This window comes from Loxodonta africana, chromosome 14, assembly GCF_030014295.1.
Source record: "Loxodonta africana isolate mLoxAfr1 chromosome 14, mLoxAfr1.hap2, whole genome shotgun sequence".
NCBI lineage: Eukaryota > Metazoa > Chordata > Mammalia > Proboscidea > Elephantidae > Loxodonta > Loxodonta africana.
The window spans coordinates 2,774,870-2,919,048 of record NC_087355.1 but is presented as its reverse complement, the minus strand read 5'-3'; the positions used below and the strand labels follow the sequence as shown (position 1 = coordinate 2,919,048).

At 39.3% G+C, this 144,179-nt stretch overlaps 1 long non-coding RNA gene across 1 annotated transcript; it reads left to right on the top strand.

Annotated features, from left to right (window-relative positions):
* Positions 1-27,240: 27,240 nt before the first annotated feature.
* Positions 27,241-118,259, top strand: LOC135227604 (uncharacterized). Its single transcript, XR_010317756.1, has 4 exons — positions 27,241-28,291; positions 33,751-33,813; positions 90,100-90,183; positions 117,380-118,259. It is a non-coding gene; the product is annotated as an uncharacterized LOC135227604 (long non-coding RNA).
* Positions 118,260-144,179: the final 25,920 nt, after the last annotated feature.

Below are 144,179 nucleotides of genomic sequence, written 5' to 3'. Positions count from 1 at the left end.
TTGGTATGTATATTTTTTCCCATCCTTTGAGTTTTAGTTTGTTTGTGTCTTTAAGTCCAAAGTGTGTCTTTTAGGCAGCATATAGACAGATCATTTTTTTTTAATCCATTCTGCCACTCTCTATTGGTACATTTAGACCATTTCCATTCAGCTTAATTATTGATAGGTATGAGTTTAGTGCTGTCATTTTGATATCTTTTTTTCTGTGTGTGTGGTGTTGAAGGTTTCTTTGTTCCACTTAATTTTCTGTGCTGAATCATTTTTCTTTATATATAGTCTTTTCCTCTATTTCATTGTTCTTGATTTTGTATTTGCTGAGTATTTATGTTTTTCTTGTTTTTTATTTTGATGTATCCTTATTAGAATTATTAGTATCCTTTGTGGTTACCTTAATGTTTACCCCTATTTTCTAAGTTGAAACCAATCTTTTGTTTCTTAATATAGCCTTGTCTTCCTCTCCACGTGGAAGATCTATGACTACATTTTTTAGTCCCTCTTTTTTGATTTAATGTTTTTATCTTTTTCCATAATGACATCTCGGTATCCCTGTTTTGAGTGTTTTAGCTTTGATTTATTTTTGTGATTTCCCTATGTGGGTTGATATCTTGTTTCTCTGTCCTGTTTTCTAGTCTTTAGTAGTTATGTGATGTTATCGATTTTCTAGCTGGAGGACTACCTTTAGTATTTCTTGTAATTTTGGTATGGTCTTTGCAAATTCCCTAAACTTCTGTTTATCTGGAAATGTCCTCATTTCACCATGATATTTGAGAGATAGTTTGTTGGATATATAATTCTTGGCCGGCAATTTTTTTTTTCTTTCTAGTCTTTATATATGTCATCCCATTGCCTTCTTGCCTGCATGGTTTCTGCTGAGTAGTCCGAGCTTATTCTTATTTTTTTAAATAATTTTTATTGTGCTTTAAGTGAAAGTTTACAGATCAAGTCAGTCTGTCACATATAAGCTTATATACACCTTACTCCATACTCCCACTTACTCTCCCCCTAATGAGTCAGCCCACTCCCTCCTTCCAGGCTCTCCTTTCGTGACTGTTTTGCCAGTTTCTAACCCTCTCTACCCTCCCATCTCCCCTTCAGACAGGAGATGCCATCACAGTCTCAAGTATCCACCTGATATAAGTAGTTCACTCTTCATCACCATCTCTCTCCAACCCATTGTCCAGTCCCTTCCATGTCTGATGAGTTGTCTTTGGGAATGGTTCCTGTCCTGGGCCAACAGAAGGTTTGGGGACCATGACCGCCGGGATTCTTCTAGTCTCAGTCAGACCATTAATTCTGGTCTTTTTATGAGAATTTGGGGTCTGCATCCCACTGTTCTCCTGCTCCCTCAGGTGTTCTCTGTTGTGCTCCCTGTCAGGGCAGTCATCAGTTGTGGCTGGGCACCATCTAGTTCTTCTGGTCTCAGGATGGTGTAAGTCCCTGGTTCATTGGCCCTTTCTGTCTCTTGGCCTCATAGCTATCGTGTGACCTTGGTATTCTTCATTCTTTTTTGATCCAGGTGGGTTGAGACCAATTGATGCATCTTAGATGGCCGCTTGTTAGCATTAAAAACCCAGATGCCACACTTCAAAGTGGGATGAAGAATGTTTTCATAATAGAATTATTTTGCCATTTTTGACTTAGAAGTCCCCTTGAGCCATAGTCCCCAAACCCCCGCCCTTGCTCTGCTGATCTTTGAAGCATTCAGTTTATCTCGGAAACTGCTTTTGGTCCAGTCCAGTTGAGCCGACCTTCTGTGTATTGAGTATTGTCCTTCTCTTCACCAAAAGTAGTTCTTATCTACTAACTAATCAGTAAATAACCCTCTCCTACCCTCCCACCCCCCCCCTTCGTAACCACAAAGGTATGTGTTCTTTTCAGTTTATATTATTTCTCAAGATCTTATAATAGTGGTCTTATACAATATTCGTCCTTTTGCCTCTGACTAATTTCACTCAGCATAATGCCTTCCAGGTTCCTCCATGTTATGAAATGTTTCACAGATTCCTCACTGTTCTTTATCGATGCGTAGTATTCCATTGTGTGAATATACCATAGTTTATTTAACCATCCGTTGATGGACACCTTGGTTGCTTCCAGCTTTTTGCTATTGTAAACAGAGCTGCAATAAACATGGGTGTACATATATCTGTTGGTGTAAAGGCTCTTATTTCTCTAAGGTATATTCCGAGGAGTGGGATTTCTGGGTTGTATGGTAGTTCTATTTCTAACTTTTTAAGAAGATGCCAGATAGATTTCCAAAGTGGTTGTACCATTTGACATTCCCACCAGCAGTGTATAAGAGTTCCAATCTCTCCGCAGCCTGTCCAACATTTATTATTTTGTGTTTTTTGGATTAATGCCAGCCTCGTTGGAGAGAGATGGAATCTCATCGTAGTTTTAATTTGCATTTCTCTAATGGCTAATGATCGAGAGCATTTTCTCACGTATGTGTTAGCTGCCTGAATATCTTCTTTAGTGAAGTGCGTGTTCATATCCTTTGCCCACTTCTTGATTGGGTTGTTTGTCTTTTTGTGGTTGAGTTTTAACAGAATCATATGGATTTTAGAGATCAGGCACTGGTCGGAGATGTCATAGCTGAAAATTGTTTCCCAATCTGTAGGTGGTCCTTTTACTCTTTTGGTGAAGTCTTTAGATGAGCATAGGTGTTTGATTTTTAGGAGCTCCCAGTTATCTGGTTTCTCTTCATCATTTTTGGTAATGTTTTGTATTCTGTTTATGCCTTGTATTAGGGCTCCTAACGTTGTCCCTATTTTTTCTTCCATGATCTTTATCGTTTTAGACTTTATGTTTAGGTCTTGGATCCACTTAGAGTTAGTTTTTGTGCATGGTGTGAGGTATGGGTCCTGTTTCATTTTTTTGCTAACGGATATCAAGTTATGCCAGCACCATTTGTTAAAAAGACTATCTTTTCCCCAATTAACTGACACTGGGCCTTTGTCAAATATCAGCTGCTCATATGTGGATGGATTTATATCTGGGTTCTCAATTCTGTTCCATTGGTCTATGTGTCTGTTGTTGTACCAGTACCAGGCTGTTTTGACTACTGTGGCTGTATAATAGGTTCTAAAATCAGGTAGAGTGAGGCCTCCCGCTTTCTTCTTCTTTTTCAGTAATGCTTTACTTATCTGGGGCTTCTTTCCCTTCCATGTGAAGTTGGTGATTTGTTTCTCCATCACTTTAAAAAATCTCATTGGAATTTGAATCGGAAGTGCATTGTATGTATAGATGGCTTTTGGTAGAATAGACATTTTTACTATCTTCAATCTTCCTATCCATGAGCAAGGTATGTTTTTCCACTTATGTATGTCCTTTTTCGTTTCTTGCACTAGTACTTTGTAGTTTTCTTTGTATAGGTCTTTTATATCTTTGGTAAGATTTATTCCTAAGTATTTTATCTTCTTGGGGGCTACTGTGAATGGTATTGATTTGGTGATTTCCTCTTCAATGTTCTTTTTGTTGATGTAGAGGAATCCAAGTGATTTTTGTATGTTTATCTTATAACCTGAGACTCTGCCAAACTCTTCTATTAGTTTCAGTAGTTTTCTGGAGGATTCCTTAGGGTTTTCTGTGTATAAGATCATGTCATCTGCAAATAGAGATAACTTTACTTCCTCCTTGCCAATCCGGATGCGCCTTATTTCTTTGTCTAGCCTAATTGCTCTGGCTAGGACCTCTAGCACAATGTTGAATAAGAGCAGTGATAAAGGGCATCCTTGTCTGGTTCCCGTTCTCAAGGGAAATGCTTTCAGGCTCTCTCCATTTAGAGTGATGTTGGCTGTTGGCTTTGTAAAGATGCCCTTTATTATGTTGAGGAATTTTCCTTCAATTCCTATTAGGCTGAGAGTTTTTATCATGAATGGGTGTTGGACTTTGGCAAATGCCTTTTCTGCATCAATTGATAAGATCATGTGGTTTTTGTCTTTTGTTTTATTTATATGGTGGATTACATCAACAGCCGAGCTTATTCTTATTGGCTCGCCTTTGTAGGTGACTTTTCGTTTATCCCTAGCTGCTCTTAAAATTCTCTCTTTATCTTTGATTTTGGGAAGTTTGGTTATAATATGTCTTGGTAACTTTCTTTTAACATCTACCTTATGTGGAGTTCAATGAGCGTCTTGGGTAGATATCTTCTCATCTTTCCTGATATCAGGGAAGTTTTGTGCCATCAAATCTCCCTGTATTTTCTTATCCCTCCCTGCTCTGATACTCCAATCACTTGTATGTTATTTTTCTTGAGGGAGTCCCCCGTGATTTTTATGGTTTCTTCATTTTTTTTAATTCTTTTATCTTATTTTTCTTCAAATATATTGGTGCCAAATGCTGTATCTTCAAGTTCAGAAATTCTGCCTTTTACTTGCTCTAATCTGCTTCTCTGACTTTCTATTGCATTGCCTACTTCTATAATTTATTGTTAATCTTCTGAATTTCTCATTGTTGTCTGTCTATGGGTTTTTCCAGCTTATTAAATTTTTTGTTATGTTCCTGAATAATCTTTTTAATTTCTTCAATTGCTTTATCTGTGTGTTCCTTGGTTTGTTCTGCATATTGCCTCATTCTCGCTGTATTTTCTGTTATCCGTACCCTGTTCTGGTACTCCAGTCAATCATAAGTTATTCCTCTTAATAGTAGAGTCCCACATAATTCTTAGTGTTTCTTCATTTTTTAAAATTCTGTTATCTGATTTTTCCTCAAATATGTTGGTGCCAAGTGCTTTATCTTCAATCTCACTAATTCTGACTTCCATTGCCTCAATTCTGCTCCAAGGACTTTCTGTCGAGTTGTCTAATTCTGAAATTTTATTGTTAATCTTCTAGATTTCTGTTTGTTGTCTCTCTGTGGATTCTTGCAGCCTATTAAGTTTGTCATTATGTTCTTCTCTAACCTTCTTAAGTTTCCCTATTGCTTTGTCTGTGTGCTCCTTGGCTTGTTCTGCACTTTGCCTGATCTCTTAAAGAATTCTGTATATCAGTCCTTCATATTCTACCTCCAGTAATTCCAGGAAGTTCTATTCATCTGGATGATTTCTTGATTCTTTGTTTTGAGAGCTTGTTGAAGCCATCACGGTCTGCCTGTTTATGTGATTTGATATTGACTGTTGTCTGCGACCCATTAATAAGCTATCATATTTGTTTATTTTATTTTGGCTTACTGTGTCCTAGCTTCTTTTTTTTGGTATATCCAAATTGGCGACTTGAGTGAGTTAGTTTGATTATTGGTGGCTTTGAATCTCTCACGTCCTGTCACCAGGTGGTTAGAGCTGTTACAAACTATGTGAGCCCAGGATTCTATTTACTTTTGTTGTATGGATTCAGCTCAGGTGTCCAGGTAGTCAGTCACCAAGTGTGTGGTGCAGGATCTCACCTACAGTCCTAGAAGCAAGGGGTTATTGGCGTAGGCACAGCTCATGTGCTGAGCAAGGCAGGGGGCTGACAACCATCCCTGAGTATCTGTGAGGAAAGTATGTCCCTGTTTCCTAGAGTGTGCAGGTGGGTGGGTTTTACAGAGGGACTATGAGTACCCAATGCTGTTGGCTGTAAGAACTGGGAGGCACCACTTATTCTTGGACCCCTGCTACTGGTGGCTTGGTGGCATGGGGGAGCACCAGCCTTCAGGCCCCTGATGTGGGTAGATGGGGACCCTGCTTAATCGGCAGAGCAGTATCAGATTTCACCAATGTGCCTCTCCAGCATATAGCTGAAACAGTTGAAGTTAGACTTCAGATATACACTCTGTTGTTCTGTGCTAATGGGGGTCTACTCTGTTGAAATGGGCCTACAAATGTCTATGCAGGGGTGAAAGGCATTTCTAGTTTGTGAATACTTTATGCCTGTGCCTAGGCAAGGCAGCTGTTTCTGCCTTGAGCTCCCAGTTTAGGGGAGCCAGCATATTATTTTTTTCCCTGTTTGTTAATTTTTCCCTTTTCAAGGCCGGAAAAATGGCTCAGGGTACATGACAGATCCTACTTCTGTCCCAAAGGATGTGGCACTCTCTGAAGCTGGCTTGGACCCAGTGCAGAGCAGGAAAGAGACAGATAAGAGGGAGAGAGGTTTTTCCCAAAGCGGTGTTTTTTGATCCACGAGGTAGGTTAGATGCATGTACTTATTTTTTGATGACTGAACACCGCTTTCACTGATCCTGGAGGCGTCAGTAGCCTCTCCGCTGCTCAGCCTCTCTCAATGTGGAAAACGCGTTCTGAACACCACTGCTTGCCTCACCGCAGATGCCAGCTGATCCCGACCTGCAGGGTGCTGGTTCCTGCTTGGTCAGGTAGGGCAACACCTCCCTGCTTCTGAACTGCCTCTCCCTCCCCCTGCTACTCAGTCTGATTCTTCAACTTTGCCTTGGATGTTCAGGGTTCCTAGATTGTCATATATAATTGATTAACTTATTTTTTGGGGTCTTTGCCATAAAAGGGACCAAAGGAAATATCTGTCATCTTGGCCCCGCCTCTCTACAGGAAGTGTCTGACTACTCTGCCATCTTGGCCCCACCTCTTCAAACTGTCTTTTAATATAGCTGTGCCATGTTGTATTCTCATCAACGATGAGAGTTTCTCTTGCTCCACTTCCTTGCTAGCTTTGGTATTGTCAGTTTTCTGGGTTTTAGCTATTCCAGTACATGTGCAGTGGTGTCTCATTGTTATTTTAATATGCAATCCTCTGGTGACAAAATCTTGAGAATCTTTACCTGTACTTATTTTCCATCTGTATATCTTCCTTGGTGAGGTTTTTCCAGTGTTTTACCCATTTTTAAAACAGGTTGTTTGATTTCTTGTTGAGTTTTAAGAATTCTTTGTGTATATTGGATACAGTTCCTTTACCAGATATGTGTTTCACAATTTTTTTCCACAGTCTGTGACTTGTCTTTTCATTCTCTTTACAGAGCAGAAGTTTTAATTTCAAAAAAGCCCAGCTTCTAAATTTTTTTCTTTCATGGATTGTGCTTTTGGTGTTGTACCTAGAATTCATCATAAATTCCCCTATGATGTCTTCTACAAGTTTTAAAATTTTGCATTTTACATTTAAGTCCATGGTCCATTTTGAGTTAATTTTTGTGAAAGGTGTAAGGTCTAGATTCAATTTTTTTTTTTTTTTTTTTTTGCTTGTGATCATTCAATTGTTCCAGCATTATTTGTTGAAAAGATGATCTTTTCTCAATTAAATCGCCTTTGCTAATTTGTCAACTATTATTTGATAGGCATATTTCTGGACTTTCTATTCTGTTCCATTGATCTATTTTGTGTATTTTCTACCACACACCTGTGTGATTGCTGTTGCTTTATAGTAAGTCTTGAAGTCAAGTGGTGTGTTTCCTCCAACTTTGTTCTTATTTTTCAATATCATATTGGGTATTTTGGATCTTTTGCCTTTTCAGGTAAACTTTAGTATAAGTTTGTCAATGTCTACAAAATATTTAGCTGTGATTTTGATTGGGGTTGAGTCAAATCTATTTATAAAATTGGGAAAAAGGAAATCTTAATGCTATTGAGTCTCCCAATCCATAAACATGAAATATCTCTCCATTTATTTAGATTTTATATTTCTTTCATCAGAGTTCTGTCATTTTCTGCATATTATTGTTAGTTGTCTATGAGTCCATTCCAGCTCATAGAAACCCTGGGTCTGGATCACCTTTTTCTGTGGGCAGGGGGAGGTTTAAGGCATCTTGCCACTGTGCTTTTCTTCTAGTCTTATCTTTCCAAACAATTTCGCCTTTCTCTTACTACCTCCCATTGTTCTCCTTCCGTTATTTTCAAGGTTTATAATTGTACTTAGTAGGAAGAGCTGAGAGAACGGGGTCTATACGGTCTTATACATCAAAAAGTTTATTTCTGTAGGTTGTGAGCGTGTAGGTATAATGCAGATGCTAAAGATATTTGCTTTGCTTGATTTCTGGTATATCCTTTGCATGTGTCAATGTATGTTCAAATGCTCTATTAGAAAAATGTACATGATAACTTTCTTCATTATTCCAGATGTGTATTGGGCTCAACAGTATATTATCCATCTATGAGATAAAAATATAAAAATGACAGGAATGATAAAAGAAATGTCCTGGGTTGAATGAGGTGAATTGGGTATTTCTCTTGTCCAAAACTGATCTGATACAGAACTGCTTTGTTAGACTGAAAGACTGCTTTTTGTATGAGGGGCATGTGATGTTTGGGAGTGGTATGGAGAAGGGAAGTAGGACAATGCTAGGAGGTTCGGGGGTTTTCCCAGCCACTGCATGTACAGAACCTCACAGGAATATGCCCTGCACCTGACACTGGGTTATACACTCTTTTGAAATCAGACCAGAATTGAGAGCGTGGGGAATGAAGTAACAAGAGAAGCCCTGGAACTCTGATGATAAAAGGTCCTGCAGGGCAAGACAAGGATACTTACTATTTTTTGGAGAGGACAAATGTAATAGTCTTTACACTTTAAAATAACAGTTAAGTCTAATAAAGCTTAATGAGAATTTTCTAATTCTCATTGTTTCCATATTAACACATTTTATGTATTTAAATTAGCTTTAAATAATTTTTTAAAATTATTTTATTGTGATACACAAGACACATAAAGAAAAAATGCATAAAACATTAATATATGGCATAGTACTAGCCCTGGTGGTGCAGTGGTTAAGAGCTTGGCTGTTAACCAAAATGTCAGCAGTTCAAATCTACTAGCCTCTCTTTGGAAACCCTATGAGGCAGTTCTACTGTGTTCTAAAGGGTCCCTATGAGTCAGAATTGACATGATGGCAACAGGTTGGGTTTTATTTATTTATTTATTTTGGTATATGGCATAATGGCGTGTAGTATTCACTATGTAGTCCAGCAGCACCCAGGAGCCCTCTGCCCCTTTCCAGTCACGACTCACATTCGTGAGTAATGAGGGCCTCTCATCTTGCTTTTCTGTGTAATTTTATTTCATAAGGATGTATACAGAAAGTTTGCACTTTCATTTAGCTTGTTTTTGAACTTTATATAAATGAAGTTATACAACACGTGTTATTTATATCTGACATTTTTTTACTCAATACTATGCTATTTTAATTGCTCTTCTAAATTTAGCCCAGAGAGAAAGATGAGATTAGAGCACGGATAGAAGTATAAGAGTGGCAGGGCACAGAATGCACATTTTAAAGATGTTAGAACACTACGTGAATGACGAATCGGAAACAATGTCAAAGATTTTAAATGAATGGTTTGTGAATTACTGCATTCTGGGTGCTCACCATGTGCAGGCACGTTGCTAAGGCCTCACAAACTGTATTTCTTTCATTCTGTAGTGACCTCACGAAAATAGCGTCCTTACCCCTTCTACGGAGGAGAGAGTGGAGGCCTCAAAAAGCCAGGGCACTTGCCCAGGGTCAGATGTTACCAGCCTAGGTTCAGACTTCAAAGCAATGTTCTTAACCACTTATACTATTATTATAAAGCTGTTCTCGAATGAAAGAGAACTAATAATATAGATCTCTGCCAGAAGTCAGTAGGGAAATGCTGAGGAATGATAAAGAGAAACCAAACTCCTTAATTCCTATCTTCCTCAACAAACCAAATCATTTTGGACAGAAAGGGTAAAATAAATACTGTTTTAAGTTCAAGTAGACCATTAGAGAAAATGCTGCTTGTTTCTGCATTCAGTAGGAGTCTGAGCCTCTTGGCTAAAACAGATCCTATACCTGAGTGGGTAAATTCTCATGTATTTGATGAACGAATGGATGACTAGGATCACTGGTCCACTGTGAGTAATTGCAGAAGAAAGCTGTCAAGTGGGAAAGGATTAGAAAACTGATGCCATGTGTGTGAATGTGGGAAGTGAATTTCTGGTTTCCTTGCAGAGAAAGAAATCTACTGACTTGAAAGTCTGTTGCAGAGCTTAGACAAGAGTTTAGCAAAAGCAGTTTTGAAGAAGAATAATAAAGTGGGAGGAATCAGTCGACCTGGTTTCAAGAGTTACTATACAGCTGCAGTAATCAAGACCATGCAATACTTGTGGAGGGATGGACGTATAGATCAGTGGAACAGAATAGAGAATCCAGAAGTAGACTTGCACAAGTATGCACAATTGATTTTTTATAATGTGCAAAAATAATTCAAAGGAGGGAAGACAGCCTTTTAAATAAGTTGTGGTTGGGCACTAGGTTACCCATAGGCAAAAAAAAAAAAAAGATCCTAGACCTAAATCACACCTAACATAACAATTAAATCAAAACAGATCATGGATTTAAACATAAAGTACAAAACTATAAAAATAATAGGAAACATTTCTGATCCCAGGCTAGGCAAATCATTCTTAGACTTAATACCAAAAGCACAATTCATAAAAGGAAAATTGATAAACTGGTCCTCATCAAAATTAAAATTTTTAGTCTGTTAAACAACCTGCTAAGAGGAAGACAAGACAAGCTACAAACTGAGAAAATATTTGCAAATCACATATTCAATAAAGGCCTAGGGTCTAGAGTATATAAAGAACTCTCAAACAAACAAGCCAGTCAGAAAATGAGTAAAACACGAGAAGATATTTAGGAAAGAAAATACAGAGATGGCAAATATGTGAGAAGATGTTCAATACCGTTGGTTATTAGGAGTACACATTAAAACAAAATAACACTGCACATCTATCAGAATGGCTAAAATAAAAAAAAAAATAGTGACTGTGGAACAAAAAACTAAGTTTGACCTTTTGTCTCTGATTGCTAAAAATAGCCTGAGCAATTAAGATGCTATTTGTTTTCTAAGATAACCAGGCAACATTTAAACACGTGAAAAAGACTTGGGAATTCCCAATTCATCTCTTTGGCAACAAGCCACAGGAAGGGAGGGGGCATGATGAGGCCTCTACCACCCCCATCCTCTAAGGCCTGATGTTTTCCCATGTAGCTTGCCAGGTGGGCTTTGGGATATAAAAATAGCCTGCTGAGGGACGTCGGGGTCCCTCAGCTATGGTTCTAGAGGGAAGTAAGTGTGGATAAGTGTCCACCCTCCTAATTAGGCCTACCTGGTCAAGGGGTCCGGCAGCACATAGCCTCTCCTTTTTTACGTCTCTCACCCATGGCACAGGTTAAAGTGAACCTGATCCAAGCCATGATATTTTCAGTTGCCTCATATGTGTGCAAAAGCTGGACAATGAATAAGGAAGATCAAAAAAGAATTGATGCCTTTGCGTTATGGTGTTGGTGATGAATATTGAGTATACTGTAGACTGACAGAAGAACAAACAGAAGTCTTTGCAGAAGTACAACCTGAAAGCTCCTTCGAAGTGAGGTTGGTGAGAGTTCATCTCATGTACTTTGGACATGTTATCAGGAGGGATGAGTACCTGGAGAAGGACATCATGCTTGGTAAAGCAGAGGGTCAGCAGAAAAGAGGAAGACCCTCAAGAAGATGGATTGACACAGTGACTGCAACAATGGGCTCCAACATAGTAACGATTGTGAGCATGACACAGGACCAGGCAATGTTTTGATCTGTTGTACACAAGATCACTATGAGTCAGAACCTAACAACAACAAACACAATTGAAGCAAGAGACATTTGCTGATTGCAACAAACTGAAACTAAACTGTTGGACAGAATCAATTTGGCTGTTTTCTTGGTCAGTGACTGAATTTGTCTTTGCTTTAAACGTTTTAACAAGTTTTCTTATTTTCATTTGTTATAAAGTCTATTAAATCTTGGTTCCTTGAGGCAAATGTCTGGAGTTTAATTGAACTTCCTTATTTCAACTCTTTTATTGTCTCTGATAGTATCAGATAAGGTGCTTTCTCATTTCTACTTTGGAGAGGCAGGAAATACAACTGATGGGGCTTTTTAATTTCACAGAATGATTTATTTCTGTTTTTAGGTTGTGTGGTAAAAAAAAGAAAAACCATTGAATTATGAGCCTTGGTGGTACAGTGGTTAAGAACTCGGCTGCTAACCAAAAGGTCAGCAGTTCAAATCCACCAGCCACTCCTTGGAAGCCCTTAGGGGCAGTTCTGTACTGTCCTATAAGGTCGTTATGAGTCAGAATCGACTCAATGGCAGGGGGTTAAGAGATAGGTCTTAAGACAAGGCATGTCACTTTGTAAGTGTCCTGCCTACATCCCAAGTTTTTGTGGTCTTCAAATGTTATCAGATGACACGTACACACACACCACACACACCACACAGACACATGCACACACACAAACACTTTGTAAATTGTCCATCAATTTACATTGTTCGGGTCATTCTGAAATGAAATGCGTTTTGACGTTAGTCTTCAATTTCACAAAAGAATTGCTAATAATCTTCCAGTATATTTCTTTTCTTGTTGAAGAGAACTGAAATCGTTTTTCTTCTGTATATATATCTAAAGACAAATCCGTTGTTTTTACAAAGGAATTAGACATGAACATTGGATTCTGTTATCTTTATATATTTAGTGTGTCTTTAGATATAATTTCCAGCTCTGGTCTTATATCTTTTAAAAATGGTATTGGTTTTTTAGACTAGCATTTGTTTCACTATATATATATATATATGGTACTTCTAAGACTTCAGTCATATTGAAGTTGTGTGAATGTATGTGCATGCATGATACCTGTGCACGTACACACACACACTTTTTTCCTCCTAACAAAGTTTTATGTAACATAAGGGTTCTTATCAAATAACTCATTCTTCCAGACATCATGACTGTCCATTTGCACAAGTTACAATGGATTGGTTTCTTGCAGCACATTGCCTGTGCAAAGTCAAATTGGATCAGGATGGTTTGATGACACATTTAAACTTGACCCTACTTTATTGTGTATTTTAATTAATAAAGGGACAAGGCATCAAAGAGAATGTCGATGCATGGTATCATTGCAATTTTTTTGTAACATTTCTCCTAAAATGCCCTTTATAACTTCATTACTATAGGGTCACTACATGTCAGAATCAACTTGATGGCAATGAAAGTATGGTGTGTTGTAAGAGGATAATGGCATTCTTATCCTCACTAAAAACAATCAGACTTCTTTATTACAGAGTTTCCATCATAATTTTACCATTTTTTGTTATTATTATTGAAATTTGAAGAAAAACAACACTGGAAGGATTTCTTCTTTTCAATTTTGAACAAAAGAAGTAATGTTAGCACTAATGTTGAATTTGAAAGAACTATGGTCAAAGATCTGCTTTATCCATTTACTAACTGTGTACTTTGTGCAACTTACTTGGCTCGAAGTTTCCAAAAATGGCATGATAGGATTTCTATGAGATTAAAAGAGATACATAGTAGCCATTATTATCATTACTATTATTATTACTGTGAAGTATATAAGTACTAATTTGCCTTTCATTTGTTTGTACCAAAGTAACTAATGGCAGCATAAATGCTTACTTCATGTTTTTCCTTCGTTGATATTTCAACATTTTCATCTAAGCTAGGGGTGATTTGACCTCATCTTATTCTAGCTTTTAGTTGATTTATAGTTTTAATCTTAAGTACAGCTTACATATTCTTGACCCACTCAGGTTAAACCATGCATTTAATTGCTATCTATTTGGAAACAGAAAAATCAGCTAGGGAGCAGTAAGATTTGTTGGTCAATTTGGAGGCTGCCTCACCATTGCATTATTCTAGTATAACTTTAAATTTTCTCAAGACACGTAATACTATTTTATAGACTATTTAAGAGAAAAAAAAAAGTGCTTCCCTCTTAGCCAGTTCCGTTTATTCTCTTGGATGACTAATGGTTTATGGCCATGTAGAGCAGTCCATCATTTCTCTGGGAATGTTCACAGGTGGAAATGAAGATTTATCTGCATTGGGAGAAAACTCATCAGATCCATCAAGGCATTAGGATCCAGTGGGGAGGGTGAGGATCTGCTATCCCCTATTTTTTAAGGGAATATAATTTCTCATGATGCATAACAATACATTCCCATCCTGAATCAAATTTAAATTTTGTTGTCCATGGAAAAGAGGAAAATAAATTGTGAAAAGTCCATAATGTTACCCTGTCCATCAGACTGACAAAAATGCGATTGTCAGCTCTCGCAGGACTGTGGTTTATTTTCCCTTTAGCTGTATTCTAAGGGAATAATAAAGAATGGTAGCATGTTCTTCATTCACACTCTATCATTCAAGATTGTAAAAGCACTTTCCTTGTTTCTCTAATGCTAATTCCATAAGGATGGTACTAGGAGAAATTCTAACCAGCCAGCTGCCAGTTTAAAAGAGTTAAGTAAGTTTGAATTGATTATGGAGGGAGATATGCCTCCCCCAAATTGTTCCTAAAGGAATGTATCAACAGTAAACATCCTATACCTAGAACCATGCGTGGCCCGTCATAGACAGTCAGTATATATTTGTTCCATGAATGACTATACATGTATTTAATGCTAAACACAAAATATTGTGCTAAATACTGGAGGGTACAAAGATGAAGAAGTGCTCTCTTCTTGTATATTCTCAAAGAATATAAAACTAATCAGAGTGGAAGCACTATGGAATTCAGGGTTCAATGACTTACTAATAATCTTTAAGAAGCTTATATATTTATTAGAAATTTGGTAGTAATATGATTTGTTTGAGAGTTTAATTGGTGAAAAATCTTCAAATTTTAAGACCCCAAATCTTTAGCACGGCCTACGATGTTGGCTTCCTTAAGCAGAGGAAACTGGGAAGACTTGGCTGGCATAATCCTTAACCCTCTTCCCATTTCCCTTAGCCCTTTTAATTGCCCAGAATGTTGAAATGGTGCCTGGAGATGAAGACGCCATCTTGATACTGTAGGAAGAAAGTCAATGTGCAAAAGATAGCAGATCAGAGAAAACAGAGAGAGATTGATTTACTGATGACATTGTTGAACAACTGCACCAGCTTGGACACACTAGCCCCAGACGGTTATGTGAAGAATAAGCTCATGTTTGCTTAAGCCACTTTTCCTTGGTTTTCTCTTTCTTGAAGGTAAACGCATTCCTAACTGGACACACAAGACCTGCATAATCTGGCCATCTCCTTTCTATTCATTCCATTCTTACTATACTCCATTCTGTGCCATGTAGCTCTGCAGGCGCACCCTTCCCAGTGTAGCAGTGTAGACAATGTGAGTTGTACAGGGAACCTACTCAACTGGCGACACTATCAGCTGTGTTGCTGGCCTTTGTTCCATTCTTGCCTCTGTGCCAGTCTCTTGGTCTGTGCAAAGACTCCTTTCCCACCTGGAATGTTTTTTTACCCTCCACCTCATCCTAACCCCAGGTGTCACTTCCTAGCCTGGCTGACTTCTCAACTTCTTAATCCCTGTTGAAATGTTGTCCCACTCACAAACTCATCCTGTGCCAAGTGAGACCCCTCTGGTTTATACCCTCATAACACCCTTTATTTTCTTTAAAACACTCATCACAGTTGTAAGCAAATAATTATTTGGGTCATTTTACAACATGATTTTTTCTCTTGATTGCAAAAGACCAGGGTCCGTGTTTTTTGTCCATTGTGTTAGTGCCAGCACCTGGCAAAGTGCAAGGCGCATGACAGGAACTCGATACATATTTGTTGAGTGAATAAATAGAAGAAGGGATGAATTAATTCATTTTAATGAACTCAGGCATGTATTTTGTAAATTAGGTTGGTCCACAAGCAGGGAGAACACAGTGATTTATTGAGGCTACAGCATTCTTAATTTGTCTCCCAACAAGGAGTAGCTGGCCTCCCCCAGGTCAGCCTGGGCAGGCTCATGCAGGCAGGCGTGTCCAGACAGTGGACTCTGGCCAGCAGGTGGAGTGAGCATAGGAAGTGAATTGGCTAGTCAGTGAAATCCATGGGGTGGAGAAGCCACAACACAGAACTGCCACTCCTGAGACCGCCTGTCTTAGTTCTTAGGTGCTGCCATCGCCTCCAGCTTCCTTTCTGGAGACGTCTGACTGCCGCTTCACATGCTGGGATGACTGTCTACTCACACAGCCTAGAAAGTAGAGTTCCATGGCTTCTCAGGCTGATGGCAAGATTTACCACCACAGCCCCATTTGTTTTAATCTTTGGGGGAAAATGGGATATGATGAGACTTAAAGAAACATTATTTCCCTAAGGTGAATTCTGTTTCCTTAACCATTTATAAGTCTCAAAAAGAATAAAATATGACTATTTTGAGATTGGTATTACATTTCAATGACTTTCCCAGCTGCTGCTTGGTTGTCTACATTCTGGAGCTTTCCTTCATCTAGCAGAAGCCTCCTGCGTAAGCACAGAGTAGTGGTGCATTCAGCACTAGCTTGTTTTGTCTGTGGCCCAGATGCGATGACTGACTCAGTGCTCAGGTGACTGGCCTTGCTGGCAGGTGTTCGGGCACCTGTGGACTATGTCGCTCATGTAACGTAGTAAGGGGCATCTTTATTATTTCTCCACAGCTATGTCTTGTCAAGTACAATGCCTGTCATTCTGTTTCTTCTGATCTGTGTCACACGATAGGTGGGGAAACAAATGGGTACATCAGAAGTGGAGGTGGAGGAAACTGTGTAGAACCTCTTTTTCTGGCAAACCATGTGTAGGAAATGTGGCAGGCACAGGATGAAGACAAAATTGTGTGTTTAATCTTTATTAAAAGATATCGAAGGGTGTACCTAGTGATTGCATGCTTTTTCACTACAATGTAGAAATATCATTTAGCATTATGTCAGCTAATTCAAAGTTTTCCTACATTTTCTGCTATAAATGTCACAAGAAAGAGGGCAATCTCCTGAGATTTATGTATTTTACCTTAAAATAATCATAGCCCCTATATTTCACCCTTTTTGTTCACTTACATCTTTTTCCACTCCCCATTCCTCTTTGACCCCTCCCAAAACACGGTAGATTCTGACTCATGGCGACCCCATGTGGGTCAGAGTAGAGCTGTGCTCCATAGGGTTTTGAATGGCTGTAGTCTGTGTAGGCTGTGGTGCAATGGTAAATTTCTTGGCTGCTAACTGAAAGGATGGTGGCTTGAACCCACCTAGCAACTCTGTGGTGAAAGATCTGGTGATCTGTTTCCATAAAGATTCCAGCCTAGAAAACCCTATGGGGCAGTTCTACTCTGTCACATGGGGTTGCTATGAGTCAAAATCTACTTGATGGCACCTAACAACAACAACAAATATTACAGAAGTAAATCACCAGGCCTTTGCATTTCCTCTTTTGTGCCAAACTGCCAACTTTTTTGTTAGTAACTGAGCTGCAAACCTCTGCACCACGCAGGCAACTTTTTCACATACTCCATAACTTATTTCTTCTTTTACCTCTTCTCTTTCCTGTCTCTGAAGAACATCAAGCCAAAATTCCTTCCTTTCCAGCCTTACGAACTGGGGTTTTTTGGGAGCCTTCTTAATGGACATGGGAATGCCCAGATCCTACTCTGGAAACTCTGAGGACTGTGGCTGGTACTGGCAGGCTTATATCCTAAAACTCTAAATGTTCCATATCCTGTCTTACTACCATAGACCCTCAATACCAAGCAGTTTGAATGTGGGTCTGAGGCACAGCCCTGATGTTAGAGATTACGCACTTTGACAAGGGAAGAAAATTCCATTGAAAACTGACTCGGCATTTCTAAGCAGATGGCACAAACAGCTGACTGGAAGCCAAGACCGGAGCAGGTGGCAGGACTCTCTCAGCAGTCCCCAGCTCCATGGCAGGCAGCAGAGGAAGCACCCATGAGCCAAAGGTTGGAGGGATGTGCCTGCAAGTCTACAGAGGAGTGGATGCAACATGCTTCCTAGTAGAGCTTGGCCAGTGGCGGGTAGCTGCCAGAGAGTGGCAGATGAGTCAACCTGTAATGCTCCCTGGCCATGACCTCAAGGGAGAAGAGAGAACAGAAGAGGCAGTCACTGAGTGACAGAGTGACAGGTGTGCAGACCAGCATTGGGGTGGGGGGGGGGAAGCACAGACTCATAGCAGGTGCTGGAGCAGATGGAGGGTATACTGAACGTGCAACAGGTGGGCTGGGCCCGACCTCGGCACAGAGGGCCCAGGCCAGCTGCAAGCCCGCTGATCCTGTTTGGACTGCTTGTATGAAAACCAGGAAGGGCCATAGTGCAACTTGTCCTTTCAGGTTATTGATCTGTTTTTAAAGGAAATGCTGGGGTGACAGGGGGATACTCACTTTTAGATGAATATTTTAGGACTTCTTTCTCTTTGCATGATTTTCACTCTGCCTCAGGAAACCAAAGAGGACCAAGTGACTCTAAAGAATTATAACAGAACATTATTTTACAGGATAAAATAAAACTTGGCTTCAAGACTGAAGAGCTTTGAATGGGACAAAATTCTTCGCCTAGCACTTAGTGAAAAGACAGTGGCAGAGATCAATACTCTAAACTGAGGTGGAGAGAACAGAAGACCACAGGCCATTCCACCCCCACTGCACATGCTGCTTGAGGCAGATTCATCCAGCCCTGGTACCCACGGATGTGAAACAAACCTAGTGAGTGTAGGTAGGGGTGCATGGTCTCCCTACCTCATCACTCACAGCTGTTTGCCACAGCCAAGTTCACATCTTACTGTCGGGGGTAGAGTCAGTCTAAAAAAACAGCTGTCCACATATAAATAGTGCTATTCACTTACAAGAAGGCCCCCGTTTGGTGCTGGAGGTATGTGCTCCACTCCTAACCTAAAGGTTGGCAGTTGGAACACAGTCAGTCTTACTGCAGAGAAAAGGCCTGGTGATCTGCTTCCAAAAGGTAGCAGCCATTGAAAACTCTGTGGAGCAGTTCTAGTCTGCACACATGGGGTCCCCAGGAGTCAGAACCCACTAGATAGATAGGTTTATTAACTTACAGTGTGCTTTTTTGTTTTTGCTCTTATTCATTCTTTATATAACGACATAAAGATACTTTATGGATGACAGGTGCCTGCACAGGACATCCTGGGGGATGCACCTCCATCTGAATCTTGTGTCTGAGCTGGTGTTTCCTCCTCTGCATGACAGCCGCTATCCATGGCATCTAGCACAGCTGTCATGGTTGTTTTTGCAGCCTCCTCCTGCCTTGTTGTAATGCTACCACCCAACAGTTCATTGGGAGGGGTGAAGCACTGGGATGAGGAAGACAAGAGCTGGTACTGACCCAGAAGAAGAAAGTGCCCAGGGGTACAGTGGTCACACTAGGGTTGGTATCACCCAGTACAGTAACTCATGATGTCACCCCTCATGCTAACTACCACAATATTGTAGCTAAAACACCAGAAAACTTGACAAAATCAGTGACTAAAAACACTGCAGCAACAAAAACAACAGCAAGTGCTTATAGCTCATGCAGACAAAACCATGTGAAGGATCATTATAGATGGGTAATCATGACAGCTCTGACTGGAGCACATTAGAAGGTTCAAAGAGTAAATTAGCATAGAGTTTTAGCTTTGTAGCTATATTGATACATGTTTTGTTATAACTAACTACAGGGATTTTTTAGTAAAAAAATAATAAATTTCTGCTGAAACACTGCACAAAAAATTTAAAGAGTCATTTTGGTGTAACCCCCTTTGACAGTGTCACCTGGTGTGGTCTGCACCCCCCCCACCCCCACTGATGCCACTGCGACAGGAACTGAGAACATTGAGATCTTTTTAATATTTTCCTTATATTGAATCTGTTTTGTATTTATTTGAACTTATTATGGAGATATCAGTGAAACAAGGTGGAGTATAAACCCTTTTTCTTTTCCTTGTGTAAGACAGGAGGTTATATTTGGGGAGTAATACTTGAACTCGTGGACTATTGCATGACTTTCTCCAAATTATTTTTGTGGAATATTGAAGAAGTGAGAGGGAACAGAAAGCACGTCAGAAAATCCATGTACCGAAAACCCATGTGAAATCCTCATCTTTCACAATATCAGGGAATTTTTCTGCCAACAAATTTTCAACAATTGTCTCTAGATTTTATGTTATCCCCCTGTTCTGGTACTCCAGTCACTCGTAGGTTATTCCTCTTGATAGGGTCCCACATAATTCTTAGTGCTTCTTCATTTCTTAAATTCTTTTTCTGATTTTTCCTCAAATATGTTGTTTTCAAGTGCTTTATCTTCAATCTCACTAATTCTGACTTCCATTTCCTCAGTTCTGCTGCTATGACATTCTACTGAATTGTCTAATTGTGAAATTTTATTTTTAATTTTCTGGATTTCTGTTTGCTCTCTCTCTATGGCTTCTTGCAGCCTATTAAATTTGTCATTATACCCTTCTCTAATCTTCTTAAGTTCCTCTATTGCTTTGCCTGTGTGTTCATTGGATTGTTCTGCATTTTGCCTGATCTCCTTCCTGATCCCTTGAAGAGTTCTGTATGTTAATCTTTTGTATTCTACCTCCTGTGAGTCCAGAAAGTTCTCTTCATCCAGAAGATTTCTTTATTCTTTGTTTTGGAAGCTTGATGAAGGCATCACAGTCTGTCTATGTGATTTGATATTGACTGTTGTCTCCTAGCCATCAATAAGTCATTGTATTTATTTATTTTATGCTTGCTTACTGTGTCCTAGCTTCTTGGTTTTTTGTTTGTTTGTTTGTTTTGATATGCCCAAATAGGCTGCTCAAGTGAGCTAGTTTGATTGTTGGCTCCTTTGACTTTCTAACATCCTGTCACCAGGTGTCTATGTTAGAGTTGTTACTAGGTATGTGAACCTAGGAGTCCATTTACTTTTCTTGTATGGATTCAGCTCAGGTGTCCAGGTAGTTGGTCACCAACTTCGTGGTGCAGGCTCTCACCTACAGTCCTAGACAAGCAGGGGTGATTTGTATAGGTATCTGGCTGCAGTAAGGGATCACATGCTGAGGAAGGCAGGGGGCTGACAATTGTCCTTGAGTGTCCTGAGGGAAGCATGTCCCTGTCCCCTGGAGTGCATAGATGGGTGGGTTTTGCAGCAGGACTATGGGCATCCAATGCTGTTGGCTGTAAAGAGTGGGAGACACCACTTATTCTTAGTCCCTTGTCGTGACTGGCTAGGTGGCATGGGTGGAACACCAGCCCTCAGGCCCCTGATGTGGGTAGGTGAGAAATCTAGGCAGAGTGGTGTCAAATGTCATGAACCTGGCTTTCCACAATATAGCTGAAACAGTTGAAGTTAGTCTTCATGTATATACCCTGTTATACTGTGATAATGAGGGCCTACACAGTTGAAATGACCCACACAGGTCTATGCAGGGGTTAAAGGCATTCAAAGTCTTTGGACCCCTTATGCCTGTGCCTAGGCAAAGGAGATGTTTCTGCCCTGAGTTCCCAGCTTAGGGGAGCCAGCAGACTAGTTTTTCCCTGTTTGTTAATTTGCTCCCTCTCCAAAGCTGGGAGAATGGCTCAGGGCACGAGATGGTTCCTACTTCTGGACCAGGGAATGTGGCTATCACTGAAGCCAGCTCAGGACCCCATGCAGAGCAGGGAGGAGTCAGGTAAATGGGAGAGAGGTTTTTCCCAAAGGGGTGTTTTTGATCTGTGTGGTAGGCTAGATGCTTGTACTTATCTTTTGCCGATTGAGTGCCGCTTTTTGCTGATTCTGGAGGCATGAGTAGACTCTCAGCTGCTTGGTGTCTCCCAATGTGGAAAACGAATCCCAAATGCCACTGTTTGCCTCACTGCTTGGCTCCAACCAATTCTGGCCTGCAGGGTGCTGGTTCCTGCCGTGTCAGGTCTGGCAACTCCTCATCTTTTCTGAATTGCCTCTCCTTCCCCCTGCCACTCAGTCTGATTCCTCAACTTTGCCTTTGATGTTCAGGGTTCCTAGATTGTTGTATGTAATCAATTCACTTGTTTTTTGGGGTCTTTGTTGTAAAAGGGACCATAGGAAGCACCTGACTACTCCATCATCTCGGCTCCACCTCCCCCACATCTGAAATCCTGAGATGCATTTTTTTCTTTCTGATTTATACCTGAAGGCCTCATTTCGTCATTGAACTCCAGTGAAAGTGTTAAGGAAAATAGCTTATTTTCCCTTTATTTCTCCTGGACAGCCACCTTGTTTCTTATTCTACTGTTATCATTATTTTTTGGAGAACTATCATTCCACGTATAACTCTTTGTCAATAAATCGTGTGTGAATCTGTGGAAGAGGGTGATGGAGTTAATCTTAATTTGTTTTTGAAGGTTTTCATCTTTTACTGTCACTTTTCCTGTTCTAGGCAGAGCACCTTTTTCCCCCACGGTTTCCCTTTTCCTAAAGTCAGTCTCTCTCTCACTCAAACCCCTGTGCTTTTCATTGATTCTTCTTTATTTTCTAGATCTTGAAAAAGCGTGATGACATTTTGTCATCTCAAATGAGTGTTCAAAGGGACAGGAGATAGAAGAGGCCATATTGGAAGGGACACTTTAAAAATCACTGTGAGAGTAAGTTATGGCAAATGCAGGACAGTAGCAGAGGAAAGGTCTTGCACTTCTCCATGATGCAAATGGTAATTATCTGGTCTATGGGACTTGCCTTGCTTCTTTTAGATTATCAATTCCCCTTTACAAGGAGCCCTGGTGGTGCAGTGGTTAAGAGCTTGGCTGCAAACCAAAAAGTCTGCAGTTTAAATCTACCAGCGGCTCCTTGGAAACCATATGGGGCAGTTCTACTCTGTCCAATAGGGTTGCTATGAATCAGAATCTATTTGACAGCAATGAGTTTGGGTTTTTTTTTTTTTTTTGGTCTTATTCACCCTTGCACAAGTCCTTGGATGATGCTGCCGTTTGTTTCTACCCTCACCTTCATATTCCATCTCTAATTATAAGAAAGAAAAGCAAAAAAAAAAAAAAAAGTAGAGGAAGTGTATTAAGAAATTATCCTTTTGTGTAAAAATCCTACTTGTATTGTTTTTGCATTTTGCAGACACTTAATTGTAAGGAGTGTTAGTTATATCAAGATAGTTAAACTATCTTAGAGAAAAAAAAACTTTACAGCATATTTTTTTAAACCAAATGAGTTTGTTCTCCAAAGGCCCAGATGGAAGAGGCACCCAATGTCCCCCCATAGCACCAAACTTGATGCCCCCCCCCCCAATGACTTCAACTACCAATATGGTTTTACTGCAAAGCAGCCATTAATACTCATCTGGAAGTGACCAAGATAGAGAATTATTGGCAGACCAAGTTAAAAAAAAAAAATCTTATCCAATTTATTTATCAATAAATTTAAACCCAGTAGGCCTGGGTTTCCTGATCACCTGCATTAAGGGTTAAAAAAGTGTTTTAAATACCAGCAGGGGACGAATGTGATTTGTGGCATGTTGGAAGAGAGATTCCAGGATACTTTCCAAGGGTGACAGCTATCTGCATTATTCCCCATGTGGGTTAACTCGAAGAGCAGATCAGAGAACTTGGTAGAACTCCTTTTTCAAAAACTAAAAAGTGAAGTGAGACCTACCAGTAAGCATGGCATGATGATCGTTGCTCCAGAGCAGCCCTTGGAGGAAAGTCCAAGCATATTTGCATACCGACCCTAGAGCTGGACATAAAGTTGGATCTAGGAGCCAGGCATCTCAGCCCATTCCTAAAAAGTAGACAAGCTTTGTTCACACCATACCTGACAATTGCTAATGATGCACAGCAAAAGTAAAGCCTCTTCATGCAGTTGAGAGAGGGGCTGTGCCCAGGTAAAAGACATGTGTCCTGAGAGAAGCCACTGGTTACTGTTGATCACAAAGGGCCTGTGTTGGACAGCTGGCTTTCTAACTGGCTCCCCAGCCATCGTGACAAAATACTTTCCAAGGTCAATCTTGATTTCAGAAACGTTAAATGGGCTTGCAGGAGCCAGAATTTGAAAATAAAATTTTGAAGCAAATGAAGAGCAGTGAGAACAGACCTTGATGATGCTTCCTAGAGTTTCATTTGCTATCCACATTGAGTCATTCAAGCTAAATAAGCTTGTATTACCAATGTTTTCAAATAATTTTATGTTAAATTGTATAAATACATTTTGTATAGCAATTTATGTTAAAAATACTGTGGCTAAAGACAATACACCTGTTGTTGATTTTTCAGAAAAGGAAAAACAATGTCATTCAGACACCTCTGATCATGAGAAGTGAAGGTGTCATCCCACCAAAGGTTCTTCTGCACAGGAGTGAGGCCCCTGTATTTACCCTGAGATGGATGAGCAGTGGGCAGTCACAGCTGGAACTCACATCATCCTCCCATCTAGGGAACCATGCTGGGAAATCACCCTCCACCTGCTGAAAACCACAGACTCTTCAGAGAATTCCAGAGAAAAGATCTGCTTCTGCTTAACCATGGCTTTGCTGACCCAAGGCACTTGCTTGGAGAATGATGTCACCAGCTTAGGAGGGATTCACATGGGAGATCTGGCAGAATGACATCTTCTGGGATTCAAGACATGCTAGCTGAGTACTGGGCTTCTTGATTAGATGGGGAGTACAGCAAAGTCCTGGTACCTTGCTCTGAAGGATGCTTCACAGTTGAAAGGTATCTTCAGTACAGGGACTCTCTTGTGTACCCTAAGTCCCCAGGGAAACAATACTGTTTGCTGTAGTGTGGATCAGGCAGGAACCTGTGCTTATTGCATGTCATCGGGGAAATACTTAAGGAGAATTAGAAACTATGGAGCAGAAGGGAGATGCCACAGAGTGGGAGGGTTTAGGCCTTATATCCTCTGTGGAGACAAAAGGGTGGCATGGGCAGGCTGGAAGAACAGCCCTAGGTAAAACTGATTATGGGAAAATATTATTGCCTCCCCCCTTCGTTTTTAAATCATAGATGTAGCATTTGTGGCTCAGAGTGGAACTGTAGCAAGCACACAAAACGTGTGACCAGACAAGCATCTTCTGGCTGCAAAGGGGAGTGCATCTTCACTGGTCCCTGTCCAAGGCTGGGTTTTAGAAAGCACTTCATGTCATATGATCTAATCACTGACTTCTTTTAAAGATACAAAGCATTGTAGGATGCATTCAGCCACTTGATAGGTAACCTGCAATTGAAACATGCAAGTGCATTTGTGATTCTATTAATAGCTGCCAAAAGGCTTGGGAAGTGAATTTAGGGTGTTCTAAACAGGAGACTGAGCCACTAGACTAAACCCAAGGAAACTGGATTTTCTGGATATCCAGAAACATTTGGACTTGGATTAATTATCTGAGCTCTTTGAAAAGTTATTATTTTGATTCTCTATCTGAAAATAGGAACAGGGTATGATGCAAATAAATGGAATGAAGAGGGAAAAACTCTTGGGATTTCTTGGGAAAAGACAGCACTAAGGGGAGACTCAGGCCCCATGAGCCCAGATTTCATAGGTCCCCTTGGCTTCCATGAACCTGCCTTCCCACAACACAAATTTGACTTGATATGCTCTAGTGACACTCAGATTTGTAAACTGAAAACAGGGGCAGATTATCCAATAAACAAGGGAAGCACAGGCTCACTGTGCTTACTTACTAATTAGTGCTTCCTTGCTTACTGGGTCATTGGCCCATGTCAGGGATTGTAAATTTGAAAAGAGGCTTTGATTCTATAGAAAGGTGCTCTGGGGTTGGGAGAGAGACAGATGCCAGCCACACCCAGAAGCAGAGTCTTCGATGTCTGGTAAGCGAAGTAAGCACCATGCTTACCTTGCTTATTGTGTAATCCACCCCTGACTAAAGATTTTTTTCCCCTTAAGGCACTACGACGCAGCTTTATCTTGTCTCTTAACTTTCTTTATGTTTAAAAGAGGAAGATCACTGTGAACCTCTTTAGGGTAAAGCTGTGAAGTGTATCAGAACCATAGTCATACGGTCAAGTAGGAATCTTATTTTGTGCAAATCTTATCTCAAGCTCCACTACCCAGCCCATTGCTTTTTATCTCTAGTTTGATGACTTGTTAATCTAAAACTTGTTAAAATGTGTTCCCCACCCTGCTGCTCCCCAGGATTTAAATCTGTTTCTTCCATCTCTTCTTCTTCTTCTTCTTTTTTTTTTTTTTTTTTTGGTTTGTATTTGTTTTTTTGCTTCTGCTAATATCTGGGAATAGCAAAGCATAGCTAGAATCTGAAATGCTGCTTGGTTTAAATGTATGCAGGAAAGAAGGAATTGAAAATAAAAAATTCAAGATAGGGAGGATAAAAAACAACAAAGAAAGGGAAAGAGAAATAATAGAAACATCATTCTTTGCATCACTTTACAATTTACAAGACTTGCTCAACCAGTTTGTGAGATACTATATACTTAAAGTGAATTTCCATGGTTTGCTAAAGAGCACACAGCAACCATATGATTGAACAGAGTCTGGTTACAAAACTTAGAAATTCAAGCCCTGTGCTCTTCAGTGGTGGGAAAGGGGTGGGGGGTAGGAAGCCATGTCTGGGGGATGTAAGAGGGGAGGCAGCAGATGGAAAGAGGGCTGGAGGACAGAACAGGGACAACAGAGAGAAGCAGAGAAGAGCTGGAAGCAGTCTTCCTTGTCTTAAACACAGGTGTTCACTTAATTGCACTTGGTTTGTGGGGCCTAGGAGAATTAAGGCTCTGACTGCAATTTCTAGACATTTGCGGTGGTTTTATCATTTTCTTCATTTCAAGAAATCAGTCCAGATTTCTATCTGTACCCCAGAGTCTATATAGGAATAATTTATTCACAAGCACTTGCTAAGTGCCCAAGAAATCATTTCCCTTTGCACCTTAGGACTGGCAATCCTATTTTAGAAATAAGTACATTGAAATTAAAACCAAAAACCAAACCTGTTGCTGTCAAATCGATTCCATCTCATAGCTACCCTGTAGGAGGACAGAGCAGAACTGCCCCATAAGGTTTCAAGGAGAAGCTGGTAAATTCGAACTACCGAACTTTTGGTTAGCAGCCAAGTGCTTAACCACTGTGCCACCAGGACTCCACGCTGAGATTAAAAATGTAAAAAAACAAAAGGGAGGAAAGATTGAGCTTCATAAGGGCTTGGAATATATCTTTGAAAGGACTCCCTGGAGAGATTTTTGCATGAATTCCTCCAGGTGATTAATTATCTGAACTATAATCAGCTCATATTTCTCTTTGTCAAGATATCTAGATATATGTTGTATATAGGACTATTACTCTTTATCACAGAGGTGTGCTAACAAGTTCAGCTAACAGGATACCACATGCACATATTCCTTTATCCAGCAAATATTTATCGAATAGTCTAAGTGCCAGCACCATTATAGCGTCTATGGAAAACAGTGAACGAAACAAACAATACTGTCCTCTGAGTGTTTCCATCCTAATGGTGAGACAGACAATAATCAGAGTAAATAGGAAAATACCTAGTATACCAGATAGTGATGTGTGTTAAGAAACATAAAGCCCAGAAGGAAGAAGGGAAGTGCGGGGAGGAGGGCAACCACTTTGGGTAGGCTAGCCAGGCAACGACTCATGGTAAAGGTGACATTTAAGTGAAAACCTAAAGAAGATGAGAGAGGGAGCTATGTGAGTGTTTGGGAAAGGAGCTTTCCAGAAAGTGAGACATCAGATGCAAAGGTCCTGAGTCAGGATCATGTCTGGTGTGCTGAGGTACAGGAGGAAGCCAGTGTATCCAGAGCAATGCAAACGAGTGGCAGTTATGAGGAGAGGTGGTCAAAAGGGACACAAGGACGGGTCTCAAAAAGCTCTGGAAGTGATGGCAAGTGCTTGGGCATTTACTCTAAGCAAAATGAGGATTCTGAGCAGAGCAGTGTCGTTAAATGTATTTTTTTAAACTTCATTTTGTATTAATTTTAGATTTACAGAAAAGTTGCAAAGAAAAGTATAGAGCATTCTCATAATCCTTTCACCCAGCTTCTCCTAACGTTGACATTTTATGTAACCATGTTAAAACTAAGAAGCTAACACTGGCATGATATAATTAGCTAAATTATAGACTTTATTTTGACTCCACCAGTTATTCCACTGTCACTTTTTATGTTCCAGAATCTTAATCCAGGATAGCATGGTACATTTGGTGACATATGCTTTTAACAGGATCACCCAAGCTGCTGTGTTGAGAATAGGTTGAAGGGAGGCAAGTATAGATAGGGGGGCTATCTGTGAATGATCTCTTCCTGTAAAGATTACAGCCTAGGAAACCCTATGGGGCAGTTCTACTGTGTTCTACAGGGTCACCTATGTGTTGGAATTGACTCAGCAACCCACAAGAACAACAAGAATCATGCTTATGTTAGTCTACTAACAGAAAGGTTGGTGGTTTAAATCTACCCAGATGCTCCTCGGAAGAAGGTCCTGGTGATCTACTTCCAAAAATCAGCTATTGAAAATCCTTCAGGACACAACTCTACTCTGACACACATGGGGTCATCAAGAGCTGGAATTGAGTCCAAGAAATCATATCAACCATACATGATGTTGGCTTGGACCAAAGTGGAAGCAGTGAAAGTGGTAAGAAGTGGAAGGGTTCTGGATAATTTTGAAGATGAAGACAGTGCTATTAAGGATCTAAGAGACAGAAAGGAGTCAAGGGTGACACCATGGTTTTTGGCATGAGCAACACAGAGAATGGAGTTTACTGAGATAGGGAAAGACTCTGAGGGCAACAGATTTACAAGGCGTCTTAGGCAGTCTGCCTAGAACGTTAGGCATCTGGTCTCGTATAGTTTGCCTAGAATACTTTGGGTGAATTCAGTCTTTAAATATGCATTCAGTTTATACAGATCAATTAATTTAATGCCCCTTCCTTGGATTTGCATACTGTATCACTGAAGATGAGTTCATCAGCAAGCAACAGGATATCCTTACTCAAACTGGCTTAGACATGAGAAATGTTATGATCTCATGTAACTGGGACTTCAGGGACTAAACAAAACCAACACGAATCCAGGCATTTTTACTGAGTCCATTCTGCTGCCCTCAGCATCTGCACCCAAAAGCTGGAGTTGGCTGCTTTTGTTTGGAGTAGACAAATGGCTGCCAGTGGCCATGTGGGTTGCAACTTCCTTCTTTGCTTTAGAGTGGGGATAAGGAAAAGGACATCAGTCCCCACAGCCTGGGCTCCAAGGCCAGCCTCAGTGTCAATCCATGGGCAGTGGCTTCAGGGGATGGACAAGTGGTTCCTAACTGGTGATGCTGTCCCAGGGAACTTATAGCAACATTTCAAATGTTTTTTGTTATCACAACTTGGGGGAGGGGGGAGTTAAGGCCAGGGATGTGGCCAACCATCCTGAAATGCACAGGAGTATCCCCCACAACAGAGAATTGTGTGGCCCCAAATATCAGTAGTGCTGAGGTGGAGAAACTGTCTCAGACCAGTCAAGACTTAACTGAGATGGAGTCCCCATCTTCTGAGTCTCTTGGAGAAAAGGTGGCCCCTGAACAAACTGAATTATACTGAAGAGAAGGAAGCAGCAACCCTTGAGTCCTGATACCACTGAGCATGGTGGTGTCTTTTGCATACTATACGGGTGATTTCACCAGGCTGGTCCCCATTTCTATCTTTTGACTGGCTCTTGTACAAGTCATGTACCCCTTTCTAAGGCAGTGGGAAAATGCTCAGATTTATTTGGAGAATTTGCATATCTTTTTCAAGTTCATTTTTATTTCTACTCTGAAAAATGAAAGAGAAAGAGTATGTTCTTCAGACTTGAGAGTTTCTGTGGATGTTTCCAAGTTGATTCTTCCTTAGTGATCCATCCAGTGGACCCAATGATAGTTCTTGAGGGAGTTACTCTTGATCCAGCCCTCACTGAGTGTAAGTTCTCTGAAAATAGAGATGAGCATTGCTTATCGATGTCTCAAGTGCCTATAAAAGTGTTTGACATAGAGTGGGCCATCAGGTTGTTGAATTGTTTTTTCATTTCCTCAGTCTCATTAAGAACATTTACATAGCAAGACTTTTCTTTGTATTTTGCCCGTGGTGTTTCAATTTTGGTCTCCAAGATTCCATCTCCAAGATTTTAGACCAAAGGCTAACACATTGATTGATGCATAGCAGGGGCTTAGTAAGTGGCTGATAACTGGAGGCCAAATGCCACCTTTGATGAGATCACATATTCAGCCTGAGTTACCAGAACAGCTACCCCAGTGTGCTTCTTGTGCAAAGATTAATTCACATACAGGAATATATGCATTTGGGGCCTTTTTTTTTGCCCTTGGTTTTACTTTCTCATTATTAATTTTATTTTTTACTTCACATAAAACATATCAGTCCTACGTCCATCCAAAGGGAAGCAAACTATTTAGTAAATTTTTTTTTTTTTTTTACCCTGGTAAGTCCAAAAATTAATTGGATCCCTACTTTCTAATCTTGTATTTTGCTGAAATCATTTCCATTGGTATAATTTTCTTGTTAATGTGAAAACAGAAATTCAATATTCCATGTTCTTCTGGGCTCTAGACACCTCACCCACTCACTCTTCCATGTCCACAAACTTTGGATGATTCCTATTCAAGAAAAAGAAAGTGACAGAAATTTAACTTGACTTTGGAGAATATGAGTTTATATGAATAATGCAATGATGTAAAATGGGACTACTACTAGTAGTAGTGTCAAAACCTAACTAGCTTCAGAGGGGACAATGAGAATCAAGATCAGCCTAAGGCTGATCCCTATGAGGTACAGGTCAGACACATCTACATTCTCCAGCATTTTTACCAATCCTAACACCAGCTGCCTTCCCATGGCACTCTCTACCTCTTTGCTGGGTTCGATAATCCATTACGATGGCCAACACAGACCATACTTAAGTGGTTTATTAAGGAAGTAACAGAGTACCACTTGGGATCAGCAACAACAGGCTAAAACTTGGGGTCAGGATCAGGACGCATATAGGCAAAGTCTCCCTTCTTCAGTGCAGGAGAGCTCTCTCAGCTCCTCTTGCTTCTGCAGGCCTCCTCTCAGCCCCTTCAGGAAAGGTCTCCTCTTGGCCTCTTGAAGACAGATTCCTCTTGGCCCCTGAAGACAGGCCCCTCTTGGTTCTGCCACTTGTCACCACAGAAATTACTGATGGGCCCCTTCTGGGCCTCTCAATGTCTTCAGTGTTACAGCTCTTGGCCTGTGTTACAGCTCTTTTAGAAGGATACTTACCTCCTCTCTCTCTGCTTCTTTTCTATTCTCCTTTCTACTTTTTCTCTGCCTGATTCCGTCTCCAAAATCTCTGTGGGGCTGGCTCCATATACATACATACATACACACACACACACACAAATCCTTGTCAATTTCAAGGCATGGCCCCTCCCAGAGGGGGCCACAAACTGACCAATCCCCTCTCAGTAGGCCAGAGGCACTTCATTTGTGTAATAGGCTATAGTCACCTCATTTGCACAGTCCATACTCAATTTCATTTACAGGGGTATATTGGTCAGTTCCTGCCAGGTGTATACAATCACGGGGTAGGCTGCAGCCCAGGTTCAGAAAAAAAGTGGTTTACAGCTTACCCAGGAAATGTCAATCAACCTGGACAAAAGTAACAAACCCTCTGGGGTAGAAAACTAACTAGGGCAAAGATAACTCCTCAGGGCTTAGGGAAAAAAAATCTTTCAAGCAATTTTTCCAAAGAACCAAGGAAAAAGGCCACATAAAGAAACTCACTTCACCACAAATGACAAACACCAGTTTGGAAGTGTTAGAGATCTGAATATTGATTTCTTTTTTTCAGGATTTGATCATTCTTTCCTTTTTCACATCTCAATAATTCTCACCATACTGCTCACTATCATGTAACAATAATGACCTTTCTCTTAGAAACTAAACTGTTTTAAGTTCAGTTAAGTCTCTCAAATCAGTTGCAAATGTAGATACAGTGCGAATTGTGATTGACGCACGAAGATAGATGACACAGGTTATGTCTCAAAGACAGAGGACAAAAATGCAAAAGGGCTTTTTGGAGGCTTCAGAAAGAGCCCCGATTTTCTTACCCAATCCCCCTACCTGCTCATCTCTATCTCTTTTTCTACATCGTCGTCTTTCCCCTATTCCTTTTCTTCCTCCTCCTTTTCCTCCCCTCGCTCTCTCTGCTCTCCTTGTTGCCACCACCACCTTCTCCTCCTTTTTTCCCCTTCTTCTTCTCCTTCCCCTTCTTCAGATTTGAAAAAGACTAGTAATGACATTTGTTTGAATCATTTTATTCCTCAGCTTTAATTTGAAAAAGAAGTGCTGACTAAACCAACACTGGATGGCATATTGTAACAGGTGGAAGTGGTGGAAAAGAAAGAGGGAGTGTGCAAAAGCAACTTGAGAGCAGACAGCAGCATGGAGCCCCTCAGGGAAAGGAGCAAGGAGGAATTGTTTAAATGCCAAGAAAATAAATAAACGTGAATATCTCAGGGTATTCAGGACAAGTATTTTCATTAGCTTATTTATACAAAAATATTCACCTCTCACTCGACTCTCTTTTCCTCACTTTATTTTTGTTCAATCTTGAAAATATCCAGTGTTTTTGAGTGTAGAGAAATGAAGCAGAGCTTATAACCCTGTACACTGAAATATTGAGGTTTTGTTTTTCTATTTCCTTTAGCTGTTAAGAAGAACTCTGACACATTACTAGAATTTAATAGGTATCCATAATGATGTTGGGACATCAGAGCCAGTGGGAAGGGGTCCCTGACAAATATTCAGATCCACAACCTCAATGAATCGTAGAAATCCTTGAAAAGAGACTTTAATTTAGTAACTATATTGTAATTTAACATGCATTAACCTGAAATGTTTTTCTAAGAAACTCAGTTAAATGTGTGCTAAATTTAATTGCATAAAGTTAAGATTTTGAGTGTAGATTTTTATGCAAAATTCCAGTGCTGAAGGAATTTTGGGGTGCTTTTTTAGTAATGGCAGATACAAAGAAAATTTTATATAATTATATTAAAGGCTGTTGGGTTCTAGCTAAAGAAGGCAGGCATCCATGGAGGTAGTAGTGATTTATACACAGGGCTGGAGAAGAAAGTATGGAGCATGGTAGGATAAGGAATGTGGGCAGTCTTAGTGTGCAGATGGGATCAGTGGCGTCCTATAGACAGGAGGCTTTCTTTCTAGTTCAGTCATATGAAAAATTGTCCAAGGCCAGGATACAGGGTGCATCATGCATAAAGACCACTTATAAACTCAGCTCCTAAGGTGGGGTGGCCCTCTAGTTAATGAACACAAGCAGTACTCACGGGCCCTTATAAGTTCCCTTCCAACCTGTTGTCCTCTTTGGCCCAGGATAATAAAGCAAACAAAATCGCTGTAAATTTAGATATACCACTGAGTTTAGTGAGAAATCTATTTGTTGCCATTTTCCTAAATAACTAAGATACCCACCCAAACCCGGTGCCGTCACTCATAGCGACCCTACAGGACAGGGTAGAACTGCCCCACAGAGTTTCCAAGGAGCGCCTGGCAGATTCAAACTGCCAACCCTTTGGTTAGCAGCCATAGCACTTAACCACTACGCCACCAGGGTTTACAATAACTAAGATTAAAAAAAAAAAAAAACTAAGATAGTAAGAGTTTTTTCATTGTATACATGTGTAGAAATTAATGGGCTGAGATTGGTACAATAAACAATCAATTGATGAGGAATGATTGAGCAGGAAATTTAATAGCCAGGCCCCAAAGGAAATATTTCCAGCCAACAGACTGTGGTTCCATCCCGTGCGAACATTGTAGATTTTGCCTATATTAGTTGATAAAATATGCTGAATGGGACACCTTCAAATCTGTGTAAACCAACCACATTATAAAAAACAAAGTTTCTTTGTGAACTACGAATAATAATAGGAAAGGAAGATGGTATTGAAAGGAAATACCCTCATTTACCTGGTTAATTGTTTTTTGGCTTGGAATATTTGCTTAAGGCTGTTTATAAAATGCTGAAAAACACCATGTCTGATTTAATTTAATTCAGGCGTCTTCATGTCTTTTTCAGTTTTCTTGGTCATACGTGTTTGTAGAGAGAGGAACTCTAAAAAGGGCAAGGATGTAAATGCAGGTGAGTTTGCCATCTTCATCATTTCCGAACCTATTTTTACTAACTATAAGATTAAAGATGAGAGAGTGAACAAACATGAGTCAAGACTATTTGTTTGTAAGCAAGACAGTGAAAGAATCCCAAAGGAGATTGCATTTCAGGCTCTTCCTAAAATGAGGCCTTTGCTGCCTCTCTCCTACCCAGTGTCCTCTTGCCAGTTCTCCAAAAACCTGAGAACCCTTGACTTTGTGTTCTTCTGGAAAGTAACACTCAGCACGCTTCCAGATAGAGGCCCTTAATGACCTGCAACAAAAATTAGCTCAAATAGGGAGCACTCTACCTCTTGACTAGCAAGATACACTGTCAGGGATTCAGCCAGTTCTGACATTAAAAAGTGAGATAATTCCTCCCATCCAAGCATTCAATCCCTGAAGTCCAGGTCCATCCACAAGAAGTCTATATAACTCTTCATTCCTTCAATTGCTTCTTCTAGAATATTGCATACTCCCCTAACCATGGTTCCTCGTTCTGGAAAAACCCCTTAAGAGGTTTTCCACAATTTTACCTATAAATCTCATTTTGCCAGTTCCAGAAACTGAGCTGTTTTTTATCTTAATGGAAATTTTTATAGGTTCACATGCAATTGTAAGAAACATGACAAAAAGATCCTTTCTATACTTTGCTAAATTTCCCCCAATTTGGAAAACTACAGTGTTTTGTCATAAATAGGATGTGGATATTAATGCAACCCAAGAATCTTAATCATATTTCCCTGGTTTTATTTTTATTCGTTTGTGTGTGTGTGTGTTTAGTTCTGTACAACCATATATCACCCATGGAGTTTCCTGTATCCACCACCACAGTCAAGAACTGAACAGTTCCAACACTTCTGTCGCCCTTGTAGAATCACACCTACCTCCCTCTTCCACCCCCTATTCCCATAACCAGCCTAACCCTTGGAAACCACTAATCTGTCTTCCAACTCTAAAATTTTGTCATTTTAAAAATTTTATAAAAATGGTCTATATAAATACATTTGTTTATTAAACATTCATCAGTTTATGTATTTTGCCATTTCCTAATTGGATTCTTTTTTCGTTGTTGTTACTGTTGAGTTTTGAGAGTTCTTTATATATTCTACAGACTAATTGTTTGTTGGATATGTGGTTTGTAAATATTTTCTCCCAGTCTATAGCTTGTCTTTTCATATGGACTCTCAGAAAACAAATCTTTTAATTTTGATGTGGTCCAATTTATCAATTTTTCCTATGTTGGAATATGCTTTTGTGTCAAGTCCAAGAGCACATTGACTAGCCTACATCCCAAAGCTTTTCTAGTAAAAGTTTCTTTATTCCTTCAGATTTTTTTTTTTCCTTTCAGTGTGTAAGTTCGTTATCCATTTTGAGTTAATTTTTTATAAAGTTTGAGGTTCAGGTCAAGGGTCTCCTATCCCCCCATTAAATGTCCAATTACTCTAGCAACTCTTTGTTGTAAAAGCTATCTTTCTGCTACTGAACTGCTTTTGTAACTTTGTCAAAAGTCAGTTCAGAGGCGGGACCAAGATGGCTGACTAGGTAGAAGCTACCTCGGATCCCTCTTGCAACAAAGACTCAGAAAAACAAGTGAATCGATCACATACATGACAATCTACGAACCCTGACCATCAAACACAGATCTAAAGAGTTGACCTGAGTGACAGAGACTCAGCCCCCGCAAGCAGGCTGAACACTGACGTGGCTAATGAGAGAGCGAGCAACCATGGGGAAGCAGCAACTGTTTTTGGATCCTGGAGCCAGTGTCCCAGTCAGAAAACCTTGGCACCGGGCTTTGGACTGGGCACAGGGGAGCTGAGCATGGCATCCTGAGATGGCGCAAACATGGGACGCAGCCCTAACCCCCAGAAGTGACTTCAGGGGAAGCCCAGCCACTGCACGCAGGCAGTGCAGCAATGCAGCAACGCGGCTGACAGGAGGAGAAGTCACTGGGAGGCAGCGACTGGTTTTGGAGCCTGGAGTGTGGCATCTCAGCTGGGGAACCTTGGCGCTGGGCTTTGGACTGGGAGCGGAGGAACTGACCGTGGCTTCTGAGACAGCACAAGCACAGGATGTGAGCCTGGCCCTCGGGGGCAATCTCGACCCAGCCAATGCACACAATGCACTGTTTTATCTCAAATAAAACAGTCATCACCAAGCAAAGTAACTTTGTCTATATTCCTGGGTGCTACTCTCTCCTATCTATCTGATTCCTCCCCTTCCCTTCACAGGTGGCTTCGTTAACATTGGAATTTCCTGGGCCAGAGAGTGCAGTGCTCTGCGGGTTTTTTTTTTGTTTTTGTTTTTTTGTTTGTCTTTTCCTGACCCATTCTCCTGGCCTGAGAGAAGCAGCTACAAAAAACCCAGCGGCCAAAAATCCTTCCCTGACTTCCTGAAATTGGACTAAAAATACAGAACCAGCTCTAGCCAAGCATATGAGATCCACAGTCTTGGGCTTTCATCCCTACAGAGAACAAGGTGGCTATTATAATGCAAAGGCAATTCTGATAGGGATCTGACTGTAATTGTTTTAGCTGATTACTGGAAAGAAAAGTTTCCCAGGTCTGATATCTCTACCTATTAAACAGAGCCCTCACTGACCCACAACAGGGAACTGAGGGCTGAAGCTCCCCCCAGACCACCTAGCCTCCTGCCATAGGGCTCTGAGGATGGTGACACCTACCAAACTGTAGAGGTACGTGTATTGGATAACTAAGGTACAGCTGCAGAGCTCACCCACCAAAATGCTTTAGGAATAGAGACACACCCATCTCACTGGCACTTGGGGGAAGCCTGTCAGCATCCTGCCACCCCTGGAGTGTGACCCCCTGCTGCTACTAGAATCTGGGGCACACAACTATCACCACTACTCCTCTAAGTGAATAGGTGACAGTCTACACCACACACTTGGTAACCCAAAATCAGATTTTACTCAAGAATAGTGAATGGACTCTTAGGCTTATATATCTGGTAACAGCCCAAACCAGCTGGTAATAGGACATTAGCGATTCAAGGGCTACAACAATCAAGACAGTGCAATCTAGTAGCCCATCTACGTACAATGAAAGAAAACAAAACAAGATGATAAGACTCAGTGAGCAAATATAAAATAAATCATTACAATATATTATAGATGGCTCAGAGACAGCAGTTGATATCAAACCACATAAAGAAGCAGACCATGATTGTGTCTATCACTCCCCAAATTAAAGAATTAAAATCTTTCCCAAATAAAGATACAATCCTGGAATTGCCAGATGCAGAATATAAAAAAACTAATTTACAGAATGCTTCAAGACATCAGGGATGACATCATAAACAAAATAAGGCAATCTACAGAAAAAGCCAAGGAACACACTGATAAAGCAGTTGAAGAAATCAAAAAGTTTATTCAAGAACACAGTGGAAAAATTAATAAGCTGCAAGAATCCATAGAGAGACAGCATTCAGAAATCCAAAAGATTAACAGTAAAATTACAGAATTAGACAACTCAATAGGAAGAGGAGCAGAATCGAGCAATTGGAATGTAGAGTGGGGGACCTGAAGGATAAGGGAATTGACACCAATATAGTTGAAGAAAATCAGATAAAAGAATTTTAAAAAGTGAAGAAACCCTAAGAATCATGTGGGACTCTATCAAGAAGGATAACTTGCATGTGATTGGAGTACCAGAACACGGAGGGATAACAGAAAATACAGAGAGAATAGTTGAAGATCTGTTGGCAGAAAACTTCCCTGACATCATGAAAGATGAAAGGATATCTATCCAAGATGCTCATCGAACCCCATTTCAGATTGATCCAAAAAGAAAATCACCAAGACATATTCTCATCAAACTTGCCAAAACCAAAGATAAAGAGAAAATTGGAAAAGCAGCCATGGATAAAAGAAAGGTCTCCTACAAAGGAGAATCAATAAGAATAAGTTCAGACTACTCAGCAGGAACCATGCAGTCAAGAAGGCAATGGGATGACATATATAGAGCACTGAAGGAGAAAAACTGCCAGCCAAGGATCATATATCCAGCAAAACTCTCTCTCAAATATGAAGGTGAAATTAAAACATTTACAGATGAAAACAAGCTTAGAGAATATTTTTTTTTTTTAGAGAATTTGCAAAAACCAAACCAAAGCTACAAGAAATACTAAAGGAAATTGATCAGAAAATCAATAGTATCATATACCAAAAAAAAAAAAAAATTCTTTTTTTTTTACCAACACAACACAACACAAGGTCACAGAACAGAACATCCTGATATCAACTCAAACAGGGAAATCACAAAAACAAATTAAGATTAATTTTAAACAGAAAAAAATGCTCAAAACAGGGAATCATTGAGGTCATTATGTAAAAGATCACAATAATCAAAAAGAGGGAGTAAATACAGGAGGCTTAGAACTGCCATATGGAGAGGAAAACAAGGCGATATAGGATGATATAAGTTAGGTTTTTACTTAGAAAAATGGGGGTAAATATTAAGGTAACCACAAAGAGGCCTAAGAATTCCATAACTCAAAATAAAAACCAAGAAAAACATAACAACTCAGCAAACATAAAGTCAAATACTATGAAAATGAGGAACACACAATTTACAAAGAAAAACGTCTCAGCACAAAAAAGTAAGTGCAAAATGAAATTGTCAACAACACACACAAAAAGGCATCAAAATGACAACACTAAACACATACTTATCTATAATTATGCTGAATGTAAATGGAATAAATGCACCAATAAAGAGACAGAGAGTCTCAGACTGGATAAAGAAACAGGATCCGTCTATATGCTGCCTATAAGATACACACCTTAGACTTAGAGACACAAACAAACTAAAACTCAAAGAATGGAAAAAATATATTAAGCAAACAAAAAGCAAAAAAGAGCAGGAGTAGCAAGATTAATTTCTGACAAAATAGACTTTAAAGTTAAATCTACCACAAAGGATAAAGAAGGACACTACATAATGATTAAAGGGACAATTGACCAGGAAGACATAACCATATTGAATATTTATGCACCATATGACAGGGCTGCAAGATACATAAAACAAACTTTAACAGAACTGAAAAGTGAGATAGACACCTCCACAATTATAGTAGGAGACTTCAACACACCACTTTCGGAGAAGGACAGGACTTCCAGTAAGAAGCTCAGTAGAGACACGGAAGACCTAATTGCTACAATCAACCAACTTGACCTCATAGACTTATACAGAACACTCCACCCAACTGCTGCAAAGTATACTTTTTTTTCTAGCGCACATGGAACATTCTCTAGAATAGACCACATATTAGGTCATAAAACAAACCTTTGCAGAATCCAAAACATCAAAATATTACAAAGCATCTTTTCAGACCATAAGGCCATAAAAGTGGAAATCAATAACAGAAAAATGAGAGAAAAGAAATCAAATACTTGGAAAATGAACAATACCCTGCTCAAAAAAGACTGGGTTAGAGAAGACATTAAGGAGGGAATAAAGAAATTCATAGAATGCAACGAGAATGAAAACACTTCCTATCAAAACCTCTGGGACACAGCAAAAGAAGTGCTCAGAGGTCAATTTATATCGATACATGCACACATACACAAAGAAGAAAGAGCCAAAATCAGAGAACTGTCCCTACAACCGGAACAAATAGAAAGTGAGCAACAAAAGAATCCATCAGGCACCAGAAGAAAACAAATAATAAAAATTAGAGCTGAACTAAATGAATTAGAAAACAGAAAAACAATCGAAAGAATTAACAAAGCCAAAAGCTGATTCTTTGAAAAAATTAACAAAATTGATAAACCATTGGCCAGACTGACTAAAGAAATACAGGAAAGGAAACCAATACCCCGAATAAGAAACGAGATGGGCCATATCACAACAGACCCAACTGAAATTAAAAGAATCATATCAGATTATCACGAAAAATTGTACTCTAACAAATTTGCAAACATAGAAGAAATGGATGAATTCCTAGAAAAACACTACCTACCTAAACTAACAAAATCAGAAGTAGAACAACTAAATAGACCCATAACAAATAAAGAGATTGAAAAGGTAATCAAACAGATCCCAACAAAAAAAAGCCCTGGCCCAGGTGGCTTCACTGCAGAGTTCTACCAAACTTTCAGAGAAGAGTTAACACCACTACTACTAAAGGTATTTCAAAGCATAGAAAATGGTGGAACACTATACCTAACTCATTCTATGAAGCCACCATATCCCTGATACCAAAACCAGGTAAAGACATCACAAAAAAAGAAAATTGCAGACCTATATCCCTCATGAACATGGATGCAAAAATACTCAACAAAATTCTAGCCAATAAAATTCAACAAAATATCAAAAAAAATAATCTACCACAACCAAGTGGGATTTATACCAGGTATGCAAGGTTGGTTTAATATTAGAAAAACCATTAATGTAATATACCACATAAATACAACAAAAGAGAAAAACCACATGATCTTATCAATTGATGCAGAAAAGGCATTTGACAAAGTCCAACACCCATTCATGATAAAAACTCTCAGCAAAATAGGAATTGAAGGAAAATTCCTCAGCATAATGAAGAGCATCTATACAAAGCCATCAGCCAACATCACTCTAAATGGAGAGAGTCTGAAAGCATTTCCCTTGAGAACGGGAACCAGACAAGGATGCCCTTTATCACCGCTCTTATTCAACATTGTGCTACAGGTCCTAGCCAGAGCAATTAGGCTAGACAAAGAAATAAAGGGCATCCAGATTGGCAAGGAGGAAGTAAAATTATCTCTATTTGCAGATGACATGAACTTATACACAGAAAACCCTAAGGAATCCTCCAGAAAACTACTGAAACTAATAGAAGAGTTTGGCAGAGCCTCAGGTTATAAGATTTGGCGGAGTCTCAGGTTATAAGATACACATACAAAAATCACTTGGATTCCTCTACATCCGCAAAAAGAACATCAGAGAGGAAATCACCAAATCAACACCATTCATAGTAGCCCCCAAGAAGATAAAATACTTAGGAATAAATCTTACCAAAGATGTAAAAGACCTATATAAAGAAAACTACAAAGTACTAGTGCAAGAAACTAAAAGGGACCTACATAAGTGGAAAAACATACCTTGCTCATGGATAGGAAGATTTAACATAGTAAAAATATCTGTTCTACCAAAAGCCATCTATACATACAATGCACTTCTGATCCAAATTCCAATGACATTTTTTAATGTGATGGAGAAACAAATCACCAACTTCATATGGAAGGGAAAGAAGCCCGGGATAAGTAAAGCATTACTGAAAAAGAAGAAGAAAGTGGGAGGCCTCACTCTACCTGATTTTAGAACCTATTATACAGCCACAGTAGTCAAAACAGCCTGGTACTGGTACAACAACAGGCACATAGACCAATGGAACAGAATTGAGAACCCAGATATAAATCCATCCACATACGAGCAGCTGATATTTGACAAAGGCCCAGTGTCAGTTAATTGTGGAAAAGACAGTCTTTTTAACAAATGGTGCTGGCATAACTGGATATCCGTTTCCAAAAAAATGAAACAGGACCCATACCTCACACCATGCACAAAAACTAACTCCAAGTGGATCAAAGTCCTAAACATAAAGACTAAAACGATAAAGATCAAGGAAGAAAAAATAGGGACAATGTTAGGAGCCCTTATACAAGGCATAAACAGAATACAAAACATTACCAAAAATGATGAAGAGAAACCAGATAACTGGAAGCTCCTAAAAATCAAACACCTATGCTCATCTAAAGACTTCACCAAAAGAGTAAAAAGACCACCTACAGATCGGGAAAGAATTTTCAGCTATGACATCTCCGACCAGCGGCTGATCTCTAAAATCTATATGATTCTGTCAAAACTCAACCACAAAAAGACAAACAACCCAATCAAGAAGTGGGCAAAGGATATGAACACGCACTTCACTGAAGAAGATATTCAGGCAGCTAACACATACATGAGAAAATGCTCTCGATCTAGTCCATTAGAGAAACGCAAATTAAAACTATGATGAGATTCCTTCTCACTCCAACAAGGCTGGCATTAATCCAAAAAACATAAAATAATAAATGTTGGAGAGGCTGCGGAGGGATTGGAACTCTTATACACTGCTGGTGGGAATGTCAAATGGTACAACCACTTTGGAAATCTATCTAGTGTTTTCTTAAAAAGTTAGAAATAGAACTATCACACAACCCAGAAATCCCACTCCTCGGAATATACCCTAGAGAAACAAGAGCCTTCACACAAACAGATATATGCATACCCATGTTTATTGCAGCACTGTTTACAATAGCAAAAAACTGGAAGCAACCAAGGTGTCCATCAACGGATGAATGGTTAAATAAATTATGGTATATTCACACAATGGCATACTACGCATCCATAAAGAACAGTGAGGAATCTGTGAAACATTTCATAACATGGAGGAACCTGGAAGGCATTATGCTGAGTGAAATTAGTCAGATGCAAAAGGACAAATATTGTATAAGACCACTATTATAAGATCTTGAGAAATAGTATAAACTGAGAAGAATACATTCTTTCATGGTTACAAGAGGAGGGGAGGAAGGGAGGGTGCGAGAGGGTTATTTACTGATTAGTTAGTAGATAAGAACCATTTTAAGTGAAGAGAAGGACAATAGTCAATACAGGGAAGGTGAATTCAACTGGACTGGACCAAAAGCAAAGAAGTTTCCTGGATAAACTGAATTCTTCGAAGGTTAGCGGAGCAAGGGCAGGGGTTTGGGTACTATGGGTTAAGGGCACTTCTAAGTCAATTGGCAAAATAAATTCTATTAAGAAAACATTCTGCATCCCACTTTGAAGCGTGGCGTCTGGGGTCTTAAATGCTAACAAGCGGCCATCTAAGATGCATTAATTGGTCTTAACCCACCTGGATCAAAGGAGAATGAAGAACACCAAGGTCACACGATAACTATGAGCCCAAGAGACAGAAAGGGTCACGTGAACTAGAGACTTACATTATCATGAGACCAGAAGAACTAGATGGTGCCCGGCCACAATCGATGACTGCCCTGACAGGGAACACAACAGAGAACCCCTGAGGGAGCAGGAGAACAGTGGGATGCAGACCCCAAATTCTCATAAAAAGACCAGACTTAATGGTCTGACTGAGACTAGAAGAATCCCAGTGGTCATGGTCCCCAAACCTTCTGTTGGCCCAGGACAGGAACCATTCCCGAAGACAATTCATCAGACATGGAAGGGACTGGACAATGGGTTGGAGAGAGATGCTGATGAAGAGAGAGCTACTTGTATCAGGTGGACACTTGAGACTGTGTTGGCATCTCCTGTCTGGAGGGGAGATGGGAGGGTAGAGAGGGTTAGAAACTGGCAAAACCGTCACGAAAGGAGAGACTGGAAGGAGGAAACCGTCTGACTTTTCAGGGGGAGAGTAATTGGGAGTATGTAGTAAGGTGTATATAAGCTTATATGTGACAGACTGACTTGATTTGTAAACTTTCACTTAAAGTACCATAAAAATTATTTAAAAAAAAGTCAGTTAAGCATATTTCTGTGGGTGTACTTCTGTGTTCGCTGTTCAGTTCTATTGATCTGTGTCTTTATCTCTCTGCCAATACCATGCAGTCTTGATTACTTTATCTAAATTAAGCCTTGATATTGGGTGAAGTGGTTCTCTCACTTTATTCTTCATTTTCAAGATTGTTTTTACCTACTTTAGGGCCTTACCTTTCCATATAAATTTTCGAATAGACTTGTCTAGGTCTGCAAAAAAACCTTTTTAGGTTTTAATTAGAATTACATTTAAATCAGTAGATCAATTTGGGGATAATTGATCTATTTACTATATTGAGTCTTCTAGTCCATGAATGCTGTATGCTTCTCCATTTATTTAGATCTCCTTTTTTTTTAATCAGAATTTTGTAATTTTCAGCATACAGATATTATACATGTTTTATTTCATATACCTAAGTTTTCATTTTCTTTGTAGGGATTGAAATGGTATTGTTTTTCGTTTTAGTTTCCACACGTTCATTGGTGTTATTTAAAAATGCAATTGATGTTTAGGTGTTGATCTTGTATTCTGTGGCCTTATTAGTTCTAGAAGTTTTTTGTAAAAGTTTTGAGTTTTTCTACAACATGTCATCTGCAAATAGGTACACTGTTATTTCTTCCTTTCCTATCCATATAATTTTATTTCTTTTTTTTTTTTTTGCCTTATTGCAATGGCTAGAATTTTCAGTAATCTGTTGATTGAAAGTGATGAAAGTGGAATTCTTGCCTTATTCATCATCTTAGGTGGAAAGTACTCAATTTGTCACTATTAAGTTTGATATTAATTACAGGTTTTATCCTAGATGCTCTCTATTTACCTTCTAGTCTGGAAACTGTGGTGGAGTAGTGGTTAAGTGCTACAGCTGCTAACCAAGAGGTCGGCAGTTCAAATCCACCAGGTGCTCCCTGGAAACTCTATGGGGCAGCTCTACTCTGTCCTATAAGGTCACTATGAGTTGGAATTGACTCGATGTCAGTGGCAGTGGCACCTTCCAGTCCAACTGTTTTTGAATCATCATTTCAAAAACGGTTGCAATAGAAGGTAGTTACCTCAAATTGGCAGTGAAAATAAAAAGAGCTCTTTAAAGTGTTATAAAGCAAAGGTGTCACTTTGAGGGCTAAGGTGCTTCTGACCCAAGATATGATATTTTCAATAGTCTCAAAAAAAAACCCAAAAAACAAATCTGTTGTTGTTGAGTCCATTCTGACTCATAGGGACCCTATAGGACAGAGTGGAACTGCCGCATAGGGCTTCCAAGGAGCACCTGGTGGATTCGAACTGCTGACCTTTTGGTTAGCAGCCATAGCTTTTAACCACTAAGCCACAAGAGTTTCCTCAACAGTTTCATATGCATGCAAAAGCTGGACAATGAATAGGGAAGGATAAGGAAGACAAAGACGAATTGACGCATTCGATGTTGACAAACAATATTGAATACACCATGGGCTGCCAGATGAATGAACAAACCTGTCTTAGAAGAAGTACAGCCAGAATTATTCTTAGGAGCAAAAATGGTGAGACTTTGTCTCACATGCTTTGGACATGTTATCAGGAAGAACCAGTCCCTGGAGAAGGACATCATGTTTGGCAAAGTACAGCGTCAGCAAAAAAAGGAAGACCCTCTGTGAGATGGATTGATATAGTGGCTACAATAATGGGCTCAAACATAGCAGTGATTGTGAGGATGGCACAGGACCGAGCAGCTTTTCATTCTGCTGTACAGAGGATTGCTGTAAGTCAGATCCAACTTGATAGCTCCTAACAACAACACCACCACCTTCTATTCCTAACTCATTAAGAGTTTTTAACAAAATGAGATTCAAATTTTTATAAGGTGTTTTCATTAATTGGTATGATCATGTGACTTTTCTTCTCTAGGTTGTTGATAGGGTGAGTTACATAAATTGATTATATTATTGTTATTGTTGTTAGGTGCCATCGAGTCGGTTCTGACTCATAGCGACCCTATGAACAACAGAATGAAACACTGTGCAATTCCCCACCATCCTCACAATCATTGTTGTGCTTCAACCCATTGTTGCAATCACTGTGTTAATCCATCTCATTGAGTGTCTTCCTCTTTTTCACTGACCCTCTACCTTACCAAGCATGATGTCCTTCTCCAGGAACTGGTCCCCCAATAACATGTCCAAAGTATGTGAGACGTAGTCTTGCCATCTTGCTTCTAAGAAGCATTCTGGTTGTACTTCTTCCAAGACAGATTTGTTCCTTCTTTTGACAGTCCATGGTATATTCAATATTCTTCGACAACACCACAATTCAAAGGCGTCAATTCTACTTTGGTCTGCCTTATTCATTGTCCAGCTTTCATATGCATATGAGGTGATTGAAAATATCATGGCTTGTGCCAGGCACACCTTAGGCTTGAAGGGTCAGGGTGTACAATTCTTTTTATACATTTCTGAATTTAGCTTGCTAATATTTTGTTGAGAATTTTCACATCTAAATTTAAGAGAAGTACTGATCTGTTGTTGTTGCTAGGTGCTGTCAAGTCCATTTCGACTCTCAGTAATCCCACGTGACAGAGTAGAGCAGCCCCATATGGTTTTCTAAGTTGTACTGTATTTTTATGCAAATAATGTGTGCCTTCTATGTTTGTTTGCCAACTGTTCTCTTCCCCATGAGGTATTTTCATCAGCTCTCTATGCTAAAATTTTTTTTTTACAGCAACACATGTAAAAAAAAATTGGCATAGAGGAGCTTGAGAAAATACCTCATGGTTGAGGGGTAGGGCTTCTACAAACAGAAGGTGTGTGTTATTTGCAGAAAAATATGGTAGTCGTTACAGGATTGGATTGCCAGGTTTTTCTCCCACACATCCATTGAGTGGGTTTGAGCTGCCAACCTTTCAGTTAGCAGTTGAGTGCTTCAACATTGTGCCACCATGACTCCTTTCTTTTTTTAAATCTATTTTTTTGTCCGAAATCCGGATAATACTTGTCTTATAAAATGAGTTAGTGTTTCTTCCTTGTCTATTTTCTGGAAGGGATTGTATAAAATTGGTATTAATTCTTCTTTAAATGTTTGATAGAATTCTCCAGGGAAACCATCTGGGCCTGAAGATTTCCTTTGGGGGAGTTTTTTAAAATGAATTCAATTTCTTTAATGACAATTCAGATTGTCCATTTAATATCAGTTGAGTCTTAGTATTTTGTGGTTTTTCAGACATTGGTTCATTTCTTCTAAGTTGTAGAATTTATTAGCATAAATTTTTTGAAGTATTTCCTTCTTTTCTTTTTAGTGGAGGCAAAATCTTTATGATACTTTCTATCTTACATTTGTGAATTATGTCTTCGCTCTTTATTTTTGTCAGCCTTGGTGGAGGTTTACCGATTTTATTGGTCTTTTCATTGGAACAGCTTTTGTTTCACTGGTTTTTCTTATTTTCAATATTGCTCTCTACTCTTATCATCATTAATTTATTCCTTATAATTTCTGTGGGCTTATTTTCCTATTCTTTTTCTTGTTCTTGAGGTAGGAATTTAGGCTATAAAGACCTTTCCTCATCTCTAATTGTGCTATAAATTTCCCTCTCTGAGAACTACTTTTAGTTGTATCCACATATTTTGATGTTTTATTTTGTTTTCAGTGAGTCATATGTAAATTTTTATTTCTTTTGAGAATTTTTCTTTAACCCATGAGTATTTTAGAAATGTGCTGTTTAGTTTCCAAATGTTTAGAGATTTTCCTGTTATCTTCCAGTTACTGATTCTAAATTGATTCTGACATGGTCAGAGAAATACTCTGTATCATTTCAAATATTTTCATTTGCTGACGTGTTTTATGGCCCAGGTATGGCCTATTTTGGTCATGTTCCACGGGCAATTGAAAATTAAAAAAAGTGTATGCTTTTGCTGTTGGGTCAATTGAATCCTGGTGTTTGATTGTGTTCTTTGAATATTCTGTATCCTTGGCAAATTTCTAACTCATAGTTTTTTCAGTTGTTTTGGTAAAATATTTAAGAATCCATTGACAAATCCAAGGTAATGAAGATTTACTCCTATGTTTTCTTCTAAGAGTTTCACAGTTCTCGCTCTCAAATTTAGTTTGCCCATCCATTTTTTGAGTTAATATCCCTATATAGAGTGAGGTAGGGATTCAACTTTATTCTTTTACAGGTGGCTATTCAGTTGTCCCAGTATCATGTTTCAGATACACTGAAGACTACTATAATTCTTCCAGAAATTGTGTAACATTATTGTATCTACATCTCTTGCAGTTATTGCCTGAGTAAACGTAGTCTGTAGATAGTATGCCTCGAAGGTGGCAACTGCACCTAGATCCACATGCTGAATCGCAGCTGTCACATTGAGAGGTAGATACACCACTTTTACACCTTGATTTAGATCATCTGCATGAGGAGGATGTCCTGGGGCATCAAGTAGCAGCACAATCTTGAATGCTCTTTTCAAGGCAGTAAGTGTGCACTTCTCAGATGAAACAATTTAAAAACCAGTCTTCAAATAACGTAATTGTCATCCAGACCTTCAATTTACCCCTATAGTAGGCCAGCAGCTTATTTTTGGCAATGTTTTTGAATGCTCAGGGGGTTTCAGAACTGTAAACAAGAAAAGATTTTAATTTAAATCCAGCAGCGTTTCCTCCAAGCAGCAGTGTGATTCTGTCTTTAAATGTCTTGAAACCAGGCATCACCTCTTTGTGAATATAGATCTGTTCTGGGATCCTTTTCCAAAAGAAGCCATGTTGAAAACCTACTCTGGTTTTCTTGTACCTACTCTTCATCTTGTATTATTTAGTCCAGCTCTCCCTTGAATTTTTAGGCAACTTCAACATTGGCGCTTCCTGCTCCTCCAGTTATATGCACTTATGTAAGCCAAATCTTCGTTTGATCAAAACTTCCCTTGCTGGAATTAAAGTACTTGTGGTAGTCTTCTCCTTGCTGTTTCTTCAGGTTTTCAAAAAGGCTGCACACTTTCGTTTGATTTGTCAATTAACTGACAAGAATCCTCTTCCGGATTTGATCTTCTATCCAAATCATCAAGAGCTTCTCCATCTCATGGATTGGCCCTTTCCTCTTCTTTGTTAGAATTATTGATTTTATGCCAATCACTCCTTTAACTGCCTTCAAAATCCTATTTCATCCTTAATGATTATCAAAATGGTTAGATGAGACTGTCCTTTCTCACATGCTATTTTGTCAACTTGCTTTCCATTATCAGAGGCCTTAATGATCTTCATCTTTATATCCATGTCTAGAGCCTTCCTGACTTTCTTTTTTGAGTCAGAACTTTTAATGGCGTGACTTATTTTCTAGACATATTATTGGGACTAGAAACAGTGCAGGTGTCACAGAGAAACTTTTAACAAGTCAACTTCGAATTAACAACTGATGCTTCTTCGGGTACAAAACATTGAATAAGATCATGCTATAGGAACCCTATAGGGTCACAATGAGTCAGAATCCACTCAACAGCAACGGGTTTTGGTTATAGAAGCCCTGGTGTCACAGTGGTTAAGAGCTTGGCTTCTAGCCAAAAGGTCAGCAGTTCAGCAGCTCCTTGGAAACCCTGTGATACAATTCTAATCTGTCCTATAGGGTTGCTATGACTTGGAATCAACTTGGCAGCAACAAGTTTGGTCTAAAATGAAGTCAAGGTCAGTGTATTAACAATGAAGTCAGAGTCATAATGGCTTTCGAGTGCTTGCACAGTTCAGATGTGATTAGAGTTAAGCATTGCCCAACTTTCTATCCATTTTGACTCTCAACACTGACACTGACTTCATTGTAGACCAGGACATAGCCTGCTATACAGTAGTGTTTTAAACAGTAAATCATAAAATTGAACATCTATGAGTGAACTTCTCAGAATGATAACATCAGCGAATTACATGCTGCAACATTTTATGTAGTGTGTATTACTAATGATAAGATGTAAAAAAAATTTGATGATTTTAAGTGTGGTTCATTGTAACTCAAATACATTGGAAGTTGGAGACTACTGTATTGATTGTTTTTTCTTATGTTGAGCTACCCACGTATTCCTGGGATAAATTGCATTTAGTCATGGTGTATAATCCTTTTAATATGGTGTTAGATTTGGTTTACTATGAAGGTCTTCGTATCTGTCTTCATAAGGAATATTTTTCTGGTGATTTTTTGGTGGTGTCTTTTTCTGGCTTTGGTATCAGAGTAATGCTGGCCTTTTAGTATGAGTTAGGAAACATTCCCCATCTTCTATTTTAGAAAGCATTTGACAAGGGTTAATATTAATTCTTTTTCTATGTTTGATAAAATTCACCAGAAAAGCTGTGTGATCCTAGACTTTTCTTTGCTGGGAGGGTTTTAATTACTGACTCAATCTCTTTATTTGCTATAGGTCTATTCAGATGTTCTCTTTCTTCTTGGGTCAGTTTTGGTAATTTGTATGTTTCTGGAAGTTTTTCCATTTCATCTAGAATATCTGATTTGTTTGTTGCCGTTGTTTCATAGGATTCTCATAAAATCCTTTTTTCTTCCTGTAAGGTCAGTATTAATGTCCTCAGTTTCATTTTTTATTTTCTTGAGTCTCTTTTTTCTTAGTTTAGCTAAAGATTTGTCAATTTCACTGATCTTATCAAAGAACCAACTTTTGGCTTCATTAAATCTCTGTCTCTCTTTTCAATTCTCTATTTCCTTTATCTCCACTTTAGTGTTTACTATTTTCTTCTTTCTGTCTGGGGTTCTGGGTACTAGCTTTGGATTTTTTTTTTTTTTTTTTTTTCCCTCATTTTTCTAGTTCTGCAAGGTATAAAGTCAGATTATTGATTTGAGATCTTCTGTTTTAATGCAATAACTTATAGCTACAAATTTCTCTCTGGGTAATGTTTTTCTTACATCCCATAGGTTTTTGTATGTTGTGTTTTTGTTTTTATTAGTCTAGAAGTATTTTTCAGTTTCCCCTGTGATTTCTTTTCTGACCCATTGGTTGTTCAATGTTGTGTTACTCAATTTCCATGTATTTTTGGGTTTTCCAGTTTTTCTTCTATTATTGATTTCTAGCTTCATTTATTGTGGTTGAAGAAGATGCACTGCATGATTTAAATCTAATTAAATTTATTGACAGCTGTTCTGCAACCTAACATATGGTATATCCTGGAGAATGTCTTATGGGTGCTTGGGAAGAAGATGTGTTTTGCTGTTGATGGGTAGAATGCTATATTTTATGTCTGTTAGGTATAGTTGGTTTATGATTTTGTTCAAGTCCTCTATTTCCTTATTGATACCTATATAGATGTTCTATGTATTATTGAAAGTGATGTTTTGAAGTGTCCAACTATTACTGCTGAACTGTCTATTTCTCCCTTCAATTTTACTGATTTTTCTTCATATTTTGGTGGCTCTCTTGTTGGGTGCATTTATATTTATAATTGCTATATCTTCTTGATGAGTTGATTCTTTTATCAATATATAGAATGACTTTCTTTGAATCCTGTAATAATTATTGATTTAAGGTCCATTTTGTCAGATATTTAGTGTAGCCACATATGCTCTCTTTAGGGTCCATTTGCTCGGAATATCTTTGTCCATCCTTTTACTCTCAGCTTATTTTGTTTTGGGATCTAATGTGAGTCTCTCATAGACAGCATATAGTGAGAACATTTTTTTAAAAATATATTCTGCCAGTTTCTGTCTTTTTATTGGTGAGTTAAACCTATTTACATTACAGTGATTACTAATATGGAGGAAATAATTTTGCAAAGACAAAATTATTTTTATATTTGCAAAATTATTGTATATAGGTATTCTTGTTGCAAAATTTAGTATACAAATATTCCTATTGTATGTAATCAATGAAAATCTCTGTCCCAGTATCTAAGTGGTCACCCAGTAACCTGATGGAGATTTTTTAAAAAGCCTGCAATAAAAAAACAAAACAAAAACAAACAAAAAACTCTCCTGGTATTTCCAGATTTGCTGTGAGTTGAGGCACTAAACTCGATCTCTTGCTTGCATGAAACCTATAGATCAGCCAGGAGCGTAAACGTAGGATCTGCCTAGGTCTTTTCTGAGCATGTGTCTGGCCCTGGGATGCACACTGTACTCTAGAATCCCCAATGCCCTTATTTTCTGAAATTATTCCCCCTCAGCTGCCTCCTTCTCAGGCAATCGGGTCTATTTGCTTCTTTGCACCAGGTGGCTACAAGTAGTATATGTCCTTAAATGCTTTCATTGGATGCTGCCTGGACAGCCTCCTCAGCCCAAATTTGGTAGAACGAAGGTAAGTCTCTGCGTCAGCTCCTCCAGGAAATGACCAGACATGTCAAAATGCACAGACAGATTTTGGAGAGCAAAGTCCATATTGTGCCCTTGGAACCAGCAAGTTGCACCAGGAGCCACTGTTTCCGTGGCTGCTGCCACTGCTGAGTGGGAGAAAAGGGGATTTTACAGTGTAATCAAAACAACAACAATGCTTTATTACTGAAATTTAGCAGCCTCTTTCTTCATTAAACACTCCCGTAGTTACTGTAAAATTTTGATTAGAGTACAGAGTTTTGAGGATATTGATTCTGTCATTTTTTTTTTTTTTTACCAGCTTAGTGGTTGCTTCAGTGGAAGAACTGATTCTTTGAACTCCCTTCTCTGCCATTTTCTATGTCTCTTTTACTGTAACTACTTGTCTCGAGTATCAGATGGTGCTATAATTTTTGTTCCAGTCATCAAATATGGATTCTAAACCTCATGAGAAAAATGATTTTCTATTATATGTATCCATATTTCCAATCCTCTGTTGTTCCTTCCTTTCTTATTCTCCAATATTTCCAGATTGTCCATCCTTGTTTCTTTTATCATTTCCTCTACGTTTGAAGAACTTCCTTTAGCAAATCTTTAAGGACATCTCCAGTAGTGACAAATTCTTTTAGTTTTACTTCATCTGAGAATGTTTTAGTTTCTGCTCAATTAATGAAGGCTACTTTTGCTGGATACAGAATTTTTGGTTTACAATTCTTTTCTTCCAGCACTTTATAAATATTGTAGCATGTCCTTCTGACCTCCTTAATTCTAGATGAGAAATCCACTGTTATTAAAATTGATGTTTCTTTATAGGTAATGGGCCATTTCTTTCTAGTTGCTTTCGAGGTTTGTTCTGTGTTTTTAGTTTTCAAAAGTTTAATTATGATATGTTTCAGCATGGATTTCCTTGAGTTTATCATGCTTAGGATTTCTTCAGCTCACTGGATCAGTGTTTGTGTTTTTCACCAATTTGGGCCATTTTCTGCTATTATTTTTTCAAATACTCTTTCAGCCCCACTCTCTTTTTCCTTGCCTTCTAGGACTCTGATGATACAAATGTCAGATTTTATTATTGTTCCCCAGGTCTCTGAGGGCCCTTTTTTCCCCTCAGTCTATTTTCTCTCTGCTCAGATTGAGTGAATTCTACTGTTACGCCCCAAAGTTCACTGATTACGTACACCATGTCTACTCTGTTATCGAGTCTATCTAGCTGTTTTTTTTTTAATTTCTGTTATTGTGTCTTTCACTTCATGGCCCCTGGGTGACATAATGGTTTGAGCTCAGCTAGTAGCTAGTATCTCACAGATTGATGGTTCAAATCCACCCAGCAGTACTGCACTTCACTGTGGAAGAGAGGCCCGGCAATCTAATTCTGTATGATTACACCCATTGAAAACCTTATGGATTGCTGTTCTACTCTGTCACACATATGGGGTCGCCATGAGTCAGAATTGATTCAAGAGCAATAGGTTCTGTTTTGGTTTTTGATCTTTCTCTTCATAATTTTAATTTCACTTTCTATAACTTTTATTTCTTTGCTGAGATTCTTCTATATTTGCATTTTTTCAAGAGGACTTGTAGCTGACTATTGAAGCCATTGTATGATTGCTGCTTTAAAATCCTTGTCAATTTTAACATCTGACTCATCTCAGTGTAACTGTCAGTTTATTATTATTATTTTTCATCATCCAAGTGTGATTTTCCTGATACTTTGCATAACTGATGACTTTCAGTTGTATCCTGGACATTTTGTCTATTATGTTAGGAGTCTCTGTGTCCTATTTAAACCTTTTATTTTAGTGAGCGTTCTTCTTCTTTAGATTTAGTATATGGTTCTTGACCTACTTCATGGGCTGGTTTGAATGACAGTTTAATTTTTGGAGCCTTTGCAGTTTTATTCTTATCTTCTTGGTTTATCTAGTGCTGCTAGTCCTCCCACTGGTCCTTGCTGGTACTGCCTGAGAGGGCAGACGGGTTTCCCCGGTTGGATCATAGGGTGTCACTTGGTGGCACAGGGGTATATTAGGGGTGGGGTATGGTGAGATCTCTCTACTGGTGCCCCATGGCTGCTTTGGGGGTCTCTGGGCAGGGAAAGGGAAACATGGCCTACTGGAACAAAGCCCTCCTGGGCAGAACTTTGCTGTGGTGTGTTCTTGCTGGTTCTATCTGAGAGACCAGTTTTCTCTTGGAGGAAAAGGGGATTCTTGGGCCCTGCTGGAAAGAGAGGCCACCCCACCCTCTTATTGTTACTGAGCTCTTGATAGGTCTCCACCGATGGTCCCAGGCTTGCCTGCCATTGTCAGAGGGAAACTGTCTGGGGAGGGTGTGCCCATAATCACCCTTTTGGTGGGGGTCAGTCGCCATGGCATGTTGTTCCAATCCCAGACCTCAAACTACCCACCTCCTCTCTTGGCCTCCCAGAGTCCCATGTGGGTTGCTCTGTAACCCCCAGTTCAAATGTCTTTGTATTTGGGTCAGAGAGGTGGCAAGGAGAACCAGGGAAGTCCACCAAACTGTTTGAATTTTTACATCCAACATATCACCAAGTCCTGAAAATTGTACTTCCTTCCATAGCGCTCCAGTTTGCCTCTTCATTGCCATTTCTAGTTCCCTGCCCAGCCCAGCTTTTATCAGCTCTTCCAGGGACTCTAGTGATAGCTGTGAAACCAAGTACCTTCATTCCGCTTTTACCCCCTCCATTCGTCATCCATCTGTCTTCTTCCTTGCTTCTGGATTGACCTACCTCAAGGAGAATGGAGTTTCTGCTTAGAGGATCAGAAGATGCCCCATATCTACATCCATAGTATGTCCTCTCCCCTCTTCCTAACTTGTCCCTGAAGCTATGATAACACCACGCTGCTAGGATTTCCCCATATGCTACACTGTCTATCACTTTAATGCCTTGTTTATCCTGTCTTCCTCTCCCAGTTTAGCCCCTTTTTTACCTGCTCTTCCATAAAAACTGAGTTAGGTGTGACCTCTCCACAGAAACCTTCCCTCATCCCTCCAGACTAGATGAGATGACATTCTTCAGGGCTTTTCTTATGCTGTGTGCATTTTTCTCTTTCTGCACTTTGCTTATGTGGCTGTATCCCATGGGGCTGACCACACTCCTGCAAGTTCTCAGGGCTCATCAGTTGAACCTTGTCTTTGAGACTGCTACACTCTCTTAGAATTGCCTGTTTCTTTGCTTATTTCCTCAGGTAGATTAGAAACTTCCTGAGGACAGAAATTGTATCCACAGAACCTTTTAGATTTTGGACAGTTAATGTTCATTGAATAACTTACTGAATCAATATAACTTCTTATTCTTTTTTCTTGCTCTTCAGATCTCTTTTTTTTTTCTGATTTTTAAATTTGAAAGTGACTACTCTTATTTCCTTGTTAGCAAATATGGAATTTATACAAGGATGGGGATTTAATTCCACTTTATAAAACCATTTTTCCTTCAGAAACTTAATTCAGAGAATATATTTCCTAAATTTATGATTTTATTTACACACATGGAACAGTGTTTACATAGTTCAAATAGGAAAGCTAGATTTGACAGGGGAAGTTCCCTGAAACAATACATTTCAAGTGGAATTAGAACCGTGGAAAGGCACGTGTGAGCACACAGTCAATTCCTGGCCTATTTATGGCTGTTTATTGAACAGTATTTACTGCACACCTTGGCACAATGAAGTTTGAAAAGAAAAGGCATACCCTTTGTCTAATGACTCTTTAGTAATTGTGCTAACTTTAAACAAGTTTTACAATCATATAGTTTAAACATACATAAAGCCTGGTTTATTTTTCACCACTTCGTGTAAATTACACTCAATGATCTGATAGGCTGGTTCTAATTAGAGAAATAGCTAAGAAAAACAGCAAAGAAAATAAGTTCCTCTTACTCAATAGTAGATTTAAATGATTAAATTAAGATAGACCATCTTTTTTCTCAGACAAGCCAAGGAGCAGTAATTTGGATTCCTGTATTGTTTTACTAAACATCCATGTATCTATGAAAACATCCTGGAAAATCATTAGAGCCAACCATTCAAGGCACTCCTGAGTGATTTGTGTAAGATACAATAAAAAAAAAAAACTTGATTGGTAGAAATTGGAGTAAGTCACTGGGGAAACATTTGAGGTCAAACCCATCTCCTTTTGGAAGTTAAAGAAAAATTATTTTGGAAGTTAGTCATCATTAATTTGTTTCTTTGTTTAATAGTATTTTATTTTCGAGGGACACATACACAGAAAAACACCTTCCATTCAACAATTTCTACACATATTGTTCAGTGATATTGGTTACAGTCTCCACATTGTATCAACATTATTACCTCATTATTTCAACATTGTATCTCATTATTTCTGCTAGTTGTTCTGTCCCCATTAACCTAGTCTCATAGTCCCCCCTACCCCATTCTCATCTATGCTTGTTGAGAATTTGTTGACTATTTGGTCTCCTGTTTTGATAGGTGGTTATTTAAAGGAGGGAGATACTCAAGGGTGATATTCATCACTTTATGGGCTAACTTGCTATTTAGCTAATAGGTGACTTGAGGAGATCATTTCAGTTAAATGCTTAAAGAATATCTCAGGGTAATAGTCTCAGGGATTCCTCCTGTCACAGTGGGTTCAGTAAGTCTGAATTTTTTTAAAATTTGAAATTCCACATTTTCCTCCCTTTCTATCAGGATCCCTCTGTTGTCGTCATGATCAGATTATTTGATACCAGTAGCCAGGCACCGTCTGATTCTTCTGGTCTCAAGGTAGAGGAGGCCATGGTTCAGGTAGACAATTAGTCCTGTAGACTGGTTCCTTCTCTGAGTCCTGGTTTTCCTTTTTTCTCTTTTGCTCCAGATGAGTAGAGACCAATAGTTGTATCTTAGATGGCCACTTGCAGGCTTTAAAGACTCCAGATGCTACTCATCAGACTAGGAAGTAGAATAAGAACTTTATGAACTATATTATGCCAATTGACCGTGTTGTCTCACGACACTATTACCCTAAGTCTTCAAACCAAGAAAACTAATCCCACGAAGTGATTGGTTATGTCTAAGATGTTTTTGTGACTTTTTATTATTATATATATACACACACATATATATGTATACAAATATATACACACACGTATGTATACAAATATAGATATACACACACACACACATATGTGTACTGTTGTTGTTAGGTGCAGCCAAGTTGGTTCTGATTCATAGCGACCCTAGATACAACAGAAGGGAACAATGCCCAGTCTTGCACCATCCTTACAATAATCATTATGCTTGAGCCCATTGTTGCAGCCACTGTGTCAATCCGTCTCATTGAGGTTCTTCCTCTTTTTTTGCTGACCGTCTACGTTACCAAGCATGATGCCCTTCTCCAGAGTCTGGTTCCTCCTGATAACATGTCCAAAGTATGTGAGATGAAATCTTGTCATCCTGGCTTCTAAGGAGCATCCTGGCTGTACTTATTCCAAAACAGATTTGTTCGTACTTCTGGCAGCCCATGGTATATTCAGCATTTTTTGCCAACGTCATAGTTCAAAGACATGATTTCTTCTGTGGTCTTCCTTATTCATTGACCAGCTTTTGAATACATATGAGGTGATTAAAGGACTTCTTCCTTTAGTACCATCAGTACTTGATCATATGCTGCCTTGTGAAATTGCTGAACATCAACCAGTCCTCTTTGGTCCAGTGACTCTGTGCATTTCTTCCATCTTCTCTTTTCTAAAAATAATTTTTATTGAGCTTTAAGTGAAGGTTTACAAATCCAATCAGTCTGTCACATATAAGCTTATATACACTTTACTCCTTACTCCCAGTTACTCTCCTCCTCATGAGTCAGCCCGCTCCCTCCTTCCAGTCTCTCCTTTTGTGACAGTTTTGCCAGTTTCTAACCCTCTCTACCCTCCCATCTCCCCTCCAGACAGGAGATGCCAACACAGTCTCAAGTGTCCACCTGATACAAGGAGTTCACTCTTCATCAGCATCTCTCTCCAACCCATTGTCCAGTCCCTTCCATGTCTGATGAGTTGTCTTTGGGAATGGTTCCTGTCCTGGGCCAACAGGAGGTTTGGGGACCATGACCACTGGGATTCTTCTAGTCTCAGTCAGACCATTAATTCTGGTCTTTTTATGAGAATTGGGGCTCTGCATCCCACTGATCTCCTGCTCCCTCAGGGGTTCTTTGTTGTGCTCCCTGCCAGGGCAGTCATCGGTTCTGGCCAGGCACCATCTAGTTCTTCTGGTCGCAGGATGATGTAAGTCTCTGGTTCCTGTGGCCCTTTCTGTCTCTTGGGCTCATAGCTACCATGTGACCTTGGTGATCTTCATTCTCCTTTGATCCAGGTGGGTCGAGACCAATTGATGCATCTTAGATGGCCATTTGTTAGCATTTATGACCCCAGACACTTCAAAGTGGGGTGCAAATTTGTTAGAGTACAATTTTTCATGATAATCTGATATGATTCTTTTAATTTCAGTTGGGTCTGTTGTGATATGGCCCATCTCGTTTCTTATTTGGGTTACTTGTTTCCTTTCCTATATTTCTTTAGTTAGTCTGGCCAATGGTTTATCAATTTTGTTAATTTTTTCAAAGAACCAGCTTTTGGCTTTGTTAATTCTTTCAATTGTTTTTCTATTCTCTAATTCATTTAGTTCAGCTCTAATTTTTATTATTTGTTTTCTTCTGGTGCCTGATGGATTCTTTTGTTGCTCACTTGCTATTTGTTCAGGTTGTAGGGACAGTTCTCTGATTTTGGCTCTTTCTTCTTTGTGTATGTGTGCATGTATCGATATAAATTGACCTCTGAGCACTTCTTTTGCTGTGTCCCAGAGGTTTTGATGGGAAGTGTTTTCATTCTCGTTGCATTCTATGAATTTCTTTATTCCCTCCTTAATGTCTTCTCTAACCCAGTCTTTTTTGAGCAGGGTATTGTTCAATTTCCAAGTATTTGATTTCTTTTCCCCAATTTTTCTGTTATTGATTTCCACTTTTATGGCCTTGTGGTCTGAGAAGATGCTTTGTAATATTTCGATGTTTTGGATTCTGCAAAGGTTTGTTTTATGACCTAATATGTGGTCTATTCTAGAGAATGTTCCATGTGCGCTAGAAAAAAAAGTATACTTTGCAGCAGTTGGGTGGAGTGTTCTGTATAAGTCTATGAGGTCAAGTTGGTTGATTGTAGCAATTAGGTCTTCCGTGTCTCTACTGAGCTTCTTACTGGAAGTCCTGTCCTTCTCCGAAAGTGGTGTGTTGAAGTCTCCTACTATAATTGTGGAGGTGTCTATCTCACTTTTCAGTTCTGTTAAAGTTTGTTTTATGTATCTTGCAGCCCTGTCATATGGTGCATAAATATTCAATATGGTTATGTCTTCCTGGTCAATTGTCCCTTTAATCATTATGTAGTGTCCTTCTTTATCCTTTGTGGTGGATTTAACTTTAAAGTCTATTTTGTCAGAAATTAATCTTGCTACTCCTGCTCTTTTTTGCTTATTGTTTGCTTGATATATTTTTTTCCATCCTTTGAGTTTTAGTTTGTGTCTCTAAGTCTAAGGTGTGTATCTTGTAAGCAGCATATAGATGGATCGTGTTTCTTTATCCAGTCTGAGACTCCCTGTCTCTTTATTGGTGCATTTATTCCATTTACATTCAGCATTATTATAGATAAGTATGTGTTTAGTGCTGTCATTTTGATGCCTTTTTGTGTGTGTTGTTGACAATATCATTTTTCCACTTACTTTTTTGTGCTGAGACGTTTTTCTTTGTAAATTGTGTGTTCCTCATTTTCATAGTATTTGACTTTATGTTTGCTGAGTTGTTATGTTTTTCTTGGTTTTTATTTTGAGTTATGGAATTGTTAGACCTCTTTGTGGTTACTTTATATTTACCCCTATTTTTCTAAGTAAAAACCTAACTTGTGTTGTTCTATATCGCCTTGTTTTCCTCTCCATATGGCAGTTCTATGCCTCCTGTATTTACTCCTTCTTTTTGATTATTGTGATCTTTTACATAATGGCTTCAATGATTCCCTGTTTTGAGCATTTTTTTCTTTTTAAAATTAATCTTAAATTGTTTTTGTGATTTCCCCATTTGAGTTGATATCAGGGTGTTCTGTTTTGTGACCTTGTGTTGTGCTGGTATCTGATATTATTGATTTTCTGATGAAACAATTTCCTTTAGTACTTCTTGTAGCTTTGGTTTGATTTTTGGAAATTCTCTAAGCTTGTGTTTATCTGTAAATGTTTTAATTTCACCTTCATATATGAGAGAGAGTTTTGCTGGATATATGATCCTTGGCTGGCAGTTTTTCTCCTTCAGTGCTCTGTATATGTCATCCCATTGCCTTCTTGACTGCATGGTTTCTGCTGAGTAGTCTGAACTTATTGATTCTCCTTTGTAGGAGACCTTTCTTTTATCCCTGGCTACTTTTAAAATTTTCTCTTTATCTTTGGTTCTGACAAGTTTGATGAGAATATGTCTTGGTGATTTTCTTTTTGGATCAATCTGAAATGGGGTTCGATGAGCATCTTGGATAGATATCCTTTCGTCTTTCATGATGTCAGGGAAGTTTTCTGCCAACAGATCTTCAACTATTCTCTCTGTATTTTCTGTTATCCCTCCCTGTTCTGGAACTCCATTCACACACAACTTATCCTTCTTGATAGAGTCCCACATGATTCTTAGCGTTTCTTCATTTTTTAAAATTCTTTTATCTGATTTTTTTCAGCTATATTGGTGTCAATTCCCTCATCCTCCAGGTCCCTCACTCTATGTTCCAATTGCTCGAGTCTGCTCCTCTGACTTCCTATTGAGTTGTCTAATTCTGTAATTTTACTGTTAATCTTCTGGATTTCTGAATGCTGTCGCTCTATGGATTCTTGCAGCTTATTAATTTTTTCACTATGTTCTTGAATAATCTTTTTGATATCTTCAACTGCTTTCTTCAGTGTGTTCCTTGGCTTTTTCTGTAGATTGTCTTATTTCATTTACGAGGTCATCCCTGATGTCTTGAAGCATTCTGTAAATTAGTTTTTTTATATTCTGCATTTGGCAATTCCAGGATTGTATCTTTATTTGGGAAAGATTTTAATTCTTTAATTTGGGGAGTGGTAGACACAATCATGGTCTGCTTCTTTATGTGGTTTGATATCAACTGCTGTCTCTGAGCCATCTATAACATATTGTAGTGATTTAGTTTATATTTGCTCACTGAGTCTTATCTTGTTTTGTTTTCTTTCAATGTACATAGATGGGCTACTAGATTGTGCTGTCTTGATTGTTATAGCCCTTGAATCACTTATGTCCTATTACGAGCTGGTTTGGGTTGTTACCAGATATATAAGCCTAAGAGTCCATTCACTATTCTTGAGTAGAATCTGATTTTAGGTCACCAAGTGTGTGGTGCAGACTGTCACCTATCCTCCTAGAGGAGTAATGGTGATAGTTTTGTGCACCAGATTCTAGTAGCAGCAAGGGGTCACACTCCAGGGGTGACAGGATGCTGACAGGCTTCCCCCAAGTGCCAGTGAGATAGGTGTGTCTCTATTCCTAAAGCACTTTGGTGGGTGGGCTCTGCAGCTGTACCTTAGGTATCCAATGCATGTACCTCTACAGATTAGTAGGTGTCGCCATCCTCAGACCCCTAAGGCAGGAGGCTAGGTGGTCTGGGGGGAGCTTCAGCCCTTGGTTCCCCGTTGTGGGTCAGTGAGGGCTCTGTTCAATAGGTAGAGATATCAGACCTGAGAAACTTGTCTTTCCAGTAATCAGCTAAAACTGTTACAGTCAGATCCCTATCAGAATTGCCTTTGCATTGTAATAGCCACCTTGTTCCCTGTAGGGATGAAAGCCCAAGACTGTGGATCTCATGTGCTTGCTGGAGCTGGTTCTGTATTTTCAGTCCAATTTTGGGAAGTCAGGGAAGCATTTTTGGTTCCTGGGTTTTTTTGTAGCTATTTCTCTCAGGCCAGGAGAATGGGTTAGGAAAAGACCACAAAAAAAAAAAAAAAAAAAAAAAAAACCCACAGAGCACTTCACTCTGGCCCAGGAAATTCCAATGTTAATGAAGCTGCCTGGGAAGGGGAGGGGAGGGATCAGATAGATAGGAGAGAGTAACACCCCAGAATATAGACAAAGTTACTTATCTTGCTTGGTGATGACTGTTTTTTCTGAGATTCCTGAGGGGTGTGTAGCCTGTGTGTGTTGGCTGGGTCGAGATTGCCCTCGAAGGTCAGGCCCACATCCCGTGCTTGTGCTGTCTCAGAAGCTCTGGTCAGTTCCTCCGCTCCTAGTCCAAAGCCCAGCGCCAAGGTTCCCCAGCTGTGACACCGCACACCAGGCTCCAAAACAAGTTGCTGCCTCCCGGTGACTTCTCCTGTGAGCCGCGTTGTTGCATTGCTGCGCTGCCTGCGTGCACTGGCTGGGTTTCCCCCGAGGTCACTTCTGGGGGTTAGGGCTGAGTCCCGTGTTTGCACCGTCTCAGAATTCCATGCTCAACTCCCCTGCGCCCAGTCCAAAGCCCGGTGCCAAGGTTTTCTGACTGAGACACTGGTTCCAGTCTCCGAAAACAGTCGTTGCTTCCCCGTGGTTGCTTGTTCTCAGTCTCTGTCACTCAGGTCAACTCTTTAGACCTGTGTTTGATGGTCAGGGTTTGTAGATTGTCATGTATGTGATCGATTCACTTATTTTTCTGAGTCTTTGTTGCAAGAGGGATCCAAGGTGGCATCTACTTAGTCAGCCATCTTGGCCCTGCCTCTTCCATCTTCTTTTGATGCTTCCTGTGTCCTTTAATATTTTCCTGTAGAATCTTTCAATGTTGCAACTGGAGGCTTGAATTTTTTCCTAAGTTCTTTCAGCTTGAGAAAAGTTGACTGTGTTCTTTCCCTTTGGTTTTCTAACTCCAGGTCTTTGTGCATTTCATTATAATATTACTTCACTTTGTCTTCTTGAGCCACCCTTTGGAATCCTCTGTTCAGCTCATTTAATTCCTCATTTCTTCTGTTCGCTTAAATTACTTGACTTTCGAGAGCAAGTTTCAGAGTCTCTTGCAATATCCATTTTGGTATTTTCTTTCTTTCCTGCCTTTTTAATGACTTTTGCTTTCTTCATGTATGATGTCCTTGATGTTGTTTCACAACTTGTCTGATCTTCAGTTATGAGTGTTCAGTGCATCAAATCTGTTCTTGAAATGGTCTCTAAATTCAAGTGAGATATACTCAAGGTCATATTTTGGCTCTCGTGGACTTGTTCTAATTTTCTTCAGCTTCAACTTGAACTTGCGTATGAGCAATTGATGGTCTGTTCTGCAGTTTGCTCCTGGCCGTACTCTGACTGATGATATTGAGCTTTTCCTTCGTCTCTTTCTATAGATGTAGACTATTTGATTCTTGTGTATTCCATCTGGTGAAGTCCACGTGTACAATCACCACATATGTTTTTGAAAAAAGGTATTTGCAATAAGGAAGTTGTTGGTCTTACAAAATTCTATCATGCCATCTCCGGCATTGTTTCTATCACCAAAAAAAAAGGCCATATCACCAAGGCCATATTTTCCAAGTACCGATCCTTCTTTGTTTCCAACTTTCACTTTCCAATCACCAGTAATTATCAATGCACCTTGATTGCATGTTTGATCAATTTCAGACTGCAGAAGTTGGTAAAAATCTTCAATTTCTTATTTGTTGCCTTAGTTGGTGTGTAAATTTGAATAATAGTTGTTATTAACTGGTCTTCCTTCTAAGTGTATGGATATTATCCTGTCACTGACAGCTTATACTTCAGGATAGATCTTGCAGTGTTCTTTTTTTTTTTTTTAATAATTTTTATTGTGCTTTAAGGGAAAGCTTACAAATCAAGTCAGTCTGTCACATATAAGCTTATATACACCTTAATCCATACTCCCTCTTACTCTCCCCCTGGGTCAGCCACTCCCTCCTTCCAGTCTCTCCTTTCATGACCATTTTGCCAGTTTCTAACCCTCTCTACCCTCCCATCTCCCCTCCAGACAGGAGACGCCATCACAGTCTCAAGTGTCCACCTGATACAAGGAGCTCACTCTTCATCAGCATCTCTGTCCAACCCATTGTCCAGTCCCTTCCATGCCTGATGAGTTGTCTTCGGGAATGATTCCTGTCCTGGGCCAACAGAAGGTTTGGGGACCATGACCACCGGGATTCTTCTAGTCTCAGTCAGACCATTAATTCTGGTCTTTTTATGAGAATTTGGGCTCTGTATCCCACTGTTCACCTGCTCCCTCAGGGGTTCTCTGTTGTGTTCCCTGTCAGGGCAGTCATTGATTGTGGCCAGGCACCATCTAGTTCTTCTGGTCTCAGGATGATGTAAGCCTCTGGTTCCTGTGGCCCTTTCTGTCTCTTGGGCTCATAGTTATCCTGTGACCTTGGTATTCTTCATTCTCCTTTGATCCAGGTGGGTTGAGACCAATTAATGCATCTTAGATGGCCACTTGTTAGCATTTAAGACCGCAGACGCCACACTTCAAAGTGGGATGCAGAATGTTTTCATAATAGAATTATTTTGCCAATTGACTTAGAAGTCGCCTTAAGCCATAGTCCTCAAACCCCTGCCCCTGCTCCTCTGAGATTTGAAGCATTCAGTTTCTCCCGGAAACTTCTTTGCTTTTGGTCCAGTCCAGTTGAGCTGACCTTCCATGTATTGAGTATTGTTCTTCCCTTCACCTAAAGTAGTTCTTATCTACTAACTAATCAGTAAATAACCCTCTACCACCCTCCCTCCCTCCCTGCCTCGTAACCACGAAAGTATGTGTTCTTCTCAGTTTATACTATTTCTCAAGATCTTATAATGGTCTTATACACTATTTGTCTTTTTGCCTCTGACTAATTTCACTCAGCATAATGCCTTCCAGGTTCCTCCATGTTATGAAATGTTTCACAGATTCGTCACTGTTCTTTATTGATGCATAGTATTCCATTGTGTGAATATACCATAATTTATTTAACCATTCATCCATTGATGGATACCTTGGTTGCTTCCAGCTTTTTGCTATTGTAAACAGTGCTGCAATAAACATGGGTGTGCATATATCTGTTTGTGTAAAGGCTCTTATTTCTCTAGGGTATATTCCGAGGAGTGGGATTTCTGGGTTGTATGGTAGTTCTATTTCTAACTTTTTAAGAAGATGCCAGATAGATTTCCAAAGTGGTTGTACCATTTGACATTCCCACCAGCAGTGTATAAGAGTTCCAGTCTCTCCTCAGCCTCTCCAACATTTATTATTTTGTGCTTTTTGGATTAATGCCAGCCTTGTTGGAGTGAGATGGAATCTCATTGTAGTTTTAATTTGCATTTCTCTAATGGGCTAATGATCGAGAGCATTTTCTCATGTATGTGTTAGCTGCCTGAATATCTTCTTTAGTGAAGTGCGTGTTCATATCCTTTGCCCACTTCTTGATTGGGTTGTTTGTCTTTTTTGTGGTTGAGTTTTAACAGAATCATATAGATTTTAGAGATCAGGCCCTGGTCGGAGATGTCATAGCTGAAAATTCTTTCCCAATCTATAGGTGGTCTTTTTACTTTTTTGGTGAAGTCTTTAGATGAGAATAGGTGTTTGATTTTTAGGAGCTCCCAGTTATCTGGTTTCTCTTTGTCATTTTTGGTAATGTTTTGTATTCTGTTTATGCCTTGTATTAGGGCTCCTAATGTTGTCCCTATTTTTTCTTCCATGATCTTTATCATTTTAGTCTTTATGTTTAGATCTTTGATCCACTTGGAGTTAGTTTTTGTGCATGGTGTGAGGTATGGGTCCTGTTTCATTTTTTTTGCAAATGGATATCCAGTTATGCCAGCACCAATTGTTAAAAAGACTATCTTTTCCCTGATTAACTGACACTGGGCCTTTGTCAAATATCAGTGCAGCATTCTTTTTGATGATGAATGCAACAACATTCCTCTTCAATTTATCATTACTGGCATAGTAGACCATTTGATTGTCTGATTCAAAATGGCCAAACCCAGTCCATTTCACCTCACTAATGCCTAGGTATCGACGTTTATGCATTCCATTTCATTTTTGATGCCTTCCAATTTTCCTAGATTCATACTTTGTGCTTTCCACATTCTGATTAGTAATGGATGTTTACAGCTGTCTCTTCTCATTTTGAGTCATACCACATCAGCAAATGAGGGTCCCAAAAGCTTGGCTTCATCCACGCCATTAAGGTCTAGTCTGCTTTTCTATTTTGAGTGCCTTTCAACCTGAGGAGCTCATCTTCTGGCACTATATTAGAAATGTTCTGCTGCTATTCATAAGGTTTTCATTAGCTAATTTTTTTCAATAGACTGCCAGGTCCTTCTTCCTAATCTTAGCCTGGGAGCTCCATTGAAGCCTGTCCACCATGGTTGACCCTGCTGGTATCTGAAATACTAGTGGCATAGCTTTCAGCATCACAGCAACACGCAAGTCCCCACAGTATGACAAACTGACAGATGTGTGGAGATAAATGTATCCAAGTACATATATGTGTATGTGTACATATGTACATGTATATGTAGCCCTGGTGACATAGTGGTTAAGAGCTCAGCTGCTAACCAAAAAGTAGGCAGTTGGAATCTACCAACCACTCCTTGGAAACCCTATGAGGCAGTTCTATTCTGTCCTATATGGTTGTTATGAGTCAGAATTGACTCGAAGGCAATGGGTTTAGTGGTTTTATACACACATATATGCAAATAAACACACACAAATTTTGGTTGTTGAAAAATTGTATACAATATGGCATTTCCCCAGACATCCTTTGTGTGTGTGTGTACAGCCTAGTAGCATCAGTTATCTTGGTTAATCTGTGCATGCTTCTCGAGTATTTGGTGCTACATTTTCCATCACCACAATTAAAAAGTGATCACTCTCTATAGAATGAATCCCCCTCCTCCCCTCCTGGTAACCACCAATGAATGTTGATCTCTGTGTATATAGCTGTTCTTGTCATTTTATAACAGTGAGATTACATAATATTAGTTCTTTTGTGATTGACTTACTTTGTTTAGCATAATGTCCTCTAGGTTCATCTATATCCAAGATGTTTTGGGAGCTCATCACTCTTTATGGCTGCTGAGTACCGCATTTTCTTTATCCATTCACCCATTGATGGACACTTGGGTTGTTTCCATCTTTTAGATACTGTTAATGGCCTTGCAATGAACATAAGTGTGTATACATTTGTTTGTATCTCTTCTTTTAGATCTCTACGATATATTCCAAGCAGTGGAACTGCTGGATCATAAGGTAGCTCTATTGTTCAGACAGAACAAAGAGATACTGAATGGTTTAAAGTCAGGTAAGGTGTGTGTCAGGGTTGTATTCTTTCACCATAAATATTCAATCTGTATGCTGAGCAAATAATATGAGAAGCTGGACTATATGAAGAAGAACGGGGCATCAGGATTGGAGGAAGATGCATTAACAACCCACCTTATGCAGATGATACAACCTTGCTTGCTGAACAGTGAGGACTTGAAGCACTTACTGATGAAGATCAAGGACCACAGCCTTCCGTATGGATTGCACCTCAACATAAAGAAAACAAAAATCCTCACAACTGGACCAATAAACAACATCATGATAAACAGAGGAAAGAATAATGTTGTCAAGGATTTCATTTTACTTGGATCCACAATCAACACCCATGGATGCAACAGTAAAGAAATCAAAAGACGCATTGCATTGGGCAAATCTGCTGCAAAGGACCTCTTTAAAGTGTCGAAAAGCAAAGATGTCACCTTGAAGCCGTGGTATTTCCAATCGCATAATATGCATGGGAAAGCTGCACATTGAATAAGGAAGACTGAAGAAGAGTTAACACCTTTGAATTCTGGTGTTGGCGAAGAATATTGAGTGTACCATGGACTGCAAAAGAACAAACAAATCTGTCCTGGAAGAAGTACAACCAGAATGCTCCTTAGAAGCAAAGGATGGCGAGACTGCATCTTACATACTTTGGAGATGTTGTCAGGAGGGATCAGTCCCTGGAGAAGGGCATCATGCTTGGTAAAGTACAGAGTGAACAGAAACGAGGAAGACCGTCAACAAGATGGATTGACGCAGTGGCTATAACAATGGCCTCAAGCATAACAACAATTGTGAGGATGGAGCAGGACTGGCTATTGTTTCATTCTGTGGTACACAAGGTTGCTATGAGTCAGAACTGACTGGACGGCACCTAAGAACAATAACAAAAATGTAGCTATATTTCTAAAATTTTGAGCAGTTTTTATACTGTTTTCCAAAGCAGTTGTACCTTACATTCCCATCAGCAGTGGATGAGGGTTCCCATCACTCCACATTCTTGCCAACATTTGTTGTTTTCCTTTTTGTTTGTTTGTTTTTTTTTTCAATCATTGCTGTTTTAGCAGAGTGGAGATGGTATCTCATTGTAGTCTTGATTTGCATCTCTCTAACAGCTGATGAGGAGCTCTGGTGGTGTAGTGGTTAAGAGCTCCACTGCTAACCAAAAGTTGGCAGTATGAATCCACCAGCCGTTCCTTGGAAACCCTATGGGGCACTTCTACTCTGTTCTATAGGGTTGTTATGAGTCAGAATAGACTTGAAGGCAATGGGTTTGGCTTTTTCAGTTTTAATGGCTAATCACAGACTATTTCCTCATGTGTTTGTTGGCTGCTTGAATGTCCTCTTTGTTGAAGTGTCTGTTCATGCCCTTTGCCTATTTTGTAATTGACTTTTTTGTCCTTTTGTTGTTGAGTTGTTGAAATTTTATATACATTTTGGAAATTAGACCCTGGCCGTATATGTTGTTGCTAAAGATGTTTTCCCAGTCTGTAGGTTGCCTTTTTACTCTTTTGATAAAGTCTTTTGATGAGCATAAGTATTTAATTTTTATGAGGTCCCAGTTATGTAATTTGTCTTCTGCTGTTCATCTGTTTGTAGTTGTGTTTGATAAACTATGTTTACAAAAAACTTAGGTCCCATATTTTTGTCCCTATGTTTTCTTTCAAGCACTTTATACTTTTACCTCTGTGTCTTTGAGCCATTTTTAGTTAGTTTTTGTGTACGGCATGAGGTATGGGTCCTGTTTCATTTTTTGGTAAGTGGATATCCAATTTTTTCCGGCACCATTTATTGAAGAGGCTGTTTCTTCCTCGTTGATGGACTTTGACCACTTGTTAAAAATCAGTTGTCCATAGATTGATGGATGATTTCCAGGTTCTCAATTCTATTCCACTAGTCTATGTGTTTATCATTGAACTAGTACCAGGCTATTTTGATTACTTTTAACTGTATAGTGTGTTTTGAGATCGGGCAGTGTAGGCCTCCTATTTTGTTTTTCTTCAAGATTGCTTTTGCTATTCGTAGTCTCTTTTACTTTCCATATAAAGTTGGTGATTACTTTTTGCATTTCATTAGAGAATGCTGTTGGAGTTTTGATCAGGATTGCATTTTATCTATAGATTGCTTTGGGTAGTGTTGACATATTCACAATATTAATTGTTCCTATCCATGAGTGCAGAAAGCCCTTCCATTTATGTAGGTCTCTTTTAGTCTATTTTAGTAGTTGTTTTTTTTTTTTTTAAATCATTTTCACTGAATAAGTCTTTCCTATCCCTGGTTATTCTCATTCCTAGGCATTTTATATTTTTTGGTGCTTTTGTACACTGCATTGTCTTCTTGTTTTCCTTTTCAGGTTTTTCCTTGTTAGTGTAAAGCAACGCAGGTTATTTTGGTGTTAATCCTACACCCTGTAACTTTGTTGAATTCTATTAGACTCAACAGCTTTCTTGTGGTGTCTTTGAGATTTTCTATGTATAGGATCATGGGATCTGTGAATAGAGACAGTTTTACTTCTTCCTTTTCAATTTGGATATGATTATTTCCCTTTCTTGCCTTATTGCTCTGGCTAGGACTTCCAGTACAATATTGAATAAGAGTGGTGACAGTGGGCATTCTTGTCTCATTCCCATTCTCAAGAGGAAGGCTCTCAGTCATTCTCCATTGAGTATAATGTTGGCTGTTTGTTTTACATGTATGCCCTTAATTATGTTTAGGAAATTTCCTTCTATTCCTATTTTGCTGGGGTTTTTATCAAAAGAAGATGTTACATTTTACCGAATGTCTTTTCTGCATCACTTGAGATGATTATGTGGTTGTCTTCCTTTATGTGATGAATTACACTGGTTGATTTTCTAATGTTGAACCACCCTTGCATTCCTGGTATGAATCCCACTTGGTCATGGTATATAATTTGATTAATATGTTGTTGAATTCTATTTGCTAGAATTGTGTTGAGAATTTTTGCATCTATATTCCTGAGGCATATTGGTATCTAATTTATTTTTCTTGTGATATCTTTACCTGGCTTTGGTATTAGGGTGATGATGGCTTCATAGAATGAGTTAGGGACTATTCTTTCCTTTCCTATGTTTTTAAAGAGTTTGAGTAGGATTGGTATCAACTCTTCTCTGAATGTTTGATAAAACTCTCCAATGAAGTCATCTGGCCAGGGATTTTTGTTGTTGTTGGGAGTTTTTTTTTTCTTTAATCTCTTGTTATGGGTCTGTTTAGATTTTCTACTGCTATTCATGTTAGTTTAGGTAGTTAGTAAGTTTCTAGGGATTTATTTATTTCATCTAGTTTTTCAAATTTGTTGGAGTACAATTTTTCACTGTATTCTGTTATGGTCCTCTTTATCTCAGTTGGATCTGTTGTAACATCTTCAATTTCATTTCTTATTTTGGTTGTTTGCATCTTCTTATTTTTTTCCTTTGTCAGTCTAGCCAGTAGTTTGTCTATTTTATTGATTCTTTTAAAGAACAAACTTCTGATCTTGTTGATGCTCTCCATTGTTTTTCTGTTTTCTATTTCATCTTTGATCTTTATTATTTCCTTTCTTCTGGTACCTTTGGGCTTCCTTTGCTGTTCCTTTTCTATGTGATTAAGTTGTTGGGTTAACTTTTTGATTTGGGATCTTTCTCCTTTTTTGAAAAAAAATTTTTTTTTTGTACTTTAGATGAAGGTTTACAGAACAAACTAGTTTCTCATTAAACAGTTAGTACACATATTGTTTTATGACATTGGTTAACAATGCCAAAACATGTTAACACTTTCCCTTCTTGAACTTGGGTTCCCTATTGCCAGCTTTCCTGTCCCCTCCTGCCTTCTAGTCTTTGCCCCTGGGCTGGTGTGCCCCTTTAGTCTTATTTTGTTTTATGGGCCTGTCTAATCTTTGGCTGAAGGGTGAACCTCAAAAGCGAATTCATTACTGAGCTAAAAGAGTATCTGGGGGCCATACTCTCAGGTTTCTCCAGTCTCTGTCAGGCCAGTAAGTCTGGCCTTTTATTGTAAGTTAGAATCTTGTTTTACATTTTTCTCCAGCTCTGTCCTGGACTCTCTATTGTGATCCCTATCAAAGCAGTCAGTGGTGGTAGCCAGGCACCATCTAGTTGTGCTGGACTCAGTCTGATGGAAGCCGTGGTTCTTCTTTTTAATGTAGGCGTTTATTGCTATGAATTTTCCTCTGAGCACTATTTTTCCTGAGCCTCAAAGGTTTTGGTATGTTATATTTTCAGTTGTGTTTGACTCTGTGTATTTTTAATTTTGTCCTTGATTTCTTTTATGACCCAATATTTATTGTTTTAGTAGTGTGTTATTTAGTTTCCAGGTATTTATCTTTTTGTCCTTATTCTTCCTGTTATTGAATTCTGCTTCATACCATTGTGGTCAGAGAAGGTGCTTTGTCTGATTTCAGTCCTTTAACTTTTATTCAGGTCTGCTTTGTGGCCTTAAATACAGTCTACTCTGAAGAATATTCCATGTGCATTGGAGAAGAATATATGTTGCGCTGTTTAGTGGTGCGTTCTATGTTTGTCTTAGTTTTAGTTGGTTAATAGTGTTATCCAAGTTTTCTATATCTTTACTGATTTTCTTCCTAATTGTTCTATCCATCGTTAAAAGTGGCATATTAAAATCTCCTATTATTATTGCATATCTGTTTATTTCTGTCTATAATTCTGCCATTGTTTGCTTTGTAAGGAGTCTTAGTAGTATAGTGGTTAAGTGCTTGGCAGCTAACTAAAAGGTTTATGATTTGAACCCACCAGCTGCTCCATGGGAGAAATATGTGACAGTCTGCTTCAGTAAAGATTTACAACCTTGGAAACCTTATAGGGCAGTTCTACTCTACCGTAAAGGGTCATTATGAATTGGAATTGACTCAATGGCAGTGGGTTTGTTTTATAAATTTTGGGACTATGTCATTGGGTGCATAAACTTTTATAATTGTTTTTTATCTTCTTGGTGAATTGACCCTTTTATCATTATATAATGCCCTTCTTTTTCTCTTGTAATTGATTTTGATGTAAAGTCTATTTTTTTCAGACATTAATATTGCCACCCCTGCTCTCTTTTGCTAATTGTTTGCTTGGAATGTATGTTTCCATCCTTTGACTTTTAACTTATTTATGTCTTTGTGCCTAAGGGTCTGTCTCTTGTAAACATCACATGGATGAATCACTTTTTAAAATCCATTCTGCCACTCTGTCTCTTGGCTGGAGAATTTGATACATTTACTTTCAGTGTGATTATAGATAGGGAAGGATTTAATTGAGTCTTTTTTTAAAACACTTTTTGTGATTTTAATGTTTTCTTTGTTCTTTCCTATCTATGCTGAGTTCTTTTTATATATGGATTTTCTTTCCCTTTTATTCATTATTGTTGTTTTTATGTCTGTTGAGTCTTTGTTTTTCTTCTTTATTTTGGTAAGTAGATTTATTAATTTTCTTTGTGGTTATGATGAGGTTTTCATTTAACATCCTATATTTAAAATGATCTGTTTTATCTTAAGACTACCTCAATGTCCTCAACATGTGAAAATTTTATATTTACTCCATTCATTCCCCCTTTTGTTTGGATGTTTTTGTTGATTACAATTTTGTATCTCAGATTCCCAGTAATACATTTTTAACCTTATTTTACTGTTATATGTATTCAGTTGGCTGTCATGTGTCTTCACCTCAGATTGTGGTCTGATGTCTTTGGTTTTCTTTCTGAAGGACTCCCATTAGTATTTCTTGTAGGGCTGGTCTGGTGGTTACTAATTACCTTAATTTGTGCTTATCTGGGAATGTCCTGAATTCGTTCTCATTTTTGAATGATAATTTTGCTGAGTATATATTTCTCAATTGTCAGTTCTTTTCTTTAAGGACTTTGTTTATGTCATTCCATTGCCATCTTGCTTGCATCGCTTCTGATGAGAAATCAGTGTTTAAACTTATTGAGGCCCCTTTGTAGGTGATAGTTTGCTTTTCTTGCGCTGCTGTCTAATTTCTGTCCTTGTCTTTTGATGTGAAAAGTTTTTAAAATTTTTTTGTGAAATTTTTAAAATAACTTTTATTGTGCTTTAAGTGAAAGTTTACAAATCAAGTCAGTTTCTCACACAAAAACTTATATACGACTTGCTACATACTCCCAATTACTCTCCCCCTAATGAGACAGCCTGCTGTCTCCCTCCACTCTCTCTTTTCGTGTCCATTTTGCCAGCTTCTAACCCCTCTACTGTCTCATCTCACCTCCAGGCAGGAGATGTCAACATAGTCTCAACGGTCCACCTGATCCAAGAAGCTCACTCCACACCAGCATCCCTCTCCATCCCATTGTCCAGTCCAATCCATGTCTGAAGAGTTGGCTTTGGGAATGGTTCCTATGTTGGGCAAACAGAAGGTCTGGGGGCCATAAACACCGGGGTCCTTCTGGTCTCAGTCAGACCATTAAGTCTGGTCTTTTTTTGAGAATTTGGGGTCTGCATCCCACTGTTCTCCTGCTCCCTCAGGGGTTCTCTCTTGTGTTCCCTGTCAGGGTGGTCATCGGTTATAGCCGGGCACCATCTACTTCTTCTGGTCTCAGGATGAGGTAGTCTCTGGTTCATGTGGCCCTTTATGTGTGTCTCTTGGGCTCATAATTACCTTGTGTCCTTGGTGTTCTTCATTCTCCTTTGATCCAGATGGGTTGAGACCAATTGATGCATCTTTGATGGCTGCTTGCTAGCATTTAAGACCCCAGACATCACTCTTCAAAGTGGGATGCAGAATGGTTCCTTAATAGATTTTATTATGCCAATTGACTTAGATGTCCCCTGAAACTGTGGTCCCCAAACCCCTGCCCCTGCTATTCTGGCCTTCGAAGCATTCAGTGTATTCTGGAAACTTCTTTGCTTTTGGTTTAGTCCAGTTGTGATGACCTCTCCTGTATTGTGTGTTGTCTTTCCCTTCACCTAAAGTAGATCTTATCTACTAACTAGTGAACCTCCCAACCTCTCTCCCTCCCCCCTCTCGAAACTACAAAAGAATGTTTTCATCTCAGTTTAAACTTTTTCTCAAGCTCTTATAATAATGGTCTTATACAATATTTGCCCTTCTGCAGCTGAGTAATTTCACTCAGCATAATGCCTTCCAGATTCTTCCATGTTATGAAAAGTTTCGTGGATTAATCATTGTTCATTATCAATGTGTAATATTCCATTGTGTGAATATAGCATAATTTATTTATCCGTTCATCTGTTGAAGGGCACCTGGGTTGCTTCCATCTTTATGCTATTGTAAACAGTGCTGCAATGAACATGGGTGTGTGTATTCCTGTAAAGGCTCTTATTTCTCTAGGGTATATTCCAAGGAGTTGGATTGCTGGATCATATGGAAATTCTATTTTTAGTTTTTTAAGGAAGTACTAAATCGATTTCCAAGGTGCTTGTACCATTTTACATTCCCACCAGCAGTGTATAAGTATTCCAGTCTCTCTACAACCTCTCAACATTTCTCGTTTTGTGTTTTTTTGATTAATGCCAGCCTGTTGGAGTGAGATGGAATCTTTTTGAAGTTTCGATTTGCATTTCTGTAATGGCTAATTATTGTCAGCATTTCCTCATGTATCTGTTAGCTACCTGAATGTCTTCTTTAGTGAAGTGTCTGTTCATATCCACTGCCCATTTTTTAATTGGGCTATTTGTCTTTTTGTGGTTGAGTTTTTGTGAAATGATGTAGACTTTAGAGGCCAGACACTGATCGGAAATGTCATAGTGAAAAACTTTTTCCCAGTCCGGAGGTAATCTTTTTAGTCTTTTGGCAACACCTTTGGAAGAGCATAGGTGTTTGATTTTTAGGAGCTCCCAGTTATCTGGTTTGTCTTCTGCATTTTTAGTAATGTTTTGTATACTGTTTATGCCATGTATTAGGGCTTCTAGCATTGTCCCTATATTTTCTTCCATGATCTTTATCATTTTAGATTTTATATTTAGGTCTTTGATTCATTTGGGGTTAATTTTTGTGCATGGTGTGAGGTATGGGTTTTGTTTCATTTTTTTTTGCAAATGGATATCCAGTTATGCCAGCACCATTTGTTAAAAAGACTGTGTTTTCCCCCATTTAAGTGACTTTAGGCCTTTGTCAAATATCAGCTGCTCATATGTGGATGGATTTATGTCTGGATTCTCAATTCTGTTCCATTGGTCTAAATATCTGTTGTACCAATTCCAGGCTGTTTTAACTTCTGTGGTGGTATAATAGGTTCTAAAATCAGGTACAGTGAGGTCTCCCACTTTGTTCTTCTTTTTCAGTAGTGCTTCACTTATCTGGGGCCTCTTTTCCTCCCATATGAAGTTGGTGATTTGTTTCTCCATCTCATTAAAAATGTCGGTGGAATTTGGATCAGAATTGCATTGTGTCCATAGATGGCTTTTGGTAGAATAGACATTTTTACAATGTTAAGTCTTCCTATCTGTGAACAAGGTATATTTTTCCACTTATGTAGGTCTTTTTTGGTTTCTTGCGATAGGGTCTTGTAGTTTTCTATGTATAGGTATTTAAATCTCTGGTCAGATTTATTCCTAAGTATTTTATCTTCTTGGGGGCTACTGTAAATGATATTGATTTGGTGATTTCTTCTTCAATGTTCTTTTTGTTGATGTAGAGGAATCCAACAGATTTTTGTATGTTTGTCTTGTATCCTGATGCTCTGCTGAACTCCTCTATTAGTTTCAGTAGTTTTCTTGAGGATTCTTTAGGATTTTCTGTATATAAGATCATGTCATCTGCAAATTGAGATAACTTTTACTTCTTCCTTGCCAATCTGGATGCCCTTTATTTCTTTATCTAGCCTAATTGCTCTGGCTAGGACCTACAGCATAATGTTGAATAAGAGTGGTGATAAAGAGCATCCTTGTGTGGTTCCTGATCTCAAGGGGGATGCTTTCAGACTCTCTCCATTTAGGATGATGTTTGCTGTTGGCTTTTTGTATAAATGTCCTTTATTATGTTGAGGAACTTTCCTCCTATTCCTATTTTGCTCAGAGTTTTTGTCATGAATGGGTGTTGAACTCTGCCAAATGCCTTTTCTGCATCAATTGATTAAATCATGTGGTTTTTGTCTTTTGCTTTATCTATACGATGGGTTGCAATAATTGTTTTTCTAATGTTGAACCATAGCTGCATATCTGGTGTGAATCCCACTTGGTCATGGTGAATTATTTTTTTGATATGTCGTTGAATTCTATTGGCTAGAATTTTGTTGAGGATTTTTGCATCTAAGTTCATAAGGGATATAGGTCTTTAATTTTCTTTCTTTCTTTTTTTGGTGTCTTTACCTGGTTTTGGTATCAGGGATATGCTGGCTTCATAGAATGAGTTTGGGAGTATTCCTTCCTTTTCTATGTTCTGAAATACCTTGAGTAGTAGTGGTGTTGACTCTTCTCTGAAAGTTTGGTAGAAGTCTGCAGTGAAGCAGTCCAGGACAGGGCTTTTTTTATTGTTGTTGTTGGGAGTTTTTTTGATTACCTTTTCAATCTCTTCTTTTGTTTGGGTCTATTTAGTTGTTCTACCTCTGTTTGTGTTAGTTTAGGTAGGTAGTGTGTTTCTAGGAATTCATCCATTTCTTCTAAGTTTTCAAATTTGTTAGAGTAGAATTTTTCAAAGCAATCTGATATGATTCTTTTAATTTCAGTTGGGTCTGTTGTAATATTGCCCTTATCATTTATTATTCATGTTATATGTTTCCTCTCCTGTTTTTCTTTTGTCAGTTTGGCTAATGGCTTATCAATTTTGTTAATTTTTTCAAAAGAACCGGCTTTTGTTCTTATCTCAATTGTTTTTCTGATTTCTGTTTCATTTAATTCTCTTTTAATTTTTGTTATTTCCTTTCTTCTAGTGCCCAAGGGTTTCTTTTGTTGCTCTCTTTCTATTTGTTCAAGTTATAGGGATATTTCTTTGATTTTGGCCTGTTCTTTTTGTATGTATGCATTTATTGGTATAAATTGGCCTCTGAGCGCTGCTTTCACTGTGTTCCAAAGGTTCTGATAGGAAGTGTTTTCATAATTATTGGATTCTATGAATTTCTTTATTCCATCCTTAATGTCTTCTATTACCCAGTCTTTTTTGAGCAGGGTATTGTTCAGTTTCCAAGTGTTTGATTTCTTTTCCCTGCTTTTTCTGTTATTAGGTCTACTTTATGGCCTTATGCTCAGAGAAGATGCTTTGTAATATTTCAGTGTTTTGGATTCTGCTGAGGCTTGCTTTATGACCTAATACGTGGTCTATTCTAGAGAATGTTCCGTATGCACTAGAAAAGAAAGTATACTTGGCTGCTTTTGGGTGGAGTGTTCTGTATATGTCTATAAGGTCAAGTTGGTTGTTTGTGGCATTTAGATCTCAGTGCCTTTATTGAGTTTCTTTCTGGATGTCCTGTCCTTTACCGAAAGTGGTGTGTTGAAGTCTCCTACTATAATTGTGGAGCTGTCTATCTCACTTTTCAATGCTGTTAGATTTTATTTTATGTATCTTGCAGCCCTTTCCTTGGGTGTGTATATATTTAATATGGTTATATCCTCCTGGTATATTGTTCCTTTAATCCTTATATATTGTCCTTCTTTATCCTTTGTGGTGGATTTAACCTTAAAGTCTATTTTGTCAGAAATGAATATTGCCCCTCCTGGTCTTTTTTGATTGTTGTTTGCTTGATATATTTTTTTTTATCCTTTGAGTTTTAGTTTGTCTCTAAGGTGTGTCTCTTGTAGGCAGCATATAGATGGGTCAAGTTTTTTTTATCCATTCTGGCACTTTCTGTCTCTTTATCGGTGCAGTTAGTCCATTTACATTCAGTGTAATTTTGGATAGGTATGAGTTTAGTGCTGTCATTTTGATGTCTTTTATTGTGTGTTATTGACAGTTTCTTTTTTCCACTTAATTTTTTGTGCTAAGTAGTTTATCTTTTGATATTTTCTTTTCCTCTTATTCATTGTTGTTGATTTTGTTTCTACTGAGTCTCTATTTTTTGTTGTATTTTATTTTGATTGGTAGGATAGTTAGTCTCCTTTGTGGTTGCCTTAATATTTACCCCTATATTTATGAGTTTAAACCTAACTTTTATTTCTTTATATAGCCTTGTCTTCCTCTGGATATGAAAGATCTAAGACTACATTTCTTGTTGTTGTTGTTGTTAGGTGCTGTCAAGTTGGTTCCAACTCATAGCGACCCTATACACAACAGAATGAAACACTGTCCGGTCCTGAGTCATCCTTACAACCGCCATTATGCTTGAGTTCATTGTTGCAGCCACTGTGTCAATCCACCTCATTGAGGGTCTTCCTCTTTTCCACTGACCTCGTACTCTGCCAAGCATGATATCCTTCTCTGGGGACTGATCCCTCCTGACAACACTTCTTAGTCCCCGCTTATTATTTTTATGTTGTCTTTAACATAATGACATCACTGTTTCCCTGTTTTGAGCATTTGTTTAATCTTAATTTATTTTTGTTGTTTCCTTGTCTGGGTTAATATCTGATTGCTCTGTCCATTGTTCTAGTCTTAGGTTGATAACTGATGCTATTGATTTTCTAACCAAAGAATTGCCTTCAGTATTTCTTGTAGTTTTGGTTTAGTTTTTATAAATTCCCTAAATCTGTTTATTTGGAGATATCCTAATTTCACCTTCATATTTGAGAGGCAGTTTTACTGGATATATGATTCTTGGCTGGCAATTTTTTTCCTTCGATGCTTTATATAAGTCATCTCATTGCCTTCTTGTCTGCCTGGTTTCTGCCGAGTAGTCTGAGCTTATTCTTATTTACCCTCCTTTGTAGGTGACTTTTCATTTATCCCTAGCTGCTCTTAATATTATCTCTTTATCTTTGGTTTTGACAAGTTTGATTATTATATGTCTTGGTGACTTTCTTTTAAAATGTACCTTATATGGAGTTCGAAGATCATCTTGGATAGATATCATCTCATCTTTCACAATATCAGGAAGTTCTCTGCCAACAAATCTTCAACAATTCTCTCTGTATTTTCTGTTATCCCTCCCTGTTCTGGTACTCCAATCACTCATAGGTTATTTGTCTTGATAGAATCCCACATCGTTTTTAAGCTTTCTTCTTCTTTATTTTTTTTTTTTAATTCTTTTATCTGATTTTTTTTCAAATATGTTGGCGCCAAATGCTTTATCTTCAAGGTCACTAATTCTGCCTTCCACTTGCTCGATTCTGCGCCTCTGCCTTTCTACTGAATTGTCTGATTCTGTAATTTTATTGTTAACCTTCTGAATTTCTGATTGCTGTGTCTCTATGGATTCTTGCAGCTGATTAAATTTTTCTTTATGTTGTTTAATAACCTTTTTAATTTCTTCATCTCTTTTATTTCTGTGTTCCTTGGCTTGTTCTGCATATTGCCTGATCTGCTTTCTGATGTCTTGAAGAGCTCTGTATATTAATCTTTCGTGTTCTGCATCTGGTAATTCCAGAAAGGCACTTTCATGCAGAAGATCTTTTGAATCTTTGTGTTGAGAGCTTGTTGAAGTGATCATGGTCTGTTTCTTTATGTTGTTTGATATTGCCTGTTGTCTCTGAGCCATGTATAAGTTATTATATTAGTTCATTTTATGTTTGCTTACTGTATCTTAGCTTCTTGCTTTGTTTTGTTTTGATTTACTCAAATGGGTTGCTTGAGTGAGCCAGCTTGATTATTTTTGCCTTTGGAGCTCTGACGTCCTGTCACCAGATGGCTAGAGCTGTTACCAGGTATATGAGCTTATGAGTTCATTCACTTTTCTTGTATGGATTCAGCTCAGATGTCGAGGTAGCTGGTCATCAAGTGTGTGATACTGTCTCTATCATACAGTGTTAGGGGGTAGGAGTGAATGGTGTAGGTACTGGTATCTGATTGCAGCAGGGAGTCACGCTGTGAACAAGGCAGGACACTGAGAACCATCCCCCAAGTGTATTTAAAGAAAGCACATCCCTGTTCCCTAGAGCATACAGGTGGGTGGGTTCTGCAGATGGACCATGGGCACCCAATGCTTTTGGTCATAAGGGCTTGGAGGTACCAGTTATCTTTGGATCTGTGTTGCAGGTGGCTGGGTGACCTGAGGGGAGCCACCAGTCCTTAGGCCCCTGATGTGGGTCGATGAAGACCCTGTTTAATAGGCAAAGCGGTGTCAAATATCAAACACCCACCTCTCCACCTCACTGCCTAAACAGTTGCAGCCTGCCAGCAAGGGTCTATTCTCCTGAAATAGGCCCACACAAGTCCATGCAGGGGGGAAAGGTATTCAAAGTCCACGGACTGTTTATGCTTGTACAGGAGCTGCTTCTGTCCTGAGCTCCTCCACATAGAGGCACTGGAAAATTATCTTTTACACCTGACGTGAATTTATTCCTTCTCCAAGTCTGGAAGCATGGCTTAGGGTGCTCAAAGGACCCTATCTCAGGCCCAGGGAAATCATCAGCCACCGAAGCTGGCTTGGGGGCAGAGGGTGCTGTAAAATATACACAAGCACTTAGCTTTTGCTGAGAGCGCTGTTCTTCTCTGGTTCCAGAGGGTGAGTAGGCTGTGTGGCGGGCTGCTTCTCCCTGAGGAAACTGCAGCTGAATTTTAATACTGGTCCACCATTGCCACTCCGAGGAATGTTGTGTGAGAGCTCCCAGCTATTCAGGCCCAGCAACTCCTCTTCACTTCTGAACCACCTGTCTCTTCCCCACCACTCAGTCCATTTTCTAACTTTGCCTTTGATGTTCAGGGCCCCTAGCTTGCCATAATCGTTTCACTTGATTTTTTGGGTCTTTGTTGTAAGAGGGATTGCAGGAAGCATCTGGCTATTCTGCCATCTTGGCCCTGCCTCCTCAATCTGATTCTTTATCCCTCCATTTGATGTTCAGGAATATGAGGTCATTATTTGTGTCTGTTTTACTAGGGTTTCTCAAGTTTTTGTTGTAAGTGGATGTTACAGTGTCTCTATCTAAGCCCTCATCTTAAATGGAACCAGTTGTCATCAGTTTTTATGGAAGCCTGTGTTTGTGACCAGTCCTGATGTTATGCCACATGTGGGAATGGCTGTTTGAGTGGATTCAGGAGAACCCATCCAAGTGGTAATAGGAAGAATTCAGGCTTTGGCATCCTACAGACCTGGATAAAAATCTGGGCTCCACTGCTTGTCACAGTGGTGACATGAGTCATTTGTAACCTCACCCAGCCCCATTCTCTTATGTATGAATGAATCACAATGAAACTAGTCATCAGGAATGTCATAAATATTGAACGTGACCATATGTACCAAGGCCTGACATAGAGTAGCCCCTTTCCTTCTTGTTTCTTCACCATGATCTTTTGAGAAGACCTTTGTCTCTCCAGTGTATCTTTGTCACCTTACCTTTTGTTGACTGGTATGAGTGTCCCCAAGGAAAGAAGGTTCCTTTGGAAGGGACTCAGGCTATAAAGATTATAGTGGTTCTTCTCCTAACCAACTCTTCTTAACAACTCTCCTCCTCACCAGCTTTGTCACACTGATCATTTCATGGAAGTTTCCTGGTCCTTAATTTCCTTTTTTGAAAATGCGGGCAGGTTAGACTAGAAGCTCCCTACCGTCCCACGCAGTGTTAATGCTCTAATGTTGATGTTTCTAAACAGCTTGCTGTGTTTGTACTTCAGGCCATCACCTGGGGGAACTTATTCCCCTCCTCTCACAGTCTTCTGTACAGCAACCAGAGGGTTAGGAAAAGCAGATTCAGAAAGGTATTTATATTCACACATGGAGACGCAAAAACAATAGGCATGGAATAACGCAGCTTACGTGCTCATGTTAGAATATAGATCTTACATGTTAGGAGCTGAATGATGGAACAGCCTATCAATTGCCCATATGCAAGTTCAAGCTGAAACTGAAGAAAATTAGAACAAGTCCACGAGAGTCAAAATATAACCTTGAGTATATTCCACCTGAATGTAGAGACTATCTCAAGAATAGATTTGATGCATTGAACACTAATGACCTAAGACCATGCAAGCTGTGGGATGACATCAAGGACATCATACAAGAAGAAAGCAAAGGGTCATTAAAAAGACAGGAAAGAAAGAAAAGACCAAAGTAGATGTCAGAAGAGGCTGAAACTTGCTCTTGAAAGAAGAATAGCTAAAGTGTAAGGAAAAATGATGAAGTAAAACTGTTGAATGGAAGATTTCAAAGGGCAGTTTGAGAAGACAAAGCTAAGTATAATGAAATTGCAAAGACCTGGAGTTAGAAAACCAAAAGAGAGGAACACACTCACCATTTCTCAAGCTGAAAGAACTGAAGGAAAAAATTGAATCCTTGAATTCCAATATGAAGGATTCTGCTGGGAAGATATTGAATGACACAGGAAGTATCAAAAGAACATGGAAGGAATACAGAGAGTCACTGTACCAAAAATAATTGATTGACATTCAACCATTTCAGAAAGTAGCACATGATCAAGAATAGATGGTAGTGAAGGAAGAAGTCTAAGTTGCACCTTTAAACAAGGCTCCAGGAATTGACAGAATACCAATTGAAATGTTTCAACAAACAGATGCAGTGCTGGAAGTGCTTACTTGTCTATGTCAAAAAATTTGGAAGACAGCTTCCTGGCCAATCAACTGGAAGATATCCATATTTGTGCCCATTCCAAAGAAAAGTGATCCAGCAGAATGCTGAAATTATCAAACAATATCATTAATATCACACACACACACAAAAAAATATCACACAAAAGTAAAATTTTGCTGAAGATTATTCAAAAGCGGTTGCAGCAGTACAGCCACAGAGAACTGCCAGAAGTTCACAGTAGATTCAGAAGAGGATGTGAAACAGGGAATATCATTGCTGATGTCAGATGGATTCTGGCTGAAAGCAGAGGATACCAGAAAGATGTTTACCTGTGTTTCATTGACCATGCAAAGGTATTCAACTGTGTGAATCATAACAAATTACGGATAACATTGCGGAGAATGGGAATTCTAGAACACTTAATTCTAGAACCTGTACATAGACCAAGAGACAGCAATTCGAACAGAACAAGGAGATACTGCATGGTCTAAAGTCAGGAAAGGTGTGGATCAGGGTTGTACCTTTTCACCATACTTATTCAATCTGTATGCTGAGCAAATACTCCAAGAAGCTGGACTATATGAAGACGAATGGGGCATCAGGATTGGAAGAAGATTCAACCTTGTTTGCAGAAAGTGAAGAGGACTTGAAGCACTTACTGATGAAGATCAAAGACCACAGCCTTCAGAATGGATTGTACCTCAACATAAAGAAAACAAAAATTCTCACGACTTGACCAGTAAGCAACACCATGATAAAAGGAGAAAAGATTGAAGTTGCCACAGAGTTCATTTTGCTCAGATCCACAATCAATGCCCATGAAAGCAGTGGTCAGGAAATCAAACAACGTGTTGCATTGGGCAAATCTGCCTCAAAAGAACGTTTTAAAGTGTTAAAAAGCAAAAATGTCTTTTTGAGGACTAAGATGTGCCTGACTCAAGCCATGCTATTTTCAGTCACCTCATAGGCATGTGAAAGCTAGGCAATGAATAAAGAAGACCAAAGAATTGATGCACGTGAATTATGGTGTTAGAGAAGAATATTGACTATACCATGGGCTGTCAGAAGAACAAATCTGTCTTGGAAGAAGTACAACCAGAATTCTCTTTAGAAGCAAGGATGGCAAGACTTCATCTCAAGTACTTTGGACACCCTATCAGGAAGGATCAGTCTCTGAAGAAGGACATCATTTTTGGTAAATACGGGTTTAGAGAAAAAGAGCAAGACCATCAAGGAGATGGATTCACATGTTGGCTAAAACAGTGGGCTCAAGCATAACAATGATTGTGAAGATGGTGTGGGACCCTGCAGCATTTCTTTCTCTTGTACATAGGGCCGCTATGCGTTGGAACCAACTTGACGGCACCTAACAACAACACATGCCTCAGGAATGCCTTCCCTCAGAGTAGGTGAGATTTGTAGAACTAGAGCCTCCTTCTCCTCCTTTTCTTCCTTCTATCTGAGAAAAGCTCTTGCCTCGAATAAGTATGTTCACCAGGCAAGAAACGTGCAGCCCTTTCTACTGCCGGTATCTGACCTGGCTAAATGTCTCACATGAAATAAAATCATATTATTCTGGTTTCTTATTACTGTTGTAATAATTCCTCCTTTCCTCCTCTTACAACACTCCATTATCTTTCTTTTAAAGCTATGAACAATTAAACCTACGGGTTAAGGAAACTTTTTTCACCTTTGTCTTTTTAAATTGTTGAAAATTCTGCTGAAAGGCTATAATTCAAACCCGGTTCTTTAAAACATAGTATAGTAATAAATTTGGCTTTGCCTCCATACTATTCTTTCAAACTAGCTTTTTTCTATTAGATTTTTTCTTGTTAGATTTTCTATTAGATGTAATTGCTATGCAAATAAAGCCATTAAGTCTTATGCCTTAACACATAACAAAGACCACTATTTTTCCATTTCCTTCAGTGAAGGTGTTATCATGAATCATCTGACATTATCTTGATATCAAACAAAAAATGAGCGGTAATATTTAGGCCACGATAGTTACAAATCTTAAACAGTCCAAATTCACAGTGGAGAGGAAATAGTCACTTATAGTTACTTTCTAGAGTGTTCCTCTATCCTCTTCCCTCTGAAGTTAAACACACTGAGGATAAAATTATGTGGAATATGGCCTTTACCACTTTCCATGGGCAGGCCATTCACTCAAGTGAGAGGGGCCTCAATTTAGTTTAACACAACGTTTGAGTGCCTATTGTATGCTTAGTGTGATTTTTGCTTTGGAAAACATTAAAAAAAAAACCCAAAAACTATCCAGGAGGAGAATCAGACTCATGGCAAACCCACATATGTCAGAGTAGAACTATCTTCCATAGTATTTTCAATGGCTGATTTTTTGGAAATAGATCACCAGGCCCTTCTTCCAAGGTACCTCTGGGTAGACTCAAAACTCCAACCTTCCAGTTAGTAGCCGAGGACTTAACTGCTTGCACGACCCAAAGGCCCATGAAGGACAGTGTCCTCCTTTTCAGGAATCTTTCATTTATCTTCTCGAATAATCATACCCCAGGAGATCACAACATAAAATGTTATATAATCAAACACTGGAGTATAAAGTCAGCAGTTTATTCAGTATCTGTTGAACACTTACTATGTACTAGGCACTATGCTAGCCAAATACAATTGCATATTGTTAACATAGAAAACATTTTAATATTCATGAAGGCTTTGATTGGGTTTCCACTGCACAACCTTCACAAATATGAAGACATTCACCGATTAGTATGGAAAGCAAGGATTGTATGACTTTGTCTATCTCCCTGGAAATACCTACTAGTGACCACCTTCCAAAATCCTTTTGTCTCTGTGTGCTGAAAGCTTTGAAGCTAGGTCGGCTGGCCCACCTAACCATCTCAGAGGGTTTTTAGTCTTTGCCCTTTGGCCAGCCCTGCACAGCTACAAAATTTACCTGCCCTATTTGTCATAACCATTCAACCCAAGTTGGCACAATGCCAGCATGATGAAGTTTCTGGTTAAATAATAGTTTGATGAGAGGGAATGGGAGAATGCCAGGCAGAGACAGGTAGATGGGAGAGTGTAAAAATCAGTAAATGGCAAGAGACAGAGGTGTAATGAGAGGGATTAAAGGGGGGTATCTATCCCTGGAAGCAATCCCCCTACCCCTGGGTCAATGAGGCCGGCCAGGGAATCAACCCTCCCCTTGACAAGGTGGGGGTGCAAACTTAGAGATATCCCCCTGGGCAATTATTACCCTCTATATGCCTCTGGCGTGAGAATGGCTGGGTATTTGAAAGGTGGGAGAGGTATGCGTGTATATATAAAAACGAAACCCAGTGCCGTCGAGTCGATTCCGACTCATAGCGACCCTGGTGGCATAGTGGTTAAGTGCTATGGCTGCTAACCAAAGGGTTGGCAGTTCGAATCCGCCAGGTGCTCCTTGGAAACTCTATGGGGCAGTTCTACTCTGTCCTATAGGGTCGCTATGAGATGAGCGTGTTTATATAAACCCCTTATAATAAACACAGACCCTATGCTCATAAGCACAAAGCCAGTCAATGAAATGATATCAAACGGAATAGGACTTCCTGCTCCCACCTCTGCTGTCCTGCTGAGGTAGAAAATTGAAGATTGTAGTTAGCCTCCAGTTGTCCCAGAAATCCATTTGCCATTATTTGTAAATAAAATATTTGAACAAGAAAATGATCCTCAATATCACACAGTGTTGTAGAGGTAGGTGGATTATTGTCAGCTTTTACTGAGTTTGATATAGTGCATGGCCTTATTTTGCTTTGAAAATCCTTCATTTTAAGACCTCACCTTAGCCACTTATGCCTTACTTAAGTTAACTACTTAAGTATTCTGTGTTAAACATAGTCACAGAATATTATATAGCTTACTTAGCTTACTTAGAGACAACAAATTAGATCTTTATGGAACTCATTTATTTCTCCTATTCTGCAGCTAGAAGCATTTTGCAAATGAAATTGAAAACTACAAGAAACAGGTGAGCTCTTCATAAAAAAAAAAAAAAAAACACCAAAATCCACTGCCATCGAGTTGATTCCAACTCATAGCGACCGTATAGGACAGAGTAGAACTGCCTGATAGGGTTTCCAAAGAGCACCTGGTGGATTTGAACTGCCGACCTTTTGGTTAGTGGCAGTAATTCTTAACTGCCATGCCACCAGGGTTTCTAAGCTCTTCATAGTCTGCCTAAAATTATGCTGTTACAGGAACTGTAGGATTCTGCTAATTACCTAGGAATTCTGCATCACTTGTGGAATCTTTTTATATTTTGTACCTAAAAAAAGTTCTAATAATTTATTAACCGGTTGATTATTTGTACGTTCAGGAAATAAATCCCTAAGGGAACACTGCTTGTGGTCAATGCTGTGACAACAGAGAGCAAGTGTGACCTTTGTACAGTAGTGTTGCTTTCCTTTATTGTTGTTATTGAATGTATCCAGTGATGCAGCCCTCAAATCTTCCCTTGTCCTGTTGCTCACAAGTGAGCACACAACCTCTGAAAGTGTGTGTGGTGATACAGTGCACCTGGCATTTCCTCTACTGTCCATGCTTTTCAGGGTAATTAACCTTGTATGCCACAACATGAAGGAGCCTGAGTGAACCGGCAGGCATGTTTGCGGAGCCTGGCACCAGTCCTAAGAGATGCTTTAAACGATGCCCTGCCGCAGGGGTTTCAAAGTGGAAAGCAGCCAAACATTTCTTAATTCATGTAATTTAAACGCAGCAGCATGAATGACTAACTGCAAAGGGAAGAATGTCAGCAGAGGTATTAAGAAAATAATCCAAGCTGAGTTGCAAAATCAAATGAGACTCCACTTCCTGTGCGATTGAGATGATCAGCTTTTGGAACACTAAGGCTGCTGTTATCTTTCTTTAATGAACCTTTGAAGGGCTCTGGATCCCAAGAGAAAGTGTGCTGAGCAGCAGAAAGTAAAAGCCCCCAAGCTTGTTGAAACTCTTGAGCAGTGGTGACCCAACACACCTCATTCTCTAACGAAGTAAAAGTTTCCCATTCTCGTCTACCCAACTCACTTTCCTGCTCCACTGTACTAAAGTATTTTAGAATTATGCTATGAAATGTCATCGTGGAGTTAAGCATAACTAGTTACTGTGTTTTAAAAGATTATGCTCTACTAGAGGAAGATTCAAAGACATGAATACTTTTTAACTCATTCATTCATTTGTTCAGCTAATGTACACTGGATGACAATTCTGGATTTGATATTTGCTGGTTGCTACTCACACATAAGATGGCAGTGATGGTTCAGGGGTAGGATCCTGGCCTTCCATGGGGGAGACACAGATTTGACTCTCTGCCAATGCTCCTCATGTGAAGCTACCACCCGCCTGTCAATGGTAGATTTTGTGTTGCCATGATGCTGAACAGGTTTAAGCAGAGTATCCAGACTATGACAAACTAGGAAGAAAGGCCTGGCAACTCTACGTCCAAAAATCAGCCAATGAAAACGCTATGGATGACAATATTCCAATGTACAAACAATCACAGGGTCGGTGCAGGGCCAGGCAGTGTTTCTTCTGTTGTGTGTGGGGTTGCCGTAAATTGGTTGGGGGATGACTTATCAGCAGCTAAAAACAACTACTGACACGGAGAAGAAAGAGACACAGAATGTCCTCACCCAGAAGGTGAAATGGTATGTATGCATCTTGCGCTTTGTTGGTTCGTGTTCTCATCTGCTGCTGAAGGACTTTATTTTTCTTTTCTTAGGGATGCATCTTCCCAACAGCTTCAGGATTTATACAGTTTTTTTTCCCCCTGATCAGGGCCCTACCCTGCCCAGACCCTGGGCCCTGCTGCTGCCCTGCTGGGCAACACTGTGACCAATCGGCAGGGTTCCAAGCAGAGCACCAGGTGCAAGTCCCTGCACTGCCATCTTGGCAGGGGGTGGAAGGGCACCCCCAAGAGTAGGACTCCTGGGGCTGGAGGGACAGGGGCCATGGGAGACTGGCACCTAGAGCACAAGTGACCAGGCTGGTCTTTCAGTGACCCCAGATGCCTGTGCACATGTAAATAGTTGTCAAACTAATAAATAAATGTGGTGTTTTGTGAACTCTGCTGTTAGAAGGGGCAACTACTCTTGTTATTTTATTATGAGCCCTGTTTTATATAACAGTATAACTTTAAAGTATTGGTTTTAAAGGCAGGTTTTAGGATTTATCACAGTATAGTTGGCCATTCACAGATTCCTGAAAACCAATGCACCTAAAGAGCAGGTGTTTGTTGGTGAACGTGCACGCACATGTTTGAATGTTCAAATGGTGCAGACGCAGTGTGGGTAAACTCACAGGGAAGCTCACCCAACCACTTAGCTGGCAGGGGGCCAACACTGCAAGCTGATGCTATGGACCAGCTTTTTGAGTGTCTCTGAAGAAATATTTTGTGCAATTAGAAGACACACACACACACACACAGGCACACACAAGCACAAACACGCACGCATGCACCCTCCCCAAACACACAATATACTCTGCCTTCGCTTTTTAAACAGAGATGAAAGCATTCTATGCACCTTGATATGCACCTTGTTTTTATATCGTTTTTTCCACTGTATATTCCATATATTTTGTAGCTTCTTTCATATGAGTATATAAATAAAGGTGTTCATTCTCTCTCCTCTCTCCAAAGACTATATTCTGTTTTCTGGAGGTAAACCCAATTTATTTAAACATTCCCCTTTTGATGGACATTTTTAGGTTATTTCCAACCTTTTGCTGTTCTAATTGGTGTTTCTGTATGCTAGTGTTTCCATATGCCAACTGTGTATCGGTAAGATAAACTTCTAAAAGTAGAATTTCTAGGTCAACGGATATATGTAGTTGTAATTAGGACTAATGTTGCCAAATTTCCCTCCATACAGGTGGGCCGGTTCACACTCTCACCAGCAAGGAATGAGCCTCTCTGTGCCTGGACTCCCTTCCCAAAACTATGTGCTTACAAACATTTTAGTCTATGTCATTTTGTTTGGTGAAACATGGTGTTTTCATGTAGCTTTATTTGCATTTCACTCATTGTGAGTGAAACTGAGTACATCTTCATAGGTTATGGGGTCACCATTAGTTGGATTTGACTTGACAGTAATGGGTTTTGTTTGGTTTTTTTTGGTTTAAGAATTATTTTCATTTCATCTTTTGTCAACTGTTTATCCTTTACTTCTCCTGGTTACTTTATAGGAGTGCTTCACATTTTAGGAAAATTAGTCTTATGCATATAGTACGAATTTCAAATATATTTTTCTAGATTGTCATTTGACTTTTTTTTCACTTATGATGGTTTTTTGGAAACCCTGGTGGCGCAGTGATTAAGTGCCACGGCTGCTAACCAAAGGGTCAGCAGTTCGAATCTACCAGGTGTTCCTTGGAAACTCTATGGGGCAGTTCTACTCTGTCCTATAGGATCGCTATGAGTCAGAATGACTCAATGGCACTGGGTTTGTTTTTTTTTTTTTTTTTGTGGTTTTATGATGGTTTTGGGCATTTAGATGCTTTTTGTTTTTGTGTAATCAAAATTTATCAATCCTTTCTTAGGGCTTCCAGATTTGTTTCATAGCTACATATTTATACTCTGTGTTTGGTTCGGCTTTGTCTTGTTTTTTTGATAGGTTAATAAATCAAGTTGGAACAGCAGTGACCCAATCTCTGGACTGTGGACAGGAGGAAGGGGCCTTTATTTCAGAAGCTGATAGGTGAGTGTGAAGCAGTGAAATTGTGGCCCCTGGGAAAAACTCTAAAAAGAGGACCTTCCCTTTAACTGTTGTGTAGTTTCTGTGTGTGTGTTTTTCATTACACTTTGGACTGGAATGAAGACATGAAGTTCAGAGTTCAAAACGTGAAAGTGAAAGAATGAAAGCTCTGGCTACTTTGGGGTTTAGTCCTGAGGGTACTGAGCTTCTGGGCTCTGGCTTGGCTGTGGGTCTCCACTGTGTTTCTCTTTCTCCATGAGCACTGTTGTCATATGCTTTGAAGTGAGTGCTATAGCTGAGGCTGGATAGTAATTGAAGTGCCATTCTGGATTTTTCCTCTTACTTCTAGAAGTTTTCTTATCGTGTGCATCTGGGGGTGGTGGACTTGCTGAGGGCCACAGCAGGGAAATCTTCATATGCATGGAAGATGTGATCTGAAGCCGACTAGGTCTGAGACAGGTCACTTCCTTGTCTGAGTTTACGTGTGGACCCATGATTTCATCAGGTCACAGACTTGCCTCTAAGACCCTTCGGCATGGAGTGTGGCCTGGGCAGGTTTTCCTTGAGGCACTGGCTTGTTAAAGCCTCAGAGATGAGTTTCTGCTTTACCTCTAGCAAGAATACAGACCCTAGTGGCACTAGTTTTGTGAGGACTTTCTGCTCATTTTTCCTACTTTTCCTATTGTAAATTGCCATTTTTCTCTATTATTTATTTCAAAAATTTTTAATTTTATATATACACAAAATATTATATATACAAAAATTAGATTGTTGTATATGACTTTCAAGCTTTTCTAGAATAGAATAGAATTAATAGATTGAGATGACATTTAGGGCAGCATTAAATTCTATGAAATTGAATTAATTAGCAAATGGCTTTAATTTATAGCAAAGATCTGTTAGACATTGAGAGAATTTACTTGTTATCAAGGCTGTTCAATTACTTGCAAAAGAGTGTTGTGGAATATCTTTTTCTGCATGTTTTATGCCGGTCACTTCTCAGAAACTGTTTAGGAGGGGATTTTGTTTGTAGAGGGGGATATATTCCATTTTTCTGATGAAGGAATAGACTGAATTTCAAAATTCAAATGACTGAATTTCTTTCCTTTGTGATTGAGAGGGTTAGTAGGTACTAACATTCTTAGCTTTGGAGAAAAAGTACACTTCTTCCCAATTCATGAAATTAAATTATCACAAAGTAGGAGATTCCTTTGCATAACTTATGGCTACACTGGGACAAAAGATTAAGATGATTAAAACTAAGCCCTCCCACTCATATAGTCTTATTCAGTCTCTCTTCACTTTGGATGGGCAGGTGGGGCTGAGTATAGCCACACCCAGCTCATCTGCAGACCCTGGACCACTATTCCGCCCCTCAAGAGGCCTGACTCAGGATACAACCCTGCTGTGTCAGTGCACTGATACATCAGTAAGGACAAGCCCAGCTCTGCCACAGTGACTAATTGCTGGCCCACCTCAGAGCTGGGAAACGTTGGCTCATTTCTCAGACAGTCTGTATAACCTTGTAGTTCAAGCAGGGGCTCTGCTTATTTATTTATTTATTTTATCGAGGAACCAGGCTAATGGAGCAACCACCTACTTGAAAGTGGCCAACTGTGGATCATAGGGAAAGACAATGATGGAAATTCGTGCATTGGCAATTCATGTTTGGATGGGAAGCGACATATATCAACTCCAGTAACGACTCATAGGGTAGTACAATTATCTGGCCTCATTCACCCAACCAAGCTTCAGAAGTGCTCTGCTGTAAGGGGAGACAACTAGAAATAATTAATGAACAGCACCAGTGATCACCACATGTAGATCTCTGTCCTTTCTGCTCTTGCTCTCTTCCATTGTGGACTATAAAATTGGTCAAGGTTGTTGGGCACCTCTTACCATTTTTCTGATGAAGGAATAGAAACTTATTACAGAATATATGTACTGTAGACACTACAGAATATATGTCCTCTTCACTGACTTCAGGAAAGACAGTATCTGTGATAATGGAGAGTGCAGAGAGGTTCTAAGGCATTTATGGGGAACAAGTTATGGTTTACAATATCAGCTGGACATGAGCAATGTATTTAAGAATGTTAAATTTTTTTTTTTTTTTTTACATTTTTCCTCTTGAAGATCAATAAGAAAGCCTTGCAGTTCTAAGGAAAAGAACCATTTTGGCATTCACTGACTTAATAAAATCATTTGATTCCTTTTTTAGTGATAAGCTAGATAGCATGCCAAGCAATGATAATTAACTGAACCATGAGATATAAAAGGAAAGAAGAGACATTTGTTCCAATGATGTGTTACGCAAATCCAAACGGCCTGATGTCCATCAGTTAGGCATGATGTGTCTTGCTGAGTTTGGTACAAGAAACAAGTCCTATTTTGAACTAGAGAATGTGGCAGCATCTGTGTTCTGAAAAACTAGAAGCATGTTAAAGATTGAATTTTCTGGCTGTGTGTGTAGCAGCAGTATTGTTAAACTTGGAATAGAAAATAAACCCTAATTACATTTTTCTACATAAGTACTAGTTACTAAGGTTCAAATATGTTGTTGTGTGTTTATTTGATGTTTTAAGTCAGTGGGACTATGTATGTTTGCTCTGTTTTCCCTAGTGGGAAAATCTTTCTTAAGAATGGCTGGAGAAGGCCAGACTTCAGTTTCATGCATTCTGAAAATGAGGTCTCATCATTTAGTCCTTAAAGTGACCGGTGTACACGTGTGTTCTTTCAACGGGGAATATGTGAGAGGCTTAAATAACCTTTCTGAGGAAACTGCTGATGCAAAGCACAAAGCAGACATGTCCAGTGTTCATTCCGGTTCCCTCTCTGGTTCAGATTCATAGTGGGAACACAGATACCTTTGTTTAATTCAGTTAAATGAGCATTTTGGACATTATCTCCAGGCCCTGTATTCACTGTTAAGGAGAGGAAAAATTACAGTGCTTTTCCAGAGAGAGCTTAGTACATCTTAAAGGAGACAAAATTTATGCGTAACTGTTAAGGAAAGCCTGGAGATTATTTAACTTGATATTCAAATGTGTTGGAGCCCTGGCTGTAAGTGGTTACAAGCTCAGCTGTTAGCGAAAAGGTTGGCAGTTCAAATCCACCAGCTGCTCCTTGGGAACCCTACGGTGCAGTTCTAGTATGTTGTATAGGGTCGCTGTGAGTCAGAATCGACTCAACAGCAGTGGGTTTTGGTTTTGGATTTATTCAAATATGTAGTCTTTCTGACTCTAAAGGATGCAATCTGGGAGGAGGCTGAGCCAGATGGGCTGGAGGCAGAGCAGCACATTCACGTGTAAGGTGGTCTTTGAGGATCAGCAGCAGCTTGCCTCCAGGTGATGTGCTGCACTATTGGGATGAACGGCGCAATTGTCAAGTAGCCTTGGCATGTGTCATTATACCTGCCTTGGTCTTAGGATCTGAGTTTCTGTGACAGTCAGTCTTACGCTATTTAGGTCATTTGTTACTTGAATTGCACTTTTAGCATATTCCTTGGTGTAAAAATAGCATGGGGGTGGTATCTGACCTCCTCCAACCCCATAATGGGGAAGGAGAACCAAGATCAACAGTGCAAGGCTGACTCCCATGAGGTGGAGGCCACGTAAGCCTCTTCTCTAGCCATCTTTATGAATTCTGACACCAACTGTCCCTCGCACAACACTCTACTTCTCTGCTGGGTCAGATAATTTATTGCAATGGCCACGCAGAGCTCACAGACCATACTCATTATTATGGAGTTTATTAGGGAAGAAACAGTTACAACTCAGGCTCAGGAGCACTCAGGATAACCTCTTCCCAGCTGTGCTTACAGGCACACCTCTCCCTGGCCTTTAGTCTCTGCCCAAAGGTAATCAGCTTTCTCTCTCTTTGGGCCTGGAAGCTGCTGGGTCTCTGCTTCTGGTCTCTCCTTCCTTGGTGGAGGTAGTCTTTCCTCTATGTTCTGGAATTGGCTTTCTTTTAGGGCAAAACTGACCATCCCCTTGGTGGGCCACAGTTATCTTATTGGCACAGCCCTGCACAATCACCTGGGTGGGAGTTACATGGCGAGAAAGGCTGTACTAAGTAATTCATCACACTGCACTTAGGCTGCTTGTTCCATGTAAGCATGCACTATCTCAAAATAATAGTTATATATTAATTGCACTAACAGACCCACATTTTTCACTAAATAATCCAGCTGTACTAACTAATCCACAGTTTTTCAAACTTCTAGGTAGGGCCTAAAATAGTGAAAAAGAGTGAATAAACTTAGTTTTGTAAAAAAGAAATCTAGATATTCCTCTTTTTTTTTTTTAACGTGTAGATTGTGTATTTAATGTTCCTTATGTAGGACTAACTTACTTAACACAGACTGAAAGGACGCGAAATCTCTATTCTGCACAAAGACAGTGCTAGAAATATGGCATTTTGATTTTGGTAGAGGAGTCCATGCCTGGCTCTGGCAGGAGGCCATGATACTATGGTAGAAGGTTTTGAGTAGAACCTACATTCTTTGCCACAACTGATTCTAAAGCATTTGTTTCAGGAAATAGTGCCTTGCTACTAACCAATTCCTTTCCAAAATGTGTTTTTAATATTTGGCATGCAGTTGTCATTGGCTCAGGGTTGTAATGGGGAAGTTGTAACTGACCCAGGAAGTGTCTCCAGTTGAACCGATGCACACTGCAGCAATCACCCTTACATTAAGGCCAGCAGATGCTGCACTGTGCCTGGGGATGAAGGCTTAAAAATCAGGCCAGGGTGGTCTCCTTCCAAAGGGCTCTTAGCAACTCAAAAAATGGAATTACAAAACTGAAGTAAGAACAATGCCTGGTTTCAATCTTTGTCCTATTCTATTAACAGAGCTTTTCCCTGGAATTATTAAATTTCTATTCCCTCTTGCAGTACTTACCATTTAGGTTGTTGAACCAAACAGTAAACTTTTCCCTTTATTAGCCATGTAAAGAGTCCTGGTGGTGCTGTGGTTAAGCCATCTGCTGCTAACAGAAAGGTTGGCAGTTCGAACCCACCAGCCACTCTGTGGGAAAGAGATGCGGCTGTCTGCTTCTGTAAAGATTTATGGCCTTGGAAACCCTGTGGGGCAGTTCTACTCTGTCCTATATGGTCGCTATGAGTGAGAATCTACTCGATGGCAGTGGGTTTGGTTTTTTTGGTTTATTAGCTATGTGACTTTAAGCAAGTTACTTTACCCCATCTATGCCTCAGTTCCCTTATCTGCAAAATGGGTAAAATAATAGTAGTACCGTATAACACTCTGTAAGGGCTAACCATTAATGTAACTTCTAGTATTATCCTAGAGAGAAATATTGCATATGTGATAATTGATACTGGATTGTAAATGCATTCATCAAATCATATTGATACGATTAATTATGGCCTTTTCCAAGGTCAGTTCTATGCTGCTGATCTTTAGATCCTGTAATAGATTATTACTGAAGTTTAAACTTACATTTATATTTTAAAAAATACTTCATGTTGATATGGCTGTAACAATAACTTGCATGTTATTAGTTTATTTTCTTTAAGAACCAGTTTTCCAAATTACATATATAAATCTTACATTCTCTCACTCTGAAATGTTAAAGCCCAGCCAGAGCTAAATTCAGAGAGATTTTTACATTAACCAATCTAAGATTTAATGGAATTAGAAGAGAAGATAAACTAGTTGAAACTGATAATAAGTGCACATATATAGTTAGTCCCATACCGGTTTAACTGTGTTAACGTGAAGTTTAATTGCAGAGTTAAAAGATGAGAAAAATTAGTAGAAACTGAGAAAAATTAATGTGAATACTTTGACACTAGAAATTATTTTTTATGTCCTTTCTGCCTCTGGGGTGGTCAGAGACCCGGAGTGATTTCTGATATATACCCAGTGCTGTTCAATTAATTCCAACTCATGGCGACCCTATAGGACAGAGTAGAACTGCCCCATAGAGCTTCCAAGGAGCGCCTGGTGGATTCAAGCTGCTGGCCCTTTGGTTAGCATCCTTAGCACTTAACCACTATGCCACCAGGGTTTCCTTCTGATATATAAGCAATGTTAACTCCCTGAGGTAGATCGAAACTGTGAACCAAGAGTGAATAAAAAGACAAAGGCATACGGTTTAATAGGGCAGGCTAGGAATGGGCCTTTACTTCCAGTTCCTCCCAAGACCCCACCCAAATAATAGCAGAGTAGTGATCAAATGAATGAGCTCATCATAGCTCAGGTAACGGGGCAGGGCGGGGCATGGGGCTCTAGGCAGATCAGCTCACCTATGCACAGGCTATTGCCGCAAAGTTCCATGATGGGAAGTGGGTGGGCTGTGAAGGCAGACTGCCAGAGAACGTGCTCTGAGGGGCTGGACAGTGATCTTCCTGGAGGACCCGGGATCCAAGTCTGCAGGAACACAGAGGAAAAGGAAACTGAGCATCTATACATGAGACAACTCACTGGTTGGCACCGCCTGGCTCTTGTAATAGAAAACATTGTTTTCAAGACTACCGTCGTGGCCATTTGTTTAAAAAATCATCTGTTTGAGACCCACAGCCAAGAATTTGATTTTTTCTTGCTGTTTTCTTTAATATCCTTCCTTTCATGGGGACAGTAAACCTTAGCCACAAAATCGAGTTTCAATTGGAGAAAGGCTTCAGGGAAAAAATGAATTACCAAGAGGGAAAAATACACAGGTTGATGTTTAAAAATGTTTGCTCATTAGAGTATTAATCAAGTATGAGGGCAGAAAGATATTTTTGATATGCAAATGCTTAAACAATTTACGTGCATGAATTCTTTCTTCTTTTTAAAAAAAATCTTTTTATTTTGTATAATGTATTTTTGTTGTTGAGAATATATACATCAGAGCATACACCAATTCAACAATTTTTACATGTACAATTCACTGATATTGATTACATTCTTCAAGTTGTGCAACCATTCTCATCCTCCTTTTCTAAATGGTTCTTCCCTGTCTTAGTCATCCAGGGTTGCTATAACACCAACACCACAAGTTGATGGCTTTAACAAAGAAAAATTTATTCTTTCATAGCTTAGGAGGCTAGAAGTCAGAATTCAGGGTGCCAGCTCCAAAGCAAGGCTTTCTCGCTCTGTTGCCTCTGGGGGAAGGTCCTTGTCAACAATCTTCCTCAGCCGAGGAGCTTCTCAGCACAGGGACCCTGGGTCCAAAGGATGTGCTCTGCTCCTGGTGCTTCTTTCACAGTGGTATGAGGATCCCCTGTCTCTCTGCTCAATTCTCTCTTTTATATCTCAAAAGAGATTGGTTTAAATTGTAGACTAATCTCATAGATTGAGCCTACATAACTGCCACTAATCCCATTTCATTAACATCATAGAGGTAGGATTTACAACACATAGGACAATCACATCAGATGACAAAATGGTAGACAATTACACAATACTGGGAATCATGATCTAGCCAGGATGACAGATATTTTTGGGGGGACACAATTCAATACGTGCCACTCCTCCATTAACATAAACTCATTGCCGCCTAAGTTTCCTACCTAATCTTTAGAGTTGCTCTTGTCAGTTCAATCTCATGTAGATAGTTCTTAGAAGAGCACAATGCTCAAGGCAGCCATTCTCTACTAGTTAAACTATTGTTTGCTTTTAAGAAGACTTCAGGTGACATTTTTGGCTTAAGGTTTAGAGATTATCTCAGGGTGATAGTTTCAGGGATTCATCCTGCTGCCATGGCTCCAGAAATCTGGATTCCATGAGAATTTGAAATTCTCTTTTGCATTTTCTCCCTTTTGATCATGATTCTGCTATAGAATCTTGGATCAAAATGTTTAGTAATGGTAGCTGGGCACCATTATTTCTTCTGGTCCCCTGGCAGAGATGGCAGTTGTTCATGGAGGCAATTAGTCACATATTCCATTTCCTCCTCCTATTCCTGACTCTCCTTCTTCCTCTATTGCCACAAGCAAATGGAAACCAACTCTTGTACCTTGAATGGCTACCTGCAAGCTTTCAAGACCCTCCTGGAATTCTGCAACAATCTAGGAGATAGAACAGAAGCACTGAACACATCATTATGCCCATTGACTGGGGTGTCCCATGAAACCATGACCTTAAAACTTCAAAGCAAGGGACAAAATCCCATTAGGTGTTTGCTGGTACATAAGCAGACTCAGCAGCTTCTCTTTTTTGTGGCTGTAAATATATCTATCACACAACTTTTGCCAATTCTACCTTTTACCCGAAAACTTTTTACAGGTTTACAATTTATTAATAGTAATTACGTTAATCACTTGTACAACCCTACCCTTAATCAATGTGATTTTTCCATCACCGTAAACCAAAACTCAGTCCTCCCTTCCACCTCTGGCAACCACTAATAAACTTTGGTTTCTAGACATTTGCATGTTCTTGTCTTTTTATGTGAAGAAAGTCATAGAATATATGTTCTGCGATTGGCTTATTTCACTCAGCATGTCTTCAAGTTCTACCCATGTTGTAGCATGTTTCAAGATTTCATTTCTCTTTCTGGCTGAGTAATATTCCACTGTATGTATGTACCATATTTTGTTCATCTATTGATGGACATTTAGTTCATTTCCACCTTTTGGCTATTGTGAATAGTGCTGCAACGAACATGGTATACATTTGTCTGTGTTGCTCCTTTCAAGTCCTTTGGGTATATTCCTAGCTGGGTCATACGGTAGTTCTATTTTTAGGTTTTGAGGAACTTCCACATTGTTTCCCACAACAGGTGTACCATTTCACATTCCCATCAGCAACAGACAAGTGGTAAAATTTCCCCACGCCATGCAGACATTTGTTATATATATATGTATTTCTTAATCTTAGCCATCTTAGTGGAAGTGAAAGGGTATCTCATGGTTTTACCATTTCTGTGATGGTCAATAATGTTGAGTATCTTTTCATGTTTTGGTAGCCATTTGAATGTCCTCTTAGGTAAAGTATCCAAGCCCTTTGCCCATTTTTAGATTGGTATATTTGTCTTTTTGTTGTTAGTTGTCGATGTTTTATACATACTCTGGTTATTACCATATTTTTATACAAATAACACAGGTCTTCTATGTTTGTTTGTAAGTGGTGCTTACAAAAATACCTTGCAGGGAGAGGGTGCAGTTAGCAAACAAACACAGAAGATGGGCATTATTTGGGTAAAAATGTGGTACATTCTTATCAGATATATGGTTTTCGAAGATAGTCTTCTGGTCTGCAGCTTGTCTTTTCAGTTTTTTGTAAACTCTTTTGATGAACAAAAGTTTTTCATTTTTATGATGTGGCTTTTATTTATTTTGCCTTTAATGGTTGTGCTTTTGCTATTATATTAAATAATCCATTGTTAAAATCTAAACAGACTTGCCATTTCATTTTCTTCCAAGAATTTTATGGTTTTAGCTTTCACATTTAAGTCTTTAATCCATTTTGAATTTGTTTTTATGTGTGGTGTGAGGCATTGATTCTGTTTCTTCTTTCTGCATGTGAAAATCCAAATTTCCCAACACCATTTATTAAAAAGACTCTTCTTTCCCCATTGAATGGACTTAAAGCCCTTATCAAAATCAGTGGAGTATAGATGTGTGCACTTATTTCTAGACTCTCAATTCTATTCCATTGATCTATGTGTTTATTCATCATTCATCATTTCTTCCTTTCACTTTAGCTACTTGAGTTCTAAAGCAACTTTCAGAGTCTCTGCTGACATCCATTTTGGTCTTCGTTTCTTGTCTTTTTAATGACTTCTTGCTTTGTTCATGTATGATGTCCTTGATGTCATTCCACAACTTGTCTGGTCTTTGGTCATTAGTGTTCAATACTTCAAATCTGTTCTTGAGATGGTCTCTAAATTCAGGTGGGATATACTCAAGGTCATACTTTGGCTCTCATTGACTTGCTCTAATTTTCTTCAGTTTCAACTTGAACTTGCATATGAGCAGTTGATGGTCTGTTCCACAGTTCGCCCCTGGCCTTTTTCTGATTGATGATATTGAGCTTTTCCATCATCTCTTCCTACAGATGTAGTCTATTTAATTCCTGTGTATTCTGTCTGGTGAGGTCCATGTTTATAGTCACCATTTATGTTGGTGAAAAAAGGTATTTGCAATGGAGAAGTCCATTGGTCTTGCAAAATTCTATCATGCAATCTCTGGCATTGTTTCTATCACCAAGGCCATATTTTCCAACTATTGATCCTTCTTCTTTGTTTCCAACTTCAGTCACCAGTAATTATCAATGCATTCTGATTGCATGTTCGATCAATTTCAGACTGCAGAATTTAGTAAAAATGTTCAGTTTCTTCATCTTTGGCCTTAGTGGTTGGCACATAAATTTGAATAATAGTCATCTAAACTGGTCTTCCTTGTAGGCATGTGGATATTATCCTATCACTGACAGCATTGTACTTCAGGATAGATCTTGAAATGTTCTTTTTGACAATGATTGCAACACCATTCCTCTTCAAGTCATTGTTTTCTGCATAGGAGACCATTTGATTGTCTGATTCAAAATGGTCATACCAGTCCATTTCAGCTCACTAATGGCTAGGATATCAACGTCTAAGTGTTCCATTTCATTTTTGATAACTTGCAATTTTAGAGTAGCTAAAGCAAAAGGAAGAAATGACCAAGTAAAGAGCTGAACAGAAGATTCCAAAGGGCAGCTCGAGAAGACAAAGTAAAGTATTATAATGACATGTGAAAAGACCTGGAGATGGAAAACCAAAAGGGAAGAACGTACTCTGCATTTCTCAAGCTGAAAGAACTAAAGAAAAAATTCAAGGCTCGAGTTGCAATAGTGAAGGATTCCATGGGGAAAATATTAAACGACTCAGGAAGCATCAAAAGAAGATGGAAGGACTACACAGAGTTGCTATAGCAAAAAGAATTGGCTGGCGTTCAACCATTTCAGGAGGTACCATATGACCAGGGACCAATGGTACTGAAGGAAGAAGTCCAAGCTGCAATGAAGGCATTGGTGAAAAACAAGGATCCAGGAATTGACGGAATACCCATTAAGATGTTTCAACAAATGGATGCAGAACTGGAAGTACTCATTAGCCTATGCCAAGAAATTTTTGAAGACAGCTGCCTGGCCAACTGACTGGAAAAGATCTATATTTATGCCTATTCCCAAGAAAAGGTGATCTCACCAAATGCAGAAATTATTGAATAATATCATTATATCACACGCAAGCAAAATTTTGCTGAAGATCATTCAAAAGCAGCTGCAGCAATGTATTGACAGGGAACTGCCAGAAATTCAAGCTGGATTCAGAAGAGGATACAGAACCAGAGTTATCATTGCTGATGTCAGACGGATCATGGCTGAAAGCAGAGAATACATTAAAAATGTTTACCTATGTTTTATTGACTATGCAAAGGCATTCGACTGTGTGAATCAAAACAAACTTTGGAAGAATGGGAATTACAGAACACTTAATTTTGCTCATGAGGAACCTGTGCATAGATCAAGAAGCAGTCATTCGAACAGAACAAGGGGATACTGCGGTTGTATCCTTTCACCGCAGTATCCTGTATGCTGTGCAAATAATCTGAGAAGCTGAACTGTATGAAGACTGGAGAAAGACTCATTAACAGCCTGCATTATGCGGATGACACAACCTTGCATGCTGAAAGTGAAGAGGACTTAAACACTTGCTGATGAAGCAAGTGTGGATTCACCTTCAAGATGGTATGGATTACACCTCAATATAAAGAAAACAAAAATCTTCACAACTGGACCAATAAACAACATCATGATAAATGTGGAAAAGATTGAAGTTGTCAAGGATTTCCTTTTACTTGGATCCACAGTCAACACCCATGGAAGTAGCAGTCAAGGAATCAAAAGACACATCGCATTGGGCAAATCTGCTGCAAAAGACCTCTTTAAAGTGCTGAAAAGCAAAGATGTCACCTTGAGGACTCAGGTGCACCTGACCCAAGATATGGTTTTTTCAATCACCTCCTATGCACATGAAAGCCGGACGATGAACAAAGAAGACCAGAGAAGAATTGACACCTTTGAATTGCAGTTTCAGAGAAGAATATTGAATATACCAGGGACCGCCAAAAGAATGAACAAATCTGTTTTGGAAGAAGTACAACCAGAATGCTCCTTAGAAGCATAGATGGTGAAACTAAGTCTCACATACTTTGGACATATTGTCAGGAGAGATCCGTCCCTCGAGAAGGACATCATGCTTGGTAAAGTAGAGGGCCAGTGAAGAAGTGGAAGACCGTCAATGAGATGGATTGACACAGTGACTGCAACAATGGGCTTAAGCATAACAGCGATTGTGAGGACGGCACAGGACCCATCCATGTTTGGTTCTGTTGTACATAGGGTCACCCGACTCGATGGCACCTAACAACATAACAACATGTGTTTATTATTATGCCAGTACCACTCTGTTTTGATTACTCTAGCTTTATATTTTAAATCAGAAAGTGTGAGTTCTCCTACTATGTTCTTCTCCTTTAACATTGCTTTAATTTTTCAGGGATTCTTGCCATTCCACATGAAGTTGAGTGTTGGTTTTTCCATTTCTATGTAGAAGGCTGTTGGACTTTTGATTGGGATTGCATTGAATTTATAAATTGCTTTGGGTAGTATTATCTTAACAATATTAGGTCTTCCAATCCATAAACGTGGAACATCTTTCTATTTATTTATGTCCACTTTAACCTCTTTTGGCAATGTTTTGTAATTTTTATTGTAAAAGTCTTTTACATCCCTGGTTACATTTATTCCTAGTTATTTCATTCTCTTAGATGCTATTGTAAGTGGAATTGTTTCCCTAATTTCAGTTTCAGATTTTTCATTACTGGTTTATAGAAACCCAAATGATTTTTGCTTGTTGACCTTGTATCCTGCAACTTTACTAAATTGCTCTATAAGCTCTAGAAGCTTTTTTTGTGGAATCTTTGTGATTTTCTACATATGGGATCATGTCATTGGCAGATAGAGATAAATTTACTTATTTTCCAATCTGGACACTTTTTTATTTCTTTTTCTTGTCTTATTGCTCTGGCTATAGCTTCTAATACAATATTGAATAGAAGTGGTAAGACTGGGCACCCTTGTTTTGTTCCCAAGTTCAAGGAGAAAGTTTTCAGTATTTTTCCATTGAGTATTATATTGCCTGTTGTTTTTTCATAGATGCCATTAATCATTTTGAAGAATGTCCTTTCTATTCCAATCTTCTTTAGAATTTTCATGAAGAAATTATGTTGGATTTTATGAAATGCTTTTTCTGTATCCCCTGGTAGCATAGTGGTTAAGTGCTACAGCTGCTAACCAAGAGGTTGGCAGTTCAAATCCACCAGGCACTCCTTGGAACCTCTATGGGGCAGTTCTACTCTGTCCTATAGGGTCACTATGAGTGGGAATCGACTCGACAGCAGTGGGTTTTGGATTGGGGTTTTCTGCATCCATAGAGATAATCATGTTATTCTTTTCTTTTGTCCTAATGTTATGTTGATTGATTTTCTAATGTTGAACCATCCCTGAATTCCTGGAATAAATCTCACTTGGTTGTGGTGTATGCCTCCTCTTTTAATATGCTATTGGATTCTGTTCTCTAGTACTTTGTTGAGGATTTTTGCATCTATATTCATAAGGAATATTGGACTAGAGTTTTCTTTTCTTGCGATGTCTTTGTTTTGTTTTGTTTTTCGTATTACGATTACGTTTGCCTCATAGAATGAATTAGAGAGTATTTATGAATTCTTTCTTAGGAAGTCAGTTGAGGTTGAATTTCAGCAAACTGAGGAAGTAAAGCGAAGGAAGAGGAAGACATGACACCCAGTAAATAGTAGGTCCAACCCAGGAGTGCAGTAAAGTAAATCGTGTGGAAGAGACTGAGCTGTAAGCTTGGAAGCATCTGTCAAGACTAGAGTGGGAGAAAGGTGGCTTCAGAAGACATCCCCAGGAAAGAAAGGAACTTGTTGAGATGGAAAGTATGATTAGTGCTTAGAAATAAAGCACTAATAAAGACAGATAATGCAAGAAAAAAACAGGCAATTAAAAATGTGGAAAAAGAAAAACCTGTGTAAGAAAGCTATAACTCAAATATGAAGCAAACGGAAATATAGAATGCTTAAGAATGTAATGTGATCTTGTAAGATAGGTTCCATTTGATTTGGGGAATATGAACAGTATAATTTGAGTGGCTCAGATATCAAGACAGTATATTCAGAGAAGAAAAAGAATTGTAGCTTATTAATGGGCTCAGTGAGCAGTACTTATACAATTATAAAAATGTAAATGTGTTTGTTGGTTTTGCATATTTTGAGTCAATCTCTGGACAAAGCAATAAGACTTGATTGTGGCACAGAACTAAATGTGAATATTCATAACTCTGGTGGTAGAAAAGGTGTGTAAGTGGGCATGGGTGGGAGTGAAAGGGTAGGGGTGTTACTGAGCATTCACATTTACTCTCATATTAGGAGTCAAGAGTGTCAGGAAATACTGCCTGTGGCATATGACAGAAGAAAATGCACATTTAAATACTGGTAGTCAGTAGAAGAACTGAAATATGCATTTCAGAATTGAGAAGAAGGAGTTGGGAGTGTAAATGATCCCTTCTCTCATATGCCTTATAAGAAAGTCCATGAATATTGTCTGAAGTGACAAATCTAGAAATAGAGAAATAAGTATGTCATCTAGATTTATGGAGGTAAGCATCAGAAGAAATAATAAAAAGGAAACGTTTAGAATCATTTGCTTCAAGAATGAGGCTATGGTGAGAAGGGAGGGTAGAACAGGAGTCTGTTACTTCTCTTTCTGGTCTTTTGTATACTATGTGAATCGTTACATGAACATGCATAACATTTTCAATAGTTAAAAATTAAATTAAATTCTGTGCTCTGTCACTTAGTACTGTGTGACCATGGGGAAGTTACTTACCCTTCCTGTGTCTCAGTTTTCGCATCTATAACGTGGAGACAACAATAGTACCAAACTGACAGAGATATTGTGAACAGAATAGCGCTTGGTACAGAATGACTCAATAAACGTTGTTGTTAGTTGGCATCGAGTCAGTTCTGACTCATGGCAACCTTATGTGTAACAGAATGAAATGTTTCCCGGTTCTGCACCATCTTCATGATGATTGATATGTTTGAGTCCATTGTTGTGGCTATTGTATCAATCCATCTCATTGAGGGTTTCCCTTGTTTTCACCAACTCTCTGCCAAGGATTGGCTTTTACTTATGATGTCAAAACTAAGCAAGCCAAAGTCCCGCATCCTGATTGAATTTCTTTGAATGTTGATTTGTCTAGTCTTCTGACAGTCTATAGTAAATTAGATATTCTTCTTCAGTACCTCAATATGAATGCATCAATTCTTTGTCTCCCTTTTTTATTGTCCACCTTCTGCATGGATATGAGGCAACTGAAAAGACCATGACTTGGGTCAGGTGTACCTTAGTCATCAATGTGACACCTTTGCTTTTAAAACTTTAAAGAGGTCTTTTGCACCAGATTTTCACAATGCAATATGTTGTGTGATTTCTTAACTGCTGCTTTCATGATCATTGATTTTTGATTCAAGTAGATTGAAATCCTTGATAACTTCCGTTTCTTCTTCCTCTGTCATGATGTTTATTGGTACAGTTGTGAGGATTTTCATATTCTTCACATTCAGGCATAATTCATACTGAAGGCTGTAGTCTTTGACTTCCATCAGTAAGTACTTTAAGTAATCTTCTTTTTAGGCAAAAAGGCTGGGTCATTTGCATATCACAGGTTGTGTTGTGTTCTCCATATAGTCCAGTTTCTGGGATTGTTTAGCATATAGATTGACTATGTAAGGTAAAAGGATACAACCCTGCTGCACACTTTTCTAATTTTAATCCACAAATTATCCCTTTGTTCTGTTCGAACAACTGCCTCTTGATACATGTCAGGTTTCCAGAAACACAATTAAGTGTTCTGTAATTCCCATTTTTCATATTGTTATCCATAATTTGTTATGATCCATGCAGCCTTTATGTAGTTGATAAAACACAGGTAAATATCTTTCTGGTATTCTCTGCTTTCAGTCAGGATCCATCTGATATCAGGAATGATACCTTTCTTTCCTCATCTTGTTCTGAATCTGTCTTGGTCTTCTGGCAATTCCTTGTCTATGTATAGCTGTGGTCATTTTTTGAATTATCTTCAGTAAAATTTTGCTAGTTTGTGATATTAATGACATTCTATAATTTCTGCATTTTTTGATTGCCTTTATTTGGGATGAGCACAAATATGCATCTCTTTTAGACAGTTGGCCAGCTGACTGTCTTTCAAACTTCTTGACATATATCAGTAAGCACATCCAGCATTGTATCCCTTTGTTGAAGCATCACAATTGGTGTTCTGTCAATTCCTGAAGTCTTGTTTTTCCCCAACGCCTTCAATGCAGCTTGAACTTCTTTCTTCAGTACCATTGGTTCTTGATCATATGCTGGCTTCTGAAATGGTTGAACATCAACCTATTCTTTCTGGTACAGTGATTCTTTGTACTCCACCCATCTTCTTTGGATGCTTCCTGTGTCATTCAAATTTTGACCATAGAATACTCCAGTAGTGAAATTTGAGGTTTGTATTTTCTCTTCAGTTCTTTCAGCTTGAGAAATGCTGAGCATATTCTTCCCTTTTGGTTTTCTAATTCCAGGTCTTTGCATATTTCATCATAATTCTTTACCTTGTTTTCTTGAGCCACCCATTTCTTTTACTTCATCATTTCTTTCATTTTCTTTAGTTATTCTGCACTTAGAAAGTTTCAGTCTCTTTTGACATCATTTTTGGTCTTTCCCTTCTTTCCTATGTTTCTAATGATCATTTACTTTCTTAATGCATGATGTTGTATTTTATTAACCTCATAAAAATGCCTCTGTAACTCCACCGTCTGGGAGCATCTGGTTTCACTTTGTGAGATCAGACACGTCCCTGGTATGGACTGTCTTGAACCTTCAGTAAATTTCTTTTCGTGGTTTTTTTTTTTTTTTTTTCAGTTGTACTTAGGTGAAGCTTTACAGAGCAAATTAGTTTTTCATTAAACAATTAATATACATATTGTTTTGTGACATTGGTTGCCAAGCTCACAATGTGTCAATACTCTCCTCTTCTCGATCTTGGATTCCCCGTTACCAGCTTTCTTGTCCCCTGTGCCTTCTTATCTTTGCCCCTGGGCTGGTGTACCCATTTAGTCTTGTTTTGTTTTATGAGCCTGTCTAATCTTTGGCTGAAGGGTGAATCTTAGGAGTGACTTTGGTGCTGAGTTAAAAGGGTGTCCAGGGGGCATATTCTTGGGGTTTCTCCAGTTTCTGTCAGACCATTATTTCTAGTCTTTTTTTGTAAGTTAGAGTTTTGTTCTACATTTTTCTTCAGCTCTGTCCAGGACCCTCTATTGTGATCCTTGCCAGGCAGTCAGTGGTGGCAGCTGGGCACCATCTAGTTGTGCTGGACTCAGTCTGGTGGAGGCTGTGGTAGTTGTGGTCCATTAGTCCAAAGGACTAATCTTTCCCTTGTTTCTTTGGTTTTCTTCATTTTCCCTTGCTCCCAAAGGGGTGACACCAATGGAGTATCTTAGGTGGCCACTCACAAGCTTTTAAGATCCCAGATGCTACTCATTTTCTTTATAAATTGTGTTGTACCAGTTCCGCTAGATATTCCTCAAAACTAATCCCCACAGCCCTCAGCCCGGTAATTTCACCCCTCAGGGAGTTTGGGTGTGTCTATGGAGCTTCCATGACCTGGCCTTGTACAAGCTGTCCTGGCTTCCCCAGTATTGTATGCTGTCTTACCTTTCACCAAAGTTACCACTTATACATTATCTATTTAGTGTTTTTCCCTCCCCCACATAACCATCAAAGATTGTTTCTTTTTGTATGTAAACCTTTTCATGAGTTTTTGTAGTAGTGATCTCACACAATATTAATCCTTTTGTGATTGATTTATTTCACTCAGCAAAATGCCCTCCAGATTCATCCATGTCGTAAGATGTTTCACAGATTCGTCATCGTTCTTTATCGTTCTGTAGTATTCCATTGTATGTATGTATCATAGTTTATTTATCCATTCATCTGTTGATGGACACTTAGCTTGTTTCTACCTGTTTGCTATTGTGGGTAATGATGCAGTGAACATGCGTATGCATACGTCTATTCATGCGATGGCTCTTATTCCTCTAGGATATATTCCTAGGAGTGGGATTGCTGGATCACATGGTATTTTTATTTCTAACTTTTTAAGGAAGCACCATATCATTCTCCAAAATGGCTGTGCCATTTTGCATTCCCACCAGCAGTGCATAAGAGTTCCAATCTCCCCACAACCTGTCCAACATTTATTATTTTCTGTTTTTTTTTTTTTTTTTGTTATTATTCCTGTCAGTAATGTCTGGGTGAGATGGTATCTCATTGCAGTTTTGATTTACATTTCTCTAAGGGCTTAAGGGCTAGTGCTGGTGAGCATTTGTTCATGGGTCTGTTAGCCACCTGAATGTCTTCTTTGGTGAAGTGCGTGTTCATATTTTTTGCCCATTTTTTAATTAGGTTATTTGTCTTTTCGTTGTAGAGGTGTTGGATTTTCCTGAAGATTTGAAAGATTAGACCTTTGTCTGATTTGTTATAGCCAAAAGCTTTTTCTCACTCTGTAGGTTCTCTTTTTACTCTTTTAATAAAGTCTTTTGATGAGCACAAATATTTATTTTTAGAAGATCCTAGTTATCTAGCTTATATTCTGGTGTTTGTGTATCATTAGTTATGGTTTGTATACTGTTTATGCCATGTATTAGGTCCTTTAGCATTTAACTTATTTTTCTTCTATGATTTTTATAGGTTTTGGTTTTATATTTAGATCTTTGATCCATTTTGAATCAGTTTTTGTGTATGGTGGGAGGTATGGGTCCTGTTTCATTTTTTTTGCAGATGGACATCCAGTTTTGCCAGCACCTTTTATTAAAAAGACTGTCTTTTCCTCGTTTAATGGACTTTGGGACTTTGTCGAACATTGGATGACTGTAGGTATATGGTTTTATCTGGGTTCTCAATTCTGTTCCATTGGTCAATATGTCTGTCGTTGTTCCAGTAGCAGGCTGTTTTGATTACTGTTGCTGTATAGTAGGTTCTGAGGTCAGGTTGTGCAAGTTCCCCTACTTCATTCTACTTCTTCAGTAGTGCTTTATTTATCCTTCTTTCTTTTATTTTCAACACAGTACTCGTTCTTACTGGTTGACACCTCCTACATTCCAAATTTCAATTACTAATGATGTTTGCAGCTGTTACTTCTCATCGTGTCTCATCAGCAAATAAAGGCCAACATGGCTTTACTCCATCTATATCATTAAGTTTTACTCTGCTTTGAGGAAGTAGCTCTTTCCCAGTTGTAATTTGAGTGTCTTCCAATCTAAGGGGCTCATCTTCCAGCACTATACTGGATAATATTCTGTTGTTATCCATAAGGTTTTCATTGGCTAATTCTTAGAAGTACATCACCAGGCTTTTCTTCCTAATCTGTCTTAGTCTAGAAGCTCTTCTGAAATCTGTCCTCCATGGGTGACCCTGCTGGTATTTTGAACTATCAGTGGCATAGCTTCCAGGGTCATAGAAACATGCAATCCATTTCAGTATGACAAATGGACCGATGGGTAGTGGTGATAAACATTAGCTGCTATTGTTGTTATCACCAGCGTCATCTCGAGGTGAGAAAGTGAGCTAGTGGGAAAATATGCATTTTAGTAGCTAGGGTGCTTTCAGGAATCCTGACACACGCTGAATTTAAATGAGGAAGAAATTGATTTACTTTTGCCAAGGTTTCACATAAGAGGAAATCAAGAATGACATTTTTATGCCCCCCAACTTTAGTGTCCTTTATTCCCAGGCTACAAGCAAAGTGGCAACAGTGGTTGCCTGTCATATTGTGTCACAGCTGTATTATGAAGAAGTAGAGGAATGATGATGCTGTTTTAAGAGTGGTCAGATTTAGGCCCACCCATTGAAGCTGTTAGCAGAGTAACTTCCCTGAGGTCCAGATTTGCATGCTCATGGGGTTGACATTGATACAACAATCATGTCCTGAAGGCAAGGCAGAAGCAAACAGATATAGGGTGTATCTCCTATATTTACGGAAAGACAAGAAAACTTATGATGGAAGGAATGTGCTTACACACATTAGTAAGAGTCGGAGGCAGTGATAACATTGAAATAATTCAGGAGTCAGGAGCCAGCATGGATCAAGCAGATGAGGCTGTGGAAGGAGGAGGATCTTGATGCTGGTTTCCTACACACTGGCGAATATTCGGTGCACCATCTTCCGACAGCCAACTGTTTTAGAGGTAGAATCACAGGGAACACAGCTTCCCAGCTTTATTTACTTATTTACTTGTTCCCCTGGCACAGATGAAAGAATTTTGTGTGGCCCCTGGGGTAAATGGACAAATCTTCTCAGGACTAGACCTGCTCGCTGGTGGCTCTGCTGTCCCAGGGTCCGTGGCCACCCCAGCCTGGGCATCAGTGGCGTGGAACATCTGCATTCCAATTGAAGAGCTCTGACAGTTGTCAAACTGTGCTCTGAACCTACATCTTCCGCCGCCCGGTTTCAAATCGCGGTTACAGCACTTAGTTGGGCAAAGGTCCGCAGTGGGTTCACGGGTGCACCTAGAATCATCAGGTTTGAGTGCCATTTCTTGGATTTTCCACATGATTCTCTTCCTTCTAGAGAGATCCTGGTAGTTCCCGTTATGCCTAGTTGTTTGTAGATTTGTTAGTAGTTAGTTGCCATCAGGTCAGTTCTAATTCATCGTGACCCCATGTGCAACAGAATGAAACACTGCCCAGTCCTACCTGTGCCATCTTCACAGTCATTGTCATGTGCCAATCCATTGTTGCAACCACTGCATATTTGAGCACCTTCCATTGTACAGGACTCATCTTCTAGCACTACATCCAAAACTATTCTGTTGTGATCTATGGGGTTTTTGTTGGCTAATTTTTGGAAGTAGATTACCAGGCCTTTTTACCTAGTCTGTCTTAGTCTGGAAGTGCCTCTGAAATCTGTCCACCATGAGTGACCCTGCTGGTATTTGAATTACTGGTAGCATAGCTTCCAGAATCATAGCCACACAAGCCCCCACAGTACAACACACTGACAGACAGTGGCAGTGTGAGGGGAAGTGTAAGTAGTGGGCTTGAGTAGGCACGCCCTGGAAGGGAGCTATCTATGTCACAACATTTTCTTTTTGAAGGATACATACAGTTCCAGTAAATTGACTGATCTTAGTTCAAATTCAAGTTTCCAAATACCAGTTACCCAAACATTTTAGCTATCAATAGAGATCAGAGAAGGTTTTAAATTGAGCTTTGTGAGAGCTTTTCTGTTGGTGCCATAAATCTCAACTCTCTTTGTACATCCAGGGGTTTTTCGGATGGTCCACATGAGATGAAACAACAGGATGCCCAGGAGGATGTGATTTCAGAGAGTGGGCTAATTTCTGTTGCTCCAGATTGGGGCCAAGACTAAACATAAGGCCTGAGCAAGGAGCTTACTTTCGGACTCCTGTGTGCGACTCTGGCCAGGAGAGAAGTCTATTTGTCAGGATAAAAACAGAATGGAATATGATATAAAGAACATTTCAGGAGACCCAATTCTTCTATCTTTAAATACATATTCGAATCTAATATGTGAAAATGTGCTTTGAAGAGGTGTCCCTGTTTTGATAACCCCAAGGATAGAGTAGAATTCTTTACTTCATAGAACAGACGTTAGGTTAAGTCATATTTTTTCTTGCTCTTTTACTTTCTCTAACTCTTCTCTGTGATCCAGACATTGAGCAGATCATAGGGGATATTTTATGATAGGAAATAGCCAGAACTAACGGTATCTCTCTTTGCTTAAAATACAGCAGAAAAATGGCAACGTGGAGACATTTCAAAGAGATAGATACACTTCAGGGAAATGTGAGGGCCTGAGGATATTTGCAGCAGAGTATGTAACTGCTGATAGGGGTTTCCAGCTCATGACCTAGAGCCAAGCAATGCACAGTGCGATAAGAACCGCATGTCTGGCTAGAACACTATCTCCTCCGTATTCTGTCTCCCAGCTGGTCCCGCTGTTACCCTGTTGACTTGTTGCTTGATAAACTTTAAATATAAAATATTTCTTGCTAATTAATATGCCCTGAGTCCCTTTCCCTCTTTTAATCCCTGAACAGCTGCTGAATCCAAGATTCTTGCAATAGAACCACCTGCCGTACTGCGCCCTCTCCCTGTGCTCTTGGTCTTTGACACCTTTTTCTGCTAACCCTCAGGCCAGGGGTTTGCTTTTGTTTTCTGTAGTTTGACATTATAGAAGTATTGATTATTTTTTATAGTACAGTCAAATGAAGAATCACCAGCAGAGAACATTCATATTTGTCAAAGCCATTGAAAGGGAAAATAAATCAAAGATTTATATTCCTTATGATATAACAGTACGAGGTATTTGGAAACAATTTTATAAGGAATTTTTCTTCTCTTTCTTAACACCATTTTGAAAATCTAATATAGAACATCAGCTTACTGTCTTAAGGGAATTCACCGTGTTCCTTATACCGTGGGGTCCTTCAGCATATGTAAGCTGTGGTAAGGAGTTCTGAATATCTCGGGAAGAGGGAGGGAGTAGAGTAGAGGAGGGGAAGCACATGCTAGATTGCTAGGGAGAATGGAGCTCAGTCCCTGGATCCGCCAAGTCCTGTGTGAGCCTGGGCAGATGACTTACCCTCCTCAAACCTCAGTGTCCTCACTCGTAATGTGATGGTAACAGATTCTACGTTGCAGGGTTTTAGGAAATCAAATGAGATAATACCTATAAATTGTTAAACACAGATCCTGACACATCATAAGCCTCAATGAATGTGAGGTAATAGTAATAACACATATGTAACTATATTTTCCTGCCAACTCAATAATAACCTGTGTCTTCATGGCAATGCTTGACGATGAGCCTTCTATTTCTTTGTCTCTAGACATCTCTTGCTGTGCCAAACTCCAGCATGGAAAACCCAGATGTTTTCCATTGGTTTGTGATTGTTTAGGGTAAAAAAGAAGAAGTGTGCCATGCATTTATGAAAAGGAGTAGCAGTGTGGGTTTAGGGCCAGGTGCACAGTGATCTGTCCCATCAGGAATAAGCTGCATGAACCCATTAACTTAAAACTTCCCTGAGCTTGAATTTCCTCATCTGCAAAAATGGAAGATAAGACCTATCTTTCCAAATAAACAAAATAATATGCATAAAAGCAGTCAATATAATAAATGAAACACAATGGGTTTTTAAGAAAAGTTGCCTCCGTCTATACATCCGTTCACCTACCTGTGGATTCATTATTTCAGAAACATCAGGGAAGGGGAGGAAGGCTGCAGCCTCTCGTCAGCAGCTGTGCCTTTTGCATTATCCCTGCCTCAAACCAGAGACTTAGGACATCTGGGAAGGCCTTCCAGAGAACAAGAAGATGAAATAAAGAGTTACAAGCCATTATGGCTGGCAGAATCATGTGTATGTTTTAAAAAGTACTGTTGATAACAACTACCTTTAATTCCAGAACCAAACCTTGTGGGTGGTTTGTTGTTGTTGTTGTGTGCCATCAAGTTGATTCCAACTCATAGTGACCCTGTAGGACAGAGCAGAACTGCCCATAGGGTTTCCAAGGAGTGGCTGGTGGATTTGAACTGCTGACCTTTTGGTTAGCAGCACCAGGGCTCACTGTGGATAGTCTAGGAAGATTAATATTTTGATGACCCTTCAAACTGATATTCTGTAAACATAGATTTTTACTAATAAATAAAAATACAAACAACTGAAAAAAAAATTATTGAACGCCTACTTATGCTAGGTGTTGTGTATTTTGAGCTAGGGACACTGTGGGGACCTATCAAGGCTTGGAGACAGAGCTACGTACTCATATCTACTAGCCAAAAAGTGAGCTAATTTCATAATAATTATGCCATCTGGTCATAACACCCACCCATAATGTACCTCCTGACATTCCAACCAGCCCCTGTCCATGACACATGAGAATGGAGAGAGGGAAAAGTCAGCCACCTCCAGCTGTTCTTTCCCCAACCATGCATCTTCCATCACATTTTGAGTGTGTTTTTGTTTTGTGGAAAGGAAGGTGGGTAGAATGACAGGCAGACTCCTTCCTGAGTCCCAAACATAGGGCAATAAAGCACCCTGCTTGATCTCAGAATTCCCCTCAATTATTTGAAAGCCAAGGTCTAGATAAGGGAGGTGGAAACCCCCAGGTCCCCTGCCACTGCTCCCTTTCCCCTGCACCCCCCTCCCCCAGTCCAGAGGACATGGACTTCCTTCCCCACCTCAGCCAGCAAGCCTGTGGCCAAGCACCAGGACAGGAATATTTATCGTCTTTGGACCTTTCAGACCCAGTTCTCTTTATGGCGGTCAGCACCTCATGTTGAGTCTTGAGATGCTCCAGGAGTTTAGAAAATGTTCACTTTGGACAGCGGCTGACTTTCTAACCTAGCATTTTGTTGCTAAGTTCTGTCATGCTGGGCAGAAACACATTATGAACTATAGTCAACTCTCTTTCTGTTTACCTTCCCGCTGATGTGTCTTAAGCCTCCTTCCCCTTCCCCTCAGGATCCCTGTCTTTGTGGAGGTGGATAATGTGAATGGGTTGATAAGGGAAATGTTATATAACAATGAAATGCAAGACAGGAAAGTACATTGATATTTTCCAAAATGTTATCCCGTGACAGAAGGATTGGAACCAGAGCCACCATTGACCTTTCTGTGTTCTTTGGCCACCTTAGCCACCTTAGCTTTTCTGTGTTCTGGTTTCTTCTTCTGTGAAATGTAGGGACCATAGGAGGATCCACGACAGAGTAGATGATCTGGCTACCCGTGCTGGTACAGATGAGGCTCCATAACAAAGTTTAGCTGTGGACAGGCAGTGTGCCTGTGTCTGTGGAGGGGAAAGTGTTGGCAGAGAAGCTGATTGCAGCAATGGAAAGCCTTTCTAGCAAAGGTCAGTGGTATGTCATGACCAAGAGGTACTTGTAACACGTTTTCAGATTCCAGATGAAAAGATCCCAGACTGTTTTTCAGTCTCATTGAACAATTTGCTTTATCACAAGATATAGGATAGGATTTCAAGAGTATATGTAATGAGGCTTTACATTCTTTAAAATCCCATGTTATGCCATGGAAAGGAACCCAGGTGGCACAGTGATTAAGCCTTGGCTGCTACCCAGAAGGTCGCCAGTTTGCCAGCCGCTTCTCAGGACAAAGGTGTGGCAATCAGCTTCCATCAGTATTTACACCCTTGGAAACCCTATGGGACAGTTCTAATCTGTCCTTTAGGGTCACTGTGAGTTGGAATTGACTTGAGGGCCATTTTATTTAATGGGTTTAAGCCATGGGTAACAGTAGATGGAAGAGTAGAGTCTCCATAATTTGGTTCCCATTTTCCTGTGAGGACTCCAGTGTTGGGTGACCCAACTGACCCCAGTGCTGATGCCCATAGCCACGTGTCATCAGCAAGGGTACAGAGTGCAGCACTGGGTGTCCTAAAAGGAGACTGCATGGTCATTGCCAGAATCTGGACTGAGGTGTTAGACACTACCATCCTGCTCACACCAGCCCAGGTGAACAAGAGGTGAACTAGAGTGCCATTCCTCTCCCTGGGACTAACAAGATGAACTGGGGCAGAGGCCGGGGGTCTCTATTTTTTATCACTGTCATTTCCCTTCTTTGAAGAACTTAGAATGTTCAGGCTGCTTTGGTAGCCCCTCTCCACCCTACCTGTCCTTCACAGGAACACAGGCTGGAGAAAATAATATGGAGACTGAGCCTTGAAGAGCAGGAGTTTTGTGATCTGAAGAACCATACTAATTAGCTGTATTAGTAAATGTTGTGTCAGTATTAGTGTTCTGTACCCTCCTGGTGAACTATGGAGCTCACGTCCAAGAGGAAGGGTCCTAGGAGTCTCTCTCTGTTTATCCAAGGGGCTTTCTACTCCTTCTAGGAGACGAAAGAAAGAAAGTCTGTTTCCAGAGCAAACGTCCTGAAGGAGATTCTCACTCCTAGAGAATGGTTCCACTCATGAGACATATTTCTCATGGTGTCTTCACTTTTTTGTGAACCTTTGAGAAGGGAACTGCTGCACTTTGAAGGCACTGTGACTGTTCCTCATGAACTCTATTTCCTAAGATGATGCTTTTCATTTTGCCTCCCATGCAGGTGGCTGCAGGCCAGGCATCTTTAATCTCTTCCTCCTCAGTAAGGCTCCACATAGGGATGCACAACACTTGCCATCTGTGCAGCCTGCAGTAGTGGGTATCAAAATGAGGATTTGATAAGGGTGTGTTTTGGGCAGATGATTTGGGCTGTTTCAGTGGAAGAAGGGAATACAGCATTGGTGCAAGAAACCATGGTGGTCAGGTCTGGGGTTTTCAACACCTGCACCAAGGAGCACACAGGACTGTGGGAAAGCGTTTCTCTTTTGGTGGGTGTAAAGAGTGTGCTGGCTAACCCAAAATAGCCTCTCCGAGAAGTTGTAGGAATATTTCAGTGGTCAAGTTTGTGCTTGAGTGTGTTAAAGGTAGAATGAGGGGCTTTTCCCTTTGAGATGTTTGATGAATGTAGAGCAAGTATAAATTCCCATGGAAGTATTCCTTCAAAAGGGCAGAGAGGGCCAAGAAATCACTAATGTTCTCGAGGCAAAGATGGCACAGTTTACGGCGAGCAGGGCACATGGGCAAGTGCCCTTTGCCCAAGTTGGGCCCTCTATCCCACGCGCAGCCTCCCGGCACCCCATGCCAGCAGGGACTTGCGCTCAGGCCTCTCCAGGACCACTAGTTTGGAGCCGGCTGGATGGAGACCTGTCTTCATCAGTGACTTCATCAGTGACATTCAGTTGGCTCCCAATGATTTCAGTTTTTTTCTTTCCTTTTCTTTTAAGTACAAGGGGCTAAGGGAAAGACTGGCTGCTGTGCCTTGGGTTGCTTCTTCCTTGGGGAGCCATGTAACAGAGTTCGGAAGGGAAGGGGACAAAGCCCTGGTTGTCCCCAAGTGTCAGAGAAAAGTCCCTGCTGGCCTCTGGCCCTGCACTGCCAAGGGACTCTTAGAAACAGCTTTGTGAAGGCCGTGTTGAACATTCCAATTTTTCCCTTGACGTTGAAAAAGGATGGTAGAAATGTTACCTTCTCCTCCTCTCCCTGCATAGGCCCCCATCTGCCAAGGACAACAGCACTTGATGTTTTACCAGCAGTGATTCTCTGAAGAAAACATGGAGCAAAGATGATAAGTGAAGGCAGCACTCAAGTTCACACAGAAGCCACACAGAGAGCAGGTCGTGTGGGTGTCCTGACGCACTGCTTTGTTCTGAAAGCCTGCTTGTCCGGATGTTAAGTATTGGCAACATTGCAGCGTTCCCAGCCATGTGCATGCTGAGGAGCACCAGCCCTGTGTGCTTGACTAACACTGGAGTGGGTGCCCACATGGACAGGCTGGGTCTCCCCTGGTCCAGACACAGGACCTTGGCTCAGCAAGGGGAGGGAGGTCAGGTGACCCAGGGTGAGGGGCGACTCATCCCCAGGCTGCTCTGGGCCCATCTCCATCCAGTCCTTCACCCAGTGCATCCTTCTCTCTTCCTCTTCCTTACCAGTCATGGCACATTTGGAAAATTCACCTGGGGCTATGCAAGTTATATATATGCTTATATGTACAGTGAGTGCATGTATGTGTGTGTGTGTATGTTTCGCCTAGGCTCTGTTTTCGTAGGAGCAGGACTCTACAGTAGGCGCACTCTTTCCTTGAGGAGAGAGAAAAAGAAAGGTGAGTGATGGAACAGTAACTGCACATTCCCCCTTGTCTTAGTTCCCATTCCGCATTTACATCCTTCCCAGGGAGGAAAGATGCAGCTCTCCAGGCTCAGATTGTGTGGGAGCAACAGAGCAGAGTTTTGTAACTGTGCAAAATGGCATTGATGTCAGAGGAGCAGCAAGAGACAGCTATCCTCTAAACAGAATGGAGTCATGGAAAGGAGCAGAGCGGGCCCTTGAGGGGGAGATCTCTGTAACTGCCCTTGGCTGGGGACAGACAGAGCGCTGCATTCCAGGCAGAGTGCCGGCTTCCCCTTCCTTTTTGTTCCACAGGCCAATGCCAAGCTCCCAGTCATGACCAAACATACCCTTTCCACCTGGGTGGATCAGGTTAGACAGGTGACTGTTATTTTCTGTTCCTGCTCTTACAGGTGTCTGCATTCCTGAACACTGTGTCACTGTCTCATCACAGGGGCAGACGGCGCCTTGGCCTGTGCTGGGGGATGTGGTTTCCTAAAGAGGAGTCAGCTTTTGCTCGCCTCCTGCAAATTGTCTTCCAGGGTCTGAATTAGAGCTTGGAGTAACCCTGCTGCTCTCGCCCTGAGGGCAGGGCTGTCCCTGAGAGGGCTGGTTCAATCTGCTGGGTGTTTACGGAGGGGGTAGATTTAGAATTTCAAAAGACAGAGATTTTGAAAAGGACCGAGTTTCTTCTTGTATTGGGACAACAATTGTGTGTGTGTGTGTTTTCAAATGATATTAAAATAAAAGAAGTTACCTTTAATGGAAATATTTTAAGGTTTAACTGTGTGCTTGTCTTGTTATCACACATGCTTGTCTCCTAAGTAAGAGGTCACCAAAGGGCCCTTGTGTTGCCCCGGGCCTTTTATGTGGCTAGTGCAGAGGCCTTCAAAGAGGCCAGTGGCTTAGTGCAGTAATCCTTGTAACATTCTCTTGTGGTATGTGAGTGGTAAGTGTGCTAATACTACGTTTTTCTATTTATATTACACTTATCCTTGATGTGCACATTCTTAGAGGCTACATTTTCTGCTGAAACTTACATAATAATTCAATTGCACAGTTAATTTGACTTCTAGTTTCAGCTCTGCTTGTAATTAGATCTGTGTCCTTGGGCGAGCTGCTCATTGTTTCTTTTTTTTTTTTGAATCTGGGGTCGGGGATATTTTCTTCATTTTTCGAATGAATCACTTGGTCCAGAAATGCTCTTCACGCTGCTTACATTTGGGGTTCCACATTCACATTTACTGATGCCAGGCACAATATCCATTACTTGAAAAACTTCATCCCACTTCTTCTCGCTTGGAACACTTCTAACTATAAGATTCGTCCACGTCACTTGATTGTGACAAAGTAACTTTATTATAGTGTCCAAGATAGTTTTAAAAGTCCCACCTCCTCCTTAACACTTCTTGGGTTTTTTTAAAGACTTTATTTTGTTAGAGCAGTACTTTAAGAAAAAGTCCACAGAAAATGCAGAGTTCTCATATACCTCCCTCTCCCCACTCATGGTTTTCCCTGTTATTAACATCTTGCATGATTGTGATACGTTTGCTACAATTGATGAACCAATGTTGACACATTATTATTGACTGAAGTTCTTAGTTTACATTAGGGTTTATTTTTTCTTGTTGTACAGCCCTATGAGTTTTGACAGATGCAAAATACCAGGTGTCCACCATTACCAAAGCATACAGAATAGTTTCATCACTCTAAAAAGGCCTCGTGCTCCACCTATTCCATCCTTTCTCAGCTGCGCCTAAACCCTTGAAAATCACTGATCTTTTTACAGTCTTTATAGTTTTGCCTTTCTCAGAACGTCATGTAGTTGGAATCATATAATATGCAGCCTTTTCACTTATTTTACTTAGCAATATGCATTTACAGTTTCTCCTTGTCTTTTCTTGGCTTAATAATTCATGCCTGTTGCAGAATAACATTTCACTGTGTGGATGTACTGCAGATTTTTTACTTTTTTTAATCCCTTTATCAGGGGATATCTTGATGGCTTCCAGGTTTTGGCAATTATGAATAAAGCTGCTGTGAATATTTGTTTGCTTTTGTGAATTCAAGTCTTTAACTCATTTGGGTAAATATCTAGGAGGGTAATTGCAGGACTGTATGGTCAGCCTATGTTTGGCTTTGTAAGAAACTGCCAAACTGTCTTCCAAAGTGGCTGTACCATCTTGCACTGCCATCAACGGTGAGTGAGAGTTCCTGTTGCTCCGCGTCCTTGCCAGCATTTGGTGTTGTCAGTGTTTGGGATTGTAGCCACTCTAATGGGTGTCTAGTGGTATCTTGTTGTTGTTTTAATTTGAAATTCCATGATGACATATGATATTCGGCATCTTTTCATGTGCTTATTTGCCATCTGTATATCTTCTTTAGTGAGGTGTCTGTTCACATCTGTGGCCCATTTATTAATTGGATTGTTTGTTTTCTTATTGTTGAGTTTTAACAGTTTTTTGTATATTTTGAGTATAAGTCCTTTATGAGATATGTGTTTTGCAAAGATATTCTCCAAGTCTACGTCTTTTCATTCTCTTAACAGTCTTTCACAGGACAGAATTTTTAAAGTTTTTATGAAGTCCAACTTTTTAACTTTGTCTTTCATGTGTTTTGTTTTTGATGGTGTATCTAAAAAGTCATCACCAAACCCAAGATCGACCAGATTTTCTCTTATAGTTATCTTCTGGAAGGTTTATAATTTTGCATCTAACATTTAGGTATATAATCCATTTTGGGTTAGCTTCTATGAAATATGTAAGATATGTATCTAGAGTCATCTTTTTTTGAATATAGAAATTAATTTCTTTCAGCACTATTTGTTAAAATGACTATCCTTTCTCTACTGAATTTTCTTTACTCCATTTAAAAAAAAAAATCAGTTGATTATATTTGTGTGGGTCTATTTCTAGAATTTCTATCCTGTTCCAGTCATCTATTTGTTTTTTCACCAGTACCATACTGTTTTGATTATTGTAGCTCTATAGTAACTCTGGAAGTCAGGTAAGTCAGGTAGTGTCAGTCCTTCAACTTTGTTCCTCTTCTTAACTGGGTTGGCTATCCTGGGTCTTAAAAACTTTAACTTTCTATGACCCAGTATAAACTTTATAAACCTTGAAGTCATATAAAATTTGTCTTTATCCACAAAATAACTTGCAGCAATTTTGAGTGGGATTGTGTTGAATCTGTAAACTAAATTTTATGGAATTGGCATATTAACAATATTGAATTTTCCAATCCGTTATGGATTGAATCGTGTCTCCCAAAAATGTGTGTCAACTTGGCTATGCCATGATTCCCAGTATTGTGTGAATGGCCTCCCTTTTGTCATCTGATATGATTTTTTCTGTGTTGTAAATCCTACTCAGATGTTAATGAGGCAGGATTAGAGGCAGACACAACTGATGTTAATGAGGCAGAACTCAATCTACAAGATTAGGTTGTATCTTGAGTCAATCTCTTTAGAGATATAAAAGACAGAAGTGAGCAGAGAGACAGGGGGACATTCTACCAGTAAGATTCCAGAGCCAGAAGCAGAGGTTATCCTTTGGACCTGGGGTCACTGTTCTGAGAATCTCCTAAACCAGGAGAAGATTGATGACAAGGACCTTCCCCACAGCCAGTTGAGAGAGAAAACCTTCCCTGGGAGCTGGTGCCCTGAATTCAGACTTCTAGCATCCTAAACTGTGAGAGAATAAAATTCTGTTTGTTAAAGCCATCCACTTGTATTTCTGTTATAGTAGCACTAGATAACTAAGACATTATCCATGAACATGGATTATATTTCCATTTCTTTAGATCTTTTTTGATTTCTTTCATTTGAGTTTTATAGTTTTCTCATGTAGATCTTGTATATATTTCGTTGTATTTATACCTATGTATTTCATTTTTGGAAACCTGGTTGCATAGTGGTTTAGTGCTATGGCTGCTAGGCAAAAGGTCAGCAGTTTGAATCCACCAGGTGCTGCTTGGAAACTCTATGGGGCAGTTCTACTCTGTCCTATAGGGTCCCTATGAATCGGAATCGACTTGATGGCAACAGGCTTGTTTTTTTGGTTTTGGTATTTGATTTGGGGGGATGTTAACATAAATAGTATTGTTTTTAATTTCAAATTCTAATTGGTCATTGCTGATATACAGGAAAAGAATTAACTTTAATATATTGATCTCGTATCCTGCAACCTTGCTATAAATACTTCTTAGTTCCAATAAGTTTTTGTTGTTGATTCCTTAGGCAATCATGTTATCTGCAAATAATTTTTTTTTCTTCCTTCCCAATCTGTAGAGCTTTTATATCCTTTTCTTGTGTTATTCCCTTAGCTAGGACTTTCAATACAATGTTGAATGGGAGTGTACAGCCTTGCTTTCTTCTCAATCTTAATTTCTCACCATTAAGTAAAATGTCAGCTGGAATTTTTTTTGTGGATGTTCTTTATGAAGTTGAGGAATTTCCCCTGCATTCCTAGTTTTCTGAGCGTTTTCATTATGAATGTGATATGTAGTCAGACAACACCCATTTCATGGTGAAAACCCATTCATGATGAAGTGGTACCTCATTGTGGTTTTGAGATTTTATATATATATATATACATATAAAACCCATTGCTGTCGAGTTGATTCCAACTCATAACAACCCTATAGGACAGAATAGAACTGCCCATAGGGTTTCCAGGGACAGGCTGGTGGATTCGAACTGCTGAACTTTTGGTTAGCAGGTGAGCTCTTAACCACTGTGCCACCAGGGTTCATATATATATATATATATATATATACACACACACACATAACATATATATATATACACACATAACATATATATATACACATAACATATATATATACATAACATATATATATAGGCTTCTCAACATTTGCCTACTCTTATTATTTTATATAAGTGAGATGGTACATACAATATTTGTCCTTTTGCAATTGACTTATTTCACTCAGTATAATTTTTTCATTGTTCATCCATGTTCTGGCATGTAGCAGGCTTCCTTTCTCTTTATTGCTGAGAAGTATTCCACTGTTCGTTGTTGTTGTTGTTAGGTGCCGTTGAGTTGGTTCTGACTCATAGCGACCCTATGCACAACAGAATGAAACACTGCCCAGTCCTGAGCCATCCTTACAATCGTTGTTATGCTTGAGCTCATTGTTGCAGCCACTGTGTCAATTTACCTCGTTGAGGGTCTTCCTCTTTTCCGCTGACCTTGTACTCTGCCAAGCGTGATGTCTTTCTCCAGGGACTGATCCCTCCTGACAACATGTCCAAAGTATGTAAGACGCAGTCTCGCCATCCTTGTCTCTAAGGAGCATTCTGGCTGTACTTCTTCTAAGACAGATTTGTGCGTTCTTTTGGCAGCCCATGGTATATTCAATATTCTTTGCCAACACTACAATTCAAAGGCGTCAATTCTTCTTTGGTCTTCCTTATTCTTTGTTCACCTTTCACATGCGTATGATGCAATTGGAAATACCATGGCTTTGATCAGGTGCACCTTAGTCTTCAAGGAGATGTCTTTGCTCTTCAACACTTTAAAGAGGTCCTTTACAGCAGATTTACCCAATGCAATGCGTCTTTTGATTTCTTGACTGCTGCTTCCGTGGCTGTTGATTGTGGGTCCAAGTAAAATGAAATCCTTGACAACTTCAATCTTTTCTCCATTTATCATGATGTTGCTCATTGGTCTAGTTGTGAGGATTTTTGTTTTCTTTATGTTGAGGTGCAATCCATACTGAAGGTTGTGGTCTTTGATCTTCATTAGTAAGTGCTTCAAGTCTTCTTCACTTTCAGCAAGCAAGGTTGTGTCATCTGCATAACTCAGGTTGGTAATGAGTCTTCCTTCAATCCTGATGCCCCATTTTTCTTCATATAGTCCAGCTTCTGGAATTATTTGCTCAGCATACAGATGGAATAGGTACGTTGAAAGAATAAAACCCTGACGCACAACTTTCCTGACTTAAAACCATTCAGTACCCCCTTGTTCTGTCTGAACAACTGCCTCTTGATCTATGTAAATGTTTCTCATGAGCACAATTAAGGGTTCTGGAATTCCCATTCTTTGCAACGTTATCCATAATTTGTTCTGATCCGCACAGTCGAATGCCTTTGCACAGTCAATAAAACACAGGTAAACATCCTTCTGGTGTTCTCTGCTTTCAGCCAGGATCCATCTGACATCAGCGATGATATCCCTGGTTCCACGTCCTCTGCTGAAACCAGCCTGAATTTCTGGCAGTTCCCTGTTGATATACTGCTGCAGCCCTTTTTGAGTGATCTTCAGCAAAATTTTGCTTGTGAGTGATATTAATGACATTGTTCTATAATTTCCACATTTGGTTGGATCAGCTTTCTTGGGAATAAGCATAAATATGGATCTTTTCTAGTCAGTTGGGCAGGAAGCTCTCTTCCATATTTCTTGGCATAGACAAGAGAGCACCTCCAGCGATGCATCTGTTTGTTGAAACATCTCATTGATATTCCATCAATTCCTGGAGCCTTGTTTTTCGCTAATGCCTTCAGAACAGCTTGGACTTCTTTAGTAACATCGGTTCCTGATCATATGCCACCTCTTGAAATGGTTGAACATCGACTAATTCTTTTTGATATAATGACTCTGTGTATTCCTTCCATCTTATTTTGATGTTTTCTGCATCGTTTAATATTTTCCCCATGGAATCCTTCACTATTGCAACCCGAGGCTTGAATTTTTTCTTCAGTTCTTTCAGCTTGAGAAATGCAGAGTACATTCTTCCCTTTTGGTTTTCCATCTCCAGCTCTTTGCACATGTTTATTGTAATACTTTACTTTGTCTTCGTGAGATGCCCTTTGAAATATTCTGTTCAGTTCTTTTACTTCTTCAATTCTTCCTTTTGCTTTAGCTGCTTGACATTCGAGAGCAAGTTTCAGAGTCTCCTCTGACATCCACCTTGTTCTTTTCTTTCTTTCCTGTCTTTTCAATGACCTCTTGCTTCCTTCATATGTGATGTCCTTGATGTCATTCCACAACTCGTCTGGTCTTCAGTCACTAGTGTTCAATGTGTCAAATCTATTCTTGATATAGTCTCTAAATTCAGGCGGGATATACTCAAGGTCATATTTTGGTTCTCATGGACTTGCTCTGATTTTCTTCAGTTTCAGCTTGAAATTGCATATGAGCAGTTGATGGTCTGTTCCACAGTCGGCCCCTGGCCTTGTTCTGACTGAAGATATTGAGCTTTTCCATCGTCTTTTTCCACAGATGTAGTCAATTTGATTTCTGTGTGCTTCATCTGGCGAGATCCATGTGTATAAAAAAAAAAAGTCACCACTTATGTTGGTGAAAGAAGGTATTTGCAAGGAAAAAGTCGTTAGTCTTGCAAAATTCTATCATACGATCTCCAGCATGGTTTCTACCACCAAGGCCATATTTTCCAACTAACGATCCTTCTTCTTTGTGTCCAACTTTTGCATTCCAATCACCAACAATTTCAATGCATCTTGATTGCATGTTCGATCAATTTCAGACTGTCAGTTTGTCGTACTGTGGGGGCTTGGGTGTTGCTGTGATGCTGGAAGCTATGCCACCAGTATTCAGATACCACCAGGGTCATCCATGGAGGACAGGTTTCAGCTGAGCTTCCAGACTAAGACAGACTAGGAAGAAGGACCCAGCAGGCTACTTCTGACAAACATTAGCCAGTGAAAACCTTATGAATAGCAGCGGAACATCCATCGTATGTACGTACCATATTTTGTTTATCCATTCATCTGTTCATGGACATTTGGATTGTTTCCACCTTTTGGCTGTTGTAAACACTGCTATAATGAGCATGGGTATACATGTCTGTTCTTGTTGCTGCTTTTAGGTCTCTAGGGTATATATCTAGGAGTGGCAATTGCTGGGTCATATGATAGTTCTATGCTTGACTTTCTCAAGAAACACCAAACTGTTTTGCACAGTGGTTGTGCCATTTTGCATTTCCAACAGCAATGGATAAGCATTCCAATTTCTCCACATCCTCCCCAACATTTGTTATTTTCTGTTTTTTTTCTCTCACTCTTTTTTTAAATCTTAGCCATCCTCATGAGAGTGAAATAGTTCCTCATTCCTCATGGCTAATGGAGCTCTAGAGGTGCACTGGTTAAGCATTTGGCTGCTAACCAAAGGTCGGCAGTTTCAATCCACCAGCTGCTCCTTGGAAACCCTATGGGACAGTTCTACTCTGTCCTACAGGATTGCTATGAGTTGGAATTGATTCGACGGCAGTGGATTTTTTTTTTTTTTTTACTCCGGTGACATAATGGTTAAGAGCTACAGCTGCTAAACAAAAGGCTGGCAGTTCAAATCCACCAGGCACCCCTTGGAAACTCTATGGGCAGTTCTACTCTGTCCTGTTTGGTTGCTATGAGTCGGAATTGACTTGATGACAACAGATTTGGTTTTGGTATAATAATCTTTCAGCAGTGTTTTACAGTTTTCATTTTGTAAGTCTTTAACATCGTTACTTAAATTTATTCCTAACTATTTCATTTGGAGGGCACACTATTATAAATTTGATTATTTTCTTAATTTTCTCTTCAGATCTCTTACTACTGGTGTATAGAACCCCAACTGATTTTTGTGTGTTGACCTTGTATCCTGCAACTTTTCTAAATTTCTCTTTTTGGTCTAGAAGCTTTCTTGTGGATTATTTTGGATTTTCTGTGAATAGAGATAATTTTACTTCTTTCTTTCTGATTTTAACAGCTTTTATTTATGTTTCTTGACTTATTGCACAGGCTTGGACTTCAAATACAATATTGAAGAGGAGTGGTGAGAGTGGGTGTTCTTGTCTTGTTCCCAGTCTTAAAGGGAAAGCTTTCAATCTTTTTCCTTTGAATATAATGCTGGTGGTTGGTTTTCCATAAATGTCCGTAATAATATTGAGGAACTTCCCTTCTATTCCTATCTTGTTGAGTGTTTTTGTCAAGAAAAGGTGTTGGATTTTATCAAAACCTTTTTCTGCATCAATTGAGATGACATGAGGTTCTTTTCCTTTCTTCTATTTAATGCATTTTTTTTTTTTTATTACACTTGGTCATGGTGTATGACTTTTTAAATATGCTGTTAGATTCTGCTCAGTATAATTTTACTGAGGATTTTTGCATCTATATACATAAGGGATATTGCCTTCTGGTTTTTCTTTCTTGTGGTGTTTTTGTCAGGCTTTGGTACTAAGATAATGCTGGCTTCTAAAATGAGTTAGGCAGTATTCCTTTCTCCTCTATATTTTGGAAGAGTTTGAACAAGATGTGTGTAAATTCTTTAAATGTTTGGTAAAATTTCCCAGTGAAGCTATCTGGTCCAGGACTTCTTTTTGAGGGGCAGGTGGCAGGGGGGATTTTTTTTATTACTGATCAACCTCTTCACTTGTTATAGGTATGCTGAGGTTGGAAGTTTTCTACTTCCTCTTGAGTCAGTTTAGGTAGTTTGTGTGATTCTAAGGATTTGTCCATTTCATCTAAATTATCAAGTTTGTTGGAGTACAGTTGTACACAGTATTGTGTTATAAGTTTTTATTCTTCTACTGGGTCAGTTGTAATACCTCCACTTTCATTTACTATTTTGCTGATTTGAATCTTTTCTCTCTCTCTCTCTTTTTTTTTGTTGTATTTGTCAGCCTAGCTAAAGGTTTATAAATTTTATTGAACTTAAAAAAAAACAAACAAACAGCTTTTGGATTTGTTGATTCTGTCTATTGTTTGCTATTCTCTATTTCATTTATATCTGTTCTGATCTTTGTTATTTTCCATCTTCTGGTAGTTTTAGGTTTAGTGTGCTTTTTTTTCTAAATTGTGTTTTAAGTGAAAGTTTACAGTGTGAATTAGTTTCTCATTCAAAAATTTATACACAAATTGTTCTGTGACATTGGTTGTAATCCCTGCATTGTGTCAGCACCCCCCCTTTCCATTTGTACCCTGGGTTTCCTATGTCCATTCATCCAGTTTTCCTGTCTTCTCATCTTTGCTTTTGGGCAGGTGGTTTCCCATTTGGTCTCATATGCATGACTGAACTAAGGAGTATGTTCTTCACGTGTGTTATTGTTTGTTTCATAGGCTTATCTAATCTTTGGCTGAAAGGTGGACCTCAGGAGTGGCTTCAGTTCTGAGTTAGCAAAATGTCCAGGGGTCACAGTCTTGGGAGCTCCTCCAGTCTTCATCAAACCAGTAAGTCTGGTTGTCTTTTGTGAATTTGAATTTTGTTCTACAATTTTCTCCCAGTCTGTATGGAACCCTCTATTGTGATCTCTGTCAGAGTGGTCAGTGATGGTAGCCAGACACCATCTAGTTCTCCTGGGCTCAGGCTGGTGGAGGCTGTGGTTCATGTGGTCTATTAGTCCTTTGGACTGATATTTTCCTTGTGCCTTTGGTGTTCTTCATTCTCCTTTGCTATGGACATAATGGGATCAATAGATATATTTTAGATGGCTGCTTGCAATCTTTTAATACCCCAGATGCTGCTCACCAAAGTAGGGTATAGAGCATTTCCTTTATGAACTATATTATGCCAATTGACCTAGATGTCCCTAGTGACCATAGTCCCCATCACTCAATCCCAGTAACTCAGTCCCTCAAGGTGTTTATATGTGTCTAGGAGGCTTCTATAGCTTTGCCTTGGTCAAGTTGTGCTGACTTACCCTATATTGTGTGTTGCCTTTCACCAGAGTTAACCCTTGTCTATCTTTTTCTAGTTCCTAAAATTTTAAAGTTATTGATTTGACATCTTTTTTTTTTTTTTAATGTAAGGATTTTTAAAAGCCAAACCCATTGCCATAGGGTTGATTCCTACTCTTAGTTATCTTATAGGACAGGGTAGAATGGCCCCATATGGTTTCCAAGGAGCGCTGCATTTATTACTACAAATTTCCCTCTGAGCACTGCCTTCGCTGCGTTCCATATGTTTTGATTTGTTGTGCTTTCATTTTTATTCAACTCCAAGTATGTTTTGTATTTTTCTCTTGATTTCTTCCTTGATCCATTGGTTGTTTAATAGTGCTTTTCTCTATTGATTTCCTCTTTTCAATTTCACTATTTCTACTCTAATTTCTTTTCTTCTGCTTACTTTGGATATAATTTTCTCTTCTTTCTTGAGTTTTTAAGGTGGGAAGTTCATGGTGACCCCATGTGTGCAGAGTAGAACTGCACTACATAGAATTTTCAAGGCTGTGGCTGTTGGTTAAGGTTGCGTGTCAACTTAGCTGGGCCATGATTCTCAGTGGTGGTAATGACGTAGTTTGGCTGTTATGTAATGATATAATAATCATCCTCCATGATGTGATCTGATGTGATCAATCAATCAGTTGTGAGGGGTGTTTCCTCAGAGGTGTGGCCCGCACCAAATATATATATGGATGTTCTGGCAAAGCTTGCTCACTTACTCTGGATTCTGCATCTGGCTTATCATCATCTGACCCCGAGTTCTTGGGACTTGAGCCAGCAGCTTGCTGTATTGCCTGCTGATCTTGGAATTTGTTGGCCTCCACAGCCTGTGAGTCAGCAGCCTGCCATCTTACCTGTCAATCTTGAGTTTGTTAGCCTCTGCAGCTATGTGAGTCAGGAGAAGCCTCCAGCCTAATGCTTGATCCATGAACTTGGAACTTACCAGCCTCTACAACCACATGAGCCATTTCCTTGAGATACATGAGTCATTTCCTTGAGATAAAACTCTCTCTGTGTGCGTGCGAGCGTATGTACATATATATATATATATATATTCTAAACCCTGGTGGCGTAGTGGTTTAGTGCTATGGCTGCTAAACAAAGGGTCGGCAGTTCAAATCCACCAGGTGCTCCTTGGAAACTCTATGGGGCAGTTCTACCCTGTCCCTTAGGGTTGCTATGAGTGGGAATCGACTTGACGGCACTGGGTTTGTTTTTTTTGGTTTACACAGTTTCTCTTCTCTAGAGAACGCAGCCTAAGACAGTGACCTTTCAGAAGCAGATAGCCAGTCCTTTCTTCTAAGGTGCTTTTCCTTGAGTTTGAACCACCAAAAGCAGAGCTGACTCAACTGCAACTATCAGCAATAACAAAGGCAAAATCTTAGATTACTGAATTTAGATTTGCTTCTTTCCTGGTATATACATTCAATGCTACAAATTTCCCTCTAAGCACTGCTTTTACTGCATCTCAGAATTTTTGATAAGCTGTATTTTAGTTTTCATTTAGATGAAAATATTATTTTAATTTATCTTGACCCATGTGTTACTTAGTTGTGTGTTGTTCAATCTCCAAATATTCTGGAATTTTCCAGCTATTTTTCCGTTATTTATTTTTAGTTTAATTCCATTGTGTTCTGAGAGCACACTTCGTGTTATTTCTATTTTTTCACATTTGTTAAAGTCTGTTTTATGACTCAGGATTTGGTCTGTTTGGTGAAATGTTCCATGCAAACTTGAGAAAAATGTGTATTCTGCTGTTATTAGATTAAGTGTACTATTAATGACTGTTATATTAAAAACTTGATGCTGTTCAGTTTAACTATATTCTTACTGAACTTTTTGTTGTTGTTGTTTTGCCTGCTGGATCTGTTGATTACTTATAGAGTGGTATTGAAGTCTCAAACTCTATTAATGGCTTTTTCTATTTCTCCATACAGTTCTAACAGTGTTTGTCTCAGATATTTGATGCTGTGTTACAAGAATTGCTATGTCTTCTTAGAGAATTGGCATCTTTATCATTATATAGTACTCCTCTTTATCCCTGATAATTTTCCTTGCTTTGGAATCTACTTTGGCTGAAATTAATATAACTATCTTTCTTTTGTTTAGTGTTAGCATGGTATTTTTTCCCATCTTTTTACTTTTAGTCTATTTTGTGTCTTTATATTTAAAGTGGGTTTCTTGTCAACAACATATAGTTGGTTCTCGTCTTTTTTTTCACTCTGAGGGTCTCTGTCTTTTAATTGGCTTATTTAGATCATTCACATTTAAAATGATTGGTTGAATTAATGCAGCCCTATTTGTGTTTTCTGTGTTTGCCCGTGTTCTTTTTGTTTTGTTTCGTTTCCCACTTTTTTTTTTTTTTTAACCTTCTCTGGTTTTAATGGAACATTTAATTTCTTCTTTTCACTTAGCATATCAGTTACATTTCCTTTTATAAATTTTTAGTGGTTGTCCTAGAGTATGCAGTATACATTTACAACTAATATAAGACCACTTTCAAATAACACTATACAACATCTCACGTAGTGTACATAACTTAGAATATTCTTAATTCATCCCTGCTGTTTCTTATAATATTGCTGTCATCCATTTTACTTATCCATGTCCTATAACCCCCCAATGCATTGTTGCAATTATTGTTCTGAACCGTTATCTGTTAAATTAAGAAGAAAAATAAAATATTTTATTTTACTTTCATTGATTTCTTCTCTAAATCTCTTCCTTCCTTTATGTATATCTGAGTTTCTGAACTATATAATTTTCCTTCTTCCTGAAGAACTTTTTCACTTCTTACAAGGCAGGTCTATTCGCAACACATTATCTTAATTTTTGTGTGTTTGAGAAAGTGTTTTGTATCTCTTTGACTTTTAAAGGGTAATTTCACTAGATACAGAATTTTAGGTTGGTGTTTTTGGTTTGTTTATTTGCTTTTTACTTTCATCACTAAATATTTCATCCCACTCTCTTCTTGCTTATATAGTTTCTGACGAGAAGTCTAATGTACTTATCTTTGTTCTTCTGTAGGTAAGTTTTTTTTTTCTCCCTCCAGCTTCTTTATGTTTTTAAATCCAACTTTGTGTTTTCTGAGCTTCCTCAATCTGTGGTTTGGTGTCTGTCATTAATTTTGGAAATTGTCAGCCATTTTTAGTTCAAATATTTCTTGTTTATTTTTTAAATTTTTCTTTTCCTTCTGGTATTCACATTAAACTTGTGTCACACCTTTTGTGATTGTCCCACAGTTCTTGGATATCTTGTTTTTCTTTGCTTTTTCAGTTTGGGAAGTTTCTAGTGACATATCTTCAAGCTCACTTATTCTTTCTTCGGCCATGTCCAGTGGTCTAATGTCTACTGACGAGCCAGCCCATCAAAAACATTCTTCATTCCTGTTTCAGTGTTTTTGGTTTGTAGCATTTCCTTTTGATTATTTTCTTAAAATTTTCATATCTTTGCTTACATTGCCCATCTATTCTTGGATGATGTTCATTTTTTCCTTTAGATAGCTTAGCATATTAATCACAGATATTTTTAATTCCCAGTCTTATAATTCCAAAATCTCTGCCATACCTGCCTCTGGCTCTGATGCTTGCTCTATCTTTTCAGTCTGTGTTTTATGCCTTTTAGCATGCTTTGTGATTTTTCATTTAAACCTGGACATGATGTATTGGGTTAAAGGAACTGAAAAAAACTAGGGCTTAGTGTGAGGTTTTATGATCATCTGGCTGTAAATTAGGCTGTGTCAACCATTTCCTGTAGCTGTAAATGTCAAAGGCTAAAGTTCCCTCTAATGTCCTTTTTTGTCTCCCGTGTTGTCTTTGCATTTCTCTACAGTCTTAAATAGGGTGTGAACCACACTTTTTTTTTTCACCTGTAGTCCAGTCTTATTATACAGGAGCCCTGTTGATGTGGGGGTAAGATGTAGGGGAGGGGAAGTGTTTTATGATCCTATTATTAGGTCTCAGTCCTTTAGTGAACCTGTGCCCTTGGTCTGTGCCCTTCACAAGCGCTTCTCAGCACCCCACCCCCACAAACACACTTCCTTAGGTGAGACGTGAAGGCTAGAGGGGTCTGTGGTTGAGTATTTCCCTTCTCCACATAGAAGGCTTAAGGGGACTGAGACTGGGTGTTTTTCTTTTCCTTTCTCCAGTTTGGTTAGGTACCAGTAAAACCTAAGTCATTTAGGCTCTGGTAAAATAGTTTCCCTTGATGGTAGGCCTTTGTTAACAAGAAGAGAACGCTCTGTTAAGGTGAAACAGGAGGGATTATTGTAAAATGGTTGCATTTTCCCTCCACCTGCCAGAAGCAGGAAGGAATTTTTTTCTGAGAACTTGGTGTGGCTCCTGGAGGTAAAACTCACAAAAGTGTGGGGATCCCTAAGGCTGTTCCCACCCAAAGTTTATTTTAACTCTTAAGCTAGTCCCTACTCAGCCTCTAGAAAGTTTGCAATTACTGTTTCATTGTTCCTACTAGCACTGGTTTCAGCTGGGGTCTCCTCCTGGGCTTTTGGTACCAGGAAGCTGTGATTCACTGTATCTGCCTGTCTCTCCAGTTTTTAGGGCAGTGGTTTGGCCTATGACCTCAATTATCTAATGGATCTAAGAAGAGTTGTTGGTTTTTAGTTTGTTCAGCTTTTAAATTGTTATGATGAGGTAAGTGACAACTTCCAAGCTCTTTGTGTGTTGGACCAGACACCAGAAGTCATCTTCTGGGATTTTCTAACCAGAAGTGGTCCTTACATCCTACTTATTTTGTTTGGCAAATTATAAGACATTATGTTGTGACATCCTTCCCATTTCATTTGATTTATTAATTAAGCCATGCATTATTAAAATGTCATATCTTATGTCATGTTTCAGAACAGAATTTGTCCATGTCAAGGGTACCTTCAATTCTCAAATGTGTTCAAGAAGTGTTTTTTAATTTTATTTTATGCTGTTCACACATCTCCTGGGTTTTGTTTCTTCAGTCCAAGATTTGGTTACATTTGAGTCATTGAAATTTTCGTTTCTTTTTTTGTCCCATTATACCACATATCTATATTGTTCAGTATGTTAGTTACTAACTACATGTGGCTATTTCATTTTAAATTAATATCAGTTAAGTCAAACATTTAGTTCCTTAGTGTACTAGCCGTATTTTAAGTGCTCAATAGCCACATGTTACTAATGGCTACTATATTGGATGACACAGATTCAAAAACTTTTCCATCATTTCCACCATCAGTGTTACCATAGATTTAAAAGCCAAGATATGTTGTAATCTTTAAAAAATAGAGAACAAATCAAAGTTTCCACATTCATTGCCTTAGACCACGCATTTTTATATATTTACTTTCGTTTTTAACGTTAACTAGTCAATATATAGCCTTGTAGCAAATTTTTCTAGTCATAGAGACAGCTATTGAATTTTTTGACTACCTCCCCCCACTTTTCTTGTTTTCAAGCCAAAGGAAGAGTGTTAAAACCTAAAATGTATTTATGCATTAAGTTCATACTTCAGAACAGATGAATGTTCTCTCCCCAAAAATGGAAGACCAAATAAAAGCAGAGGTCATGGACAGTATATCTTGGTTTTTAAGTTGGATAGAAAGTTTTGGACATGTTTATTATCAATTTGTAATTATTTGACTTTTGCCTTAAGAGAGGAGTAGAAAGTTGCCCCCTTTTAAAGCAATATGTAATTCACTTCAAGTTCAAAACTACACCAAATGCAAACAGCTGTGTCCATATGTTGCTAAAAACTATTTTTAAAATAGCAACACTAAGATTAAACTTTATGTTAAAAAGAAAGCCATGGATGATTGAGGACACTGTGGGCTTCTTCCTGGGAGAAATGTTTTCAGTTTGAGTGTGCAAGAGCCTGCTGAGGTGGGAATGGGAGAGTATTGGTCAAGAGGCCATTGGACTTTTTTTTTTTTTTTAACTCTTTCGCTACCAACCTTTTTATTAAAAAAAAAATTTTGATGTCATGTGTTCTCAGTATTGAGATGCATGCTTACTAATTGAGTGTATTTAAATTTTTGGTTGGTAATATGGATTTTGAAAAATATACTCTGGAAATAAAATCTGCAAATGAGGCAAGTGGCACTTTGGTGCCACTGATCTGTAGCATTGGCAGTATAGCTCAGAGAACTAAGCAGATAGTTTTTTGCTGGCGTCTTCCTATTAGGTTACGCGGAGGACCTCTGGTTTTCCAAATATGGCATAGAAAAACCAAAACAAACCCATCAGGTTTCCCTAAGTATCATCCAGGAAAACCACAATTATGCTTGCAAGCCCTATCTTACAGAAGTAAAGGAAAAAAAGGCAAAAAAGTTTACAAATATAACACATCCAGGAAGCATCACCTGATAGAATGCTCAATCTACACAACAGTGAGGCTCCAACTCAGGCCTGCCAAACTTCATGAATTTCAAAAAAGGACCAAAATTGATGCTAAATGTATTAGAACCAGAACCAGAATAATGCCTTATCCCTGAGGTCCAGAAGCATAAAAAGTGGTTGGCATACTGTTTAGGCCAGTGGTAATGAAATTAATGTGTGATAGATTACAGTTGTTCGTACAAAGCAATGCATCAGTGCTTACCAATACTCTTACTGTTGTTAATGTCAGCCTGACATAAGTTCACTTATTATAGCGGAAAATCAAGGCCCTCGGTAAATTTCTAAAAGCTAGCTTGCATTCTCTTTACATTTGACATCTTATGACTTAGAAAAATCTTTTGTATTTTTTTCTTGGATACAATCAAAGCTAAGTTTCTCAGGCTTTCTAGTAAATTTTGATAGCTATGAGAATTTTCTGTCTGTAAGAATCAGCTCATTTAGTAAAGTCTGGTAATGCTATTTCAAAGAAAAGGATCTTCATCAGTTTAACTCCTCTCCAAAGTATCTTTTTGCAAGGTCTGATATTAAAAAAAAAAAAAGCTTTTAGTTTATCAGCTTTTGGCTTGCCAGAAGAATGCACACACCACTTTGTCATTTTACACGTTCATTTTCACATCACTGGCTCCTGTGGCCATTTTTATCTTCTATAGTCAGGCAGTGAGCCCCAGTGGCACCGTGGTTAAGAGCTTGGCTGCTAACTGAAAGGCTGGCAGTTCAAATCCACCAGCCACTCCTTGGAAACCCTACAGGACAGTTCTATTCTGTCCTATAGGGTCACAGTGAGTCGTAATCAATTTGATGGCAATGAGTTTAGAGGGTTTTTTTTTTTTTTTGGTTTCTAGTCAAGCCAAAGCTTCATGAGATCCAGCTGCTTGGAATTATGTCACTTATGTAGTTACCTAATGGACTTTAGTATGTACAGCTTGCAGGGCAAGGTCTTCACATGAATATTCAAGTCTACCTCATTTTGTTTTAATTACCAGTACAGGAACTTTGTATTTCCAGACATATTTAACCCTATCTTCTCTGTTCCTGCCCAGTAAGCATACAAAAAATTTGCTGAGCCTGTGTAACATACATGTTGGCGCCTCACAGGGTTTTCAAATCAACTCTCAAATAAATCATTTTTCAGTCCAGGTAGCAAAGGGGTGCAGAATTACAGAGGCCTGTTTTCACACTAAACTAGCCAAAATAAGTAAGAGTTGGCAAACAAAATATACTCTACCACCTCTCTTCTTTAGGGCAAGGTATTCTTTTCCAGAACACTTAATTGTGCTCATGAGGAACCTGTACATAAATCAACAGGCAGTTGTTTGGACAGAACAAGGGGATAGTGATCAGTTTAAAGTCAGGAAAAGTGTGCGCCAAGGTTGTATCCTTTCACCATACCTATTCAATCTGTATGCTGAGCAAATAATCTGAGAAGCTGGACTATATGAAGAAGAAAAGGGCATCAGGATTGGAGGAAGACTCATTGCCAACCTGAGTTATGCAGATGACACAACCTTGCTTGCTGGAAGTGAAGAGGACTTGAAGCACTTACTAATGAAGATCAAAGACCACAGCTATCAGTATGGATTGCACCTCAACATAAAGAAAACAAAAATCCTCACAACTGGACCAATGAGCAACATCATGATAAATGGAGAAAAGATTGAAGTTGTCAAGGATTTCATTTTACTTGGATCCACAATCAACACCCATGGAAGCAGCAGTCAAGAAACCAAAAGACACATTGCATTGGGTAAATCTTCTGTAAAGGACCTCTTTAAAGTGTTGAAGAGCAAAGGTGTCATCTTGAAGACTAAGGTGCGCCTGACCCAAGCCATTGTATTTCCAATCGCATCATATGCGTGTGAAAGCTGGACGATGAATAAGGAAGACCGATAAAGAATTGACACCTTTGAATTGTGGTGTTGGCGAAGAATATTGAATATATCACCGACTGCCAAAAGAACTAACAAATCTGTCTTGGAAGAAGCATGGCCAGAATGCTCCTTAGAGGCAAGGATGGCGAGGCTGTGTCTTCCATACTTTGGACATGTGGTCGGGGGGATCAGTCCCTGGAGAAGGACATCATGCTTGGCAGAGTACAGGGTCAGCGGAAAAGAGTAAGACCCTCAACGAGGTGGACTGACACAGTGGCTGCAACAATGAGCTCAAGCATAACAACGATTGCAAGGATGGCTCAGGACCAGGCAGTGTTTTGTTCTTTTGTGCATAGGCTTGCTATGAGTGGGAACCAATTCGATGGCACCTAACAACAACAACATTCTTTTCAGCAAGTAATACTTAATAAGCAGTCAACATTGTTGAGAGGAAAAAGTTATTTATTCAGTTCTTAAACATATTGTGTTCCAAATATAATTTAGAAGTTGGTTGTTCAGAAGTCAGAATTCATTTTCTCATAGAAATGATTTCATTAGTTGTGGCTGTATCCCAGGTTAGTCCATATAACCCTCTTTAATCCATAGCACAGAGAGACAATATTTCCATTAGTAGCCCAGAGTCCCTCAGCTCTAGTGAGCCCTGAACCCTGAAACCAGCAGTGAGCAGTGGAGTAAGAGCAGGGGAGTAACCAGCTGCTTCAGAGGATCCTGGCAGCAGCAATGCAGGAATGTGAGAAGGAATAGGACCCCATGATGGGGGGTTTACTGGGGGCAGTCACTTTGGGGGTGAGAGGGCCAGCTCTAGAACTTCCTTCTATCCTGAGTGAGGAAGCCCTGGATGACAGGGATGGGGCCTTGACCAGAAAGCAATGTGGGACTTTGGTTACCGGCCAGGGTGGGATGGGGAGAAAGATTGCAAGGTAAAACTACAGTGATTTTTGAATGTTTCATGTCATTTCTAATCCTTTCCTATCAATACTGGATTTCTCCACTGAAAATGACCTTCAAGAAGATGGATTGACACAACGGAAGCAACTATAGTCTCAAGCATAACAACAATTGTGAGGGTGGAGCAGGACTGAGCAGTGTTCCGTTCTGTTGTACATAGGGTCGCTGTGAGTTGGAACCAATTTGACGGCACCTAACGTGTAACATTCAGCTGTTATGGATTGAATTGTGTCCCCCAAATGTGTGTTAACTTGGCTAGCCCATGATTCCCAGTATTTTTTTTTTTTTTTTAACGTGTAACAAGCACTGAAACTTGGTATGTGGGTCAACAATGCCTATGTTACATACAAATTCTGGGATACTCCAATGATGAGGATGTAGTATTCTCCCCTTGACAAGGCATGTATAAAATATTGTTGGAGAAATCAGTTTAATCTCTTTGAGCTTTGGCTTTTCATCCGTAAATTGGGGATAATTCTTGTTCTTTGTCTGCACACTTCACAGGAATCCTGTGAAAATCTTAAGAAATGGATAAAAAATATGTAGCTTATGCTAAAGCCAATTTATTTAAGGCAACATTATAATATCATAAGTCTCAATAAACTCGACAGTAACTTTTTGTTTAATTAGTAAACATGGGAAGAGACCCAATTAAATAACTACTCTGATGTTTATATCTGCTAGTCTTCATGATTGTTCCATATTACCAAAAGTTGGATAAATATCCTGTTACCTTCAAGTTGATCCCCTACTCATAGTGACCCTATAGGACAGAGTAGAACTGCCTTTTAGAGTTTCCAAGGCTGTAATCTTTATGAAAGCAGACTGACACATCTTTCTCCAGAAGGGTGGAGTGACTGGTGGTTCCTAACCACCAACCTTTGGGTTAGCAGCAGAGTTCTTAACAGCTGCACCACCTGGGCTTTTCAAATACAGTTTAGTCAGTGCAGATATTATAACAGGGAATTTGCTTTAACGGTTAATTCCAAAGTGCATGAGTATCTGCTGTGTGTACAGAGATGTATCCAGAAGAAACAAAGAAGCAAGGGTAAAATGCTGGAGAAAAGGATACCTAAGAGTGTTCTGATTTTCACTTGCCTATTAATTTGGGTTTTTATTAATTAGAAGAATTTCAAAGTATGCTGTGAACACTTTGCCGAGGATTCTACCATAGTTAAACAAGTGCACAGATAAACTCCAACATCTCAAATTAAAATTCTCTTCTTATGCCACCCTCCACCCACCCCACTCCCGCCCCAACTTTCACCTCCAGAGTGTTATCCCAGCCCCTGGTGCAAGCATCTGTAGGGGCTTTTGTTCCCAGCCATGGGTGAGGGCATAGGGCTTGTCATCCCCTGGCCCGGTCAGCGGCGAGTGCTGTAGCGTGTGCCGCGTGCTGTGTGGAGTGGTTCACGCGGAGGTCTCGCACAGTTCAGGCATGTCAGCTGAGGAACGTCAAGCGGTGCAGGAACTTGTAATTAGCTGGCCCCAGGCAGGAGCCTCTCTGAGCAGGCTTTGTTTCCTGCTTCTCCAATGGGCATCCAGCTCCACAGACGGGCCAGAAGGCCCAGTGCATCACAGGGAGGTGCAGGCAGGTATGGGCCTTCAAGTCTGGGCAGGACAGGTTAGTCATCTACCAAGTGGGCAGCACCTGCCTCTGGGTTAGTCAGAGCAGCAGGTAAATAAAGGACTCCACTGTCTAAAGGGGCTTTACTCAGAGTGGTGAGCTGTGTCATTCTGTTTCCAAAACAAATAATCCAGCAGGTCTTCCATTAATGATTTTCCCTGCATCCTGCCTCTAGTGAGCACTTGAAGCCAAACGCTAGACCTATGCTCCGTGTAACTGAGTCGCAGAGTCATCTGTGAAAGAGGACGCTTTGCCTAACCTGTTTTCTCCTTTTTACCCACACCTTCCTTTCTTCCCAAAGAGCATCCCTGTTACAGTGCGGGGAGGGGACACTGTGGTGGATGGTGGTGATGACACACCATCCTCCCCCCACAGAAAAATTATGAAATGGTTAGAGAGAAAAGGGGGAAAGTAGCTTATTTGTTAGGAAATTGAAGTAAACTCTGACAAATGAAAAATGATCAGCAGTAATATACAGATACTGTTAGTGGAGTTCTGCCGTACTCTCATTTATTAGGTGCTGACATGATAACCAGAGGGCACCTGGTTGGACACAGCAGAGAAGACACTCTGCTCTCCATTTTTCACAAGGGACACCTTTGGCTTTTCTAGGTAGTAGCGGACAAGAGGCTCTGAGAGCATGGGGCTCTGATACTGTGTCAAGACCCCCTTCCCCTACTGCTGACTTCAAGGGAAGGACTGGAAAGTGGAGGCGGGTCAGATACCGGGATCTCAAGCTTCAGATTTTTATGATAAAGCAGGGATCTATTTAGGGACCAGGACTCTGCTTTAGCTCACGAGTGTTATTAGTTTCTTGCAGGGGCAGATGAGAAGGCAGTGTTTTACAAATATAAGCTGACATGGTGACCACATCTCTCAGTGTGTCTTGTGGCATGCAGTGAGTGTAAATCAACAGGAGATAGAGGGCTGTGCGAATTTAGAAATGTGCTTACTTTTTATTGCTTACTTTTATAACTGCTGCTTTCTGGATAAAATCCTCCCACACTGGAGAGAGACAGGTGAAAGAATTACTGCCTCTCAGTAGACAGCCACAGCCTTAACTTCAATTTGAATTTGCTTCATCCTGTAGATCTGACTTCCTTCTGTTCTCTTGTAGCTCACAGACTGTGCTTAATCTGAGATCACCAAGCAGTTGTGGGGAGCAGCCTTTCCTCCTCCATGGTAAATGTGCAAAAAAGGGGAATATGTATAGGAAAAACAGCCCACTTCCCTTGCCTCCCAAGCACTTGGTGAAATTGCTTTCTCTTTATTTTCTGATTATAGAAATTGTTACATACCCCCCAGGCCTGGTATCTGAGACTCCCAACCAGGCAACAGCGGCAGTCAGGCCCCTGGGCTCCTCTCTCCTCTGGTCAAATGAGAGTTTCCCTGACAATACTGGGCAAGCCAGCAGCACCTGCAGGGGGACCAGGGAACCCCCTCATCACAGCTGGCTAAGAGGGCTGTCATTCCCTCTGGCCTGAGAACCTTCCCACACTAGAGGAGTCACCAGATCTACAAGTGCAGGCTGGAAATGCTCTTTGTTTCCACAGGACAGAGAATCCCTTTCCATTTACAGGAATGATGGGGCCAGGTATCACCAACAGGGAAGGTCCTCCTGCCACAACAGGTGCACAGAGCAGGAAGCAATCTTTAGAAGGCTAAGAACTTCAGAAAAGAAAGAAGAACATCAGAATGGGCAAAGGCAGGGATAAATATAATAGACTTTTTCTCACAACTTAACCCAAATCATAATTGATGGTTGAGACAAGATTTATAAAACCATCTGATGGGTTGCTCTCTCTCTCTCTCTCTCTCTCTATATATATATGTAGAAGAAATATTTAAGAAAATTCATTTAAAAGGTTGGGGAGTAACAGCATCTAAATGGAAGTAAGATTTCTGTACTTCTGTCTTAGTAATCTAGTGCTGCTGTAACAGAAAATGCCACAAGTGGATGGCTTTAACAAAGAGAAATTTATTTCCTCATAGTAAAGTAGGCTAAAATTCAAGGTGTTGGCTCCAGGGGAAGGCTTTCTCTTTTTGTTGGCTCCGGAAGAAGGTCCTTGTTCTCAATCTTCCCATGGTCGAGGAGCTTCTCAGGTGCAGGGACCTCATGTCCAAAGGACATGCTCTTCTCCTGGTGCTGCTTTCTTGGTGGTATGAGGTCCTCCTGTCTCTCTGCTTGCTTCTCTCTTTTATAGCGTGAAAGATTGCCCCAGGACACAATCCGATCCTGTAGGTTGAGTCCTGCCTCACTAACACAACTGCTGCCCACACTCCCTGATTAACATCATAGACGCAGGACTTACAACACACAGGAAAATCACAATACTAGGAATCATGGCCCAGCCCAACTGATACACACATTTTTGGGGAAACATAATTCAATCTATGACAACTCCCCTCAAAGTGGTAAAACGTTGGTACCAATACTGTGATGTTATGCATGCGTATTGTAAAACCTACCGCAATTCTAAGAAAATTATACAAAGTAATATTCTTAAAAACACTACAAATAAATCAAGATAGAATTATTAAGTTAGACTTTATCAAAATTTTAAAAATTTGCTCTGGGAAAAACCCTGTGGATAGTATAAAAACATAAGCTACAAACTTGCAAGTCATATATCCAATAAAGTACTAATCTCTAGAATATATACAACTCTCAAATTTCAACAGCAAAAAATAAACAATCCAATTAGACAATGGGTAAGAGACATCAACAGACAAATCACAGAAGATAAATGTTGCTTGGTGCTGTGGGGTCAGCTCTGACGCATAGCAACCCTAAGTACAATGGAAGGAAACACTGGCCAGTCCTATGCCATCTTCACAATCATTGCTATGTTTGAGACCATTGTTGCCACTGTGTCAATTTATCCCATTGAGGGCCTTCCCCTTTTTCACTAACCCTCTACTTTATCAACTTGAGTCCCTCTCAGGGACTGGTCACTCCTGATAACATGTCCAAAGTAAGTGATTCAAAGTTTCGACGTCCTTGCTTCTAAAGGAACATTCTGGCTTCTCAGATGGATTTGTTTGTACTTCTGACAGTTCATAGTACATTCAATATTCTTCATCAAAACCGTAATTAAAATGCATCAATTCTTTGGTCTTTCTTGTTCATTGTCCAGTTTTTGCATGCATATTGTATGACTGAAAATACCATGGCTTAGGTCAGGCTCACTGTAGACTTCAAAGTGACATCTTTGCTTTTTTTTTTGCAGCAAATTTGCCCAATGTAATACATCATTTGATTTCTTGACTGCTATTTCCATGAGTGTTGATTGTGGATCCAAGTAAAATAAAATCCTTGGCAACTGCAATATTTTCTGCAGTTATCATGATGTTGCTTCTTGGTCTAGTTGTTAGAAATTTTGTTTTCTTTATGTTGAGGTGTAGTCCATTCTGAAGGCTTTGATATTCGTCAGTTAGTGCTTCAAGTCCACTTCATTTTCAGCAAACAAAGTTGTGTCATCTGCATATCACAGATTGTTAATGAACCTTTCTCCAATCTTGACTCCGTGTTCTTCTTCACATAGTCCAGCTTCCTGGATTACTTGCTCAGCATACAAATTGAATAAGTATGGTGAAAGGATACAACCTTGACATGCACCTTTTCCAATTTTAAGCCATGCATATCCCCTAATTCTGTTCTAACGACTGCCTCTTGGACTATGTATAGGTTCCATAGGAGAACAATTAAGTGTTTTGGAATTTCCATTCTTTGCAATGTTATTCATAATTTTTTTGTGATCCACACAATCTAATGCCTTTGCTTACTCAATAAAGTTCAGGTAAAAATCTTTCTGGTATTCTCCATTTTAAGAATCTGACATCAACTATTATATCCTTCATTCCATGTCTTCTTTTGAATCAAGTTTGAATTTCTGGCAGTTCCCTGTTGATGTACTGCAGCAACCATTTTAAAAATTATCTTAAACAAAATTTTGTTTGACTGTGATATTAATGATACTGGTGGATAATTTCCACATTCCATTAAATCACCTTTCTTTGGAATAGACACAACTACGGATCTCTTCCAGTTGATTGGCCAGGTAACTGTCTTCCAAATTTCTTGGCATAGAGAAATGAACACTTCCGGCATTATAACCATTTGTTGAACCATTTCATTTGGTGTTCCATCAATTCTTGGAGCCTTCTTTTTTGTCAATGCCTTCGTTTTTTTTTTTTTTTTTTTTCGGTGCAGCTTGAACTTCTTCCTTCAGTATCATTTGTTCTCGATCATATGCTACCTCCTGAAATGGTTGAATGTTGACCAATTCTTTTTGGTACAGTGACTGCGTATTCCTTCTATCTTCTTTTGATGCTTCCTGTGTCATTCAATATTTTGTCTATCCAATCTGCCAAACCCACTGCCATCCAGTTGAACCCAACTCATAATGACTCTATAGAACAGGGTAGAACTGCCCCATAGGGTTTCCAAGGGTGTAAATCTTTACAGAAGCATATTTCCACATCTTTCTCCCATGGAGTGGCTGGCTGGTTACAACTGCTGACTTTTTGGTTAGCACCCAAGTACTTTAACCACTGCACCAAGCAGACTCCTATTTGCCAAATGTTGTTGTCATTGTTAGGTGCACTCCAGTTGGTTCCAACTCATAGCAAACCTGTGTACAGCAGAACGAA